At 33.0% G+C, this 144,179-nt stretch overlaps 7 protein-coding genes, 1 non-coding gene and 1 pseudogene across 11 annotated transcripts; 4 read left to right on the top strand and 5 right to left on the bottom strand.

Annotated features, from left to right (window-relative positions):
• The first annotated feature begins 20,940 nt into the window (after positions 1-20,940).
• LOC100779141 (pentatricopeptide repeat-containing protein At1g08070, chloroplastic) lies at positions 20,941-24,607 on the top strand. Its single transcript, XM_006575240.4, has 2 exons — positions 20,941-22,993; positions 23,987-24,607. The coding sequence occupies exon 1, from the start codon at positions 21,120-21,122 to the stop codon at positions 22,839-22,841; it is 1,722 nt and encodes a 573-aa protein (XP_006575303.1). The 5' UTR covers positions 20,941-21,119; the 3' UTR covers positions 22,842-22,993; positions 23,987-24,607.
• Positions 24,608-44,947: 20,340 nt separating this feature from the next.
• LOC100778604 (F-box/kelch-repeat protein At1g22040-like) lies at positions 44,948-45,911 on the bottom strand (annotated as a pseudogene).
• Positions 45,912-61,538: 15,627 nt separating this feature from the next.
• TRNAL-UAG (transfer RNA leucine (anticodon UAG)) lies at positions 61,539-61,618 on the bottom strand. The gene has a single exon. It is a non-coding gene; the product is annotated as a tRNA-Leu (tRNA).
• Positions 61,619-70,140: 8,522 nt separating this feature from the next.
• On the bottom strand, positions 70,141-74,288 carry LOC100778068 (protein ORANGE-LIKE, chloroplastic). 2 transcript variants are annotated; one of them, XM_006575238.4, is made up of 8 exons: positions 73,901-74,286; positions 73,658-73,775; positions 73,257-73,379; positions 72,789-72,875; positions 71,762-71,838; positions 71,506-71,633; positions 70,795-70,931; positions 70,141-70,471 (listed from the first exon to the last, which is right to left on the bottom strand). In XM_006575238.4, the coding sequence occupies exons 1-8, from the start codon at positions 74,110-74,112 to the stop codon at positions 70,394-70,396; spliced, it is 960 nt and encodes a 319-aa protein (XP_006575301.1). In that variant the 5' UTR covers positions 74,113-74,286; the 3' UTR covers positions 70,141-70,393. The 2 variants fall into 2 exon arrangements, with proteins under 2 accessions (XP_006575301.1, XP_006575302.1); XM_006575239.4 differs by lacking the exon at positions 70,141-70,471 and adding an exon at positions 71,329-71,414 and having other exon boundaries at positions 70,802-70,931; positions 73,901-74,288.
• Positions 74,289-77,196: 2,908 nt separating this feature from the next.
• On the bottom strand, positions 77,197-84,903 carry LOC100500228 (uncharacterized). Its single transcript, NM_001248080.1, has 3 exons — positions 84,601-84,903; positions 83,858-83,911; positions 77,197-77,576 (listed from the first exon to the last, which is right to left on the bottom strand). The coding sequence occupies exons 1-3, from the start codon at positions 84,877-84,879 to the stop codon at positions 77,343-77,345; spliced, it is 567 nt and encodes a 188-aa protein (NP_001235009.1). The 5' UTR covers positions 84,880-84,903; the 3' UTR covers positions 77,197-77,342.
• Positions 84,904-88,255: 3,352 nt separating this feature from the next.
• LOC100777531 (sorting nexin 1) lies at positions 88,256-95,894 on the bottom strand. Of its 2 annotated transcripts, XM_003518159.5 has the most exons (11): positions 95,709-95,894; positions 95,428-95,568; positions 93,127-93,262; positions 91,769-91,902; positions 91,165-91,239; positions 90,123-90,282; positions 89,844-89,977; positions 89,645-89,713; positions 89,326-89,405; positions 89,030-89,090; positions 88,256-88,686 (listed from the first exon to the last, which is right to left on the bottom strand). In XM_003518159.5, the coding sequence occupies exons 1-11, from the start codon at positions 95,877-95,879 to the stop codon at positions 88,477-88,479; spliced, it is 1,371 nt and encodes a 456-aa protein (XP_003518207.2). In that variant the 5' UTR covers positions 95,880-95,894; the 3' UTR covers positions 88,256-88,476. The 2 variants fall into 2 exon arrangements, with proteins under 2 accessions (XP_003518207.2, XP_006575300.1); XM_006575237.4 differs by lacking the exon at positions 95,709-95,894 and having other exon boundaries at positions 95,428-95,641.
• Positions 95,895-111,853: 15,959 nt separating this feature from the next.
• On the top strand, positions 111,854-129,173 carry SPY1 (probable UDP-N-acetylglucosamine--peptide N-acetylglucosaminyltransferase SPINDLY-like). 2 transcript variants are annotated; one of them, XM_006574322.4, is made up of 18 exons: positions 111,854-112,185; positions 112,500-112,914; positions 114,444-114,605; positions 114,717-114,892; positions 115,131-115,206; positions 115,730-115,858; positions 115,988-116,107; positions 116,197-116,265; positions 116,354-116,435; positions 117,214-117,308; positions 120,460-120,524; positions 121,523-121,721; positions 122,938-123,132; positions 125,206-125,300; positions 125,405-125,540; positions 125,648-125,865; positions 126,871-126,998; positions 128,210-129,173. In XM_006574322.4, exons 2-18 carry the CDS (start codon positions 112,510-112,512, stop codon positions 128,644-128,646), a joined length of 2,787 nt encoding a protein of 928 aa, XP_006574385.1. In that variant the 5' UTR covers positions 111,854-112,185; positions 112,500-112,509; the 3' UTR covers positions 128,647-129,173. The 2 variants fall into 2 exon arrangements, with proteins under 2 accessions (XP_006574385.1, NP_001267512.1); NM_001280583.1 differs by having other exon boundaries at positions 112,142-112,185; positions 112,495-112,914; positions 128,210-128,790.
• Positions 129,174-130,434: 1,261 nt separating this feature from the next.
• Positions 130,435-132,061, top strand: LOC100777381 (casparian strip membrane protein 2-like). Its single transcript, XM_003519088.4, has 3 exons — positions 130,435-130,774; positions 131,031-131,154; positions 131,747-132,061. Exons 1-3 carry the CDS (start codon positions 130,530-130,532, stop codon positions 131,960-131,962), a joined length of 585 nt encoding a protein of 194 aa, XP_003519136.1. The 5' UTR covers positions 130,435-130,529; the 3' UTR covers positions 131,963-132,061.
• Positions 132,062-135,925: 3,864 nt separating this feature from the next.
• LOC100500661 (casparian strip membrane protein 2) lies at positions 135,926-137,836 on the top strand. The gene is given in 3 exon segments (NM_001250620.2): positions 135,926-136,271; positions 136,379-136,502; positions 137,474-137,836. Coding segments are annotated over 3 exon segments (588 nt in total). The 5' UTR covers positions 135,926-136,023; the 3' UTR covers positions 137,690-137,836.
• Positions 137,837-144,179: the final 6,343 nt, after the last annotated feature.

The raw sequence follows: 144,179 nt of genomic DNA, 5'->3' as shown, positions 1-144,179 counted from the left end.
CCTTGTTTCTTAAAAATAAAATTAGAAATCTGTATTTCGTTTGATTTCCTTAATTTTGGCTTTTGAATCGTGAAAAATGGTGTCCGAATGAATGAAAAACGAACGGGTCTGCGTATGGGTCGGGTTTGACCCGCTAAAGGTTGAAGATGATGAACAGTGTTAAAAAAAAAAAAAAACGAAAACTCCTACGTTTTATGCTAGCTAGATGTTGAACCCTTGACTTTGAGAACATTAAAGTATGTGCAGACCACTAAACCAATAAAGCTTTTTTGATATGTTGTCGTTTTTAATACGTTATATACACATTCTGCTTTACAGTTTTTGAAATTTTGATTTAATTTATGCATGAATATATTCTAGAACATTTTATTCTATGCATATATATATGAAATCAAATGCATAATATTATATTTCAATTATAAAATTATATGAGAATCTTATTCATAATTATATTGTATCTTGATTTTGAAATGCAAAATACTATTTATTCTCATATAATAAATTTTTATGTCTAAGTGATCTTTATAATTTTGTTTAATTATGGATTAGCCACAACATCTATATTTGATTAAAATTATATATTAAGTTGGTTAAAGATCATATAAGGAATTAGACATAATATTGTAATTAATTATACTTATATAATGAATTTTATCTCACAAGAATTTTTATTATATCTGTATAATTAATTGGGATAAAATGACGTATTATTTTTCATGATTTACCCACAGGCATCATGATGTATGTATAATTTGTCGATTTTATCATAAAGTAAAAATTTACGATAGAAATTAAATTATTTTCATATTGTACCCGTAAAGCATGAATATTGAGCAAGTAATTTGATTATTCTATCATAAGGTTTAATTGTTTCTTATTGAATTAAAAATTTAGCCCACAGGCAATTTTTATGTCACAAGATTCAATTTTATGGTATGTTTACATTGGTAAAAGATACAATTAAGATTAATATGCCTCAAATTTTGACATAAGCCTTTGAATTTTGCAGCTTCTCAAACTATTAGTTTTTCTGATATTCAATGTGATGTTCCCGAACTCAAAGGAGATAACTATAAGATATGGAAGGAGAGAATTCTTTTACAATTGGGGTGGATGGACATAGATTATGCTATAAGGAAAGACGAACCACCTACAATCACAAATGAAAGTAGCCCAGCTGACGTTGCGCTATATGAGCGGTGGGAGCGATCCAACCGGCTCAGCGTGATGTTCATTAAGACCAAAATCTCGGCTGGGATACGTGGTTCTGTTGACCAGCATGAAAAGGTCCGAGACTTGCTTAAGGCCATTGATGATCAGTTCATCACTTCAGATAAGACTTTAGCAAGCACCTTGATCATGAAGTTTTCTTCTCTTCGGCTCACCAGTGTGAAAGGTGTGCGTGAGTACATCATGAAAATGCGAGATATTTCAGCTCAACTTAAGAAACTAGAGGTTGATATGTCTGAGTCCTTCCTAGTGCATTTCATTTTGAACACCCTTCCGCATGAATATGGGCCATTTAAGATTTCCTACAACACACATAAAGATAAATGGTCTATCAATGAATTAATGACCATGTGTGTTCAGGAAGAAGAAAGGCTTGTAATGGAGATGGGTGAGAGTGCATTGCTGACTACTGCTTATGGGAAGAACAAAGCAATTAAGTCTCAAGCTTATCAGAAGGGGAATGGTAAAATACCACCTCAAGCTGATATTAAGAAGGTGGCAAAGTGTTTCTTTTGCAAGAAGAAGGGACACATGAAAAAGAATTGCCCCGGGTTCCAGAAATGGCTTGAGAAGAAAGGTAAATCAATCTCATTAGTATGTTATGAATCTAATATGGTTAGTGTTAATATTAACACCTGGTGGATTGATTCTGGATCTACTATTCATATTGCAAATTCTTTACAGGGTATGCAAAACCTAAGGAAACCAGTGGGAAGTGAGCAAAGCATTTTATCAGGCAATAAGCTAGGCTCACATGTGGAGGCCATTGGAACTTGCATTTTGACTTTAAGTAGTGGCTTTATTTTAAAATTAGAAAGGACTTTTTATGTACCAAGTTTTTCCCGAAACTTGATTTCTATTTCAAGGCTTGTACCGTTTGGATATTCCTTTAATTTCAAAGACACATCATTTGAGTTATTTTATAATTCTGAATGTGTTGGGAATGGTATATTGTCTGATGGTCTTTATCTTCTTGGTTTACAAAATAATGCCACTTATAGTTCTATGCATGTTCAAACTGGTATTAAAAGGTGTAATATTAATGATAATTCCTCTATGTTATGGCACCGGAGATTAGGACATATCTCCATTGAGAGGATTAAAAGGTTAGTGAAAGATGGGGTACTCAATACTCTAGATTTTGCTGACTTTAAGACTTGTGTGGACTGCATTAAGGGTAAGCAGACCAACATGTCTAAGAAAGGTGCTAATAGGAGTTCAAGCATATTAGAAATAATTCATATTGATATTTGTTGTCCAGATATGGATGCACATGGTCAGAAATATTTTATCACCTTTATAGATGATTATTCACGATATATGAATGTTTATTTGCTTCATAACAAATACGAAGCATTGGATGCCTTCAAAGTCTTTAAGGCTGAAGTTGAGAACCAATGTGGCAAGCAAATAAAAATAGTGAGATCAGATAGAGGTGGAGAATACTATGGCAGGTATACTGAGAATGGACAAGCACCTGGTCCCTTTGCAAAGTTCCTTCAAGAACATGGGATTGTTGCCCAATACACTATGCCTGGTTCTCCGAATCAGAATGGTGTGGCAGAAAGAAGGAACCGAACATTATTGGACATGGTGCTGAGTATGCTTAGCAACTCCAATCTTCCTAAATCCTTGTGGGCTGAAGCACTAAAGACGGCAGCGTATATATTAAATCGTGTTCCAACCAAGGCTGTCCCAAAGACACCTTTTGAGTTATTTAAAGGTTGGAAGTCGAGTTTGAAACATATGCGCGTTTGGGGTTGTCCGTCTGAGGTGAGAATATATAACCCACAAGAGAAGAAACTTGACCCGAGGACCATTAGTGGGTATTTCATTGGATATGCCAAAAGGTCTAAAGGTTATAGGTTTTATTGTCCACATCATATTACTAGGATTGTGGAATCAAGAAATGCCAAATTTATTGAAAATGATTTGATCAGTGGGAGTGATCAATTGAGGGACTTAGGTTCTGAAATTGATTATATAGAATCTCAACCTTCCACGTCAAATGAAAGATTGGTTGTAATTCATACCCCTCAAGTTCAAAGGAATGATGAACAACACATGATTGGCATTCCACAAACTGTTGTTGATAATCCAGTAGATCAAGTTGATCATCAAATTCATGAAAATGATGAACAACCAGTTGAACAACATGATCCCTAAGAAAATGTTGATGCAACATTAAGGAGGTCTACTAGAGTAAGAAAATCAGCTATTCCTAGTGATTATATTGTATATTTGCAAGAATCTGACTATAATATTGGAGCTGAAAATGATCCTGAAACTTTTGATCAAGCCATGAGTTGTAAAGAGTCAAATTTATGGTATGATGCCATGAAGGATGAGATGAGTTCCATGCAGAGTAACAAAGTTTGGAACCTTGTAGAGTTGCCTAATGGGGCGAAGGCCATTGGATGTAAATGGGTCTTTAAGACCAAAAAGGATTCATTAGGCAACATTGAGAGATACAAGGCAAGACTTGTTGCTAAGGGATTTACTCAAAAGGAAGGAATAGATTACAAAGAGACTTTTTCTCCAGTATCTAAGAAAGATTCTCTTCGTATAATCTTGACATTAGTTGCTCATTTTGACCTTGAGTTGCAACAAATGGATGTGAAAACAGCTTTTCTTAATGGTAATTTAGAGGAGGAGGTTTATATGAACCAACCTGAAGGTTTCTCCTCTAATAGTGGTGAGCATTTGGTTTGCAAGCTTAATAAATCTATATATGGTTTAAAACAAGCTTCCCGTTAGTGGTACCTTAAGTTTAATGGGATAATTTCTTCATTTGGTTTTGATGAAAACCCCATGGATCAATGCATATACCACAAGGTTAGTGGGAGTAAAATATGCTTTCTTGTTTTATATGTAGATGATATTTTACTTGCAGCCAATGATCGGGGTTTGCTACATGAGGTGAAACAATTTCTCTCTAAGAATTTTGACATGAAGGATATGGGTGATGCATCTTATGTCATCGGTATTAAGATTCATAGAGATAGATCTCGAGGTATTTTGGGTCTATCACAGGAAACCTATATTAACAAAATTCTAGAGAGATTTCGGATGAAAGATTGTTCACCAAGTGTTGCTCCCATTGTGAAGGGTGATAGGTTTAATTTAAACCAATGTCCAAAGAATGACTTTGAGAGGGAACAAATGAAAAACATTCCTTATGCTTCAGTTGTTGGAAGCCTCATGTATGCACAAGGCCTGACATTGCTTTTGCAGTTGGAATGTTAGGAAGATATCAGAGTAATCCAGGTATTGACCACTGGAGAGCTGCTAAGAAAGTGTTGAGGTACCTTCAAGGGACCAAAGATTACATGCTTATGTATAGACAGACAGACAATCTAGATGTGATTGGTTATTCAGACTCAGACTTTGCTGGTTGTGTTGACTCTCGTAGATCAACATCTGGGTACATTTTCATGATGGCTGGTGGAGCTATTTCATGGAGGAGTGTTAAGCAGTCTTTGACTGCTACTTCTACCATGGAAGCTGAGTTTGTCTCTTGTTTTGAGGCTACATCACATGGTGTATGGCTTAAAAGTTTCATTTCTGGGCTGAAGATAATTGATACTATTTCAAGGCCTTTAAGAATTTTTTGCGATAACTCAGCTGCTGTCTTTATGGCTAAGAATAACAAAAGTGGAAGTCGAAGTAAGCACATCGACATTAAGTACTTAGCCATTAGAGAAAGAGTAAAAGACAAGAAAGTGGTCATTGAGCATATAAGCACTGAGTTGATGATCGTTGATCCTTTAACTAAAGGCATGCCACCGTTTAAATTTAAGGATCATGTAGAAAGAATGGGACTTGGTTCCAATTTATGATTGTATACATATATGTAAAAATTGAAACTTTTATATTATGATATTTTCTCATATTTTGGTGCACATTGATTTATTTGAGAAAAATTATGTTTTGGACCAAGAATAAACATTGGGTTTATTCATGAAGTTTTATTACTACTTTAAGTATACTGCTTGGGAAATTGAGTATATTGTAATACATAGATGATATTACTCGTTATAAGAGGAACTATCACTATGATTCATATATTCATTTCTTAAGAAGATTGAGCATTAAGTCAAAATGTTTGGACCAAGTGGGAGAATGTAATAATTCATGGTCATAACATTTTGAAATTTTGTAACGCTCATCAGTTTTGAAAGCCAAATTGAATGGCTATTAATGGATGATAATGGCCAATAATGAATTGTAACAGCCAATAATGAGTGGTAATGGCTGGTAAATGCATTCTTGATGGTAGAATGCCTATATAAGCACATGAATTTGGTCCCTGAGCTCATCCCTTTGAATTCAGTCTTATACACCATCTAGAGAGTGGAAGAGAGAGAGCTTGGAAGAACCAAAACAAGAAACTCTTCATAGCAATGGTTGGAGGTATGTTTTGATCTGTAATTTCCGCATTTTGTTAATAATCTGTGTTTCTTTTGTAGTTTGTAATATCACAGGTTAAAATAGATTTGTTCTAACATCCAATGCATCAAGGCAATGATCACAATGCAGCTCATAGTCCATAGCTTTGTTTTTCAGATTTGTCCTCATAGGAAGACATTTACGACAGACCCGCCATAGAAACAATCGGACTCGGGGTGGAATTCGAATCTTCCATATGGCACTCTAATCTCCAGGTCATTTTAGGTGGTCAGTGTTGATAACTAGCTTTGTTCATAAAATTATGTATGGTGACCGAACCGAATATTCTCCATTATTCTCATAAGCCCAGACCCTTTTATCTTTATTAACAGGATGAATCAATGGGGTATTAATTCATAATTGAGGCAACGACATCCTCATTAGAGTTCCAGCACTTTTCTCCAAGATTCATAAGGTCAGAGACACAATTATTCATAACTTCTTCATCTAGGGGCATGTTCAGAATGCGAGGTTGGAAGTCATGAATCCAAGGCTCACGCCAAACATATATCGAACCTTCATTCCCAATTATCCATCTATATATCCTTCATGCAACAATACTCTAGAGTTCCATATGCTTCGCCAAGAAAAGGGCAGGTTGTGATCAACCACATTTTGTTCCTGAACCCCAAGCGTGTTGATGGTCAGCATTTTATCCTCAGGTTTACAATTTTTGTTGAAGGAGTCTTTTGATTAGTGGAGATTAATTGCTTGTCCTGAAGCACTCCTATACACTTCAAGGATATCTTTCAGGGTTGCACTTTCATGGGGGGTTGCTTGAGAGAATAAGAAACAATCATCTATGAAAAGGAGATGATTAATAGAAGGGTTGTATAGTTTCCTTTAAAAACCAAGAACAACAAGCATTGTAAATGTCATTACCACAAATGTCCCAATTTTTTTTAAAAAAAGGTTGGATTGAGGCCATCTGAGCTCGGAGATTTATCTGGGTGCATGTCAAAAAGAACTGCTTTGACCTCCTCCTTCATGAATAGGGCTAGCAAGGGATGATTATCCTCCTCACTCAAGTAGGGATGAACCAAATCCACCACCGGGTCATAGGAACCCTCATCAAGATGGAAAAGATCCTCAAAATAAGACCGAGCCAGCTCACAAATCCCCTCTTGATCATCAATCCATTGACCTTCAACATTCATCAATGCATCAATTTGATTCCTTTTCTTCCTTGTTGAAGCAAAAGTGTGGAAGAACTTAGAATTCATGTTGCCATCCTTTAACCAATATGCTTTAGCCCGCTGTCTCCAGTACATTTCCTCTTGGACTAAAACCTTTTAGAGTTGGCTTTTCACTTTATTAAACTCATCAATAGACTCCTTATCTTGATAGTATCACAGCCTCTCTAAATCTGCCTTGTATCGAGAAATCTTGGCCCGAAAACCCAGGCTCAGCCTACGACCCCAATGGGAAAGTTCGGAGACACAAGAATTCACTTTAGACAAGAAATTCCCACCTTCTTTCTCCCAACCAGCTTTCACCACATCAGGTAGATCCTTCTTTGCAAGCCAAGCCTTTTCGAATCAGAAGCGTTTATTGAAAACATGAGACTGGCCACAATCACTACACAACAACAGATGGGTGTGATCAAAAATAGATGCCACTAAATTTATCAGGTAAGCTTCAGAGAACAACTCCAACCACTTTGGGTTGGCCATGGCCCTACCAAGGCACTCCTTCACCACCCTCCACGTCAATGTCTTATTTGTAGTTAGTATATAAAAATTGTGTGAATTAAAATAATCATTTACTTTCAACCTAAAATATTTATATTAAGTATGTAAAGGTTTATTAAATATTTTTTAATCACCAAGGTTTATTAAATATTTAATGTTATTTAATTTGTTTAGTATATATGTTTTTGTTAAATTAAAGTCATACATACGATAAATTTACATTGAAGCGCTTATTTAACAAAGATTTATCATACAAGAGATATCTTTCCTTCATCCTAAACTTTCAATTTAATAAGTTAAGAAAAATTCATTAAGAAAAATATGCTAAGCCTGGTAGCTAGATCAATATACATGCTGAGAGACAATAGGACTAGAGTAGGATTTTTTTTTTTTCTTATGAATCCGAGTTAAGATAAAAAAATATTTTTTTTTCTTAACTTCTTTCTTTTGATATTTTTTGGCTGTAATAATCTGAATACCTACTCTAGTCCTATTTCTCTATATGTTACCCCATAAAAAGAAAAAGAAAAAAAAAACCTACTCTAGTCCTATTGTCTCTCAGCATGTATATTGATCTATCTACCTGGCTTAGCATATTTACCAGTGCTTACTGGTGCACTTAATTTCTTATCTATTTTAAGTGTTTATTATTTTTTCTGTAAAAAAAGTATTTATTATGTTTTTATTTCACCGAAATGAACTGTTCCCTTGATGGTTCTGTTTCTTTCCAACCGAAATGTACGGTTCTATAGTTCTGCATCTTGTTGAAGCATTTACTAAGAGGATTTTTTGTATTTTTTTTCATTTTTCTTCCATAAAAAACATTTTTACTTTTTCTTCTATTTCACTTTTATTTTATATTTTAATATTTTTATCATATTATTTGTCACTTAGGGTATCATATATTCTCTTTCTTTATTAATTATTTTATTTATCTCTCTTGTCTTTCCGCACTCATGTATCTCATTCTTAAGACGTGCATTTAGCTTTTAATTTTCCTCTCTCTCTCAATGTATGACCTTTTAATTACTTTATAGAATTAAAAAATTAATTGATGATATTTATTTTTTATAATTATTAAAGTTTTATTTTGAATCTCATTCAATCTAATTTATTGATACATTATTTGTAATGCTACAGATTAACTATTTTTTTGTTAATTCCTTTTGAAAGAGTGAGTTTAATACCTCTAGGTTTTGCCAAAGTACTCTATTTTTTTTAAATGACATGAGTTAATCGAATCATTTTGTTTCCTACAGATTTTAATTGTAATTTGAGAGCTTTGAATTTCAAGTAGTACATTAGAACTAGAAATGAAATTTGAAATGATAAGAAATGAGACCAGAAGGAATAGTTAAATAGCATGCAGTATCTTTAGAGCTTTGGAAAATCATTTTGAAATACCAGTGACACGAGAAGGGAAAATGGAAACCCGGGCATCAAACAAATATTCCAACCATTTTCCTCTATTGTATTTTTTTTCTTTTAATTATTATTATTGGATTGATCATGTCTTTTTTGGTTTTTATCGGTCAATGTTAGTTATTAATGTGTTAATTTTGTATTGGATCGACCTTGCATGTCTTATATCTATAAGCGCTGAAAGCACTGCAGTCCAAATTGGGTATATAATCCCAATATTAAGTGCTAATTCTCAGGGCTACGTGTTGGCAAGTAAAAATTTCAGCATTGCCTGAAGTGCTGAGAGCATTATGATCATTTTCTTCCTCTATAAAAAAAAACCTAAGAGGAGGTTCTGAGAAAAGGAGGTGACTCTAATTATGGGAAAAAGAAGCTCATTTCATCCATTGGAGATTAATTCAAACTTTGTGAGAGGATTTTGAAGAACTAGTGCATCCATGCATCTACTTCATTCATAATCTCTTTCCCCATTTTTCTCAATGTTTTGTTAATTTCGCTTTTAACTAAGAATAGATGAACTCCACGAGAATTCTCTATTATTAAACATGTTCTGATTCAATATAAGTTCCTTTCATGAGTTTGATTAATCTTTCTTTTTACTTAATGTATTTTGCTGATGATCATTGGTTGAATGATTCAAGATGTGTTTATGATAGAAAAAGTATAAATGAAACGAAACTGAGATCAATTGCCTTGTTTTGAGAGAAATTTAGAGATACAACTTCTTGATACAAGTTTTCTTATGAATTTCTAAATTTAATACTTTCATAAATCTAGTTGTATCTTAGAGATTAGAACATTGTGTTAGTTAAAAGGGCTATATGAGCTAATAAATTAGAATTAACCTAATTTAGCTATTTCAAATTCGTTGATGAACTTGAATTAGATTGGATGAAATTATAGAAAAAGACCGAGGTTTAGACCCTAATCATCTTCATAATTCATTCTTCATCATTTAATTGAAAAAGTGTAAAAACATATAAATAGTTAGTAGTATAATTTACTCCAAATGACTTATTTGATTCCTTATCTTATTTTTTTATTTATTTTGGTCTTTTATCTTTTAGAAAATTCATATTAGTTCTTTATCATTTTAAACTAATTCATATTGGTTCTTCTATTAGTTTAAAAATAGCGCCATTAATAATATTTAGATACCTATGACTTTTTAGCCACCACAAAAGAAAAAATCTCAAATTGAAAATCTTAAACCCTAATTCTATTTTTTCCAATTTTGAAACTTAAATCTCAATCAATATGCACACTTCTTCCTTGACTCTCACTCACTCATTCAATTCAATTCTCTTTTATGATGCGAGTTCAAATTGAAAATTGAGGCAATGTGAAGAAGATCAAAGAGAAAGGGTGATTTTGTATGTGAACATTTTGTTGTATGGCATGGAGGTGATGACATTCATGACAATGACGCACAAGTGGAGGTGGCAATGTTTGCAACAATAGGTGGAGGCAACACGAAGAAGATCAAAATGAAGATTTGGGAGGTTCAAGAACAAAAAGTTTGGAATCATGGATGAAGGTGGTGACGTTCGCAACAACATTCACAGCCACGGCGTTTGCAGTAGTGACATTTGCGACGGTGGCAAGGTAGGGTGTGAGGACCGGAGGAAGTGGAAGAAAGTGACAAATGTGTTAAGAGAACTAGAGGACGGGTGCAACATTAGGATTGGGAAGTTAGGGCAAATGATGGATGTCATAGATGTGGGGAACACACTGGTTTGGCTTCTGAAGGAGGAAGTAGAGAGAAACAAAGAAATATAAATTTTGTAGTATTTTTTAGTTGTTGATATTTTTATATTTCTAATGGAATCAATTTTAAGTGGAGAGAAGAACCATTATGAATCAAATATAGAGGATAAAGGACTAAAATAAATTTTTTAAAAAATAAATGAACAAACTAAATTAAAAAAAAATAAGATAAAAAATCAAAATAAATTGTTTCATTTATTACATTAGTTCCTTGTTCATTCAAATAGAAATAAATTATGAAAACCATTTTAATTTTTCAATGAAATATTAGTTACCTTTATTCACTTATATTTCTTATAGTATTAATGATAAACAACAAAATTTATAAATAAATTAATAATAATATAAGATTAATTTTATAAAATTATTTTGTTTATCCGCATAAAATAACCTATAACAATAATAAAAAAATGAGAGTGTAAATTATCAGCTGTCCTTGAATTCTTCAAAAGAAAACCAAATGTCCTTGGAGTATTATCTTTTATACAATCGACCCATTTGCCAAACCTTTGATTCAAGTTTTGTTGGATAAAAGTGTAGCAACTCGTCATTTATGGATCTGCTGTTGGACCATAAACTCTCATCCTTTATTATCAACCATATGTTCTTCACTAAATCGCGAAAAGTCAGCTAAATCCATGTGCTTCTGATTAGTACTTTCAGATTTTGAGACCAAACTTACAGTAACGTGGTGGACCTGGCCCCTACTTATTCACGGTTTACATTAAATTCCACGCGGGTTTCCTAGCTTTTTCAGGTAAAAGATTGGACCTATGAACTGCGAGTATTTAGCTGTAGTTCACAATTTCTGAATAGTGACGCACGAAGCACCAATAGATCCGTAAGTTATATTTAAAGTGACAAACTATAATAACTACTCCATTAACTTGAGACTAGAACTGTATTTTCAAAAGGAAATCTAATTCAGTTAATTTAATAAATTATGTAAATTACTGTAAATCCTGTATTTATCTTTAATTTCCAAGATTAAAGAGAAGAAGAAGAAGAAAAATAGTCTGGTCATTTTTTTTACACTCGATGCTCTATCATCGATGCATGCACATGCGTTCAATTTTTACTGTTGAAAGTTAGTTGTTAGCATTGAATGCCATGTGCCAATAGAATACAGTATGCTAATCCAAATTAAGGGTGAGAATAACATGGTACTACTTTGTTATTGATTTCGATATCCAATATAAATATTTTCTTATATTGTAAATTATATATTGGTTTTCATATTTTATATATATATATATATATATATATATATATATATATATATATATATATATATATATATATATATATAAACAGCTAACTTTTCTGTTATACTACTACTTATCAATTTATCATTTTTCCTAAGTTTAATTTAATTGATCAATGATTAGAAATAACCTTATATTCAATTTAATTTATTTTTCTTTTTTACTACTTATCCTTTTCAATTTATCATTTTTTCTATATTTAAATTTAATTTGTCAATGATAAAAATAAATTGGATATTTAAGTAATTGTATTAAAAATATTTCAACCCCATCCTTTAGTACACTCGTGGATTTGTCCTTGACTATGGATAGAGAATAGAGTTTTGACTAAAAATTTACAAATAAATATCAAATCACTTTCTAAAAATATGAGAAAATTACAGGACGTTCTATATATGTATCCTTATATAATATATTTAGAGAGAAGGAGGAGAAAATTTGAAAACTCACTCTATCTTTCTTCCTCTCAACCAGCAGCTACACTAGTTGTGTTGGGTCATGGGCCCTTGGATCAATTTGGGTCCATTCATGTATATTTAAGCAATTTTAGTTATATCTAAACTTCTTTAATTATCTAATTAGGTCCTTAATCATATGTCATCTTAAATTCTTTAATCTCAAATCATACACTACTAATTATTTAATTAAGTTTCATCTAATTTAATTCCTCTTTTAGAAATTTTAGGCTTTAATCAATGCAATTTAGCTTAACCAAGTTTAATTCCTTAATTAAATTTTTAAATCACTAATTATCTTAGAACACTTAGTTTCATTAATTGAAGTCATTACATACTCATTATTAAACTATTTGTGTCATTAAAACTTTAATTTTTCATTTTAGTAAAAAGTTTCACATATTTATCACAATATCATTAATGAACTCTTTCTTCTTATGTTGACTGTTAGTTTAAATTAATTGTTGCCATCATAATTACACTACATTTAGTCCTTAATCATATATACTTATTCACACAAAACACATATTTTTTTATTTAACACAAATAAATCATAATTAAATCATACAAACATACAATTACTAATTTGTAATTTTTTAGGATATTACTCTTAACATAGCTTGTATTCTGTTATAGCTTAGTTTTATTTTTCTATTATAACTGTTGTAGAAGCAAAGTTTCATGATGAATCAAGAGTGATTCAAAGGTGTTTTGATTATAACAATGATGATAACAAAAGATGATGACAAAGGTGATGACAAAAAGCTCAAAGATCAATCAAAGAACAACTCAAGTGAATCAAAGATCAATCAAAGAACAACTCAAGTAAATCAAGAAGAATTCAAGACTCAAGAAGAAAGTTTAGAGTCAAGTATCAAGATTCAAGGTTCAAGATCTCAAGAATCAAGATTCAAGGTTCAAGATCTCAAGAATCAAGATCAAGATTCAAGACTCAAGATTCAAGAATCAAGAGAAGGCTTAATCAAGATAAGTATAAAAAGTTTTTCTCAAAAATTGAGTAGCACATGATTTTTCTCAAAACATGTTTTCCAAAGAGTTTTTACTCTCTAGTAATCGATTACCAAATTATTGTAATCGATTACCAGTAGCAAAATGGATTTGAAAAAGTTTTCAAACTGAATTTATAACGTTCCAATTAATTTCAAAAAGCTGTAATCGATTACAATGTTTTGGTAATCGATTACCAGTCCCTTTGAACGTTGAAATTCAAATTCAAATATGAAGAGTCACATCCTTTCACATAAAAGCCTCGTGTAATCGATTACACTGATTTGGTAATCGATTACCAGTGTTTGTTTTTGAATAAATCAAAAGATGTAACTCTTCAAAAGGTTTTTGACTTTTTCAAATTCGTTTTAAGTTTTTTTAAAAGTTATAACTCTTCTAAATGGTCCTCTTGGTCAGACATGAAGAGTCTATAAAAGCAAGGCTTTGATTTGCTTTTCAATACACTTTTACACTTATTTTATACAATCCTTTACAAGCCTTGAATCTCTTTGAACTTTTTCTTCTTCTTTGTACCAAAAGCTTTCTAAAGTCTTTTGGTTTTATAAACCTTGAAAACTTGTGTTATTCATCTTTTCATTCCCTTCTCCCTTTGCCAAAAAGAATTTGCCAAGGACTAACCGTTTGAATTCTTTTTGTGTCTCTCTTCTCCCTTTTTCAAAAGAACAAAGGACTAACCGCCTGAATTCTTTTGTGTCTCCCTTCTCCCTGTCAAAGAATTCAAAATGACACAGTCTGAGAATTCTTTTGATTCTTCCCATTCCCTAATACAAAAGTGTTCAAAGGACTAATCACCTGAGAATTATTTTGTATCCCCATTCACAAAGTATCAAAGGTTTAACAGCCTAAGATCTTTGTCTTAACACATTGGATCCTTTGTGGTACAAGTAGAGGGTACATCTACTTGGGTTTGACTGAGAACAAGAGAGGGTACATCTCTTGTGGATCAGTTCTAGTGGAGGGTACATCCACTAGGTTCAAAGAGAACAAGGGAGGGTACATCTCTTGTGGATCTTTGCTTGTAAAAGGATTTTTACAAGGTTGAAAGAAATCTCAAGGACCGCAGATCACTTGGGGACTGGATGTAGGCACGGGTTGTTGCCGAACCAGTATAAAAACTCTTGTGTGTTTGTCTTCTTCTTCCCCACTCTTTTACTTTCCGCTGTGCATTTAATTTACGCTTTTACTTTCTGTTAAGTTTCTCTTCTACTCCTCATTCTCTTAACAATTTAGTAAAAGCCTTAAAAGAGTAATTTTTAATTAGTAAAGGTTTAGGAATAATTAATTCAACCCCCCCTTCTTAATTATTCTGAGGCCACTCGATCCAACAACTGTTATAATTAATTTTCTGTTATAACTGCTTATAACTGTTTTGCTGCTATATATAAAAACCTTTTTCATTTATCAATAAAGCAAGTTGTTGATTGGTCATTTGATATTCGAAATTCTTCATCTCCTTCCATGGATTCATTTACTTTTGTTATGGTATCAGAGCACTTCATATGAAAAGCTCTACTGCACACTCAATTTTTCTTCTTCATCTTCCATTCCTTCTTATTAATCATGAGTGAGGGCAGTTAACAAACACCTAGCATGGATAGTTTCTTATATCTTCATCCGAGCGAGAATCCAGCAATTACTCTCGTCTCCCCCATTTTAGATTCCACCAACTATCATTCATGGAGCAGATCCATGATAACAACCTTGAGTGCCAAGAATAAAGTGGAGTTTGTAGATGGTAGTGCACCTGAACCGCCAAAGACAGATCGGATGCATGGTACATGGCGTTGCTGCAACAACATGGTTGTTTCTTGGATTGTTCATTCGGTATCCACTTCCATTCGACAAAGCATTTTATGGATGGATAAAGCAGAAGAAATTTGGCATGATTTGAAGTCCTAATATTCACAGGGTGATCTTCTTTGAATCTTGGATCTTCAGCAAGAAGCATCATCAATGAAGCAAGGCGATCTATCTGTTACAAAATATTTTACAAAATTACGCATTATATGGGATGAAATAGAAATTTTCAGGCCAGATCCTATATGTTCTTGCGCTATGAGATGTTCTTGTTACCGTTGCACAACGCAAACTCGAGGATCGAGCTATGTAGTTTCTACGTAGCTTGAATGAGCAATATAGCAATGTTTGATCACATGTCTTACTTATGGATCCCATGCCTACAATCTCGAAGATCTTTTCATATGTGGCATAGCAAGAACGACAACTGTTATGTAACAATCTCATGACAAATATTAGTCTTGAATCCAAAGGAAGTTCGATTAATGCTGCAAAATCCATTTGTAACTTTTGTGGACGAGTTGGGCACACAGAGAACATTTGTTATAGAAAACATGGAATTCCTTCCAATTATGGTTGGAAAAACAAAGGAAACAATGCCAAGAATGGAAAGACATGCACTCATTGTGGAAGGAATGGTCACACTGTTGATGTGTGTTATAGGAAACATGGATTTCCTCCTGGCCACAGATTCTATAATGCGAAGACCACTTCGAAAAACATAGTGATAGTAGATAGTGAAGTCACAGATGACCAAACACAACACCATGAGTCTCAAGAGGTTCATTTCTCACCTGAGCAGTATAAAGCATTGCTCGCTTTAATCCAACAACCATCTCCTGGAAACTCAGCATCTACCTCATCTCATGTCAAACAAATTGCTTCTATTTCTTCATGTTCCACTAATCCAGCACCAACCTCAGGTATATCACCATCTTCTGTAAACCACACACACACACACACTCACTTCTTGGATACTAGACTATGGAGCAACTAATCATGTCTCATCTTCACTAACTTACTTCCATTCCTACAACCAAATCAACCTATCTTGGTCAAACTACCAAACGATCATCATGTTCGTGCTACTCATTCAAGCATCATATATCTTTCTGCCTCCATAATTCTGTCTGATGTCCTTTATATACCCCGATTCACTTTTAATCTCATCTCAATTTCTAATTTTGTTTCCTCTACTAACTGCAAACTAATTTTTTCTTCCACTTCATGTATTTTGCAGGAAACGAACACTCAAGCGAGGATTGATACAGTTGAAGTGAGAGATGGGGTTTATCATCTTATACCTAACCACATCACAACACATGTCGTACACTTCACTATTGTTCATCCAAAATGTAACATAATTCCTATAGACATTTGGCATTTTCACATGGGCCACCTATCTTTTGAACGATTACAACTCATGCAGTCTTGTTATCCTTTCTTACGAAATAATAAAGATTTTGTGTGCAATACATTTCATTATGCAAAACATAAGAAGTTATCTTTTCCTTCTAGCAACTCACATGCATCCAGATGTTTTGATCTCTTGCATATAGATATATGGGGACCATGCTCGAATTTTTCCATGCATGGTCATCGTTATTTTCTCACCATCGTGGATGATCATTCACGTTTTACATGGATATATCTCATGCATACAAAAACTGAAACTCGTAAAAACATTACTGATTGATAATACCTCTCCATCTCCTGTACCATTCACTTACGATAATACACTTTTTGATTTTCCAGCTTCACATAATTCCTTACCAGTATTACCCACTACCCCTATTGATAATAATTCTCTTCCTCCCTTATGTCGTTTGACAAGAGTCAGACATCCACCCACCTATCTTTAAGATTACCATAGCGCTCTCACTTCAACCAACGTTACCACCTCGACGAATATTCAGTATCCTCTCCATTCAGTCTTGTCTTATTCTCATCTCTCTCCATCTTACCATCATTTTATTATGTCTATTTTTGCTTCTACTGAACCTACTTCTTATGTTGAGGCTTCTCGTCATGATTGTTGGATTAAAGCAATGCAAGCCGAATTACATGCTCTCCAAATGAACAGCACTTGGACTCTCACTACCTTACCACCTCATAAAATTGCCATCGGGTGTCGCTGGGTCTATAAAATTAAGTACAAATGCTAATGGTTCTGTTGAGCGGCATAAAGTGCGCCTAGTTGCTAAAGGTTATACACAAATGAAGGGCTTGGACTTTCTGGATACTTTCTCACCAGTGGCAAAGCTCACCATTGTTCGCTTATTGCTAGCCCTAGCAGCTCTTAATGGTTGGCATTTGAAACAACTAGACATCAACAATGCATTTCTTCATGGTGAGCTTAAAGAGGAGGTATATATGCAGATTCCTCTGGGCCTCTCCGTTGATAATCCCCATCAAGTTTGTCGTCTTCAATGGTCCTTGTATGGGCTAAAATAAGCCAGCAGACAATGGTTTACTCATTTATCTTCTTTCCTACTTTCTCATGGCTATAAACAATCTTCTACTGATCATTCCCTCTTCATGTGTTTCAATGGTAACACAACTACAATTCTTCTTGTTTACGTTGATGATATTGTTTTAACAGGGAATAACATTGATGAAATCCGTCATATCACGACTCTTCTTGTCAAACCTTCAAAATAAAAGATCTTGGCAATTTGAAGTTTTTCTTGGCCATGAAGTTGCTCGATCCCACAAAGGCATTCATTTGTGTCAATGGAAATACACATTAGATATCCTCTCTGACTCTGGTATGCTTGGTTGTCGCCCCACTTCCACTCCTATGGATTATTCTACCCGTTTGCATGCCACCTTGGGTACCCTGCTATCTGCTTCATCTTCATCTTCTTATCGTCGTTTAGTTGGACGACTCATTTATCTAACAAACACGCGACCAGACATCACACATGTTGTTCAGCAACTAAGCCAGTACATGGCCAATCCCACCATTGCTCATTCTCAAGCTACATTCCCCGTTCTACATTATCTTAAGGGTACCCCAGGTTCGGGTATTTTTCTTTCTGCCACTGGTACTCTTCAACACAAAGCTTTCAGTGACTCTAACTGGGCCGGATGTCGTGATTCTAGACACTCCATCACAGGCTTTTCCATTTACCTTGGCCATTCGCTCATTTCTTAGTGCTCAAAGAAACAATCTACTGTGTCCCGCAGCTCCTCCGAAGCTGAATATTGAGCTTTAGCCTCAACAACCTATGAGCTTCAGTGGCTCACTTATCTTCTTCAAGATCTTCTTGTATCTTTTGTCCAACCGGCTATTCTTTACTGTGATAATCAATCAATAATACAAATAGCCTCTAATCAAGTGTTTCATGAAAGCACTAAGCATATTGATATAGATTGCCATATTGTTCATGAGAAAGTCAACAATGGCCTTCTGAAGCTTCTTCCTGTCTCATCTTCCATGCATGCAACTTGCCGACATTTTTACTAAAGCCTTATCTCCATCCATCTTTCAAGGTCTTTGTTCCAAGCTGGGAATGATGAATATGCATTCCCAGCTTGAGGGGGGCTCTTAACATAGCTTGTATTTTGTTCATAGCTTAGTTTTATTTTTCTGTTATAACTGTTATAACTAATTTTCTGTTATAACTGCTTATAACTGTTTTGTTGTTGTATATAAAAACCTTTTTCATTCATCAATAAAGCAAGTTGTTGATTGGTCATCTGCTATTCGAAATTCTTCTTCTCCTTCCATGGATTCATTTACTTTTGTTAATTACAACCAAGGGAGAAAGAAAGGGTGAACATGAGAAAGAGACAAAACATGGAAGACAACGAGATGAGAGTTGTGGCGTTGCCGTCGTGGCGGCTCACCAGGATGGATGAAAGGATGAAGGCATAAGGGAGGAGTCGCGTAGTGACAAGGCAGAGAGTGAGAGAAGGTTTTTGCTATTTGTTTAAATTTGTGGTGAAAGTGAAACTTTACTCTTATTTATATGACGATGAAGAACAAAAATCTCAAAAGATTAGATCTGAATGAATTGTTAAGGGAGTTTTTCATGTGATCTTTGTGTCGGATAAATGGAATACCTGCATGCATCTTTGTTTTCATTTTTTCTTGGGTGATTATGTGTCTTTTATCGATGTGATTGTGCCTTTGAGAGAGAAAAGGAGATGATTATGGCAGAAATTGGTTCCAAGGGGTAAGGAAATTTTGTGGCAATCACAAAAAGCTTGGTACAAATTAAGAATCCATAATTTATGTTTTGTGGCGTTCAAATGCCACAAAATAATTACATCATTTTTAATTCCCAAAACGTAGTGACAAAAGTTCATTGTTACAATTTATGAAATGGAGGACTAAAAGGGATCATTTTAAAAAAGAAGGGTTAAACATATTTATATGGACTAAAAAATGTCAATCTTATAATTTATATAATAATTTTTACAACAATGAAAAAAGAAAGAGACAAAAGAAAACAAAATGATACAAGTTACAATGAATGATGTAATAGAAAGATAAAGAAAATTATTGGATAAATTGTTGAGTTATTGAATAGAAACTTAAATATGTTCTTAGTCTCTTAAATTTGAATAATTCTTTTAGTCCTTCATAATTTTTATGACTTATTTTACGTTCTCCTATCATTTTCATAATAAATACTTTCTCATATTAATTCCTTAATCAATGTCCTAAAAGTAATAAGACCCATAAATTGTAATCATTAATTGAAAAGTTATTTCTTAAATTACAAGGAGAACCATTAATAGTGTGTTTGGATCATAGTTGTGAAATTCGGTTTGGCTATTGACTCGGTCGAGATAGTAAGTCAATCAATTAATCGGTGGACCAGTAATTGGCCTGGTTTGACTTGGTGTATATTAAAAGTTTTAAAATTATATATGTATATATTATATATAAGTATATAACTAACATTATTTGATTAAGAAAAGTTCATCCATAATTTCATACTCCAAAATCCAAAATAACAATTAAAGTATTAAAGTTGATAACATTAGTGAAGTGTATTAGTAATAAAGAGAGTGTAAATAGCAACTATCTAAATTAAAACAAAGTCCAATTTTCAATAAATAAAATGAGTCAAAAGCCCAGTTTCCTAATAAACGAAAAGAATGCGGATAAACTTTATGCATTCCCATTATTGTTTTTTGTACTCCCATTATTTTTTTTAATGTGCACAACCAAGTACGGGTTTTTAAAAACAGCCGGGTCACCGGGTTTCTACAAAACCGGTCGGGTTTGGCTGGACCATCCTCTGTCACATACATGAACGGCCCAATAGAAAAATCAATTCGGTTATACCACCAAGTCCCGATTGGACTGGTCCGACCGACCGACCGAATCGGATTTCACAACTATGATTTTGATAGCTACTAGAATCAATTTTGGTTCCTAAAATCATGGCAAAAAATTGAAAAAGTGAATCAACTATTTGTTGCTTTGGCTTTCATTGGAGACTTGAAATTGATTCTCAAAAAATTGAATCTAATCGAAACACAATGTATATGTAATTACCACGAAGGTTATTTAATTTTATGGATATTTTTTAAATAAAACTCAAATTTGATAACATTATTAATTAAAATTAACTACTTTGATTGAAACCGTGAAAATACTTGTATGGTGGAGAATTCTGTATTTTTTTATTTTTTTTATTTTGCAGAATCGTGCAAATGAAATTAGTAAAGAACGCATTGAGCAATATCATATGGAAGTAAAAATTGTAAATACGGATACGGTTCTTCAAGTAGGCGACGAAATTGCTCTTATTTATGGTCTTGATGAAGTAATGATGGGTAAATTAGTGAAATTTGAAGAGGGTACTATAGACATTGCAAAATGTTGGTGTTGTATTAATTTGTATTAGTAGAGGGATTTAGGACATTTGCAATTAGTCACAAACTTGGAAGCTCCTTCGACAGTCACTCCCAAGTCCAAGCTTTTAGTTAGTGATGTTTTTGTTTTCTTGCTACTAGGGAAAAAAAAAAAAAACCCTTAAAACCAACATTAATCAATGGGAGCGGAGTCTTGTATTGATCTGTTGTTGAGATGCAGAAACGTTTTCCATATTAGACAAGTTCATGCCCATGTTGTAGCCAATGGAACTCTCCAAGACTTGGTTATTGCAAACAAGCTCCTTTACACCTATGCCCAACACAAGGCCATTGATGATGCATATTCCCTGTTTGATGGATTGACAATGAGAGACTCCAAAACTTGGAGTGTCATGGTTGGTGGGTTTGCCAAGGCTGGAGACCATGCAGGTTGCTATGCCACCTTCAGGGAGCTTCTGAGGTGTGGTGTAACGCCTGATAACTACACTTTGCCTTTTGTAATAAGAACTTGCAGAGACAGAACGGACCTTCAAATTGGTCGCGTGATCCACGACGTGGTTTTGAAACATGGGTTGCTTTCGGATCATTTTGTTTGTGCCTCCCTTGTGGACATGTATGCCAAGTGCATAGTGGTTGAGGATGCTCAGCGGTTGTTTGAGAGAATGCTCAGTAAGGACCTTGTGACTTGGACAGTGATGATTGGTGCTTATGCAGATTGCAATGCGTACGAGTCATTGGTCTTGTTTGATCGGATGAGGGAAGAAGGTGTTGTTCCGGACAAGGTTGCTATGGTGACTGTTGTCAATGCCTGTGCTAAACTGGGGGCTATGCACAGAGCTAGGTTTGCTAATGATTACATTGTGAGAAATGGTTTCTCGTTGGATGTGATATTGGGGACTGCAATGATTGATATGTATGCAAAGTGTGGGAGTGTTGAGTCTGCAAGAGAGGTTTTTGATAGAATGAAGGAAAAAAATGTTATTTCATGGAGTGCCATGATTGCTGCATATGGGTATCATGGGAGGGGGAAGGATGCCATTGATTTGTTTCATATGATGTTGAGCTGTGCAATATTGCCAAATAGGGTCACTTTTGTGTCCCTCTTATATGCATGTAGTCATGCAGGACTTATTGAAGAGGGGCTTCGGTTTTTCAATTCGATGTGGGAAGAACATGCCGTTAGACCTGATGTCAAACATTATACCTGTATGGTTGATCTTCTGGGCCGTGCTGGGAGGCTAGATGAGGCTTTAAGATTGATTGAGGCCATGACTGTTGAAAAAGATGAAAGGCTGTGGAGTGCTTTGCTTGGGGCATGTAGAATTCATAGCAAGATGGAGTTGGCAGAAAAGGCTGCTAATTCTCTACTTGAACTACAGCCGCAAAATCCGGGACACTATGTGCTACTATCTAATATTTATGCAAAAGCTGGTAAGTGGGAAAAGGTTGCAAAATTTAGGGATATGATGACCCAAAGAAAGCTGAAAAAAATTCCTGGATGGACATGGATTGAAGTGGATAATAAAACCTATCAGTTTAGTGTTGGAGACAGATCCCATCCTCAATCCAAGGAGATCTATGAGATGTTGATGAGTTTGATTAAGAAGTTGGAGATGGCTGGATATGTACCTGATACAGATTTTGTTTTGCAAGATGTTGAGGAGGAAGTTAAGCAAGAAATGTTGTACACACATAGTGAAAAGTTAGCTATTGCATTTGGCCTAATTGCTATCCCTGAGGGTGAACCCATTAGGATCTCCAAAAATTTGAGGGTCTGTGGTGACTGTCACACATTTAGTAAGATGGTTTCATCCATTATGAGAAGGTCCATAATCGTTAGGGATGCAAATCGCTTTCACCATTTTAATGATGGGACTTGTTCATGTGGGGACTATTGGTAGCATGATGACAGAGTACTGGTTAATTTCCTGTGTCCAACAAAATACTATCATACTTACCAAGTACCGAAGATATATGATAATTTTGAAATGTATTTGTTGACTACAACAGATGGGTACTTGGTGAGTTTAGTGTTCATATTGGTCTTTTGCAGGTATCAGTATATTTTTTGTGCAATATACCCTACTCCCTTTTGCCTGCTCTAACTTAGCTGCTGCTTATTCTTTAACTTTATATATAGATAATTTAAATTCAGCTGAACTTTTATGGAATCTATATGATGTTTTATTGTTTTATATGAGAAAAAATAGTGACATTTTGGAACCTAGTTAAGGGTGTCTAATATAATTTAATTTTTCAATATTTAATTATAATGATTTCAGATAACTGCTACACTAACACCCTGATAAGAAGAGCTTGGAAAAAATTGCTAATGAAATGCTTTGTACTTTCTAATTGTAGAAATCTGTTTTATTTTCCTAGTTGATGGGTTTAAATCTCCTAAAAGTCCTAACTTCCGTTTTTTCTTGGTATTTTTGTTGTGGATACAAACTCTTTTACACTGTTTCTGCACCTTATATTTGTATGTTGCAAGGCCGAGCTTCAGGCTCTATTTTGACATATATTTGGATTATTGACATTATGCAACATGCCATGTATTGAGTGTATGTTATGATGATAATATCATGGTTCACTGGGTAATTGCTAACAGAGGTTATAGAAAGTTAGTAAGTCAGTTAGGAAGTTAGGAATGGTTAATCCAATTAGCTCTATAAATAAGAGCCTCCATTGTATATTCTCATCTTAACAATTTTCTTTAATATGATACCTTTTGATTATTCTCATTCTTCAAACTCTCCAGCTTCTTTTCCCCTCATCAAGCCTCCACCTCTAATTCCTAATAATTGCAACTTGCCATGCCTTTCGGGAATATTGATCTCTTGAAGTTGAAGTTATACTTGTTTTCCTCCTATTGGTGCCTACAATATCTTGACAGGGTTTCATATTATTAAAATTTATCTTGTGTAGCCAAATAATCCTTAATGACTGTGTCATTTGACACGTCCCAAACTTATTTTCTTCCTTTTTTTTTTCCTTATTATTCCAACATGTAGTGACTTAACCTCTTGTTTCATTCCTTAACCAGGTTCACACCAAAGAGATATCATATGACTATTTGTGCGTGTAAAACATCAGTCCAACTTGAGTAGTTATTACAAGCATGTATGGAAAAAAAATACATGCTGATATAATCTGCATGGAAGCTTGGTGTCTTACTATTAATCATTGTCTCATCAGAAATATGAATGAGAAAGATGTTTCAATATCAAGAAAAAGAGTTCTCAGATTGATTCTCTCCACAAGATTAATGTGCCATCAGAATATGGTTCACTCAATGACTGTGCTTAATTATAATTCCTGAAGCTTAATTTCAAATTTTGGGCCACTGTATAATCTGTTGGTGAATTTTGCTCTAGTAATGCAATTCAATATTGATGGTATATTTTGCTAGGGAAGAAGTTCTCATCTCTTTCATGAACAAGGCATGGTTACTTGTGCTCATTCTACCACTGCTTCGAGTATGACCGATAAATTTGAGAAACATTGACCGGCAAGGATGAATTTATTATCACTACTGTGAAACCAAGTTTCGTTTTGTCAAAATCTGATTCTCTTGTTCTGGAAAACCTGTGAATCAAATTGCTGCCGATTTGTTAGTTCACCGAACCAATTTACTATTTGAGTATGAAATTTAGTGTAACTTTTGCAAATCATTGCTCAATTGATGTCTAGTTTATGCTGTCAGTTTCACGTGTCTTATAATTAAATTTAGGGTCACAAATTACATAAAAGTATGGGTTTGGGTTCTGCACTGAGCTGAGAGCCCAAGTCCAATAATCCAAATAGGGAGGGCTGTTACTTCGTGCACTTCATAAATATCCAAACTACACATAAAAAAGCCCAATGGCATTACTTGCTCATGGGTGATTTTAGAAACACTATCTTTTCATTGTAAATATCTATATATGCTTCCTGTGGTTTTATAGAACTCCTCACACACCTCTCTTCTCTTTTCTTTTTCATTTTGTGAGTTCTTGGGTTAAACTTACTAAAAATTGTTAGTTTTGATATCTCAATTTATTGGAAAGAACCTATTAAATTTTAGGAAATTTGCACTTTATATGAATAAATCCTTGAGGATAGTGTACACGTCTTGGACTTAGTTTATTCATGACCATACATGTTTGTAGATTACTTTCATGATTGATCAGTTTGTGATTTGAACGTCCTCAACAAGTGTGTGCATAAAAAAGTCCACATTTAGATTTTAAAACCTTGATTAAAAGCAAAACGAATCATGATATCTACTTTCCAAATTTGAATGACTACTAAGTACCATGCTCTCGTTAAAAAAAAAAACTAGGTATCATGCTCTTGTTAAAAAAAAAAAAAAAAACTAGGTGCCATGCTCTTGTTAAAAAAAAAACAAAAAAAAAAAAAACTAAGTACCATTCTTGACGACCTCAAAATATAGACTATTGATCCATGATAACATTGAGATGAGTTAGCAACAATCCTTATGTTAAATCAAGAGTTTTTGGATCAGGATAATCCTTATGCAATATTTTTGATAAAATGATCTCACAAACTTAACCGTCACACATAATTTATATATTTTTTACAAGACACCTATAATATATACGAATTCTGCTTTTAAAAAAAAAGTGCTGTGTGTGGCATGCATGTGTTCAGAAAGCAACTCGGGCACGAAGAGGTTGGTTCTTTATGTTCTGGGTTGAAAACTAACAATTTCACTGTACGCATGCATGTTGGTTAATGGTTAAAAGATTATGCGCAATTCATACTGTAGTGGGGGCACCGTCATATGGCACATTCACTGCCATCCCACTTTCATTCCAACAACTACGAGTTTGTCATGTCTTAGAACCTTTTTACCACTGTGAATTGACATGCACTGCGTCAATCCTCAGGGATGCAGTATTTTTGTTTTTTTTATCAGTAAATTGCTAATCAATTAATTGTTAATTTTTATTAATGAAAAATTTAAATCCACGAACTATTTCTTCTTCATTAAGTCAACCTTAATTATAACTTCTATATAATGTAATGTATTGGCAGTGTTATCTTAAGGCTGGTACTTCACTTTAGTATGATTTTAAAATAAATCACATCAGTATGTTATATATTATATAATCTCATGTAACTTATTTTGTTACATCATATAATTAACTTTAATTTTTTTTTTCAATTAAAGCCAACAGATCTTTCTATAAATTTGATATTTTTATTTTTTAATTTAATGTTTTTTTTAAAAAGACACTTTAATTCCTAATTAATTCCTAATCTTTTTAATTCTAAACCTAGCCTTCCCTACATTCTCTCAATTTTTCCCACGGCGCCATCACCTATCTGAGCAATGACTCCACAAGGCCAACAAGCAGAATATATATTCTCATTTAACCTAGTTGGGTGACTAGTTTGGCAATTTAGTGTAGTTTGCTAATATGTGATTATGATTGGGAGATTATAGGGATTCATTCATCGGTTATAGTTACCGAAGGACATAATAAAAACATGGAATATTTAAAGAAGTGTGAGGTTTTAAAACAAAAGAAAAATACTTTTAGCCGTTTCAGTGGAAGAAGATTATAGAACGTAGAGATTCAAACCGATGTGTTAGCAATGAAGAACATGCGAGCGATGAAGAACACATATGGTTAGTGTAGTGTATGAACATGAGCTGCTGAAGGACCTGAGAGGCCTAAAGTAAATTTAAGAATGAGATATTTTATTTACTCATAAAATAGTTTATTAAAATTATCATTATTTTATTTAAAATTAATTTTTTGGACTTTTTGTGATGCAAAATTGACACACTTAAAAGGAAAAAAATACCAATTGTTCCCTCTACCCTCTAAATAGAGACACATGCACATAAGAGATGAGAATAAATAAATAGGTATTGAGAAGCTATTGACTAATATGTTAAAGTGAAACAATAATCAAGCAGGTGAGAAGTATGAGAGAATAAAAAGAATAGAAATAATTGAATAAAGAAGATAGACACCGAGAAAAGAAGATAGAATTAGAATTGAATAATTGAATAGGAAGAGAATAAAGAGAATAAAAATAAAAGAAAAGTTTTTGAGTTTGTTTAGCTATTAACTATTAAATCTTGTTACTCATTAATTGTTACTTACGATATCAATAAAAAGATTGATAGTTACTTATAATATTTTAATTAAAATTTATTTTCAAATATAATTTTACAATAATTTTTTTTAGATATATTAGTACTAAAAAAACTTAGGACCTTTTTTTTGGGCCTAAAGCCCTTGCTTGGATAGCTTGGACCTTAAGTCGGCCCTGTGTATGAAGAAATGCTTGGTTTGAAGTGTGACAACCAAAAAAAGGAGGTTATGAGAATGCTTGTTTGCCTTGTGGAGTCGGTACTTAGTTAGGTGGCGACGGTGACAAAGATTTATAGAATATAGGAAAGACTAGGTTTAGAATTAGGAAGATTAAGAATTAATTGGATTAAAGAACTTTTTTAAAAACATTAAATAAAATTAAAATTAAAAAATATCAAATTTATAAAAAGATTCTTTGATTTTAATTATAAAAAATGAAAAAATTAAACTTAATCATGTGACGTTATAAGTCACGTTACACCGAAGCAACGGTTTTTCCTTAAAAGTAATAATAATATGTATTACTCCCTTTAGACTCATATATATATATAAATATTTTATATTTTGAATTTAAATATAAACAAATTTAACTAATTTTCTTTTCTTTATTTAATGATATCGTTCTTAAAACACCTTTTATTTAATTGAAAATTTATATTTAAGAACTTTATTTTATTTATAATATAAAGTTTCAATGAAGAACGATTTAAGAATGATTTTATTTTTTATTTGAGATTAATAAAATTAAATGATTTTAATTAATTTTCTTAATAAGTATAAAGTAGTTATTTTTGTTTATGAGTGCAGATAGAGTATTCATCATGTGTAAAGATAGATAATAGTACTTGGGATGGGAGCTAGCCAATTAATTGCAGAATTAACCATGCCCTTTGTTGGAGGGACACCTCCTCGTTAAGCTAATTGTTAATCACTAATGATTAGTTGGAAATAACTTTTTTCTTCATGTTTCTTGAAACAATGGCGGAAAGAAATAAAGATTGCCACAAAGAAATGAAAGTGAATAATAAAAAAAAAAAGAGATTAACGTTAGAGTACAACACACCAATGTGCCATGATGATTGTGTGCTTAGCTTTTAGATCCCCCGCCAAACATACCCATGATAGCTCGTGGGCCAAAGATTAGTAATGCATATTTAAGAAACACTATTTCGCTTATAATACATGAACATCTTTTATGAAGATAGTAATACATGTTGGAAAAAAGACGTATTGAATAACGGCAGATTCCTCAAAAAAATTTATGATAACAAAGTTTATTAAAGTTTGAATTGCTAATGAAGTTGTTAAGTATGCAAATAGAGAGTTCAAAGGAGAAAAGGTATATATTTATATCTTAGACGCGCTAAAAATGTTTTTGTAATATTGGCATCCAAAATAAGTGTCCAAAAGTTTTAAAAAACTAAGGCGTCTAATGCACCTTCGTTATAAAATGTGTGTACTCATGTTTTCTATAAACCGTCCAACTCGAAGAAAAAAAATACGGTCCAACTCGAACAAAACGTCTAAGCTAGCTCTCGTTTCTATGTGAGCTCTAATGGCAAATAGAGTACATTTGGAAGATGAGCAAATCACTTTTAACGTACAACAATTATCCATCTCATTTATGGGGTAAGGTTATGAGGTCAACTGTTTGTGTGATTAATACTACTATAAAAAGTACTTTTTACATCGGTAAAATTATATATTTTACGTCAGTTATTAATCATCGTTATAAAAAACGTTATAAAAAGTCTATACTTTCTATGACAGTTCCACAATCAACCGTCTTAGAAAATGATATTATTTTAAGATGATTCTTAACCAAAAACTGTCTTAGAAGGATATCTTTCTAAGACAGTTCTTAGTTAAAAACCATTTTAAAATGATATACTTTCTAACGCGTAGAACGGTTTTTCAGAAAACTGTTTTAGAATGTACTTTTTTAAAAATAAAAAATAAAAATTCGTAAGCAAAAATATAAATTGGATCTTGCAGGTCCTCTTATATGCATATTAGAGCTTCATTGGCAATTAAAAAATCTTATAAAACTTTCTTAATTTATAGTGTTCTAAAAGGAATTTAATTCTATGACCAATACTTAACATTACCTAAAAATAACAAGCCAATATTTTCAAAAACTAATTCCTATAAAAATTGCAATAAAATTGTACACAAAAATCAAGACTTAGAGGGTAAAAACACTCCATTACCGTTACAAAAGAAAAGGCTTCTTGCACCACCATATTAGTATAATCGGTAACATCATAACTTATTTTCCTTACTCCAAATGCAAAATAAGTATTGACAATGCTCAAATAATAGTGTGACCGACTATATTAGCAACAAAGTACGATTAAAACAATTTATTTGATAAAAGAAGATTGTTAGTTAGCTTCTAACCAAATGATAAGATAATATCAAAGGATGGAGAGAAGAAAAAAATAAGATTATATATATATATATTTGAAGATGTCATGAAGTAATATAGAAACATATGAGAAATAAATTAAAACAGAAAAAAAATATTGTAACATGAAATAACAATCCAGTCAATTCTTAAATCAATATAAAAATCTGAGTCACTAAATTCTTAAATCAATATAAAAATCTGAGTCACTAAATTATTGTTAAAGAGAAATCTTGGTAGCACCAAGATGGATGGTTAATTTAATATTAATCTTATAATATAATCTTAATATTTAGCAAATAAAATATAATATAACCTACTAAGAGAATATTGTAGGAGAAATTAAAATGATTTAAGGAAAGAATAACTACAAGTATACTCCTCGTGAAACATTATTCCATGAATTGGTGCATAGGATAAAGAGCCGGGCGCCAATGTGAAACATTATTTCATGGATCAAAACTCAGATAATGGACGCTCCCTTTTTCTTCAGACCCGACAAAGGTAGGGACGAAAAAGTATACTCCTCGTGAATGTATACTTCTCTAATATGTAACTTATGAAGTACTTTTTACCAACAAAATAAATAAATAAATTATGAAGCGCTACTTTATCCATATACATACATAGACCCTAGTCAAGCCTATATAGAGCTTATTCCTGTGCATAAATTAAAACCAGGGGGAGACAAAAGTTGTAACGAAGAAAAGATTGAGGTGTAAGAATAGCTTATACCTCACACAAAATCAAAGGCTTCCAGAACTCTCATGATCATTATTTATCAAGTAAAAAATGCATTTCCATTTTGTGGTAGAAAAATTTAGACTACAATTAAAATATCAAGGAGCTAACAACATTAATAGAGTGATTTCCATATTAAACATATGCATAATAAATAAGTAGAGAGAAAAAATACTAAGGCAGATTTTTTTTCTGGGTATAATATACCAAGGGAGATATACAAGGAGACTTCCATAATTGAAAAACCAACACATAAAGGGGAACAAGAACATAAAGATCTTGATCGACACTATTAAATTAGTTTTCTCAACTCGAATTGGATCTTGTAAACAATTTGCATCAATAAGTGGAAGGATATATAACACTGCTAATACAGATAAATCATCCATAAGTTATTGTTCTTTGCAGTATCTATACCTGATATCCGTGAGCCTTGAGACGTTGAGAAACCATTTCAGCACTTTCTAAGAATTCTTCTTCAGAAATTGTCCAGCAAAAGGAATCATAGGAATTCCAACCTCTTGGTGGGAGGCTAGCTTGCTGTAGCCCACTCTCAGATATATTTTGAGATGACACACTGAAATGACACACTCAGATGTATATTATTATGTTATATCTTTCAATTTAATATACTTTCAATTTATATTTTCTGCAACTAATTTGGACAAAATTGAAGCTTGCTTGTAAGGTTTACAAGTCATTCCACACACACTGCTCTAATTGAAGCTAGTTTATATTCTATATTAATTCAAAATCACATTTGCAATAGTAATCATTAATGTTAAAACCTATGCTGAGTTTCGAGTCTACTTCTCCAAATTAACCAGACTTGGGCTTCCTGCATTTGACATTGAGGACCCAAGTCAATAGTGACATTATTATTTTACTGATTTTAAAGGTTGCATGGGTATATGTTGTCACAATAGTTTATGGCAAACCGAAAAAATTACTGGCTGAGTCACGGACAATGTCGCTTTCTTTAAGACGTTTCGTGGCACTGTCAAAAATTGTGCAAGCAGACTATCAACCATGACGTACCCAGGATAAAACAGCCCAGATCACTGTATAAGATTCTCACTGCACTGAGGAAACCTTTTCTAGAATTACACCCTCTTGTATGACTTGAAAAGTCACTCTAAAAGGCAACCGAGTAATGTGACTTTAAAAGTCACTCTTAAAACCAACCGAAAAATATGACTTACAAAGTCACTCTTTAAAGGCAACCGAAAAATATGACTTACAAAGTCACTCTTAAAGGCAACCGAAAAATATGACTTACAAAGTTACTCTTAAAGGTAACCAAAAATTTTAGAGCGACAGAAAGAAAGAGGGAGAAGTTTGCCGGAAATGCATCGGCTGAAATATAGGAGGGAGAAAGAAAAGTTGAGTAAATGCTTCTCAACTGGGGCAAGGAAAAAAGAAGAAATGAGCTCTCTATATATAGGGAGTGAAACACTATTCAAGTGTTTATCCTGAGCGATGTGGGACTTGAAGCTTTTTTTCCTTTTTTTTTCTTTCTTTTTTTTTTTCAAACTTTCATTTGTTCTAACAATCCCCCACTTGAAATTTGAAAAGAAGATTTTCGAGGATTTCATAAAATTGTGCATAAACAAAGGTGTCATACAACTTGAACCTTTGCATAGTGAGTAAGATTCAGATTTTATTAGAGTGACTCGAAGTCTTGAACTCTATCTCCGACATCAAACCACACACAACCTTTTCATAGGTGTATTCTATAAAGTCCATGCGTTAAAGGTCATGCACGTCTATCCCGGTATAGTGAACGCTCTATAAATTTTTGCCCAAAATTTCATATGAAGCAACCCCCACTTCAACATTCACATAGGTGAGTCTATCAAGAGTACTCCTGTAGCCTAGGTACTCCACTCAATGTAGAGCATAGATCTCATTAAGAATTATGAATTTTTTCCATAACTCATCCTCTTGTTACTTCAGGAATCATGCTGCTTTCACTTATAACAGCATGTTCATCTCATATCACTTCATAACTTGTTATTACCCATTGAACCTAGTTCTTGGGATCTCCAGTCATATAGGTCGGGTTACCATCATGAATGATCATCGCAGTAAGGGCAATAGTCCCATTCTTTTAGAAGTGTTATGGACTTTCTCTCTAGCTAATCCTTTCGTCAAAGGATCTGCTAAATTATCATCAGTGCGTACGTGATCCACTCTAACAGCTCCTGTTGAGAGTAATTCTCTAACAGTGTTGTGCTTATGACGTATCTGTCGTTTCTTACCATTGTAATAACGGTTCTTAATTTTTGCAATAGCCGCGGTACTATCACAATGGATCAACACAGCTGGTATCGATCTTTCCCATAAAGGAATCTCTGCAAGTAAGCTTCTTAGCCAACTTTCTTCCTCACTAGCAGTTGCTAGTGCTATCATCTCAGATTCCATAGTGGATTGAGCTAAGATAGTCTGTTTCTTTGACTTCCAAGAAACAGCCCCACCAGCTATGCTAAATATATAGCCGCTGGTTGCTTTGGAATCATCTGAAAGAGTGTTCCAATCTGCATCGTTGTATCCTTCAAGTACAGCGGGAAACCTTTTATAATGTAATCCAAGATTTATGGTTCTTTTAAGGTACCTCATTACCCTTTCAATAGCGTGCCAGTGCTCCATACTAGGTCTACTGGTAAACCTGCATAATAATCCCACAACATAGGCTATGTCGGGCACTGAGAAAACCCATAAAGAGGCTAAGGACACTGAGAAACACTTCATCATTGCAGGCAGGTCTGTTCCACCAAACAACAGTTCCTACTCAGTTAAATACTGATAAAATCTCCAACTTCATAGTACATTATTTATAATTTAATAAATTAAATTTGAAATAACAAATATAATATAATAACATAACGATGATGCGTTGATGCGTTGTGAACCATATATATAAGCTTACATGATTTGTATCTAAAAATTGTGACACACTTTATATATATAATTTATATTGTAGATATTTCAAAGCTAAAAAAAATAAAAATATGCAAGAATCGAAGCCTCTTCAATCTTTCCTAACACCATCAAACACAATAATAAACTCAGATCAAATACTATCGCCACCTCATCGTTCCCCAACGAAGACGAGGAGCCACTGTCGCTGCTGCCGCCGCCTGAAACCTTCTTCCACCGACGTGTCTTCCTCTTCCGCATCAAGCTCACTAAGCTCTGCACCTTGCTTCTCTCCCTTGTCCCTCCCTCACCCGAGTGAGTCAATGAGTCGTGTAACTCGGACAAGTCGTCATCGTCCTCCTCCACCTTCTTTTTCCTTTCTCCTTCGACTACCATCAATCCATCACCATAAACCATGCAACACCGCCACCCCTTCTCCTCCCCTTACCTGTCACCACAAACAACGCACATAACAGAAAAACACAAATGAACATCAACAACGCAGAACTGCCACGTAACAGAAAACACAAATGAACATCAAATAAACAAAGGAGATCGAGAGAAAGGAAAGCGAAATAGAAAAAAAAAATAGACGGGATTGAAAGATATGGGGAAAAAGAAGGTCTGTTGTTTACAATGAAACCCCCAAATCCGCCATCGAGTCCATGTTGATAATCAAAGAGTTCAGGAAGCTTCTGTTGCTCTCTGATGGGGCTTTCTTCTTGGTTGAATTCGAACTTTGGAATCGCAGCACAAAATTAAGTTTCCCAAATAGGGTTTCGTTGGTCAGGAGGAGGAGGTTCATGAACAATGGTGAAGGATCTCCTATATATATGCGAGAAATAGGAATGGAAAAGGATGCTAATTTTCCAGACAGTCTTAATAAAACCGTATTTGAACATGTATATTTAAAGACGGTTTATAGTGAACCTGTTTTAAACATTCAATTTTTAAAACGGTTTTTATAAAACCGTCTTTGTATATCTTTTATTATTTACAAAATTGTCATTGTATTTAATTTTAAGATAGTTCTTAAGAACCGTCGTCGATTTCACGTCTTAAAATATAATTTTTGTAGTAGTGTTACCTTATAAGACTTCTAGATCGATGTACTTTTAGATCATTACACTTTTCCTTCCATTGTTCATTTATGTATGTTCTTCTACTCCACATCAATGTTCAAAGTTTGAAGAACGGGTTGTTAATTGTGTCTTTGTAGGGTATGATTCAACTCAAAAGGATTATCGTGCTTATCATCCATCATAAGAGGAAAAAATCTCTCTCTCTCTCTCTCTCTCTTTATATATATATATATGGATGATCACATTGCATGAGCATGAATTATTTTTTATCACAGTAATCCTCCACATCTGGATACTTCACCTTTGCACATAGGAGAGAATCGTGTAAATTAAAGGAGAAAAGAATAAGGCTTAAGTGTATATCTGATTCCTTATTTCTTTGTAAAAGTTTAATTGGATTCCTCAATCATGAAAAATTTTTATAAGGTCTTCTAATTATTAAAAACACAATAATCATATTCTTTCCATCAACTCCGTTAGTTTGATTAACATAAGTTTTGTAAATAAATATTTTTACATATGTTGTCAATACAATAATATTAAACAAGTCATTTCTAAATAAAAACATCGATCATATATCTTAACAAGGACATCTTTTTACATCGGTTATGAGACTTGGGCTATTAGACTTAGGTTTTGAACCTTGAGAGGCTATGAGTTTGTATTGTGATAGTACAACAACTACATAGCTTGTTCATCATCTAGTCCGACAAGATCGGATAAGTATATGGAAATTATTAGACATTTCATCAAGGAGAAGTTTGAAGTTGAAACAATTGTCTTTTGCTTTGAGATCTAAACATTATAATAGTTAGTTGATATTCTTACTAAAGGAATAGTAAATCGATGCTTAATGAATATCTGATCAAGTTAGAAATGTGTGACATCCATGTACCAACTTAAGTGCTATTGATATACGTTTAATTACATTGATAGAGATATTTTTGGTAACATAAGATTTGTATAATTATGGTTATATTTTTACTTAAATTCTCCTATGATCAAGGAGAGATTGAGTTAGTTTGAAAAACACTGGATCAACTTAGTCCATGCTCGATTGGCAAGTCAATCTAATATGTGTGTTGAGCTGAGCCAAGAAAGTCCATTTCTTTTTAGGTCACCTTTTTTGAAATCCAATCTTATTTGTTGGCTGTTCATGTATGCATCAGGTCAAATTCAAATTGTCAACTCTAACGTCACATGAAATTAACCATATAGGACAAACATAAGAGATAATTAAAAAAAATATACATTTACTCTCATTTTATTCTCTATCATTTCTATATTCAATGACTTCAGCATGAGAATCCTTATAAGTTATCACATAGCCTTGATAAAACTAAGTTACTCCAATTGTAACTCATCAAATTAAAGTTACATTTTAAAAAGAATTGTATTATTAATTTTTATTAATCTAATTATTAAATATTTTATATTAACTCAACGATCATGCATACTGAATTTTTGATAAATCAAATATCTATAACTATGTAATTTTATAAACGACCTTTACTTATACTTTAAAAAAATTAAGCATATATTATATGATAAATTAAATATATTCAATAAAGTATTACCTTATATATTGTGTTCACACAAATACTACTAACAAATATTAATATGTTCATAGTGTATAAGACTAAATGATAAAAACCTCACATTATGTTGCTTTTTCCAAACTTGTATTACACAATATCTTGCTTTTGGCAAAGGCTGTTTCATCTCTTAAATGACATTGACACACTGCAGCCACAGACTGATCAACACATATGGAATAGGGGATGCATGAATTCGTAAGATGAAAGAAGGAAACGAAAAACAAATACGTGGTTAGTTTAACCAGAAAGCCGTTTAGTCCTCCACCAGATAAAAATGAATGTTCGCATGAAGTCATATCACTGAGATTTTTTATTGGTGTACAGATATTGTTAACGTAATATCAAAACATTTAACGTTTAAATTAATAAAATTTAATATATAAAAAGAATTATTGAACATAGTAACTTATTTATGAAGAATTATTTTTGGAGTTATTTGTTAATCTCTCTCGCACAATAAATAAATAAATATATATCTATATATATATATATATATATATATATATAACAAATTATAATCAATAATTAATTATTGAACCAATTACTCTTATTAAATTTTTTAATTAGTGAAAATACAGTGATTTAGACCAATTAATTATTAAAAGCACTTATATTTGTTATTCTCTCACTATATATTACATTAACTTGATCTCTCCCATCAACAATTGAAACTATTTATTTTACTCTCATTCCCTTCAAAAATAGCAAAATCCCTTGTTAATATGTACAACTTTGTCAATTTTACTTCTGAAGACAATTTTTGTACATACTAATACTATCATCACATACTACTTGTAAGGACTGTCTTTTCATGTGCGATTTTTATATTGACATTTAAATTCAAATAACAATGTTATCTTTTGATGTTCTCTATAAATTCTTGATGGGAAAAAAGGTGAATACAATAACAAATTCAATAACAGATTAATAGGCAACGAAAATAAATTTTTCAAAACTTGTAAAAACATATGAGGAGCACCAATAAAAATAAAACGCAAAATAGAAATCAAGAGCATACGAAAGACACAATTTATTAAAGTAGAAAATCCCTTAATGCAAGGTAAAAATCAAGATCGTTCAGACTAAAGAAATAACTGCATTATAATCAATAAAGGTACAAGAGAATCTCCAACAAGTACAATGAAACATGTTACAAACAATAAAATCAAAACAGAGTACCAATGCTTACAATAAAGAGACAAGAAGATGAAACCTCAAAATGCAGAGCAGAGAATAAGAAGTATCATGTGTGTAGAACCTGTTGTCCAATAACCCGATCCAACGGTGAACGAATCTGCAGTTACAATCTGAAAACACTCTCTGGTGAGTGTGCAAAAATCATAATAATTTTCCCTCTCATTTCTCTCTCAATGGTTTTGTAACTGTTTTCTCCTTACAAATGAATTTCTTTCAACCTAATGTGATCCCTCTTCACGTAAATAAGTGAGACAAAATAGGTTTTCTCACTTGGATATGTGGAAGGAAGCTTAAAAAACCCAACAATTATATGATCTTAAAAAACAAAAAACAATAACTAGCATTGTTATGCTTTTTATTGTCACCATTCTGATCGTTTTCTTTTAAAAATTAACATGCCTTAATCATATTACTAATGATTTACAAATGTAGTTTTACTATTTAAAAAATAAACATTTACCACAAATTATTCACTTTTAAAAATTGGATCGCTTAAATTTAACTAACACTTCATTGATCTAAGTAAAAATAAATTCAGATTTCTTAAGTAAAGCCTCAAATCAAATTTTATAAATGAAAAAAAACGTAATTAAAAAAATATCACTAAAAGTGATAATGTTTTCCAACAAAATTAATTATCAACAAAACTAGCTATAGTGTTGTTATAAAAATAAAATCACTTAAATTTACAATATTTTTGTAAGTTACAAACAACTAAATTCTCTAATGCTAAGAAAGTGTTCACGAGAAGAAACAACCTTAGTGACCAATAAGAATAATCTCAATTTTTGAAAGAAAATATCTTTAAAAAAATAATAAATGAATATATAGTTTACTTCTTAAATCTGATTTCGGTCCCATGGGGTATTTAGCTTGATGGAGTCACTGACTTAATAACATAGTAGTAGATTTGTCTAATAAAACCTACACATGAGAATTAATTTCTAATCATATAAAATTAATTCAAACCATATATAAAAAAATTAATTTTAATAATACCAAATAAAACGTACGTATACACATATGGCCTAATTTTTATCTACTACCTTTATCCTATACCTTTTACACTCTATAAATAACAGCAATTGGTCCCTCTCTTCCTTCACAATCTCCCGTTCCGTTTTCATATAATATTGTTGTTTCGTGGTTCATTCTAATTAATGGCTCTTCCAATTTATCTCACCGTTATTGCAATTTTCACCCTTTGTTGTGTGATTAATTGTAACAATGGCGTTGAAGCGTTTCATTACATATACGCGGATCTTCAATCCATTTCAGCGCCTTCAGTGAGCAAACTTCACAGAACTGGATACCATTTTCAACCTCGTAAGAACTGGATCAATATATGGTAACGTTTTCAGTTAATTTCTTACTCATGCAGTTTTTCCACCTCCCTAACCCTAATAATAGTACAATTAATTTTCCTCGCTATAATTCTTGTTCTCTCTATATAGTTTGTTAATTATAACTGTCTTACAACTATGACTATAACAGTATAATACACTGCCCAAACAATATCGTTAGTACTTAGTACCTTTTGCTTAGTATAATTAGGCTTAAGATAATTTTGCTTACTCTTATGGGATTATCCCAAAGATAAGCACAATAGGTCGGGGTCTGAAAAAACTACGCTGAAGTATGATGAGAAACCGACATATGTATATATAACTAAAGGTGTAGGCTATATAACACGAATAATAGGTGTAGATGTGGCATAACAAACTTACCCGTCAATAGATCTCTTGCGCCTCTATAAATACTGTAATTATGTATAAATGAGGACAACTCTGATTCATTAATTATGAAAAAAATCCACACTCTCTAAATTCTTTCTGATCTCTCTCTTCTCCCTCGCTCGATCACGTTGTTTACATTCCAATTATTAACACCTTAACACTTAGTAATGAAGAAACACATATTATCGGCCGGATTAAAAATATATGAGGCTAATAAGCTCATAATATATATAACTTCTGCATGAACTTCTAGTTGATTCCACAATCATGAAAGCGGAACTCTTTTATATATACATCAAGCTAACTTGTGTAGTTGTGTTTTAGTGCGGTGTAGATTTGAGTATCTGGGGACAATATGTATTTTTCATGAAATAGGTTGTAGTGGCATCCCAGACTTTGTTGGGAAAATGAAGATAGTGACACTGATATAGTAATTGGACTCTTTTGCACCTATCTAGTCAGGTGCTTGAAAAAATTGAAAAAGTAAGGGGTTTTGGGGCTACCTTTTTTAATTGACGAGAGGTATGGTTAGGTAGAAATTATCATGTAATTTTGGACTATCACATATTCATGATTTCAATTAATTTTTACATGATACGTAGTTAATTTTAAAAAATAAATAAATTAGACTATATGCCACGTAAAAAAATAGTTAAAAACATAGTCATTTGAGACTATATAATAAATAATAATTTCTCTTCTTTGCCCTTTGTTATCTTTTCATATTGCATGCACTTAGTGCATGTAACACCTTTTCCTATCTTTGTGCATTTTTGTGCTAATATAGAAACCAACTTCACAGTAATTATGAATCTCTCCTTAAAAAAAAGTAATTATAAATCCCAATAACACTAGGATGGGAGTGACCAAAATTCCAAAATGCAATGTTTAAATAGAAATAAGAGTGGCCTATTTCACCCTATTCCTCTCTCAAGTGGTTGTAACCTTCTTGTCTTTAATTAGTTCCATAGCCCCCATGTTCCCAATGTTTTTTTGAAGTCATGGACCACTCACAAATGTAGATGAAGGACTAACTTGCATTAATATATATGGAAAAATAACACCATATGCTTTGTCATAACTTGCCTCACAAACATATATGTTGGTCATTTGAAATGTTACCTCAGTCTTACGATTTGCGTTTTCGAACTTATTTGCTTTGTTATCATATTGTATTCGAAACAACATATGGAAGTGCATACAAACGTACGTGTTGATTTTGGGCGACTCAGGGCACATGCAGTGCCTTTTCTCAGTGATGAGAAACGCAAATAGTCCTGGTTCACAATTTATTCTCCTTTAACATAAATTTTTTCTTATTCAAAAAACTTTAATTTGTTTATTTTTATCATATTCCTACTTCTTCTTTTTTTTATATTAAAAGATCTAAGATTATTTTATTCTTTACAAATATAAATATAGCATTGTGTATATAAAGATTTATTTGGTTTTGAGAAAATATTTTCTATTTTGGAAAAGTTATAAAAATGTCAATTTATTTCACTTTATTTTTGTTTTAAAAATTATAAAAAAAATAAAATTAAACTAATTAAAACCATTTTCTGAAGCAAACCCTGAATTTTCTTAGTTTTCGTTTTCTTTTTCTGATGAAATCTAATTATAATTGGGTAGTTTAAACCTTACAATTGATAGTTGATAATTAATTTGATATCACGTTGATAAATATAGTTAGCCCAAGTGAACGTCATTCTAAAAGTAATTAGTGCAGATAACAAAATTCAGCCACGATTAATTTTAAAAATAAAAACTAGTTATTCTACTATTTTTTTACTCTAAAAAATAAATATTCTCATATTATAAAAGATAACAACATTGACCACATGAATTGATTAAACTAATTAAATCAATTACAAACACATTATCACTTAAAATGTAAAGTAATTATATGACCTAAGGGTGCATGTAATTATTTAAGATAATGATATGTATATTGTCAATTAGTTTTCATTAGTAATAAACTTTGTGGGTCTATAGGTAAAAAAGAATTCGGTTCCTTTAAATAGTTATGTCGGATTTAAGTATTGTGAAAATGAAGAAAAGAGCCCGATAAAAAAACTGAAGAAAAGAGATATTAACAATCTTTACAAACGAGTTCATTTATTTAATCTCATAATAATTATTGGGAAAGTAATTTTTAAATAGTTAGAGTCTCATAAGAGGAGGTAAAAATAAAAGTCCACATAACTTGTATACACAAGTCCATACAAGAAAGTAACCGACCAAAAAATTGAGATAAGTAATCGATAAAATATATTAAGAACCTCCAATTAATCATCTAACATGTGACAGGTTATATTATTTAAATTTGCAACAATTATAAGTCACACACATTGAAGAATTTCTCTCGAACGCACTATAATATATACTTGAGTTATAGGTTAAGAAAACTAACCCTTTTTTGTTGAAAACTCGGTATTGCATGAAAATTGATAGCTGAACTTTGTGACAAAATGTGCATATATATGTATGACAAATAATTAAATTGTTATCTATCTGTTAATTTTCTAATTAATATAATTATAACTCTAATTTCTTATTTATGTCCACTCCTCATCTTAGGATTGAGTCTTTATTTCTGTTAAAATTCATAACAAACCTTTTTCCTTCATGATTGAGTTCTGATATTCTTTGCTTTCAGATTCCTTCACGGTACTGTCCAGTGGATCGGATATAAATCATCGCCACATGCAGATCCAAATGGTGAGTGAGTTCTCCCTTGACTTTGATTTTGTCTTCCCTTTTGTATTTGCTTTGAATCTTCAAATGATCAATATTCATTGAGTTATATTATTTATACAACAATTAATTTTTTATATTTTTTCTCATTACATCCATCATTTTATTCATAATTTTCTCTCTTCTCTTCTAATTATCTCATTTTTATTGCACAGCTTTTTACATCAATAGAAAATGTACAAATTTAATTCTTAATATTCTTCATGTCTTTCTCTTGTACCATGCATGCAATAACCCCTTTCAATGCCAATACCACAGTGCCCATGTACTACAATGGAGTCTACCATCTATTTTACCAGTATAACCCAAAAGGAGCAGTTTGGGGCAACATAGTGTGGGGGCATGCAGTATCAAAGGACCTCATCAATTGAAAAGAACTTGAACCTGCTCTATACCCATCAAAACCCTTTGACAAATGCGGGTGTTGGTCTGGGTGAGCCACTGTACTCCCAGGTAAAGGACCTGTGATCCTTTATACTGATGGAATCATTGACAAGCAAAGCAATTAGGTCCAATTGTATGCCATACCTGAAAACAAATCCGTAGTTAGGAGTAGTATTAAGCATGTTCTCAAGAATAGCCTTGACTTTACTAGGTATGAGTACTATACGGTTGGAACATACTTCAAAAATAAGGGTAAGTATATCCCAGATAACAACACTTCAGAGGATGGTTGGGGTGGACTTAGATATGATTATGGTAACTTTTATGCTTTCAAGTCATTCTTTGACCCAAGCAAGAATCGAAGGATCTTGTGGGCTTGGGCAAACGAATCAAATTTCCAAGAAAACGATGTTAAGAAAGGATGGGCAGGGATTCAGGTACTTTATGTGCATGGAATTAAATTTATACGTTTTTGTTTTATATATTTTGATTTGATCTTTATCCTAATGATTTATTACTTGTTACTTCTTTTTAACATCATAACTTGCATGTGTACACAACTTTTTTTTGTGTACTTATTTTATGTTGTGTATATTAAAATTTCAGTCAATTCCGAGAACAGTAGCTTGATTCTGGTGGGAGACAGTTGCACTACTACAAAACGTGCTTTCTACATCGCTGATTCAATGACGGCTGTAGACAACCTTCTTAGAAGGTGAGGCAATGGCATATTCGTAATTAAAAGCAACAGAATCACGTCATTTGCAGATACCCGTCGTAGACATTCAGACGTCGTGGCAAATTGTAATTATGTGGTTAACATATAAAGACGGTCTCTTGGTGAGAACCGTCTTTGTATCGTTAGTGGTTACACGTGCCCAACACGTGAGTGACCCGACAACTATACGAAGACGGTCGTGTCGTGAGACCATCTTTGTATCGTTAGTAGTTTCACGTGGCGGCCACATGATCTAAGGCTTTAAAATACAAAGACGATTTTATCCTCAAACCCGTCTTTGTATCATTAATGATTTAAGGGTGCAGACACGTCATCATTTTCGTCATTGGGATACAAAGACCCGTCTTTATATCGTTGGTGGTTTCACGTGGAGGCCACGTGATTTGAGCCTTTGAAATACAAAGATGGTCTTATACTCAGACCCGTCTTTGTATGTTTGCTGGGCACACGTAGCGGAGTTCCACTTTATTGCCATACAAAGACGGTCTTGACTAAGACCTGTCTTTGTATCCTAAATGGTTTCATGTTGCGGGCACGTGCTTTTTCCTTTCTAACATTGTCGTGCGCTAGTAAGGTTGATTACCACAGAACTCACAACTACGTGCCCTACCTACAGAGGAACTCCGTGCCCTAGAGCATCGTCTCTGACAAAGAGCTCCGCGTTGCTTCTTCTTCCGTTTGCAGTCGCCACCGACAAAGTTCAGGCCGCATTTAGGTAATGTTTGTATATAGCTTCATTTGCATTGCTTATATTCCTTCATTCATTAATTCTGCTTTGTTCTCATCTCAGGTTGTTAGTTCTTGTTGGTGGTCTACTACGTCTCGGCCACACATTGTTGTGAAGCTGCACCCCATTAAAGGTAACGTCTATAACATTGTAGTTTTTTATGACTTTGTGCACAGTTCAAAGGTTGATGTTGTTGTCTTCTATTATTGTGCTTGTTACTTTGGTTATTGTTCGACAATCTGATATTGGGACCTAGGTCTAGTTTCAAGACTTAGTTGATGATATTTGAATATTGTTCGACAATATGTAACCTGTTGTACCCAGGTCTTGTAAAGCTAGATATTTCCTTAGGGGTTGCCTTCATACGGGGCTGATTTAGTAAAAAAAAGTTGTTACAGCTAGTGTCAATCTCACTGCATTGTTTGATGAAACCATAATGAGTTTGGTTAGCCTTTGGATCCTACTCATAAGACCAGCCTTGGCTTCCTCTTCTTCTTCCAATGTTGATTGCATTTTCAGTTGACCTTCTTCTAACTACTCTTATATTATATAATACAGAAGCAAATATGGTTACACAATCACAGAAAGCATGTGTAACAACTAACAACAACAATCTTCAAATGAATATAAGAGAAGGCTAAAAACCTTTTGCTTTAAGGTCAAAATTTCCTCATGATTGAGACCAACTAGCATCCCCTTCCTTAGTTGATCAAGTTCTAGTTTGAGGACTGAAATTTGTTTCTGGTATTTCTTAATTAGAGATTTGTCATGAATAATCTGTTAACAAATAATTTCACAGTGAAACAATGGCATGGGCTTCAGGTATAAGGTTCCACTATTTCAGTTAGTAAATTGATCTCTAAACTTGAGTATACGGGTAAATAAGACAAACTTCTAGGGTATTTTTGGGAGTCTGGTTTTGCACAAAAAGAAAAGGTAGAGCAAAAATTAGCATTCTAAATAGGCTGTAAAAGATGCTCAAAAGTCATGGACTGGATCATCAGTTTTGTTATTCCCAAAATCATGTCAATAGCTAATAATTTGGGCAACAATTAGCATGTCGGCTTGTAATTAAATACTATATGAGAATTTTCTAGCAGTAGAACACAAATTTCTGGGTTGCTATTTTCGGATTTTGACAATTATTAATAACAAAAGGTTGAGAGGGAGAGATATCTATTCATTTTAGAGGGTTGGGCCTTTTGGGCATTGGGAGGTGCAGACCCTCCAAGTTCTGCAATTAGGCTCTGTATTCAGGGGGAAAGTCCTTTATTTTTTTCAAAGATACCAGGTGTTTGTGTCAGCTGGTATGAGAACCCCAATGTTGAAGTTGTGGGTATTAAAACTTGAGCTAATTCTAGAACTCTTAAGCAAAACAAGGCTGAATGTGGCTGATTAATGTGTAGTATTAATTTGAGGCCACAGGAATAACCAAGGAAGAAAATATATAGCTGATTGGAAAGGCTATGTGAGGACATGTGCATTTATTTGGTGGTTTGGGTGGAAAGGGGACCATCCAAGTGCAACATGGTGGCAATTCTCAAAGAGTTCCAGCTGAGACTTGATCTAGATCTACTAGTGTGGGTCCAAGATGAGAAGCAACAATCTTAGGTACTGGAAAATACCAGAGATGGTCTAGAAATTAAAAACCAGGCTGGGGGAGAAGCAACAACCTTCCAAAATTCTCCCTGTGTTTCTGCAGAAGATTCAGCATCTTCACTGAATGAGTTATCTGGTGATGACAATATTCATTGAGAGAAAGCTGACTCAACATGTTCATTTTGCATGTCATCCTGCAACACCATAATGTTGTGATTAGCATCTTTAGTTATTACATGAAGTTTTTCAAGTAATCTAGTGAAGAGATAAGTAGATTCCAATTCGGTGAAATCATGAATAGGAACATCTCCTGCTGCAACTTTCCAAGTATCACCTTCATAATCACATACCTTGATCTTTGCACTGTCAACAGAATTTGAAGGATCAAGTGCATATAGATCATCATCGACCGTAACACTCGATTTCGTTCCAGCTTGCCTTGCAGGCCAGCCTTCACCCATATCAATTGGCATTTCAAGCCATGAATTTAAATTTGGATCATAAACTTCACCCCCAACATCAACAAAAAATGGCCAGCAATACAAACTTTGAGGAACGAATAACCTTCCTTTGTATGAAGCCAGCAATAGGCTTCAGTAAGTCAGCCAAAACAACAGTTGGCAACACTTGAGCTCTTGCAAAATGCATGCTAGGTAACAGGGACCACATGCATGTATGAGGGTCATATACTTCTGCAGATTGCAGAGGGATTAGTCCACCACGACCCCTAGTAACCCCTCCAACAACATAAAGCTTATTATTTAATATACCTGTCTTGCAATAGGCTCTGCCAACTGACATTGGACTAGCCTCAGCCCAAGAGTTTTTAATGGGATCATACTGCCAAACATATTTAATTGTTGAAGATCTTGAAAATCCTTCTAATGCATAGATGCAACCATCAACAACTCCTATGGAGCAACCACAAAATGGCATCTAGTCCAAGGCATCTCTCCTCCCAAGCCAGCTCATTATGACAATTGTAATAAACTGGCAGGTTCTACCAATGCTAGCAATGCTACGTTATTTTCTCCCTCCAAACACTTTCCCACTGCTGTCATGACGATAATGTTTAAATTAAGTTCAACTGAAAATATATTGAGCTTCATAAAGAGTTAATTTAACGTGCGCTAGAATTGGCAATGTAGATGACAGTAGGTCAATGACATTCACATAAGCTTGTGTTTATCCCCTTCAAAACTACCTTAGCAGGCTATTACTAGCTACTGTGCTTTGGAGTCATCTATATATGTATGCTTGGTATCTGGATTTTTGCCCGCCTAGCTTTAAGAAAAACCTGAACATCAACTGGGCAGAAAATTTAAAATAGTCCTATAGGAAAACACTGATGTCATAGCAGCAAATAAAACAGATGTCCAATACATGCTTATCATTTGCTATTATAATTTGAACCTTGATATTGTTTAACCTTTTGTGCATTTGTTAAAAATATTGGTTCTGTTTTGATTCGTTGTAGGAAATTGTTTTGCAAAGAAGGAATTTTAGGCGGTTTTCTGGTAATAAGCTGGTGCTCTACTCCCTCCCATCATCGCAGTTCTAGGATTCTTACACGTATCTTTCCAGGTATGTATGTCATACTTATGTTCATAAGCTAATTATATTGTTATACCATTATCTAAGTTGTGGATTAGTAATTTGTAATGCATGCTGAGAGACCCTTAGTTTCCCGTTCAAGATTCAAAAAAGGGATTAATACGGACAATTTGGATTAATCACTTTATTGGATCTTGAACTGTTCGTTTGGACAGTTTGGGAGCATCTATATTTTTTACTTCATTCACAGTTACATGTTATGTATGTCTTGGTATATTTGATTAAGTTTCGGTTGACTGCATATGGCTTTGTTCTCCGGGTGCATACTTAAACATGGTCAACTCACATGACCTGTTTCATTTTGTGCACTTGGAGACCAATGCAAAATGTTGCCAAAATTTAATCAAATTTACCATATCGTACTTAACTTGTACATAAAAATGAGTAAAAAAAATAAAGTGTTCCTGAATGGGATAGGACCACACCTTTGAATGACAAAAAAAAAGAGATTGGCATGCATTAAGTATGACGTAGGTAGTATTACAGAACATCGACCATGGATCGAAGTTGGATTACAGCACCTCGCATAAACAAAGCGTATGAAAACAGGGTTGAAGAGTTTTTGGCATTTGCCCAAGTAAATGCACCAGCTATAGATGCAAAGTATTTATGCCCTTGTGTTAAATGTGTCAACGGGAGGCGGCAGTCCTTGAATGACATTAGATCGCATCTGATATGTGATGGGTTTAGCCCGACTTACACAAAATGGATATGGCATGGTGAATTGCATGGTCATACAACAACATCTCAACCTGAGCCGATTCAGGTAGAAAGCGGAGATCGAATGGAAGACATGATACATGATCTTGGGCAAGAGGGCTTTCAGGATTTTCATGCACATATTTATGATGATCTTCAAACAGATGCGCAGACGCCATTGTATGTTGGATGCAAAAGCTTCAGTAGGTTATCAACTGTGTTAGCTTTGGTTAACTTGAAGGCTAGATTTGGGTGGAGTGACAAAAGCTTCACTGAGTTGGTTTTGTTGTTGAAAAATATGCTTCCTGAAGATAACACCTTACCCAAGAGTCACTACGAAGCAAAGAAGATATTATGTCCCATTGGCATGGAGTACCAAAGAATCCATGCATGTCCGAATGACTGCATTCTGTACCGAAATGAGTTAGCTGACATGCAATTCTGCCCCACGTGCGGAGTTTCGCGATACAAGGCCAACGATGGGGAAGGCAGTGAAGGTTCGGGCACAAGCAGTACTCATCCAGCAAAGGTTTGTTGGTATTTGCCAATAATACCTAGGTTGAAGTGATTTTTTGCCAGTGTGCAAGATTCAAAAAACTTAAGGAGGCATGTAGATGAAAGAAGAATGGATGGGCTGATCAGACATCCCGCTGATTGTACACAATGGAAGACATTTGATTCCTTGTATCCAACTTTTGCTCAGGAGCCTAGAAACCCTAAGGTTTGCGCTAGCTTCAAATGGAATGAATCCTTTTGGTAACTTGACCACCAATCATAGTTCGTGGCTCGTATTATTAATGATTTACAACCTTTCTCCGTGGTTGTGCATGAAGCGAAAATACATGTTATTGTCCATGATGATAGCCGATCCAAAACAACCTCGAAATAATATTGACATCTATTTGGCTCCTTTAATTGAAGACCTAAGAAAATTGTGGGTAGACGGGGTTGAAGTCTATGATGCAAATGAAAAACATTCATTCAACCTACGTGCTATGGTCTTTTGTACTGTTAACGATTTTCCCGCTTATGGTAATTTGAGCGGATATAGTGTCAAAGGACACCACGCATATCCTATTTGTGAAAAAAATACTTGTTACGTCCAACTAACCCATGGGAAGAAGACAGTCTATACAAGGCGCAAAAGATTTTTAAGTCGTAATCACCCATATAGGCGTTTGAAAAAGGCATTTAATGGAGATAATGAGATTGAAAGTGCACCTGAACCATTACGTGGACATTATGTTTATCATCGAGTTAGAGACATAGTAACTACCTTTGGTAAGACACAAAAAAAAGACTTGTTTGCGAAGAACATATGGAAAAAAAAGTTGATATTCTTTGATCTCCCATATTGGTGCAATCTAGATGTTCGACATTGTTTGGACGTTATGCATGTGGAGAAAAATGTGTGTGATAGTTTGATTGGCACCCTTCTTAACATTAAGGACAAGACAAAAGATGGTGTAAAATCTCGTCTGGATTTGGTCGAGTTGAGTATACGAGAGCAACTACATCCAATTTTACATGGTACTCGAACATATTTGCCCCCAGCATGTTACACAATGTCAACGGTTGAGAAAAAAAGTTTTTGTCATTGTCTAGTAAATGTGAAAGTTCCTTAAGGATACTCTTCAAATATCAAGAGTCTTGTGTCAATTAAGGAATTGAAATTGATTGGCCTGAAATCCCATGACTGCCACGTACTAATGTAACAACTGTTACCAGTGGCCATTCGTGGAATCTTGCCTGAAAAAGTTCATACTGCCATCACTCGGTTGTGTTTTTTCTTTAATGTTATCTGCAGCAAGGTTATTGACCCATCACAATTGGATAACCTAGAGAATGAAGCCGTCATAATCATTTGTCAATTGGAGATGTATTTTCCCCCCGCATTCTTTGACATAATGATTCACTTAATTGTTCATCTAGTTCGCGAGATACGATTGTGTGGCCTGATTTATTTACGATGGATGTATCTGGTTGAGAGGTTCATGAAGGTGCTAAAAGGATATACAAAGAATCAATATTGTCCAGAAGCAACCATTGTTGAAAGATATGTTGTTGAAGAAGCAATAGAGTTTTGCTTAGATTATATAAGTAACGCACAGCCGGTCGTGGTTCCGCAAAGTCGTCATCAGACCACGACTCAAGGTAGGGGAACTCGAGGATTTAATGTTGTAACCATGGATTGACAACATCTGTCCCAAGCTCATTTATATGTCCTAAACAACACAGCAGAGGTTATGTCGTACATATATTCTCACAAAGAACATTTGGTTGAAAGAACCTAAAAATGAACAAGATGAGGTTGTTGCAGGAACACAATAGAACTTTCGTTAAGTGGTTCAAGCACTCCATTTTTGTTGATGACACTGTTTCTAATACGCTACGATTGTTAGCTATTGGGCCAAATATGAATGTGCCCATGTGGCAGGGATATGAAATCAATGACTATGCTTTCTATACAAAATCATAGGATGCAAGAAGTACCGTGCATAATAGTGGGGTTAGTGTTGACGGTGAGTCAGATCACTTTACTAGTGTTTGTGATAACAATCTGATTAACGCATCAATGTTGTACTATGGAGTGATTGAAGATATTTGGGAGCTTGATTACAATCAATTTAGAGTTCCTATGTTCAATTGTCGATGGGTTAATGCAAATAGCGGGGTACGCAAAGACAAGATGGGGTTTACTTTAGTTGACCTCGAAAAGGGTGGTTACAATGACGACCCATTCATTATGGCAGTGCAAGCTAGACAAGTTTTTTATGTCCAAGATCCGTGTGACCCGAAATGGTTAATGGTTGTACAAGGCATAAATTTGAAATCACCGAGTATAGTGATGGTGAAACATTTGCTGTCACTGGCATGCCACCTATCACTACACAAATACTCGTGATCTCGGCCACCGATGAAGATGATGTTGAACATGCAACTAGACATGATTATCATGAAGGGTTATGGGAGAATAACGAAGTTACCTGCTTCGAATTTTTCTGGTAATGCATCACTCTAAATGCATGATAGTAATAAATTTATGTTTTTTGAATATGATAAAATTGTCATTTAACATTATTAAATGTCTGTGTGGATTACTAAATGTCATATACTGAGTGTAACCAACATTTATGTTACTCTTATTGATTGTTGTGCTCAATTTTGGTTGTTTTAGTTGTGTGCACAGAATGACGACACCCCCACTGTCACCTACACAGGTCGAGATCCCTTTCGATGGCACGTCTAGGAAAACTAGACAATCCACTCAGCTCAGAAGGTTGACTACAAGAAGCTTGGATCAGCCAAGACCAACAGTTAACGTCAGTCTAGCCACTAGAGAGGATCAGGACCTCATAAAGATAAGTTTCATAGTTATCTTAGAGTTGTGGTAGGAGACAAGATTCCAATTTTGCACTCTAGCTGGAATAATGTACTAGAAACTCTAAAGAACATGATATGGGGTGACATTTTGGTAAGTCCGTTTTCTTGGGCATATAATATTTGTTACAAACATTGATATGTTACATCATGTTATTTTTACACAAATGTTTTGTAGGCGAAATTCGACATCCCCGAGGGTGATAATGTAAAAAAAAAGGTCATGTCAACGGTGGCAACGTGATGGAGGCAATTTAAGTCCTCGCTGACAACAAAATATGTCTATGGTAATAGTGAAGGGCAACCAAAAGATGATCCTTCGGTTAAATATGGCATTGATGCAAAAGATTGGGTTGAATTTGAAAAAACCCGACAAACCCCTAGTTGGCAAGTTTATTTCACTACTTATATTGTTGTATAAACATCCTCTTAAATTGTTTTGAACAAATGATTTTGTTAATCATTGACAATTGCTCATTTTTTTTCAAAGGGGATACGAAAAAAGGCACAAGAGATTCAAAAATACAATGACTCTCCGCACTTGTTGTCAAGGGGAGGGTATGAGCTGCTAGAAAAAAAAAATTAATGGATGAAAAAAGAAAGTTACCAGAAGAACAAGCACAATTCACTGAGGACCCTTCATTGTACCTCCCACCATCCCCAATTTCTAGACACACCAAGTGGAAGATGGCCCGCACAAAGCAATATGGGCAGATGCCGTCTACAGCCGCCAAAGAAATAGCTGACAAAATTGTAAGCAACTAACTTAGTGATGTAATTTGTGACAATTAAATAATTATTTCCAATAACAAGTTCCTTTGTACCTTTTTCACTTTTTTGTGTTTTTTCAACAGGACTCTTTGGAAGAGTAGAGCACACAGGGCAGCTTTGTGCCTTCAGGACGTGATGATATTTTGAACACAGCTATTGGAAAACCAGAGCATCCAGGTTGTGTACGTGTGGCTGGGACAGGTGTCACAATTAGCCAGTACTTTGGTCCAACATTACGTTACTCTACAACTTCGTCTAACTCGATCACTCTAGAACAGTTGGCTGAAATCATTGATAACTTACAGCAAGAATGGTGAAGATAGGTAGAAGAAGAAAACATAAAAAGAGATGAGGCGTGGTTGAGGAGGGTAGAAGAGGAAAAACAACGCACTATGGACACAATTAAAGGAGAACTAAAACAAGCAATAAAGTTGGAGTTATTACAAATTGCATCACAACAGTCACCCCCACTTCAAGCACATGATATACAACTATTAGCAGCAAGGGTAAGCACCAAGGGGAGTTGTGCAGCACCGGAGACAAATGCAATAGGTAAAACAACCTCTGATATGCATGGTGATAGCATCGAGCTGCATGTAATTGCCGATAAGTCTACCAAATTATTGGCATTGGGCAAACAATTCGACAATTTTGGCACCATCCACAATGTGGCTTATGCTGATGATGTGGTTCAGGTCAGTGTTGTCAAAGTTTTAGAAGGTGATGCCCAGGTCCCATTCCCAACATCAGAAATAAAGTTTGTTGGAGAAGTTGTTGGGAGTTTTGTGGAATGACCGACATATTTGGTGAGACCTGTATTGGATAAGGTAATTATGATAGTCATGGATAATATTATTATTGAGTTTGTAAAATTGTTACTTACGTACCAATTGTTTGTGTTTTGTTATCCCTGTAGGATCCAGAGAAGCTCGTGAGCTCACCTTTGAAGGCTGCTGAGGAGGACAACGCATTGGTGCCAGTTGATCCATTTGGAGAGTTGGTGAAGAACTTGTTTGAAATTTACCAAAAGTCGATTGAGTTGCCATGGGATGGCACTAAATTTGGGATCCATAATGTCAAAGATGGCTTTTTCGTCACACACGCTGATGTCACTGAGATAATTTTAGGTGACAAGTGTTTGAACATCTCCATTCTACAATTGTGGCTTATGTAAGTAAAATATGTTTATTAGGTCAAACATATGTACACTGCACCAGTAAGTTAGTTAAAATAACCCACTAACTACTTTTATGTCGAATGTTTGAAACAGGTTTATGCATGATTGGGCTGCAAACATAGATTATGGAGCACTATATGGTTTCGCTGAACCTCAATGTATCCACAATGCAAAGACTAGACGTGAAGATTGTGAAAATTACATTGGAAGATGGATAAAGGAATCACAAAAACAACTTTACATAGCATCATATTTAAATGAGTAAGTTGACTTAATGTTGTTGAACTACAGTTAGCTCAAACATATTAGCTTAATGAAGTTCCTTTATGTCTTCAGGGCCCATTGGCAACTTCTTGTTCTGTGCCCAGCTGAGAATACAGTGGTTTGGTTTTGTTCTTTGCAAAAGAAGCCTGATGCTGCCATCAAGGCTGTAGTCAACAGGTTAGTGTTGCCTCTGCCATATTAACTCACCTAATGCAATGGTACATCACACCAACAATGATTATTTCTAATGGCATTTGAATTTAAAATAGTGCAATGAAACTAGTAACCAAAAGTGCAGAGGGAAAGCCACCCCAACCTGTGCCTCAGTGGATTAAAGCAAAGGTACGTCGTTATAATAAAATAACATATCGATATATATATATCTTTCTATGATTTGTGGTTGTATGAAATAACAACCTTATGTGGACGTCTTCCCTGTAGAGTCATGTTCAAACGGGAAATTACGAGTGTGGATACTATGTAATGCACTGGATATGGTGCATCGTAAGTGCCGGATTGAAGGATGAATGGATTCGCGTAAGTTTATTATTATTCATTTACTTGTTAATGTCATTAGACTTCACTAATTGACTTGTTTGTATGTCAATTACTAATTTGATATTTACAAATGTGCAATGGTTTTCTGATGGAACAACGCTAACAACAGAGAACATGACAACACTGCAGCATAAATGGGCGGGATATTTTCTCCAAATGAAGAACTCAGAACTTAGAAAAATTTAGCTAACTTAGGAACATTTTTCTTTGAAGGAAAAAACTTTTTTTTTACTCATTATGACATTTTCGTCATTCATAGCTATTTTATGATTAAAGTTGAGTTCATGGAACCAATTTTCAAGAGTTCCCTATGTTATGGGCGTGTATATCTTTGAACAATACATTACATCATGATTCATTATTTCCATATCCAAATTGATTTATAAGCTACTAAATGGCTCTATGTAAGCTGCATTTGAAATAGAGCAATGTAGCACAGGAGTGAATTAACTATACAAATAACTAACCAATGGATATACAATTGTTGTTGTACTCTACTTGTGCTTTTTACAGATACAATGCATATGGTCACTGCAGGGAACATCATCATGATCAGTACAATTTGTGGTAAGCATGAACACTGTCATTCATTTCTTATCCTGCACTAAAGTTGCAACCTTCATGATCTTGGCCAACTTATTTCAGGTCATTCGTTCATCCTGCTTGCATATGTTTATGGCTCAACGTGTTTGTTGTCCACACCTGTCATTTGGTGTCCTGGTTTCAGCATCTGGAATGCATTTGTGTCCTGGTTTCAACAGCTGGAATGCGTTTCAGAACCTGTGATTTGGTGTCCTGGTTATGAGCATGAATGTTAGCATAACACTGGAATGGAGGCCAGTTCCACCATAATGATAAACACAACGTAAGGAACAGGAATAGGAGGAAGAAGCTTCATAATTTTTCATATATCCAATTGAATTACAGATTCATGTTTAATTATTATGTAACTGTTTTGAGATACAATGTTCCTCTTTATATAGAATTTCTGCCATTAGATACATTGTTCTATCTATTGTTCTGTTTGTATTATTGCTTGATCCACTAGCAAGTTGTAATGATTCTTTTGGCATATTGGCTTAGAGGAAAGGACAAAACAAAAATAAAATCAGCTTCGTACTTGTTGCATTGCGACGTTGCTGAGCACCACTCATGCCAGCTCATTTTTCCAGAAAATCCTTTAGGTACGCTGAATGGTAATTTCTTCATTTGTTCTTGTTTCTTCTTTACTGGTCCATGTTTTTGGCTTTCATTCTGCTTCTTGAATTGCTTTTGAATTTGGGTCTGTTCCTGCTTTTTGTTGCTCTACACATTTGATTATGCGTGGTTCTTGTTCTGCATTGTTTTGTGTTGTGCCATTAGTTGTAACCATGGATCCTCACTTTCTTTCCAAGTGATATGCTTAGTTTGACAATACTGAATAGACCAATTGCAATTACAACAGGTCTAATTTCCCAGTGATGCCCACTGATGATCCTCTACATGTTGGTACTTCAAATATCATCGGAGGACATGTCTTCAACTCAACCACTTCAACCTCGGAGGAATCGGCCAACCAGGTGCTTGGTTCCTTGCCGAAAAGGAGCATTCCTGAGAACTTCACAACCAACCATCCATTTGGTAGAATCCATGAAATGCTACCTGTTTTGTCATTTCTTATACATCAATGCATCTTGAAGCACTACATATGTTTGTCATTTCTTATAGATCAATGCAGGGTAAGAACATTTTCATTTCCTAATAGACTTTGTATTTTTCTTGGTTTAACAATTCACGAATAGGATCTGATGATGTTATTAATTATTAAGTATTATTTTCTATAGAGAAGGATAACCAAATCCTTCTCAATTGTTTCACTACAGATAGCATCCAAAACTCAGAAATGTAACAAAATTCAGATGCGGAACACATGCAAGATTGCACAAGTCATAGAGAGAAGACAGCCAATCCAATAGAGCAAGCAACCAGTCACAGCAAGGAAAGCAAAAAGAGAAGCTAGTCACAGGTAAACAGTATGTGTAGTAATAATTAAATAGTAGTTTCCCCTTATTTGCTGCTATTTCTTTGTAACAGAACAGCTAAAGTGCATCAAACTATGGATCAGTGATGTTCTGTTTTATGAGCATTGATAAGTATTTACTCTACTCCTATTTTGTACGCAGATTTATAGTTTGTTATGAGCACAAATTCTAGTCATAAGGATCCTAGCTTTTGAGGTCTATGTACCTCTAGAAAAGGGGGGAATTAAGGAGAGGAACTTTTCTCATTACATTGCTTGCATTTCATTACAATGTCGATCATATATATAAGCAATGAAATGCAAAATCTGTTATTGCATGTCCTCTACAGGTCCTAAGGTGCACGAAAGGGAAAATAACAGAATGGTATTGGACCATGATTCCTAGCCAGCAACAGAATTACCTTTGACCAATGAGAGGATTCCAGGTCAGCGTTTGTTATTGGCACTGGTCACACATTCCTCCAGGTAGTGTGGTTTGCATATTCTCTCTATTTGGTCCTAAGGTTAGTGGTTGTCTCCCATTACAGTAAAGGTTCCTACCATTAAAAAAATTTCACTAACAAAGTTAAAAAAATTTAATCGCATATATCTTTTGAAAATTAAAATATAAATCATAGGAACTACAAAATTCTCTTATTAAACTTTAGGGACTAAAACATCCATTTATTAACTATATGAACTAAAAAGAATAAATTTAAAAATTATAGAAATCAAATGAGTAATTAAATTTAGTATATATTAAAATGAATGACTTAGTCTCTGATTCTAAAATGGATCTTGATGCAGCGTTAGAAGAAAAGAACATTGGCCAGTGCTCAAATAGATAAGACATTTTCATCCATAATTTATTTTGTATGATGCAATGTTAATCTTAAAAAAGAAAGGAAAAGTTGATTCAGTATTTAACATTCAGTTTTGAAGAGGTTGCGATAATTTTGGTTATTATAACTGCATCCATAAATATCCGAAACGAAATTGGCCAATACAATTGAGGTGCATGTTGATGTTTTAGTTGAAAATGGAAATGAGTCTTCTGAAATTTTGATAGAATTACAAAAAAAAAACTAAGTTACTAAGAATCATGATTCGTATTGAGCACGTATAGTGTAATGCAATCATAACAACAAACAGAACCAAACATAGAAGCGGCTTTTCTGTAGTGAATGAAGCATAAGCATAAGCTTATGACTAACCTTCAATGTCAAAGCCACCTAAAATTTAAATCTACAAGAAAATATCTATTAATTAACATGCATAAACAACAAGGGCACCATCTTGTGCTTGTTGTAGTTCTTATTCGGACTAATAAGAAACCAATGCAAGGTGGTGTCCCATCTTACAGGTAGTCAAAAGCTTGAATTGATCCCTAACCCAAAAGTTGAGTGATGGTGAGTAATGTTAATTATCCTATAATCCTTATAAATTTTTTTTCTAGTATTTATAAAAATATATAAAATAAAAGGAAAATACATTTAATATTTAAACATTTCGAAAGCATAGAACGAAGGTTTAATCAGAAAAAATTTGTAAGATTTAAAATGAGTTTATCCTTTATGCAATTCTTTTAGTTAATGCTCTTATTATTCTTACTAGCTAAGTAGTATTCTTATGCTATATCACTTGATTATAAGATAATGAAAAAATGAAAATATGAAAATATAATGACAAATTAGCTGAAGTGATTATTCATTGTTCTATTCTGATAAGTATACGGGTATAGTATTTAATTAAAGAGAGGACTGATTGTAGGTTTATCACCCTAGACTTGTGGCCATGTTGTAAAATTTTTATATACTTCTTAACAAACTTTGTGAATGCTTGCATATAACTACACATCTAGGTTCTCATGCTCTCAAGTTATGCAATCTTAACATTAACTTTTACTAAATGTATATTTGTTTCCTTTTTTAGGGTGATCTTTATATGTATTCAAGGACAAAGGTGCACTTACTCCTTCAATAGCCATCAACTTTGGCTTGGATATTGCTTTGTATGTTTGGTTTGTCATACAACACAAGCTTGTGACACCTTTTAATTTGCAATTGAATTGGATTGTGTTTATGGCTTTATTTGGTGTTTTGATGATTCAAGCTAGGTATTGGATAAAGCACTTCTGATGCATTAATTGAATGATTGTGCTTTACAACCTAATTAATCGTCTTCAAATTTTGACATTGATGTGTTATTTGCTTGAGCTTTACAACCTACCTAATTGTGCATTGGATTGTCAATGCTTTTGACTGAAGCTTGTGATATTGCTTTGTATGTAGCGTATTTATTATATGTTCCAGATTTTTTGAATGAAAAACCACCATTCTAAACAGTTGTATAAAAAAAATCATCATTCTACGATGATTCTTTCGACGACCGTCGTAGAACGCAACATAGTCTACGACGGTCATGGGGACGAGACCGTCGTAGAATGCAACATAGTCTACGACGGTCATGGGGACGAGATACTCGTAGAATGCAAAGAAGTCTACGACGATCATGGGAACAAGACCGCCGTAGAATGCAGCAAAGTCTAAGACGGGCATCTGGACAAGCCCGTCGTAGAATCCAACGAAGTTGACGACGGTGTTGTCCCCATGACCGTCGTAGACTTCGCTGCATTCTAAGACGGGTGTGTCCAGGTGACCGTCTTAGAAGTTGTTGTTGTCTACGATGGTTACGGACGACCGTCGTTGATATCGTCATTACTTTTGACGATGTCAGAGACGATGACGGTCATTAACCGACGTAGAATGTCGTCCATAACCGACATAGAATGTTGTTTTTGTAGTAGTGTTGGTGCAATGGCCTGTTGAAGAATTAAACCGTCTCAGAGAGAAAGAAGTTAAAATAAGCAACCAAAAGCTTAAGAAGGGACATTATGTTGAAGTTAAGGGGACTACTACAGCTCAGGTCAACTTCCTAATTAATTGGCTATTGTTGAGTTTAATTTTTATGGATTGTTCTTTGATAAAAAAAAATAGACTTAATTAAATAATCAAAAATTATTATTATAAAAACATATCATATATAATAAATTGTAATGGAATTACAATATACAATACATATACTTTTTAATTTTTTTCTTCTTTATAATTTATGCTAAGATAATATGCACATAATATGTATTGCAGGCTGATGTGGAAGTTACCTTCTAACTCTCAAGCTTGGACAAGGCAGAGCCATTTGATTCTAGGTGGGCGAACACACAAGATCTATATGCACAAAAGGGTTCAAAGGTCCAAGGTGGGGTTGGGCCATTTGGGCTTTTGACTTAGGCTTCAGAAAAATTGGAGTTTACTCCAGTTTCTTCAGAATTTTCAAAGCTCCAAATAAGCATGTGGTTCTCATGTGCTCCAATGCAAGAAGGTATTTAGTCGAGTAACTAAAATGGGGGTGAGGGCTTCCATATATATTATTCCAATTGCTTTTTCAAAATTATGTGCATGTTTTCTAATTAACTTTAATTTTACACTTCTCGATAGTTCCTCTTCGAAGAGAGAATCGTACAAGCCATCATTTGCAGGCTTTGTGGATGTGGATTTAGCCAATAATAAAAAGCTCTCTCTCCAGAGTTTGGTATGTGCAAACCTCACCCCCCATTTCATGCTAATTATATAATAATGAGTAAATTATATATATATATATATATATATATATATATATATATATATATATATATATATATATATATATATATATATATATATATTCATATTTTCCCAACTTGTCCTTTTATATGTACTTTTTATATCACTAGATGAGTTAAATTAAAAAATATTTTGAGTACAATTAAATTGCAATTAATAGGTCTAAGTTCCTATTTGACCGAGATTAATTAGATATATATCCTAATCACATTTAACAATTCAAAATTAATTCTTCTAAGAGAATGGCAGATCTTGAGCAAAGATCTTGTGCTCAAGATCTAGTCTTGCAAAGATCTTGCAATAAAGATAATGTTGAGATCTCTGGGGTGGGAGAATGGGTTCTTGTAGAAGAATCTTGAAGATCTTTACACAATGTTAGAAAAAATAAAAAATTACAAACAGAACCAATTAACCAACAACCAACCCCTGGGAACAACAAAAAAACAATGGAAAATTAAAAAGAAAAAACAAGAACGAAGGTCGCGGGAGGAGGAGGTTGCGGGAAGGGGAGGAGGAGGGAGGTCGCGTCTATGGCAGAGGGAAAGGAAGAAGAAGAAGGCCACAACGACGAGGAAGGAGGCCACGGTGGAGGAAGAAGAAAGAAAGAAACAGCATATGAGGAGAGAGGGAGAGGGAGGTAGCGTGAAGTAGAGGGGAGGGAAGGAAGAAGAAGGTGGAGGGCAGGAGAGAAGGAGTAGAAGAAAAAGAAAAAAGGAAGTGCATGTTGAGAGAAGAAAGTGTGCGGTTGGGGTGGGGGAGGAAAAAAAATTAAAAGTGAATTCATGTGAGATTTACAAAAAATTGTTTAAAATCCCAAAATAAAAACTACCAAGAAAAAATGAGACAAATCTTAAGAGATTTTCAATCCTACCTGATACTATGGGGTCCAAAAAAAGAGTTCTAAGATCCCAATTTGGGATCTACCACTAAAGATTCTTTAAGCATAAAGTAAATAGATATTAAAACCATATTTAAATTAACAAAAGATACAAAAAAAAAAAGAGTAGATTTTTCACTTTATTTCAAATTTCATGAGGGTTTAGTGCTATAAAATTAGAAGGAAATGAGTTGAGAAAGTGTGAAATTATAAGAAAATAAAGTGTAATATACCCGATAATTAATACATGTTCGTAAACTCCAAGAGCAACCATACTATATGCTATATGATTAATTTCTTGATGTTTGATTTTAATGGCAGATTGATCACTCAGTAGTGGAGAGTTTTGGAGCCAGAGGGAGAACAAACATCTTGTCTAGGGTTTATCCTACGCTAGCAATAAAGAAAAAAGCTCATTTTTTGTGTTCAATAACGGTAGTGATCGAGTATATCATCGTGGAGAACTTGAAAGCACGTCGAAAGTAAAAAATAGTCAGCTTGAAATTAGTACAAATAAATAAATAAAGTAGAAACAATAATACCTCTTCTCTTGTTTTATACAAAAAGAGGTCTAACTTTTAGCCTTCTGCCCATGGTGTTGTCACCTAGCACGTTAAGCTACTACATTGACATATACTGGTGTTTAAATTTTACGTCAACGAAATTTAAATGTATGAGCAAGTAATTTTAATATATTCTATATATGTGTGTGCAATGCATTCGCATCAAAAAGATTAGTTTTAAGAAATAATTTGAACTTATACTGTTGTAATATAGTTGGAATACGTCAAAACGGTCTCGCATTTCAGGTAAGTTCTTTAATTTGTTAAAAAATGTAATTTAGGAAATATGAAAAACAAAGAATTAACTGATCCAATCACAATAACGGGTTTAATATACCTTGATCCAAAAGCTTAAAATAATTACTCAATACATCAACCAATGTGTCACCATTCACTTAATATCGACCACAATTTACTAAATCTTCTTTGGCCTCAGCTTCAAAACGTATAAAACTTTTCTGCGCCGTGTAGCTTTTATTCAATTCAATTAAAAGTTCTTATAAAATAGATATTAAATTTATAAAAAATATATAAATATAAAAAAAACTAATTAATACTTCACTGCATTATTTTATTTTAATAGATAATATATAAATAAATGTCCGTTTCTAAATAATTCAATAGAATGAATTAATTTTATATTTTACAATACATAATTCAGTAGTGTAACTTCAATTTGACACAAATTGAAGTTTAAGCATATATACAGCACAAGTTGAATCACCAGATAATTTCTGCAGCAAAGTTTGTTACAACACGCTTTATATTATGCACTACACATTTTGAAGACTATGTGCACTACACATTTTGAAGATTAGTCCCATAGTCTATATAGTTTGCTAAAAAAGAATCAAAGTTTATGAAAACATGTTGAAATCCCATTAAGAAATAAAAAATCCTAATTACTATAGTTAAAAAAATCATTCTATGGAATGAAAAACGTGTTGGGCTAGGCCTGTTCCTGCTTAGTCAAACAGTTTTATCCGAATTTCTTTTTCTGACAAAAAAAAAGAACAGATAAAAAAACTGCAAAATGACAGCTGTGGGATTTGAACCCACGCCCTTTCGGACCAGAGCCTAAATCTGGCGCCTTAGACCACTCGGCCAAACTGTCACATGTTCACATCACGCACAAAACATATTAGACCTTTAATTTGTAGTTTGATGAAGTGGTATGTATTTACGTGCACTAATGTGAAAGTCAAATGAAGTGGTGAAAAACTTTAGGTCATGTTTGGTTTAAGAAGAAATGAGAAAAAATTTGAATTTTATATAGAATTTGTATCTTTTTTATTTTATTTTAATTGAAAATTTTATTTTATTTAATTTTTTTTATTTCTATCTTGTAAGTCGAACACAATCTTAGAAGTTTCACATATGATGAAATTTTATAAATGTTATAAATGTTAGAGGAGTCCATGATTCATTAGTTCCATTAGAATTGTATAGTTAAGTGATTGCATTGGCTTGTGAATCCCACCAAGATGGCAATTAACAAGGAAAAACCCTGCTTGTTACTAAGGTTTTAAAAATTATTTGTGATTGCAATTTTGATAGTAATATCAAGATTCTTAGAGTCATTACAATCATATGTTAGAATTAATGTCTTATGTGAGAAGCATGTGACTTATGTAGGGACTAATTAAATAATTAATAATTAAGGACTAAATTGTAATTGGATTAAATAGGAGAAGTTTCTAAAAGTAACTGCTACTTGATGGGAGTAGTGGTTATAAAAGGGGGTTAATACTCACTAACATGAAAAAAAAAATGTTTCATTCCTACAGAAAAGTGTTCTCTCTAATTTATAGTCATCACAAACATAGAGAGGCAGAAATAATAGTCAAGGAAGTGAAATTTTGTTTCTCTCCTCTTCCAAGAAAATCAAAGTACACCAAATAGAATTCTTCCTATGGAGAAAGGTACGCATTATTTATTTATTTATTATTTGTGAGAACCATAGGTTTCATAATCCTGTAGGTTTCCTATAATTGTTAATCTAGGAAATTCTTAAACATTTTGCATGTGGTATCAAAGCATGTGTTATGAAATTTATGATTCTCCAATAATGATTTATTTTCTCCCAATTATGCATGAACCCTAATTATGAAATTTAGGGATTTTATTTTTTCCACTGCAAATATGATATTTTGTAAATAAATAAAAAGGGAGATTGTTGATTTTTTTTCCCAAAAAAGTATAATATTCAAGAAAGAAAGTGGGTAGCGAAAGTCCTTCTACCATGTTCTTTTTCTTTCTTGGAATGAAAAGTAGTGCCGCACCTGCATGTACGTTTCTGAATCCCACTTGCTTATTTTTTTCCGAATATTATTATTAAACGTGATTAAAGGATTGAAAGTTTATGCCCTGCAATTAAATTAACGGGGATGCTTTAAAATTATCGATAGCAACAAATATGTATATGCTATACATTTACTTCAATGTGATTGAATTTCTATTATTTAATTAGTTATAATGTGAATGTATGGTATTTATTTGGCCTGGAATGAAATTAATAAAATGGCTATGAATTGTTAATAGCAATAAGTATGTGCAGGCCATATATTTGGTTGGAATTAAATGTATAATGAATTTTTTAGTCACCAAAGTGGCCAAATTTATAAGGTTATTTAATTCCAAATTAATGATTATTTCAATTACTCATAAAATAATGGATGTTAAATTATATGATTATTGGTTTATGGATAATTGAAATTCATTATTATAAGGCATTTATAGATCACCCTAAGGTTGATTAGTTGTTCTTATAATTAATGAATATAATTGTAGGCAATTTGTGTGTATCATTAGTTTTATTTATATACCCAAAGGAAATAAATACTATTAATTGGTGCATATTTAATTGTCAAATAATGTTAAGAATTTTATTAGCATCATCATGTTTGTATGTTGTGTGTTGGTGTATCACCCAAAGGAGAGTATTAATATACATTGATCGTTATCTGAATGAATCATATGTATGATATGTGTTTTATGTCTCAAAACACTTATGTGAATTTTATTATGCAATACATGCTCCCAATTCACTGAATTCTCATGTATCATCTGTGCCAATTTTGATGGGCTTAACTTCTCTGATTGGAATGATCAAGTCCAATTTCACCTCGATGTTTTGGATCTTGATTTTGCTATGTTGGAAGAGAAGTTTGTTACTGTTACTGATGCTAGTAGCAATGAAGAGAAAGTCTATTATAAAGCTTGGGAAAGATCTAACAGACTCAGCCTAATGTTGATGAAAATGACTGTTGCAGATAGTATTAAGACAACTCTCCATAAATCGAAAGTGCTAAAAAGTTTATGGAATTAGTGGAAGGGTGCTTTCAAACAGATAATAAGTCTTTTGTAGGGACATTAATGAGTACATTGACCACCATGAAGTTTGATGGGTTCACATATTATGCATGAACATGTCATTAAGATGACAAACATTACAGTAAGACTTAAGACCTTGGGAATGGTTGTGAATGAGAACTTCCTTGTTCAGTTTATTCTAAACTCATTACCATCTGAGTATGGCTCGTTCCAAATAAGCTATAATACCATGAAAGATAAATAGAATGTGCATGAATTGCATAATATGTTAATTCAGGAAGAAATGAGGCTTAAGAATCAAGGAAGTCACTCAGTTCATTATGTAAGCCACCAAGAGAATCACGGAGCTGAAAAGAAATTTATGAAGAAGCATGATAAAGGAAAATGGGCATTAAAGATCAATGATGACTCTTTGCAAATCTAGAATAAGGTATCAAAGGGCAATAGTTGCCAATTTTATGGGAAATCTAGACACTTCCAGAAGGATTGCCTAAAGCGTAATTCTTGGTTTGAAAAGAAATGTAAGCTTAATGCTCTTGTATATTTTGAATCAAACTTAACTGAAGTTCCCCATAATATATGGTGGATTTATTCTGGATGTACGACTCATGTTTCTAACACTATGCAGGGGTTCCTTACAATCCAAACCATAAGCCCAAATGAGAAGTTCATCTTCATGGGAAATAGAGTGAAAGATCCAGTGGAAGAAGTCGAGACTTATTGTTTAAAACTCGACACTGGACATTATTTAGATTTACTGGAAACTCTTTATGTAGCTAGTTTATCTAGGAATTTAGTTTTATTATCTAAACTTGATGTTACTAGATACTCTTCTAATTTTGGTAATGGATGTTTCAATTTATTTAAGCATAATCATCTCATTGGTACAGGTGTTCTTTGTGATGGTTTATTGATAACTGCTAAATAATTGTATTTTGATAATAGAAAATAAGGCAAAATTGTCTTTAAAAAAAATTATTTAGCAGTTATTTGCGCTTAAATATTAAAGAATTGATGTTTTGTTGAATTTTGGCTGTAGATATAAAAATTGGAGGTGTAACAAGCAAAAAAGCCAGAAAAATTGAAGAAACGAAGAAAATCTGAAGTAGGCCTAGCCCAATACGTGCGCTTAGCGCGCGTCACGCGCTAAGCGCGCCTACGAAGGCCCAAAGCCCACTTCAGTAGCTATAAATAGAGAGCCAGTCCAAGGAAAACAGAAGACACCACCACAGAACCCCCTCTCCTAGGGGTTTCATTTACTCTCTTTTTTTCTTTCACCCCCTTCTCATTGTAAAGCCCTCATGACCTTGAGTGGCCAATCCCCTAGCTAGGGCCTGGCAGGCCTAAAAAGCCAATGATATATGGAGCATTTCAAGAGTTATCAATAAAAAGATGATTTCCCTCCAGGTTCTTTTATTTACCGTTCTTTCTTATTTATCCTGTATCTCGGTCCTTATTTTCTGTTAGTCTTTAGTCCACTCGGGAGAGGGTAAAGCCTAATCAGGGGTAAGGAATGAATACTTGAATTTGTTTTAAGGGTTAGTCCACTCGGGGGAGGGTAACGCTTAATAGAACAATAAAAGGAAGAAATAATCGGGTTATCATTTAGAGGGTTACCTTCCAGGTTCTTTTATCTTCTTTTCTTTCTTATTTATCCTATATCTCAGTCCTTATTTTCTGTTAGTCTTTAGTCCACTCGGGAGAGAGTGAAGCCTAATTAGGGGTAAGGAATGAATACTTGAATCTGTTTTAAGGGTTAGTCCACTCGAGAGAGGGTAACTCTTAATAGAACAATAAAAGAAAGAAATCATAGGGTTAGCATTAACCCAATGTCCATGCTTTAGCAAACATCTAGAATTTAATCTTAATGCATCTTAGTTATTGAGTCTTTGCAAAGGGCATTTGGAAGATAGGTAATTAAGGTAGGCTTGTCATCATGAGGCTTCAGGGGCAGGTAGATGGATAGATGTGGGGCAGAATTAGTTCACTGGTATTGATAACAGACAAATCCTGAATCCATATATTTAGGCTGATTAGACTTGTTAGGTTTTAGCAAATTTATTATATAGATTTTATTCCCTATTTTATTGTTTGAAGTTTCTTTAATTTAGAAGTAGTTATTCCTTATTTTATTGTTTGGGTTTTCTTAGAAGTAGTTATTCTTATCTTTATCATATCTCAATTTAAATATTTTATCTTCTATTTTGATCTTTCAATCTTTTGTCTTTTTTCTTTTAAATCTTTATCTTATCTCCTATATTTTCTTATCTTTATTTTAAATTATTTATCTATTGCTTTTAAATTGGGTTTGCGTTAATCTAAATCTTTTATCTTTTCTTTATCTTATCTATTATCTTTCTTTATCTTTTATTTTAAATTTCTTATCTCTTGCTTGAAAAATTGGATTTGCATTAATCTAAGTACAAACAAAGTCCATGTGGATTCGACACTCGGACTTCCGAGTACTTTACTACTTGTGACAATTTGGTACACTTGCCAACGAGTTAACATTTATATAAATTGAAATTAAATGGTTTGTATGCTGAAACTATTTTAACTCTGTATCATAATGTTGGCACTAAACGTAGTTTAGTGTATGAACGATCTGTTTTATTATGGCATAAACGTTTAGATCACATTTCTAGAGAAAGGATAAAAAGATTAATAAAGAATGAAATTCTTCCTGGTCTAGATTTTACGGATCTAAATATTTGTGTGAATTGTATTAAGGAAAAACAAACAAAATATACAAAGAAATGAGCCACAAGAAGCACTCAGCTCCTTGAAATCATGCATACTAATATTTGTGGACCTTTTGATGTTAATTCTTTCGAAAAAGAAAAATATTTTATCACCTTTATTGATGATTATTCATGTTACGATTATGTCTACTTACTGCATGAGAAATCTTAGGTAGTGGATGCCTTAGAAATTTACTTGAATGAAGTAGAAAGGAAATTAGACAGAAAGATGAACGTTATTAGATCTGATAGAGATGGTGAGTATTACGGAAGATACGATGAAACTGGGCAACACCCAGGTCCATTTGCTAAACTTCTTCATAAACGTGGTATTTGTGCGTAATACGCAATGCCAGGTACACCACAACAAAATGGTATATTAGAAAGGCGCGATAGAACTTTAATGAATATGGTTAGGAGTATGTTAAGAAATTTAACTTTACACGTATCTTTGTGGATGTATGCCTTGGAAACGGTCATGTATTTGTTGAATAAGGTTCCTAGTAAGGTAGTTCCAAAGAAACCTTTTGAACTTTGGACAAATAGGACACCTAGTATAAGGCACCTGCATGTTTGGGGTTGCCAGGCATAAATAAGGATTTATAATCCGCAACAAAGAAAATTGGATGCAAAAACAATCAGTGGATATTTCATTGGTTATCCAGAAAAGTCAAAAGGGGTATATGTTTTATTATCCTAATCATAGTATGAGAATTGTCAAAACTGAAAATGTAAGGTTCATTGAAAATGGTGAAATCAGTGGGAGTAAAGTTTCACAAGATGTGGAAATTAAAGAAGTTAGAGTGCAAGTCCCTCTAGCTTGTGCCTTTAGCAATAAGGTGATTGCTCCTTTAGTTATTGTTCCAAACAATAATGAAGAAGAGCAACACAATAATGAGCTCATGATACATAATGAACCTATTGTGGAAGAACCACAAGAAGTAGCATTAAAGAGGTCTCAAAGACAAAGGAGACAACTATTTCGAAATGACTGGTATACCTACATGAAACAAAAATAGACTTAAGCATTAATGATAATAATCCAGTTTCATTTTCACAAGCTGTAAGTTATGATAATTCTAAGAAGTGGTTAAATGCCATGAAAGAAGATATAAATTCCATGGAACATAATGGTGTTTGGGACCTTGTAGAATTGCCAAAGAGTTGGTTGTAAGTGGGTCTTCAAGACTAAATGTGACTCTCATGGTAACTTTGAACATTACAAGGCTAGATTTGTTGCTAAGGGATTTACTCAAAAAGATGACATTGATTATAAAGAGACGTTTTCACTGGTCTTAAGAAAGAATTCTTTTAGGATTACCATGACATTAGTAGCCCATTATGACTTGGAGCTACATCAGATGGATGTGAAAACTGTCTTTCTTAATGGAGAATTAGAGGATAATGTTTATATGGACCAACCAATGGGGTTTTCATTTGAAGGAAAGGAACACATAGTTTGCAAATTAATGAAATCAATATACAGTCTTAAGCAAGCTTCTCGCCAATGGTATTTGAAGTCTAATGATACCATTGTTTCCTTTGGATTTAAGGAAAATACTGTTAATCAGTGTATATATCTGAAGGTCAGTGGGAGTAAGGTTATTTTTCTAATCCTGTATGTTGATGATATATTGCTTGCAACTAATGATCTTGGTCTTCTTCATGAGACTAAGAAATTTCTCTCTAGCAACTTTGAAGCGAAAGATATGGGTGAGGTAAGTTATGTGATAGGGATAGAATCCATAATAGATCACAAGGATTGTTAGGCTTATCTCAGAAAGCATATATCAATAAAGTACTAGAGAGATTCAGGATGGAAAAGTGTTCAGCATCACCTGTTCTAATTTAGAAAGGAGACAAATTTAGTCTCGCACAATGTCCTAGAAATGATATGGAATGAAAACAAATGGAAGCAATTTTGTATGCATTAGTTGTTGTTGCATCTACCATGAAAGATGAATTTATAGCATGTTTTGAGGTTACAATTCAGGCTAATTGGTTACAAAATTGAAGTATTTGTCGTGAAGGAAGAAGTTCAGAAACAAAGAATGTCAATAAAACATATTAGCACAAACCTTATGAAAGTTGACCCTTTGAGTAAAGGATTACCGCCCAAGACATTTATAAAACATGTTGAAAGTATGGGCATTATTGCTACTGATGATCATTAAGTGTAATTTATCTTATGTATTTCAATGACACTAAGCTCAATTATGATATGTTTCTGATTACTTGTTCTCTATGTTTGCATGCATGTTTGTGTTAGAGTAATGTTAATAGGTTTTGTCTTGAATAAAGACATTAAGTTGGACCAATTATGTGCTCCTAACTAATGATCATATAAGGAGAAGACTAATTTGTAATACATGGAAGTATATCGATTAAGTGATGTACAACCGCCATGACTTGAATTGGTTTCTATTCTTAATCATGAAATTATGACGTGTCCAATGTATAGAACAGTTTAGTCATTTTTTTAATGTGCATTATGTTAGTTTAATATATTTATTTATTTAATCCATAATGTTTAGTAATGTCACATGGACCAAGTGAGAGAATATTAGAATTAATATCTCATGTAAGAAGCATATGACTTATGTAAGGACTAATAAATAAATAATTAATAATTAAGGACTAAATTGTAATTGGATTAAATGGAAGAAATTTCTAAAAGTAATTTCTACTTGATGAGAGTAGTGGTTATAAAAGGGGATTAATATCCACTAGCATGAGAGAAAAAGGTCTCCTTTCTAACATAAAAGTGTTCTCTCTAATCTATAGTCATCACAAACATAGAGAGGCAAAAAGAATAGTCAAAGGAATGAAATCTTGTTTCTCTCCTCTGTCAAGAAAATCAAAATACACCGGATAGAAATCTTCCTATGAAGACATATACACATTATTTGTTTATTTATTATTTGTGAGAATCATAGGTTTCAAAATCATCTAAGAAATTCTTAAACATTTTACATCACATTCCAACATTAATCTACTGTTTCTGCAACTTCAGCTATGGTGATAAACTACAATCTCAACCACAATTTAAAACCTTGTTTATTACCTAATAATGGTTTTCATCATTTTCATCTGAACGGTAATTTCTATCAAATTACATTATGTATTTCTTAATTAATATTTATTTTTAAAAAATTTGACTTTTCATGTTATCCTTTATCTTAATTCGTTTAGAGTCAATTCGTGCAAAATAGTAATGTTGATTAAAGAAATTGAATTAACTTGTTCTGGTACTACATGGAGCCAACACCTTCCAAGAAACAGATATGTGTATTTAATTCAGATTATTTTGAAGAAATAACAAGTTCTTTTAACCAAATTTTGTAGTTTTTAAAAAACAAATTATTATTTCCTAAAATTTAAGTTATCCCATACAAACATCAAATTACATTTCTATCAAACATCGTTTTAGTTGCAATACTAAAAGATTGAAGTATAAACTTCTCCATGGCACAATTTACATTTTAAAAAATATATAAATACTGAATAGGTGCTTTTTTATTGTTAGATGAACCACAAGGACTACTAATGAAAAGAAGCACTATTGATCTTAACGAATTTCACCAGCACCATACTCAAAGTACAATATTGATTCTTATACAAAGAATATTGGCCGATCCATTTTGACAATTCACCTGAAGTGGAAGACTAGAATGTTACCATTTTAGCCTAATTCTTTATATAGCTTTTTTAAAATAATAATGCTAAATTTGGAGAAGGGATTTTGTAGATGGTGTTCATATTTTTTAAATAAATTAGAGAAACAAAAATCACAAGTCCTCAAATCATGTAATGTGTTAGTCAAATGGATCAATACGCAGGTCATGTTCACTTGCCATCATCATCCCAGTGCAAAGGCAAGATGGACACATAACCTACAAGACAGGTAAGATGATTAGTTATTAGTTAAAAACTTGCTAATTACGATTAAAATTAATTGGTTGCAAAATTACATTTGCACATGCAACAATAGTTATTATGTATGCAAATGAATACTACTTTTCTTTACCTAAAAAGGGAGGGGGGGATAGAGGGAGAGATGAGTATTAGGTTAATGTCTAATGTTACACCTACAATTGATGAATTAATTGGCAACCTAATATATTGCACAACCACATAGTTGGGTTAAAATAAAAATTCCACATATTTAGCAGGCTGAAATGAGCAAATGAATTAGAAGTGTCAACAGATTGTGTACCTTTCCTGCACCAGAGCAATTTGGACACCTTCTGGTTGTAGGAGCATGCAGAGGTCTGGCAGAAGCACTACATACTGAAATAGGATCAATGTTCAAGCACACGCCACTTGCAGAACACCGAGCACAGGCCAAGTACCCTATACATAGAATTTGGAACAAATTGTAAAGGACACAACTTTGACATAAGAATCAGCATAACCAAGACTGAATGTGAATATTCTATTTGATGAAACAATGAAAAATATTTGAACAAATAATACATGCACTGATAGTGTAAAGATCTTTTACACTCAAGCAATCGCAAACCGCTATGTATGATAAGTTTGTTGATCTTTACAATAACTACTTTAAATCATAACAACGATAATTTATGATTGATTGAAAGTGTAAACAATGCATGCCTGTTAAACTAAAAAATATTTCTGAATGCTTTCCAGTCATGTACAAGCTGAATTTATCCAAATTGATCAGCAAACTAACTCCATATGAAACTCTAACGATTAAAATTTACATACAATGAAAATAATTTCTTACCATATCATAAAAATGAAGAGTGCAATTAAACTTTCATCATAACCACCAAAACTTCCACTCTATTTGAACAGTATAAGTCTCAGAAACTACAGAAAGACAAAATGTGTCTAAAATGTGCATGATTGAGATATTGAGATATATTAAGAGAATGAAGATCTTCAAAGAGTAGGAACATACCAGTTCCATGACAATACTTGCACCTTTTTTTCTCTTGTTGCTCAACATTATTAGCCTCAATTAGCATCAGTACTGAAATCACACCAACAGCCCCACCTGAAAAGGATGCCACAATTGGGTCGACCTGACTGGATTCAGGAAACAAACAAATTGTAATCAGGTATTGATCAAGCAAGTCTGTTATTCGTCAACAGAACAGTTTCTTTCCAATGGAAATTGCTAATTAATAAAGCACACAATTCAAACAACAGTATACCTTAGTTGCAAAGGCAAATGCATGCTTCTTATGAAATCTTCATATGAGGTACCACCCAAACCTAATTTTAGCTCCAGCTGCCATAAACATAAAGATTGAGCATTTGATAAGAATATAGATTATGATCATGATCTACCAATGTACAGTTTTTTCACCTATATCCATAATGCTAGAAAGCTAAAGGAAACATAAATACTACCAAAGTGACTAAAAGGTCTTTTATCAGACCCCTTATTGGTAAATGCATGAATCAGGTGCTTCAATGTTTTTTATGCCTCCACTCTTAGGATTGCTCCTTTCATGGATCATTTCATCAAAGGTTACAATTTCAGCAATCTAGGTTTTATACTTCATGAGTAAATGCACCTTCTCATCAAATGAAGATCCTATACTTTATAAACTAACGATAGCATAAAGGGAAGTTGAGAGCCACTTAACTTTAATCATATGCTGCATTTCTCTTAGGAGGAAGTATCTTAAATTCAAGTAATCACTATATCAAAACTTAATTTGCCCCAAAAAATGCAAATTATCACAAGTTCACAACAAAAGATTGTTCCACAAGGTTTGATGATATTATTCATAGAATAGGAAACTATCAACCAGCATTGACCTAAATTTTCTATATTTATATAGATATCTCAATAACCTCATTCAATTTCTTCAATAGTAATGGCTTCTTCTGTCCTGGTTTACATATATAACCTTCAATCTCCTTCTTTTATCCAGTCTCAGAATATCCTTCCCAACTAAGAGAAAAGTAGCAGTCATGGAGCAGAGAAATGATTCTCGTGTAAAAGACAGAAGTATATTTTACTTTAATTTTTGTATACAATGCAAAAGGTAGAAGTCACAGCATTCAAATTAAATTAAGCATAGAAATACAGTATGACATTAGTATTAAAACATATACCAAATGGAGAGAATAAAAGGATCCATTGATTGGCATTCAAGTGATTTAACTGTAAGGTTTGACTATCTGCCATAGATTAAAAACGAATGAAAACACATAATGTAATAAAATTACCGTCGGCGCAATAAGCCCACCAAATACAATTATTGCAGATATGAATGACATGCTAGTCAGATAGAGCTTCTTCAAAGTCTTGGGCGTCTACTTCAATAGGAAAAGCACACAGTTAGTTGAAGATTAAAAAAAAATAAGGCCAAACGCACCAGCTTTATTTCAATTGCTTCAAGCATTTGATAGAGAAACAAAAGGAATTTAATAAGCACGACTCAAAAACCATGATGTTTCACACAAGTGATTTTACGACAATTGTGATAAACCTTGGTGTATAACCCTTTGCCAGGGGGTATTAAAATGTTCAGATTATAACATCAATAAGCTTCTTCAGTACTTCAAAACATTGGTATAATTTGTCACTTAACAGAATTACTTTACTATATGTTTCTCTCCAAACTCCACCTTTCCATAAGGGATGATTCAGTCAATACCTACAGCCTAATGAAAGCAATGTGTTCTGAGACTCACCACATGCGAAAGAAAAGGAATTGATGACGGAATATCCGGCATCTCATCTGGTTTCTCCTCTCCCTCTTCATTGACAACTTTTTGACCCCTTCTTGTGCGCTGCTGCACACGTAATCTCCTTACCTGCCATACTCAATACAATAACAACAACAAAATTCTTATCCCACTAAATGAGGTCGGCTACATGAATCACACAGGTATTCGACTCAATTAAAGACCAAATCTTCATAGATAGGCAAATTGGCACTATTCCAAAAACTAACAACTAACATTGGTTGATCAAAAGGGGGGTTTAAGGGATGAAGGAAGAAGGGAGAGGAGAGGTCGTGGGTTCGAATCCCACACTAACATTCTAAAATAAACAAACAACTAACATTGGTACGCCATTATTATAAGCTAACCTCTTCCATGAGAAGAAAGATCTTATTGCGCCTGCTCTTTATGTTGTCTTGAATTTCCTGCAGCTGCATCTGCACAAAATCCTCAATCGTCTCTGGCCCCTCAATAATGCAAAAGTTGCTGCCAAAAACAAAATAATAATAAAAAATGTACTTTTTGCTCAAACCAATGCCAAAATTCCACATTTCAACCAACCCATTAGCCAAAAAAGAATAAGTAAACAAAAACCAACGAAAAACGCAAACCTTGGTGTGTTGTCACTGGAGCCTGCATCCTTTAAAGAAGAGAAAACAGTTATGCGTGGCTGCAACTGCAAGAGGTTCGTGGCTTTGGAAAAAGTGAATTGCTTGGTGTTTCCTTTGAAGAGGGCATAGAAAATAGAGTTCTTGGAGGAGGGTGAGGGAGAAGGAGGAATAGTGGAGGAAAGAAAATGAGAGAAGAAAGAAAAAGTGGTCATTGTTTTGAGTTTGAGTTTGAGTTCATAGAATAATGGAAGAAGAAGTTAAAGTTGTTAATGTGGGTTGAGAGTTGGAAAGTGTTTATGAATTAAGGGTGGCAAAATGATAGAGAGTTCCACCAAACTAGAGTTCTTGCGGTTTTACAGTGTTTGGATGATGAGTCTACGTGGGAGTGGGAAGTAGCTTACTAGCTAGCTTCTAAATCTAATCTATTATAGATTTGTGAAAGAAAAAAAATCGATGAGAAATACTAGGAAGCATAGAAATATTTAATTAAATTTTTAATGATAAAATGTTTTTTCATTATAACTTAAGTAACTACTCTCTTTACCCCAAAATAACTAATAGTAAGATTTTTTTTATAGAGACCAAGAAAATATTTTAAGATAATTAACATTTATTAGGGAATAATTTTATTAAAATATCTTTATTTTTTCTCTTAATTTTAATAAATGTATTATTAAATCTTACAAAATAATATTATTTATTAAAGACAAAATTATAATTAATATTTAAATATCTTATCGAAAAGTAAAAGCATCATGTCATTTGAATTTTTTTATAAAAAAAAATTAAAACTACAATCATCTTGAAACAAAGGAAATACAAAATTAAACTTAAATTTAACGATGATTCACTAAATTTTATACATTGTTAAATCACAAATTCAATCACAAATTATTGTTGATATAATTTTTAAGTTAATTTTATAAAAATCAACAAAGTTTATTATAAACTATGATTATTTTTTTTGTTGAATGGCAGTGTAATACATAGTTCTTTTTCTCATTAAATTTTTAATTAAAAGCTATTGTTTACCTAACTTTTTTTCCTATTTAATCCCACAGTTGAATATTTTGAATACAAAATATAACATTTGTTTTACGAGAAATGCTAGAAATATATTATTTTAAGCAAATTCTCTTTTATTATTTGATATTTATTAAAAATTATGATGGCCGACATTATCTCATTTATTTGCTACCAGACTCAAAGCATGTTTTCTTAATCTTTAGGCCAAAAATACGAAGACTAATGACATTTTTGTCTACACAAACATTTTATTTCAAATTTCCCCATAATAACTTGGACACTTTCTTCAATATCTAGGGGAGGTTCAAGGACTTGAGAGGCTTAAAATAAATTTAAGAATAAAATTTTTTATTTACTCACAAAATAGTTTATTAAAATTATTATTATTTTATTTAAAATTAATTTTTTGAGCTTTTTGTCATACAAAATTATTGATTAAATTATCGTAATTAATTTCATTTAATATTTCTTTTTTAATAGACAATAATGTCAATCCGTTCAATTTTGTTGAGACATTGTTGATCTTAAGTAAGTTTTTATTATTTTTAGTTTTGAAAAACTCATTTAAACTGAAACGATTGGTCTAGTTAATATTATTGTATTCATTGGCTTGGATCATATATATTTTCAAAAATAGAATCATCTAGTCTCTGAATTTCCTCCTCGTTATCATGAGTTGGAGAATCAGAATTATAATTATCCTCGTCACTAACTACTTCTTTATTGTTGCTTTCACCTATATCTAAATTGCTATCATGTTCATTCAAAATCAAATAACACCCACTTATATTTTCTAATTCATTTTCCTCATCTATTTTTATAAATTTATCCATAGCTCCTTTTTGTAATGCAATTAAAGCTTCAACTCTTCTCTTTTTTTAAAGTTTTGAATAACTTAATTCATATTTTCTAGTTGAGATACGTATTATATATATTTTTGTATGAAATTAAAAATTATAATATATAAAACACTATAAAGATGAGTATATAAAATAAGAATGAGCTAAAACAATAAAACCTAATTTTGGTTGTCAAGAAAATGAACTTGATCGTAGTATCTTGAAGTCTCAAGTCTCTTTCTCTTCTTTTGTAAGTGCTTAAACTTAATTTCCAAATTTTAACTTTTTTGTTAAACCTGCATAAATTATTTTGAGATTAATCATTATTCATTAATAAAACAATAAAAAATAAACTTATTTTGATATCAATCTCGCAATTCATCAGGATTTGGGATAGAAGCTTAATAATATATATAAAACTTGTCATTTGTTGATACACTAATGAGACTATTAGTGTATGTATAAGATTTTAGATTATTAAATCAACACTTTTCAATAGAAAAGATAATTATAATTTGATAAAGGAACATGTAAGTATGTAAGAATTATCAACAAAAGAAAATTTGAGAAAATAAAAAATACAGTTTTATTTTTGGCTTTTACCTGATATTGACACACTCAAAAGGAAAAAATATCAATTGTTTCCCTACCCTCCAAATAGAAACACATACACATAAGAGATGAGAATAAAATAAACATGGAAGAGTTATTGACTAATGTGTTAAAACAAAATAATAATCAAGTAAACTAAAGAAGTAGGTGAAAAAAAGTATGAGAGACTAAGAAATAAAAGATTTTGGATTTCTTTAACCATTAATTATTAAATTTATTTTTTCTAAACAAAGCTAAGATATTGGTGAAGAATTGTTTACTCATTAATTATTACTTATAGTACCAATAAAAAGATTAATAATTACTTATAATATTTTAATTAAAATTTGTTTTCAAATATAATTTTACAATAAAAAAAATTTTGAGATATATTAGTACTAAAAAAAAAATTTTTTTTTTAGACCTAAAGCCTTTGATTGGATTGCTTGGACCTTAAGCCCGACCCTGCCATTTACCCGTGGTAACTTTTACTTTTGCATGTGTACTAGCGATCTTCCCAACTTGTAGGAAGAATGTGAGGTAAAATGATAAGTCCATGTGAACACAAAATGTTATTTACATTTATTTAACACACTCTTTGACACCTTTTTTATTATTAATTTATTTCTTTATAAACACCAATTTAGTTTTCTTATCAATAGGTCACTTTCTGAAGTACTGACTTTTAAAAAAATAGAAAAGTAATACGTAATAATAAAGTATTTAAAAAAGCATGCATTTCATATATGTAATGTAAATGTAAATATTATTTCTCATGTACAAAACAGAACTGAAGTTAGAGATTCCAGACATCTCTTGACACTTAGACAGTTTAAACGAACATTGATCTCTTCAGTGAGTAAACATAATATTGGATGAATGAATTTGAATAAATATATATACATCAAATTCATACTTCATGTTAACATTTTGGTTCAAAAGTCAAAACCTTACAATTACAAGGACGTTAGAAACAAACAAAATATTCACAATCTGGCGATTTCAACTGACTTCTGAAGAGCTTGAAGAAGGCTTCTCATAATTCTGGGCTCACCTGGTGGTGCCTTATCCTTCAAGGGACCATTTCTAATGGCACGGAAAATTGGAGCAGAGTTTTCAGTTGGTGGAAAAACCAAGCAATCAATATACACAAGAACTTCAGTTTTCCCATCCCCAATGGTGATAAAACCCAATCTAGCTCCACCAGGTATTTTGTCCACCTGTTTATTCAAAATGAGGATTATTACACACTTCAAGAACAACTGAACCAACATCATCTTATCATAGTGGTTACTATCTGAGTCATAAATAACCTACAAGCAACTATAATTTAAAATCACCATGTTCTGATTCTGAACAAACAATATTATAACAATGATTAAATCACTTTGATGTTGCTCAAGAAGACCAAACGTAACAAAGTCATTAGCCATGAACACAAGGGACTTCAAGCACAATTTAGTAGAGTTGTGTTTTACGAGTTGAGACTACCAAATCAAAAGCCAGAGCAATAGCTAGGACTAACAGTGAGAATGAACTAAACATCTTTAGTTTATATACATTATCTGTGTAAAACATCTTTATACAAAACATACTTCATTGACACGTCATAATGAATAGAATGACGTGATAAAGTAATAAAAATCTTATTGAATAATTGTGCTGTGTGAAGATGTTTTGCACTGGCAATATTTATAAAATTATAACTCTTATCTTTATTTTCCCAAGAGATTTCTAACAAAAATTGTTGTCTATGACTCAAAATCTATTGTTCGGTCTGATGAGGATCGTCTGTTGTTATCAAACTAAGGCTTAGTCAGATGGAACAATTTGTTTCATTAATTTGATACGCATCAGACTATTGAGTGTTTTCTGTTAGGCTTATGTTGTTGAGTCTTAGTGATTTGGAGCCTATAAATAGAGGTCACGGGATCTGTGTAAGGGTAACTAACTATAATCATTGTGAGAGGTACTGAGATTTTTGTGAGAAACATATGAGAGGAAACACTGGGCACGTAAGGGAAGAGAGAGATAACAGAGTGTGAGACTTGTGTTCTTGTAGAGAGTTCTTCTTGAACCAAAGGGAGCAGAACCAAGGGGGTTCTCTGTTTTATCTCGTTAATTCTGTTTCATAGTGGAGCTGCTCCTTCCCGTGGATGTAGGCTATATTGGCTTAACCACATAATTGTGTTGTGTTCTCATTTTACGTTCTTGCTTTGTTTTTTGCATTTTCTTCCTTGCTGCATGTTCCGAGTTTATTGGTTTTGGTTTAGTTTTGTGCTTTCTTGGTACTTTTGTTTCTTTCTGCTTATTGGTAATTAGAACCAACAAGTGGAGCGGTCTGTGGGGAAGAAATCAAAAATGGTGAACCGTGGGTACCAAGTACATTATCTAGAAGTTTTCTGGAAACAACGATTTCAGGTTATGGAGGATCAAGATGCAAGCCATCTTGGTACAACAAGGATTGGTAGAAGCTTTGAAGGGGGAGACACGCATGTCTCCCACTCTATCGCAAAAGGAGAAGAACAATAAGATCGACAAGGCAAGAAGTGTCATAATCTCGTGTCTTGATGATAAGGCACTGAGGGAAGTCGCAAGAGAAAAGACTGCTGCTGCAATGTGGGTCAAGCTGGAATCTTTGAATATGACAAAGAGCTTGGTGAACAGGCTTTGTTTGAAGCAACAACTGTATTCTTTCAAGTTGACAAAATCAAGATCAATAACAGAGCAGCTTGCAGATTTTAACAAGATTCTTGATGACTTGGAAAATATTGAAGTAAAACATGATGATGAGGACAAGGCCCTCCTCCTTCTCAATGCTTTGCCAAAGTCTTTTGAGCATTTCAAGGATGCTCTTCTATACAGGAGGGATCAAACCATTACTTTGGAAGAGGTTCAAAACTCAATTCGGACTTAGGAGCTCCAAAAGCTCCAAGAGCCAAAGCCATGTGATAATGGAGAAGGATTGAATATCTCAAGAGGAAGGAGCGAGAAGAGAGGACCAAAAATGGAAGAAGTCCAGATCAAAATCAAGGAGTAAGTCGAAGCCAAAGTGCTTCAACGGTCATAAAAACGATTATGAGAGTGTAGGGATCTTGGTGGCATCAACTTCAGAAACACAGAGGAATTGGGTCATGGATTCAAGATGTACATACCATGTGTCCTATAAAGGATTTCTTTGAGACCTTAGAACTAAAAGAAGGAGGAGTAGTACTCCTTAGGAACAACAAATCATACAGAGTACATGACATGGGTACTGTCAGACTGAAGATGTTTGATGACCAGGAGATGTTGTTGCAAGATGTGAAGTATGTTCTTGAGCTTAAAAGGAATCTTTTGTCAATAAGCATGTTTGATAATTTGGGATACTCTACCAAAATAGAACATGGTCTGATTAAGATTTCGAATGGAGCCTTAATTGTTGCTGAGGGTGTTAAAAGGAAAGGTCTGTATATTCTGGATGGCTCAACTGCTATTGCTCACGCATCTGTAGCTAGTCAGATGTTACAGGATAAAACTAAATAGTGGCATCTAAGACTAGGGCATATTAGTGAAAGAGGTTTGGTTGAACTGGAAAAACAGAATCTGCTAAGCGGTGATAAATTGGATAAACTAGAATTTTGTGAGCATTGTATATTGGGTAAGTCTCATAGAGTGAAGTTTGGGACTAGTATGCATGTCTCTAGTAGGCCCTTTGAGTATGTTCATTCAGACTTATGGGGTCCTTCAAGGGTGATGACTCATAGAGGGGGTTCCTATCTCACCATTATTGATGATTTCTCTAGATGAGTGCGGATTTATATCTTGAAGAATAAGTCTGAGACATTTCAAAGGTTCAAGGAGTGCACACACTTGTGGAAAATCAGCAGGGAACCAAATTGAAAGTTTTGAGGATTGACAATGGGCTGGAATTGTTTTCAGAACAGTTTAATGAGTTTTGCAGGAAACAGGAAATTAAGAGGCATAAGACTGTAGCAGGAACTCCTCAACAAAATGGTCTGGCTGAGAGAATGAACAAGACTATTTTGAAACGAGTGGGGTGCATGCTTTTAGAATCAGGTCTGCCTAAGAGTTTTTAGGGTGAAGCTGCAAATACTGCAGTGTATCTGATAAACAGATGTCTCTGGACTCTAAGACACCTATGGAAGTGTGGAGTGGGAAACCGGCAGACTGATCCAACTTGAGAGTGTTTGGTGCTTTGGCATTTGAACATGTCAAACAAGACAAACTGGAGGCTCGGCCTGTGAAGTGTATCTTTATTGGATACGCAAACGGAGTCAAGGGTTATAAGTTGTGGAAGCTGGATCCTAGAGACTCAAGATGCTTTATCAGCAGGGATGTCACATTTGATGAAACTGGAATGAGAATGAGGTGCAAAAACCTGGAAGGGAGCAAGCAGAAAGCCTAGTTTGAGGTGGAGCTCCTACTCATGATTCAAGAGATGATCGTCTTATAAGATCAGGTGAAGCGGGTCAGGTACCAACAACAGACTCAAGAAGAACAGACCAAACCATAACAGACTCTGATTATCAACTAACCAGGGATAGGGAAAAGCAGATTATAAAACCTACATAGAGGTATGGATATGCAGACCTCATTTGTTATGCTGTTAGTGTGGCTGAAGAAATTCAAGACTCAGAACCGAGGAACTTCAAGGAGGCTATAGAAGGCAAAGAAAGTCAGTACTGGTTACAAGTCATGAATGAAGAAATGCAGTCCTTTGTGAATCTACCTAAAAATCAGAGAGTAGTTGGATGCAAGTGGGTCTTCAAGTAAAAGGAAGACATTCCAGGTGTGGAGAAGGCAAGGTACAAGGCAAGACTTGTGGCTAAGGGGTTTACACAAGTGGAGGGAGTTAACTACAATGAAATTTTCTCACCTGTGGTAAAACACTGTTCTATAAGGATCTTGATGACAATTGTAAATCAGTATGATCTGGAGTTGCAACAATTGGATGTCAAGACAACTTTCTTACATGGAGACTCGAGGAGACCATCTATATGCTGTATGCAACAACCTAAGGGGTTTGCAGAAGATCAGACGAAGGTATGTCTCTTGAAGAAATCATTGTATGGCTTGAAACAGAGCCTGTGTCAGTTGTATAAAAAGTTTAATGACTTTCTTCTGAGGATAGGTTTTCTAAGGAGTAGTTATGATAGTTGTGTCGACATCTTGAGAAGAGAAGAACAATGTATCATTTTCTTGCTCCTGTATGTAGATTATATTCTTATAGCTAGCTCAAACAAGGATGAGATTAGTATGCTCAAGGAGAGATTAAGTTCAGAATTTGAGATGAAGGACCTTGGTACTACAAGGAGGATTAAAAAAAACTTCGTACCCCATTGCCCGGAGGCTCTTCGCTATGCGAAGGTATGGGGGAGGGATATTGTACGCAGCCTTACCCTTACATATGCAAAGAGGCTGTTTCCGGATTCGAACCCATGACCAACAAGTCACCAAGGCACAACTTTACCGCTGCACCAGGGCTCGCCCTCACTACAAGGAGGATTCTTGGGATGAATATTGTTAGAGATCAAATGAAGGGAGAATTGTTCTTATCTCAGCAAGGCTATTTGAAGAAGATAGTGAAAAGGTTTAGGATGCATCAATCTAAACCTGTAAGCACACCTTTAGGACATCACACTAAGCTCTCAATTACTCAAGCTCCTAATACTGAAGAGGAAAGGAGGAAGATGGATATTATTCCAAATGCTAGTGGAGTAGGAAGCATCATGTATTGCATGGTCTGTAGTAGGCTAGACTTGGCCCATGTTGTTAGCATTGTAAGCAGGTTTATGGCAGATTCAAGTCAAGCTCATTGGGAGGCTTTGAAGTGGGTATAGAGGTATGTGAATGGATCTCTGGAATCTCTGGTCTGAAGTACAAGAAGGCAGCTCAAGATGGAGATGCTATTATGGGGTATGTTGATGCAGACTATGTAGGGAATGTGGATATTGGGAAGCCCTTATCTGGATATGTATTTACAATGTTTGGGACTGCTATTTGCTGGAAAGCAAACTTACAGCCTGTGGTAGCTCTATCTACAACTAAATCAAAGTATATTGCTCTTGCAAAAGGAGTGAAGGAAGCTCTATGGTTAAAAGGAATGATTGGTGAACTGGGAATTGTACAAAACTGTGTGACAATTCACTATGACAGCCAAAGTGTTATACACCTTGCAAATCATCATATTTACCATGAGAGGACGAAGCATATTGATGTAAGGCTTCACTTCATAAGAGATGTGGTTGAATCTGAAGACAATCCCACTGATGTGTTCACAAAGTCTCTACCAAGGTCAAAGTTCAAGCATTGCTTGGACTTGATTAATTTCTCTTGAAGCATAGTTTCAGAAGCGGGAGAGCAGCGCTATGGTGGAAGGAATCGTTTGTCTAAGATTTGGAGTCAAGGGGGAGAATTGTTGTATGTGACTCAAAATCTATTGTTCAGTCTAATGGACGTTCGGTCTGATGAGGATTGTTTGTTGTGATCAAACTGAGGACAGTCTGACGCTCAGTCAGATAGAACAATTTGTTTCATTAATCTGATACACATCAGACTGTTGAGTGTTTTCTGTTAGGTTTATGTTGTTGAGTCTTAGTGATTTGGAGCCTATAAATAAAGGTCACGGGATCTCTGTGTAAGGGTAACTAACTATAATCATTGTGAGAGGTACAGAGATTGTTGTGAGAAACATACAAGAGGAAACACTGGGCACGTAAGGGAAGAGAGAGATAACAGAGTGTGAGACTTGGGTTCTTGGAGAGAGTTCTTCTTGAACCAAAGGGGGCAGAACCAAGGGGGTTCTCTGTTTCATAGTGGAGTTGCTCCTTCCCGTGGATGTAGGCCATATTGGTTGAACCATGTAATTGTGTTGTGTTCTCATTTTACATTCTTGCTTTTGTTTTTGCATTTTCTTCCTTGTTGCATGTTCCAGATTTATAGGTTTTGGTTTAGTTCTGTGCTCTCTTGGTAGTTTTTGTTTCTTTCTACTTATTGGTAATTAGAACCAACAAGAATGATGTAAAATTACATGACTGAGCATGCCCAGCAGTGAATAATGAGACACAAAAAAGCATACTTAAATATGTAGACAGAAAGCAACATTTACATAAAGTGGTAAAACTGAAGCAGAAATTAAATGACACAATGCACCATAGGAACTAGGCAAATTTTACAGATCGAGAAGTGTATGCATATTCTAGGCCTCTCCTTGTGATAAAGAACATACACACACCTAGTCAAACTACACAGTAACACAGGATAAAATAAATATTTATGGGATTATAAACAGCTCAGAAACATGATACAAATAAATGGCATAGATTATTATAGAATAATGCTTGTTGTACTGCTTAAGTTTAGCATATGACCACATGTGAAGTGAGGGAAATGATTTAAAACAGGAATTATGTTTCAAAAAAGTTTTCCCAAAAAATATTAAAAAATGATCATTTTAAAATAAGCCAATAATGAAATGCACTAAGAAAGAGCATAATACCTTGAGAGGCACAGGAAGGGGCAGATTGGCTCCCTGGCAAAGGCTGTTTGCCCACTGTCATAACACAATCACAAGCCAAGGGAAGGGAAAAAAACATATAAACCAAACAGTAATTATAACAAATTAAATACCAAAAAAAATTCAATAATAATTCATCCAGCAACTAATACGGTGCTACATTAATATTCAATTTTTTCCTGGGTGAGAGGCCACGAATGTCTCCTATAGACCCACTAAATTGGAGACTAATCCGCTCACCGTGCGTGGTTAGTATTGGCCTAATAGAAGAATCAAACATAATTCTTCCGCTATATAGATTGCCCCCGACATGTGAACACAGCAGAGCATTACACCAGCCAATCCTCTTATGGATTACATTTGAATTAATTAAAAGGTTTAATATCTTTATAAATCCTTGTTACAAATTTTCATTTTAGTTTTGAAAAAAAAGATTATTAATTTTCACACTTAAAATTTAAAACTGAAAATAGTCTACAATACTATCTATTAATGACGTGATAAATATTCTTATTTTATAATAAGCATATTTAGATACAGGAATCATTTTAAAAAAATAATAAATTTATCAAAACTAAAACAAATAAAGAAAAATTGAAGGATTAAGACAAATAATTGATCATATTTTACATGCAATAAAAACATATTTAAACCTTAATTAACATTCAATTATATTTTACATTATTGAAAAAGAATGGAATCACATGTGTTGTTTGGTTAACTACCTGAAAGAGCAAGGAATCGAATCTCTGAAGGTCGGTGTCCAAAGGCAGCTTCATCGTGCCTAATGACACTCCGTCGTCGGTGAGGCCACCGTTCCCCGCCGAAGCTTTGGGTAACGGCGCCGCCGCCAGATGAATTGAATTGCGAAGTTTTGAAAAGGAGTGGCTGTTGCTGTAAACAGGAACGAGAGAGTGGGGAGATAGCGGAACGTGGAAATTCGCTCCACTCACCCTCGGGTACACACTCTGCATTGTACTACTACTACTTGCCATCATCACCATGCCTCTTCCTCAAAAATAAAAAAACTCTGGGAAAGGTGAAATGAGCAGCTACTGCTAGCTAGTTTTGTAAAAGTACTATATTAATTATTAAATATTTATTTATTTTTATCCAGTGGTGGTGGTGGATAATGCTTCGTTTCATTCATTTTGTCCTCCGGTTTCAGCCATATGATACTTTTTTAAGAAAAAATAAATTCTCGTAAGAAAATTTTAGTTTTAAAAGAATTATAGATAAATACTAGTTATATAGTTACAGTGATACACGCTAATTTCCAGAATGGTTAGCACTTACCAATAAAAACAAAAAAGTAAATAGGTACTTGTGTCCCTTAATGACTAATTTTCTGACAATAAATGTACCAGGAAAATAGAAACATAAAAATATAAAATTTAGTCTCTCGAAATATAAAAAGTGCAACAAATATATTTAACTTTAGTCAATTATCATTAATAAAGTCGTTTACGTGACACAAAAGAACAAATATATCACTGAAATTATAGTCAACCTGGATTATCAGCATATGAGCATATTTGTCATAATATTTTTTTGATTTTTTATCTTTTCACTCTGCTTACAAATACACCCCTAAAAGATGACAATACAACATTTAGTCCCAAAAGTGCGACAAATATATCTAAATGTTAATAATAAATTATAACTAATGATTATTATTATTATTGTTGTTGCTATTATTATTATTATTTGTTTATAATTTAGTGTTCATATTTGTTTAGTACTTATGTAATATATTTTTTAATTTGTCTTTTAATATATATATTTTTATTATTTTGATTTCCTTGTCAAACCTTAATTTTTACGGTTAAAAAAAATTATCTTATATCTTATAATTTTATCAAATTTTTACTAAATTTCTCATTTTTAATCTTTAAAATTATTTCATATTCCAATTTCAACTTAAGTAACCTTATATTTAGATTGAAAATAATATGTTAAGAGTTTTGAGTAGAAAAAACACAATCGGCTGCTAGACCAAATTTATTTATTTTAGAAAAAAAAAACATTTAATCAACTAATTTTTTTAAAAAAAAGTCTCACAAAATTTAATCAATTGAGTTATCATTTTAAAAAATAAAAGTCTTTTATTTCTTGAAATTTTTTGTTTCTTCAATTAATTATTAATCTTTATTATGTGTTCTTCCATAATATGTCAAATGGAATGCAAGGTCGCTGCAGTCTTTAAATCAGCGAGACATACAACTCTACGTTCCGCAAGAAATCTCTGTACTAGTTTTGTTTTTTAAGTTAACATATGTATTAGTTTGAGTATTATTATATTTTTTATTTAAATTTATTTGGGTTCTTTATTTGTTATTAATTGTTTTTCATTTCATTCATATTATATATAATAAGTGTTGTCTCGAGTGAAAGCACGAAAGGTTTATCCAGGGGATTCTTTCATATTTGAGGCATATATATACATTTTATTGATTAAGAAAAAAGACTTATAATTTCACTTTAATTCTATCTAGTTTAAATTTTTTGAGACTTTTTTTTTAAAAAAAATAGTTGATTATATTGTTTTTTAAAAATAAATAAATAAATTTATTCATGCGGCTCATTGTGTTTTGTCTACTCGAAACACTTGACATATTAATTTCAATTTAAATATTAGAGTACTTAAGTTGGAATTGGGATATAAAATAATTTTGAAGATTAAAAGTGAGAAATTTAGTAAAAATTTGATAAAATTATAAAATATAAGATAAAGTTTTTTTAACAGTAAAGATTAAGGTTTGACGAGGAAATCAAAATAATAATAATATATATTAAAAAAAATTCAAAAATATATTACATAAGTACTAAACGAATAACAGTAAATTACAAACACATAATAATAATAATAATAATAATAATAATAATAATAATAATAATAAGTTACAATCTATTATTAATGTCCGGATATATTTGTATATTTTTTATATTTTCAGAGATTAAATTTTATATTTTCATCTTTCAAGGACGCATTTGTCAGCAAAGTCGGAAGACGAAAAGTAAAAAAAAAAAATATGACAAATATGTACTGGCAATCCACATTGACAATCATTTTAGTAACAAATTTGTTCTTCTGTGCCACATAGGCGACTTTATTAACTTAATGGAAGGAAGTTAACGGTAGAATATATTTGTTGTACTTTTTATACTTAAGGATTAAATTTTGTATTTTCATCTTTCAGGAGTGTATTTATCAACAAATTACATATTGAGAGACAAAAATGACTATTTACCAAAAAAAAAAACATATGTAAAAATTTAATTTCCGAAACAGTGATATTTTATTCCGAAAATCAATTTTCATAATGTGTTGTAACGGTTGATGAACATACCTTAACTCTGTTTTTTTTATTTGGCTTCAATAAAACTTTCATAATCTTATTTTGTTGGATTTGTTTTCCTCTATTTTAAATCATAAATATTTTGTTTTCTTGTATCAGAAAATTCACAATTTTTATCCGATACTCAATTTTATCTATATTTTATTTCATTCATTTAAAAATATTTGATCATATGTAGTTATTAACTTATTATACTAGAAAACATTAAGGATTTTCAATTATATCTTCCCAAAAATAAAGTAGGTCATCGCTGAATAAAAGAATGATAATGATGTGCCCAAACAAAAACATTGTAATATTAGAAGCCAATGACAAATTAAGAAGCTATGAAAGAATAATGCGAGTGGACGAAATCCGTTACATCACTTAAATGAAACGATATTCTATTACAATTAAGAAAAAGCTTTAGAACTAAATAGATACAATTTATAGATTTTTTACCATGCTCACAGAGGACAAGATTAATCACTTACAAAATCACACTTAAAAAGAGAGGAAAAGGATATGGCCATCTTACTCAAAAGAAAAAAAAAATAGAAATGTTAACAACACACTCAAAAGAAAAAAATAAATAAAAATGTTAACAACACACTCTAGCCCACTCTTTAAGTATTACTATTAACTAAAATTTACTGAAAGTTAATAAATTTTATAAATCACTTCTTATTTTATAAGTTTCTCATTATTTTTTAATTTTTAATGAATGTTAATTAACAATAAAAAGTGTTAGGGAGAGAGGGTATTGCTAACTCCTCTGAAAGAAAAGCCCTCCATATTGTCATGTAAATCCGACACCATTTCTAACAACTGAATAATGCTATATTGCTACTCACGCCTGTTTCATTCCAACCACAAATATCACTCATGCACAAGATTAAATAGATTTATGTAATTTATTAAATCAAAAGCTTGTGCAAAGTCAAAAACAACATTCTCTCCTGTGCTTTTAAATCCTTTGTGACTATATACAACAACATCAGAGAGCAAGAGAAAGAGATATCGCAACGCAACAGCAGCAAAATAAAAAATAAAAATGCGGATAGGTAACCTTTTACTTTGTTTAAAATTTGTACAAAATCGGCCAGAAAGAAAAACACATCTTTTACAACATAATCTGAAAGCTCTTTTACAAAACAAGAGCTGCGACCTGTGTTTGCCATACCCTAGAAGCCCCTGTAAGGGCTGTAAACACCCATGAAAGAGTACTTTATCTATGCTCTGCAGAACTCATTGATTAATCCTCTATGAGGTGGAACATGCTTCCAGTTTAGGAAGCAAACTTCGCCATGCGTCTGCAATACCATTTGCTAGACGTGCCTGACCTTTGGCAAATTCATGGAAAGCAATCCCCATATCTAATGTTTTCTGTTCCTGAAAACGACCCATCTCTTCATTCATTAGTTTCACAATCATCTCAAATGTCTTCGTCGCCTGTTCACTCTCTGCCTTCAACTGCATGGCAAAATCATGCCAGTCAGTCCAGCCAAACAAATTGCAAATATTTTTTTTTTATCAGCAAAGATAATTATATATATATATAGAAGTACCAGAGGTACAAAGATTACAAGTAAGGGTTGTCAAGCAAATGGTTCCAAATCAGAGTAGAGACAGTCTGAAAGGGAACCAAACTGAGTAATTGACCATGAATTGACAGCCAGATACATAATATATCCTATCCAAAGCATACTCTAAGATTAGAGGACCATTGATTATAATGTATTACAAAATGTGGCTCAAAATTTCTGAGCCAAGACCACAACAGAAACAGTGAAGGTTAATATTTAAGCAAACTTGCCTCTTTATATTCATGCTCAGCTTCTGCAACTTTATCAGATCGAATCAGCATGAGCTTGTCACTGCATTGCAAATAATAATAAAGAACATATATATCAGAATATATGACACCAAGAAGTCTTCTAGTGAGGCTTATTTGCATTCACATATGCAGACAAGAGGTTTTGTTCAGGAAAGGGACCTTACGCAATAGTTCATGAATGTTAATTCAGCCATGGAATTGTTACATGAAAAGGAATTATTCTGACAGAGAAATTAAATTTGGCAAATAATAAAAACAGAGAACCAGGAGTATACAGATTAATCTCCTTTAGCTTCATTGTTTCAGCCAGTTCACATTGTCTTCTGAAGGCATTGGCCCTCTCTGCTATTGTTGCCTGTTTCAGAATGTGAAACAAGAGCATTAGATTGAAAGGGAAAAAAAAGGGTATAGAAATCCATTTTACACCATTCTTGGAGCTCAGTTGGAGGAGCAGAAATGGTGGGGTTCCCATATCTAAACAATTGTTTTACAAAAGCAGCTGGGATATATAGTTCATGTAAAAAAACACATAATTTTTAATTAAGTTAGACAAATTAGTCATTAAATAATGAAAGAAAACAAGACCAGGACTACCTTAATAGATTGTACCGCACGGACATAATCTTTCAAAGGTTCTTCAAAATTCATCAAGAGCTGATGAGCCTGCTCAACATAGCCATAGTAGGATAGTTTGTTTTCAGCTTTCATCCCTCAACAACATGTATATAGCATCATGCAAGCGCACATGAATAACCAGTGAAATAATGTGCAACAGCAAACACATCAGAATTACCTCCTTTTGCAACTTGGCTGATAAAATCTCTGACTTCATCCCAAGTTCAGAGAATGCTTTTCCAAGAGCATTTCCTTCAGAAGCACCTAGAAGTTTTACTGCTTTTCCAAAATCAGACAGTGATTGCCCCAACTCTGCATGAACATTGTGAATTATGAATTGATCTTGCCAGAAGAGTGGACAAAATGTATAAAAAGAGCACACAACTGTAAAACAGAAAGGACAATAGATACAGAAGACAATAATAAGAACCAAACAAAAATCTTAATTCAATCATACCTCTGTGCCTCTTCACAAGACGGTATGCATGCTTTTGAGCTTCAGCCAAGTGGTTTTCAAGCTCAAAGATGTAATGTTTCATTTTTTCATACTCAGGATTTGATTCTTCTACTGGCTTCTCTTTCCCAAGGACAACATCACTGACTTTAGATTGCACATCCTGTCAAAATTCATATAAACAACGAATAAGAAACCTGGATGGACAGCACACTCAACCAGATAGGTTAGCAATAGCAAATGTCTACAATAGAGGAAAATTGCAATCTTAGAGATTGTTTACATTGGATGTATTCATATCCAAGGAAATGACCCAAGAGTAAAATACTGCAGTAGCAAAATTTCACAATAATGTAGCAAAATGCAACTATCAAGTACTAACAACAGAGTATATTTCAAAGGTGTTTCGAGGACAAAGCTAAAAAAGAGGTAATCTCCAACTATCAGCAACAGTTTCAAGTCAGCTAGCTATCTTTGTCTGAATTTATACTAAAAGAAGAAACTCAGTAGTGACTAGTAACATTCATTTATCCTTTCTGTGTACTTCATTCTAATAGCACCCTCTTTTGATTCTAAAACAAAGATAGTTGAATATGAAACTGAATTTCTAGACTCCATTAGAATAAATAACTCCCTTCCACTATCCCATAGTCTCTACTTTGCCTTTTCAGATATATATATATATATATATATATATTCATTGAATAGTTTTCTTTTAATGATTTTAAATTTACAAAGTCTAATTCCACACTGCTATTATCAGACTTTCACAATCTTGTTTTCTTGAACTCAATAAAACAAATACTTTGAACTTATTAATTAATGTGCAGGAATTTAAATTACATAATTTATTTTCATTATTTCCAATATATTTTATGCAGACCAATGTGTTTGTAGCTTCTAAAAGGACAAAAAAACAAGGCCTGATTGCTACGATATTCAAGACAGAAAATTAGTGCGATTCAAATTTAAATTACTCATTTGACAGATTTCAACCTAGCAAAAAAACCATCCACATTCCAAACACCATTAGAACATGTCTTACCTTAAAAATCTGCATTAGATCAGCTGGTTTCTTCTTGAATATGCCAGTCTCGTGTGACCTTAATCGTTCCATTGTCTGCATAGTATGTTTAATGAAATCAAGAATAATCCTAGTTCTTTTCCTTCTTAAAAGTCAAATGCGAGAAAAAGAGCAGAAATTGAGCACTTACAAATACAATAGATACACCTACATTGTACATACAAGAGAAAGGGAAAAAAAAACTAAAAGAAAAGAAACAATATTAATAACTCTTGCACATTCCATACTCCAGCATGATCAGGGATTGTAAGGTACTTATGGAATCAGTGACCATAATGCATTATTCGATTTTCTATATATCAATCATTCAATCACTAATATAAGCTACAGAATATGAAATCAAGCATTCCACGGTCAATTAAGGAGACTCACCACCAAACTGAACAATTAATTTAGTCACAAGGGTTAGTTTGAATAGAAGATTTAGACTAAAAAAGTAGTGCAATAACACAGCACAATGATAGAAACAGGAGAAAAAAAAAGTAGAAAGAGCAAAAACATGAATCATTTCTGGAATAGGCACAGCTTCACAGAGGAATAAAGCCTACTGAGAATGAGGCATCACCTCTTCCTCTGCCTGCAAAAACAACCTCAGGTCCTCACTTTGTTGAAGTTCATGATGTGATGCTATCCTATTTACAAATACATCCAATGCTTGCCGCCTCATTTCAATAAATTCAGCACTGAAACGAAATTTCTCTGCAATGGCAAACCAAAAGTGAAGCTCAAATAGAACTTTGGATGGCACAATGTTTCAAGTTTCCATTCAATAAATTAAAATAAGATTTAATTACCCATTTGGTCCCTATAGTTTCCAAACGTATCCAATTTAGTCCCTATAGTTAATAAGTGGCTTTTTTAGTCCCTGTAGTTTCCTTTTAATTCCTAATAAGTCCTTCCATACTCGCAATAAATCAACCTTGATGAGCTCTGGATTTTGCAATAAATCAACCTTAACCTTAACCTGCCTTCATCCTCTATTAAGGAAGAACACGTCTGGTTTTCAGTTGGTTGCAACAATGGACGACATGGGCCAACGCTTGGTTGAAGCAAACCGCAATCAGTTTTGAGTGGCCGAGAGAAATGAATTAAAAATGCAGAGGGAGTTTTGTGGTGCTGTGCGAGAAGAGCAACAAAACCTAAGATCCTAACAACAATCTTCTAACAGTGTTAAACAATTTTAACGGTAGGGACCTATTGGGAATTAAAAGGTAAACTACAAGGACTAAAAAAGTCACTTATTAACTATAGGGACTAAATTGGATAAGTTTGGAAACTATAGGGACCATGCAACTGTTTATGAAAGGAATTTTGGATGACTATCAACATTCAATTTCAACAATATATCAAGTATACAATGAATATTTTATAAGGATAATGCATGGCTTCTCTAGGACCTCAATCAGCTTAGACTAGCCATATAAGTGATGAAGTCTCATTGTTAATTGAACCACCAACTAAGTACACTGTTAATCGTGCAAACATTCCAGATCACAACATATACAAATAAATAAATTCTGAAAGGAAAGATTTTATTATAACATAGATCAAACAGGAGAACTAAGATACTAATTCAGGCTACTAAGCTCCACCAGAAACCTGAAGGACCATGGAAAATAGACAAGAAATAAAGCAGATGACAAGATACCCCCAAAGTTAAAATTCTTAATAAAAAGAAAAATATGTTAATCTTTTATTGTTTGACAATGTGAAAAGCAGTATGAAAAAATACAGCAGTTTTCCTCAGTCAAGATGTTTCTGTTACAATAATTGAAAAGGCAACAAAAATTCTGAAAAATAACATAAGCAGGAAGATAGAGCATTGAACAAGTATCAAGGTAGCATCAGCATAAGAATTCCAATTACAGTAGCTACCTTCAAACTATTATTAAACACTAAAGAAAGAGTCCTGCTAGATGTTACCTACAGCACTTTTCTCTGGAAGAGGGGGAATGAAAATGCCTTTGTACTTCTCAAAAAGGCGATCACGTAACCAGACAAAGTCACTGTAACGTCGGATGACAATCTTCTCAGGTCCTTGGTATTCAGGAAAATTTGTCTGCCAAATTGTTTCAGGTGGTTAGATGAACAAGGAAGATGTTTAAAGTGACACATCTCCCCCGTTTAGAAGTATACATCTTATTAAATGCTTCCAATTACTTAAAGAGCAAGTATTTGTGTGCAAGGTTGTCAAACTAGAGAGTTTACTTAATATAAAAATAATATTAAAATACCTAAAATATACTTCCAAATCCCAAAATCATACTGTAAACTTTGCAAGATTACTCTGAAATATACTGCCAATTCCCAAGATTTTAAATGTTGAAATTAATACTCCCAATATTTCAGCATTTCTCAGACATGAAAATATACTTCAAGTCAAGACAAATAACACCTTATACAGTAGAGAGAGATGAAACAGACAAAAGTCAGACTTGTGGTTTGCAGCTCCTAGTTGCTGCTCTGCTTGAACAGAGAAAAGTCAGGGAACCGTGAGAACGGAAGAGAGACAGCGAGAATAGAGACGGGAGATAGAGAAAATAGACCTTCAATGGATGATGATCAGAAGAGATGGAAGTTGAATCAAAGGAGCCTTCACTGAAACGGAGATGGAATCACGAGAGATATTGAAGGCTGAAGCAATGTTTTTGGGTGTTGTGAACCAGATGGAAATTTCTAGAGATAAGAGAACTAAGATGCCTTAACGTTTTCTGTCTAAACACAGCTCGGAATGGCCCCAAACGCATGTCACTTTGGGTAAGTTTTTTTTCCCCAAATGCACTTGCCAACTCACACCTAAAATCGCAAGTTTGAGCAATTTCGCACAAGCTCGCTAGAGTTTACCCAAGCCCACCGGAAACAAGTTTGCTTGCGAGTTGAACAGATTAATGGCTTCAAACTCATAAACTCATCCAATTTTACAAATTCACTCGCAAATTTGACAACCTTGCTTGTGTGTGTGTTTCCCATGTAATAAATGCTTTATTTCCAAAAGAAAAAACTTTATTCTTTTGTTTCCTTCATTACTATAGCATTGAAAGTTTATAAATACCTGCCTAATGAATTTCATATAGATCATTTAAAGTGATAGATAACATTTACAAAAGTGTAGACTCAAGCAAAATAAGAATCAAAGCAACAGGGCATTTAGAATAATAACATTTTGAGACATGATTTCAGCTAATAAAAAATTGCCCATCATCCTAAAGAATTAAACCTTCTCCGCTTCAGGAAAACCAAAAGCAATTTTTTTTCCTAAAGCTCTTTGTTCCATTCAGTCAGTACTACAAAGCAGTAACCAAACTAGAGCTCACATCATCAACCAACAAGCACAATCCATCTTAATTCATAATTGCAACTGGTCTGGCCCTTTCCCCTCGACCATGCATTTAGGAGCCACACCCAAACCTTTGGAATATTCTACTTCTACCACACTCATGATTTGGAATCTCAAATCTCAAATCACCGACGATTATTCGCACTTTAAGGAAGGATACTTGCCCATACAGGTAATACGGGAGAGCGAGAGAAGGATCCCTATTAAAGGTGGTATAGCACTATTAGCACACACCCCAGGCACACACAATTCTTTCATTCTTTCCTCATATGGAAACTTCCTATTAACTTTGAACATCCAAATACCTTTTCCTAATACCCACTCTAATGCTAAAAAAAAGTCCAACACAACACTCTCGGGGACTGCAATCAGTTATAGGGAGCAAAGGAGAAGCTCTATGAACTACCCTCAGCAGCAACAGGAGAATGAACCACAACAACAACCAAGCATAAATGCACATCACCATTCACTAAAGCCATCAATTTCTCTAAATCACAATGCAACAATTCCAATCATCACAATCCTTCGGAAACGGATCGCTACTTAACTACATTCACTGAAAACAAATCGATGACTCCAGAAAATCTAATCGCGGCACGAATATCAATGCATCAATCATCGAAAAATCCCCCAAACTAAACGTCACTCATTCCTCGGCAAAAATCAATAACGCAAAACCCCGAGATTCCACGATCTCGTCGTCCACACTCTTCGAAATTAACAACCGCGGTCGAAGTTGAGTTGAAGCGAAACTCCAGCGACCTCCGTCAACACGCAAAATTCAAAACTCGACTTAGATTGAACGAGAAACTTCCAAACCAAAAACAAATAAGTAAATAACAGAGAGTGAAAGAAAAGAAATGTAAGCAAGTGAACGATTGCAATACTTTGGTGATGACGCGGTAGGAGATATAGGCTTGGACGCCATTGCCGAGCTTAACGGGATCGGTGACGGAGACGGAGAGAAAAGGTTGCGACGACGAAGACGGAGATCTAGGGCTCTGCGACGAACCGGAGAGAGTTCTCTGCTGTTGTTGTTCCATACCGCAAAGTAACCGTCAACATGCAAACACACAAAAGAAAAAGGTTGAGAAGAAAGAAAGAAAAGAGTGTGAGGGTGGTGGTGCTCGGTATTTGTGAATTAGAGCGGGGGCAGAATTGTAATTACCGGGGGGTTCATGTTCATGGTCGTTTTGGGGGCCAGCGAGTGTCGCAGTGGCACCGCAGAAAAACGTGGTTTGCTGAAGAGAAGAGAGTGAAACTGGTTGCCGCTTGGGGAGTTGGATTGGCCGGCTACACTATTTGATCGGGCCCACGGTGGGTGGCGGGGCGGGTACATGCGCGGGTCAACTTGTCCTATTTTTACGCATACTCTATCTCCAAATAAAATAAATACTACTCATGTTTTCTTTTCTTAAAAAAAAAAAATGGTTGAACTGTAACTCATACTTGAATAAAAAAATACTGATATTTAATTCGTTTAAATATGTTTTTTATATATACAATATATTTTTTCAATTTATTATTAATAAATATTTTTTTATTTTATTATCTGATATTTTCAAACTTTAACTTTTTATATTTATTATCATCACTTAATTGATAATTGATAATGTAATAATTTATTAACTAGTTATATCATTATTTAATGGATTAAGACTCATCATAAACTTATTTAATTTAAGTGTTTGAAGAGTTTCAAGCTTACTATTCAATAATAAAAAGATATTTAAAATATAACATTATAATTTATTTTTTTATTTGTGTTCAGCCGAGATTTCGACTCTGAAATGATATCTCGTCCGAGCAATGTTGTTTGGAGACTACAGTACTTTTTTTCCATCGTTTGACTACAACCAAACAAAAAACAATCAAATATTCTTTTACTTTTCCTTTCTTCGGGAATCAGTCCGTCCAAAATCATATGAAACAAACGAACCATCAAGCTCTTAATAATTATGATAAGTGATAAAGATCGATGGCAATGAAGAATTTGTTAAGCTCAAGTTTAACAGAAGTCGATACGAGTATAATTTGTTTTTTTTCCCTATATATATAAATGCTCGTTTTAATTTTTTTAAGTTTAATCATAAGTGAATTTACAATCATAGATTAACTTTAATGTTATATTAATATCATATAAATTTAATTAAAAATACTTGTAAATAGAAACTAGAGTTAAATCATGTTAATTAATACGGCGGGAAGAAGTTTTGATAATTTGCATAAGCCATTAAGTTTAAATTTCATTATCATCATTATATTTATATATGCCAAAAAAAATTATTTTGAATAAAAAAATCTCTTTTCTTAAATACATAGCCTTAACTTTTTATAAGATTTTTTAAAATATTGTTAAAATGATTCTAATCATTGAAGTTTGGTGCTAAACTTTTATATATATATATATATATATATATATATATATATATATATATATATATATATATATATATATGTGTGATGTATTATATGAGAATAATTATCTTATATGAGAATGAGAATAATTAATATTAATCATTAGATTAAAAAATTTAAAATTCAAATTAAAATCTCATTAATCATAAAATCAATCTATGTATGATCTATTAAACAAAAAATTAAATATCCTAAAAATTAATTTATAATGTCTTAAAATATCTTTAACTTATTATTACCATGATCATTATTTATCGTCATGAACATTTATATCATAATTTAAATGATCATCACCGCAATCATCATCATGATCGTTAATTGTTGCTATCATCAACATAATTATTATTGTCGTTAGTGTCACCACCAAACACTGGTAGTGGTGATAGTAGCGACAACGACGGTGGTCATGACAATAGTAGTGATGATCTTAAAGTAAATTAAATCTTTAAGATATTTAATTTTTTGTTTGATATATCTTATAAAAATTTTATAGTTAAATGAGTTTTTAATTTAAATTTAAAATGTTTTAATTTTAATCTAACGGTTAAGATTAATTATTCTTATTCTCACATGAAATGGTCATTGTCATGTGAAAAGTAGTGTGTATATATATATATATATATAATATTTATTTTTTAATTAAAATTTATAGTAAACACATTTTGTAATATATAAACTAATTATTAATTAAAATGCACAATGAATTAATATGTTTTAATGTATAAATTCTGGGTTTTTAATGAATAACTTGTGATATTAACAATTTCTTTTAAAAACTATTGAAACTTAATTTAAAAATAAATATAAAAGAGAGTATATTGAAAAAAGTATTAAAAAAATTAAGAAAGTCAAGTATATATATTAAGACAAAATAAAAGTAATTTGATATGGTTAAGAAATATTTTTTTTACTGATTGTGAGAGTAGTGCTTGAAATGTATATTTAGAGGAGAGATAAAAAAAATATTAAAATGATCAGAAAAAAAACTAACTATCATTCTCTAAAATCTAAATTATTCTCTAGAGCGGCTTTTTTTTTTCCTGAATTTCTCTAGAATGATTTAATTATTACACAAGTTGAGTAATTCTTTTACTTTTATTTGAAAATCCGTTTGAGCTGTTTTGAAGGGATAAGTAATCATTTTTTTCCGGGTCAAATAAATATTCCAACAAAAATAAAAATAGATGAGATTTTAAATCCGTTTGAGATAAATCACATAAGAATCATCAGATAAAAAAATTGATTTAGATTAATTAGAGAGATTTTAAATTTAAGTCATAAATATATAATTAGGTTAAATATGTAAAAAAAATAATTTGTCAGTACTCGTAGAAGGCTCAGAATTGTCTCTGACAAAGGATACATACTATCTATAAATAAATAAATAAATAAACAGATAAGAACGAAAATTAAGATTATTTTGATGGCTAAAGAGTGAAGAAAACGGGTCGCCCCATTTGACATGTTTGGGTACCCGATAGTGAGCTGGGCAATACTCCGATCCGATAGCATTACGTGGGAGTTTTCGACCAATAAGGTTTTACCTCTGACGTATTTGATGATGAGGTGTCACGGGCTCACACTCTGCATGTTGCGTTCAATCTCTGTATATGTATTTTTATTTTTTTACTTTTAATAATTCTATTTTTTTACAATATTTTTCTATTAATCCTATTATTTTATATGGAAAATATTAAATACATTCTATATGTTAATATATTAAGTATATTTATTTTGTATTCATATTTTCCTTATAAATAATAGAAATATGTATAAAAGAATTTATAAAAAAAAAATATCGTTATTCTTATACTAGACTTCTAACTGTACAACTAGAGAATCAATTTACTTGGCAACTACCTCTTTTTAACTTGGTGCATTCTTCACGTGTTAGAAAGAGACGGAAAAATAAATAACGATACACCTGATATACTTTTTATTAAAACAAAAGAAAATAAACAAAAATATTTTTAAAAATAAATTTTAATTTTTTTTTTTTACTTTTTACTTGTTTTTTTCTTCTAGAGCGAACAGATAATGTACACTAGATTCAATAAATGTTTAATTTTCTACTTTTCTGTAATAACTGCAATTATTATCTTATTAAGCATAAGCATGAAATAGTAATTTAAATATAATTTAATTTTATTAAACTGTAATGTTGGTATATTTGAATTAGAAATTACACTACCATTTAATGTTTTAAATCGTATTCATTCTTTGTTTTTTTAGGATCATTCTTTGTTATTTGATTGTTGGTATATGATATATGAGTGACTATGTAAATTTTAAATAAGACTTGTGATTTATGTTTTATCTAAAAAATTGACAAACTTACCACCATTCAAAGTTCTTGTTAAAAAATATATTCTCAGCAGTTATTAAGAATGATGTCAATACAAACAACTTATTTAAAGATGTTATATTTTTAATATATAGTTGTTTATAGAAAGAAAAAAAAGCTTTTATCAATCAATTGAATTATATTTTTTTATAATAAACATAATGTTATTATATTAGACCATAGTTAAAGATGTTATATTTTGTTATAATAAACAATTTTGAGAAATTTTATATTAGACCATAGTTAACAAAGTGTCTCTCTTATTTTTGTGTGAAACCTTATGTTCTTATTAAAGAATGAATTCATTCTTTGTAACAAATAATCTTGCAAGAGATTTTGACGTTATTCTTTCCATCTCATTTTCTAATCCTAGTTTTCCTTTTTCACACTCCTTAAAAAATTTTGAGAAATTTCATATTAGACCATAGTTAACAAAGTGTCTCTCTTGTTTTTGTGTGAAACCTTATGTTCTTATTAAAGAATGAATTTCATTCTTTCAAACAAATAATTTTGCAAGATTTTTGACGTTATTCTTTCCATCTCATTTTCTAATCCTAGTTTTCCTTTTTTATTTTCTCCAAATTCAGAGAGTCCCAAATAGATTTCATAGTTTGCAAATGGTAAAAATTGGATCCACAAATTAGGGTTCAATCAAGGAGAGATAGAAGAGACAAAGGTATAATATTTTTTGCGATTTTATGTTCCACTACTTTCAAATAATTTTGTCGTTGATGATATTTTTTTGTTTTTGTCTTTGTACACTTGAAATTCAAATGCTAGAATCATTTCACAGCATACATCATGAACATAAATTCAAATATACAAATGTTCAATGAGCAAATCACCCTCGAAATGTTTTCACGTGCAAACAAACTATTTAGATGTTATTCAACATAATATAAATCATTGTGTAAGTTAGTTATGTCATTTTGAACATGTAGAGGCACTCAGTACATGAGTACTAATTTTCACAAACCATAACAACGCATTGGACGCTTAAATTAAAAAGTTCCATTGCCTTTAGACAATAACTTGTAAAAGTATCGGGATATGGATTTTTACCATATTATATCAAGTATGTTTTAATTCACTTCACATAAATCATTAGTCCATCAACAATTTATATTTTTATTATCATCGAAATTATAAGTATATTGGATCGTCCAAATAACGTATTAATCCGTTTAGATCTAACAATAATATGTGTATGATTTATATTGTTTATCCAACCATCAAACATTATTGCTACTTTTTTATTAAAATATTTGTTGTGGATTAATATTAATCAATAATTATTATATTATATTTTAATATCATTGATCGACAATTTGAGATAATATAATTATCATATGTATATTACGAATATTTTGATGAGATTAAGATTGACCTTCTAATGGGTTTGATTTATCATTAGTATATAGCCCATTTGAAAGGTCCCTACATGCTACTAGGGGATTATAAATTTGTTATCCCATTTAGCAAATTTACATTATATGATTGTCTCTCTCTTAGTCACATTCTATTTAATAGTTCCCTGGAAAGTGGGCAAAATTCTCTCTCGAGTAATTAAGGATTTCTATCGTCAAGTTATGCTCTTGGGAATGAATGTGAATTCAAGTTAGTCTTCAATAATCTTCTATATTTTATCATTATACTCATATGCTATAATTTGTATCTATAGACATTGTCTTATAATTTTTAATCCATTGGTCTCAGAGCCAATTTAGTCACATTTTATAGTCTTCAATAATCTTCTATATTTTATCATTATACTCATATGCTATAATTTGTATCTATAGACATTGTCTTATAATTTTTCATCCATTGGTCTCAGAGCCAATTTAGTTACATTTTATAGTTGTGAATTGTGTAGCCCTATAATTTTAATTTCTTCACTCTTATTCATGAAATTAAAATGAGTAGTTCTATTGATTTAATTATTTAATTCAGTATGCAATAAAAACAATTAAAGTCCCTTTTCTTTTCAAATTTCTTTGTTAGAAAAATGTTTATATTTTTTGTATCAAATTTGAAATTACTTAAGGACTTTTGTTCCTTGTTATTATTGCAATAGATAAAATTTCATGAATGATTTTTAGAGGATTAAAAGATTTTATTTTCTCACGAAATCTAAATTGCCCCATACTTTTGAATCTAATTACTTCCATGTGGATACTTGTTTTTTAAATTAGTTTAGGGCTTTTATAGAACCAAGGATTTTGTACAAAACCCATTAAAAAAATGGAAGATTTCATTCACTATTTTGAGAGAATTTTGCAAAAAACGGTTACGGGGTTGTTCGTGAAAACATGTTTCCTTTCTTCCCCGATTTCTCCTTCATTTGTTAATGATTTGTGAAATTGATTGAGGGCTTTTGTATATTGATGGATTTTGAATAAAACCCATTTCAGAACATGTATTTTTGTTTAAAAAAATGAGAGAATAATTGCAAAATTACTAGTCGTCAAACTATCACACTAAACATGATGTGCTTTCTTTTTTTTTTTTATCCAGATTTCTCCCTTCGTGCTCAACGATTTGAAAAACAGATGAGGGATTTTCTTCCTCTTTCAAGAATGATTAAAACGAGACCCTATTCGCCCATTTTTGTTGCCGAAGTAGGGAGGTCTAATTGAATATCTTTTGTAGGTCAAAACGACCTGTTTTGGACAGTTTTGAGTAAGAAAGATGAGTTTCTATGAAGCCCACTTACACAATTCAGGGATTTGGGTAGAGAAGGAGTGGTTCGCTAAAATGGATTTTGTGTGGTGGAGCCTATTTAGAGTTCTGATTTTGTTCTTGATTTCGCATTGTGAGTTGCTTTGAGAGTGATTGATTTATTGTAGTTAATGGGGTTTGGGGGATGTTTGGTGTTTGAGATGTTATTGGGATTGGTTGTTTATAGGATGATGGCTCCAAGCTAGGGTTCCACAAGAAGCACAAGGTTAGGGACATGGCCCTCTACGATTTGGGCCATTGATAATTCCTTTATTTTTTTGTTTATTAATTAATTTAATCAAACATTAAGAAATAACTACATTTATGTTTTAATAAATGCATATTAAATGTGCCTCATCGACAATAACATAATAGTCAACCCATAGAAATTAATGAAACTATCAAAATTGTGAAATTTGAAAACTAGGGACCAAATGTTGCCATAAAATTTCAGGGGGATCAAAATCGTAAATTGAAAAATTAGAGGGACCAAAATTGCAATTAATCTTAATAAAAATAATATTTATTTTGTGAATTAAAGGATGCAGTTGTGCATTATTTAAAATATTTTATGTCAAACTAATCCAAAGGCTGGAGTAAATTCTCTATTGTCTTATTGTTAAAGTGTTCACTTGTTAAATATTTTTGAAGATGTCTATGTGAAAAACTCTTGAAAGTAATTACAAACCATATCATTCATGTATTTTATATAAAATTAGGTTTGAAGTAAGAAAAAAAGAAATCAGATAAGTAAGAAAAAAAAGAAATTAGATATGTTTCCTTTAAGCATAAAAAAGATTTGTTTCCTTTTTTGTTTTTTGCTTTAATTGATTCGGGTGGTTTTTAGCCAAACAAAAATGTGATTTAAATTTTGATATAGATATTAATGATTTTAAAAACCATCACAAATCATATTTACTGAACATGTCATCACTTGACAAAGGAATCCTAATGACAGAGACTCAAAACAAAGTTTTTAGTTTATGAGGGATCAAACACTTTTATTTTTGTTAGGGACCTAAAACAAATTTTAGCCTATTATAAATAAATACTTATCTAACATACAGTTAAAACAACTCAAGTATTCATCAAGATTTATGTTAAACTACTTGACCAATTTACTAATTTTCTTCTTAAGTATTGATAATTATTCATAAAATATCAACTAATCACAATTAATTCCTTCTAATAAACCAATTTACTAGTTTTAAAATATTCATAACTAATCCCTCTAAAAATTATATTTTTTTTTCCAAAAATGTCTCTTTCAAATTTTTATTTTTATCAGTTACCTATTTTTTTGGTAAATATTATTCTTGGACAAATTTGTATCTCTCCACGTATAATTTTTTTACTTGAAAATTGAAACCCTCCACATCCTCCAAATTTGTTAACATTGAAACCTCTTTTACCACCCTTTAAAATTTGTGTATGTTGAACCCCTGCTCCACTTAACACTTTAACTTTTTTTTAACTCTTTAAAACCCCACCCTTTAAATTTTGTTCACAATAAAAAATCTTCTCGACTCCTATTACAACGTCATCGATCATATGTATAACCTAATTTGCCTTTACCCTTTTCTCCTACCTGACAATTTTACTACTCAATACCTATTTACGTTCTACAACTTTACCCTTTCCTCATTCTACTAGAAAATTCCAAACCACGAAAAGTAAGTAACAAAGGCATTGAGGCAAAAAGAATGACCAAAATAAAACATTCAACCACATAGTCACACACCAACAAAGGAGTGAAAAATAAAGGAGATAAAGATACTTACGAACTTAGAAGAATCTTCTAGAGAGTGTGACAAAGTTAATGTACAAGGAGAATTGGAGGATGAGTGTTGTTGCCCTTTGCCGATTTGGAATTTCCACTATGGAGAAGCACCAAAGTTTGGTCACAAGCTCATTGGAGAACAAATGTAGTAAAATATATGTTCATGACTCTTAGGAATGTTTGTGTGGTAAAAAAAGTACATGATTCAAGTCTGCAATTAAATTTGTGCTCTGGAGAATCTTTAGTTTTTCACCAAAAATGGAATTGAATAAACTTACGGTGTTAAGTAGGTTGATGGGTTGAAAACCTCAACCCACCCCTAAAAAAGGGCAAAATTAGGTTTGTCCACATGGGTTTGATCCATTTTATCACTCTTATTTGCATATAGTAATCTCATACTACTAGCTTACAAGGACCGTTCCAATCTCAGTAGAATTCTTTATTGAAAATCACACAAAAAATCACCAAATATTCATTTATTTGTATTTTTCAACATGGTAAATTTAATTCCTTCTATAATTATTTTGAATCACTTAGAATCATACATTTAAGAAAATCCCGATGTTATAGGTTTGATTAACAAAATTTCAACTTGCAATTGATCTAATCCAACCTATTCAATATATTTTGTTAGCTTGTAGTTGGCCGACATGAAAGAATCATGCTAGTTTTAATTGTCACCTTTAATTTTGGAGATGAATAGCATTTTTTTGTTTAAGGTCATTGCTAGGCATGCATTTTTTGTGTTTTTTTCCTAGTTAGATAACGAAAATGTTAATGATTTAAACGTTGAGAAATGAAATAGTATTGCAAAATGAGATGACTATTCAAAATAGAAAAAAATTGATCAAAAAAAAATGAGATGACTATTTGGATGCCAACTTTCTTTATGAGTAGATAAATTAACATTGACTATGATTGATTTTTAGTAACTGGGATTAAGGGTCTTGCAATGCAAACAAAGTCAAGTTTTTTCAAAGAACTTAAAAATTTAGTAAGAGAAAGAATCCCATCAATCACCAAATAAGAATTATTGATTTTTTTATTGATTAGGCCTCGTTCAGGTTGGTTGCAATTTTCTAATTTTTGGTTTTCAAATGTAATTTTCAAAATAAAATGCATTTGAAAAAAATGGAGTTGAATTGTTTTTTAATTCAATTTGAAAATAGTTTTACATTTATTATCAAAACCAAGAAACAAAAGTTTTGTGAATTTAATTTTTAGTTTTAAAAACCACATTCCAACCACCAGCACCATACCGTCACTGTCACCTCCACCATTATCACCTCCATCATTTCACCATCACTATCACATGTTGCCTTTGCCGCCTCCACCATCACCACACCGCCGTCACTGCTACCACCACCATTTTTGCCGCCAACATTTTGTTGCCTCCATCGTTGTTATTGTTGTCACCACCACCATTTCACCAATGTTATCGCCACTACCATTGCGAGCATCGCTGTCGCCACCACCATTCCATCGCCATGATTTCACCACCTTCGTCATTGCCACTATTCCACCCCATCATCACCCATAATTTTAAAAATCAAACCAATGATTGACCTGATCAAGATATTGGATCTAGGTCAATAATCGAACCAGTGGGTCACTAATTGACCTGCATGATACGATCTTAATTTATTAAAAAATTAAATTTTATACCCAACCTTAAGTGACCCGCATGACTCAACGCATTTCCTTCCTTGGGCGTAACTCAATTCGGGTTAGTGGGTCACTGGTTTAATCGCAAACCCGATCGGGTCGTACCGGGTTGCACTAGGTTTAATGTATGGTCGATCCAATAGTCAACTCGACCCAACCATACCTCTGGGTCGCGGTCAAACGGGTCCGATCGATCAAGTCATCATGTGTTCTAAAATACAGTCATCATCATTCCATTGCTACTATTGCCACCATCACCATTCCACCACCACTGCCACCATCACCATTCCACCACCACTGCCACCATCGTTACCGTCACTATCGAACCGCCACCATCATTGTCGTCACTCCTGCCTTGGTACCTTTGCCACTATCATTATTTTATAGTAGAGCGAAATAAGATAAAAAAAATTGACTCATTTTATTTATCTTCAATTTATAACATCTTTTTAAAAACTAAAAACAAAGAATAAACCAAAACAAAAAAATGATGTTGATTTTTAAAAATTTCAAAACTGAAAACGAGAAACCACCTCAAACGGGGCCTTAGTTTTCGAACATGTTTGCATTGCCGTTTGAAATCTGGCAACGTGAAGTCCTATACACTTCCATTGCTGAAGTAAGAATGAGTATGCTTTTGTAAACTGTTAACTCGTTGACAAATGTACTAAATGTCCAAGTAATGAAGACTCAGAAGTCTAAGTGTCGATTTTCATAGGGACTTTGTTTTGTACTTGTGTTGAATAATTTCCAATTTATAAGAGAAAAAGATAAGATGAGGTATAAAAGATAACTTTAAAAGAACAAAGTATAAAATAATAACTATTACTAGAAAACAAAAGAAATAATAGGGAATTCAATGGGATGAGAATGTTAGGACCTAGCATGTCTTATTTGCCTAAGATGTATTATTTGTGATTTTTCTCTATCAATCAGATGAATTTATCCTACCCACATCTATTATAATACTTGCTCCTGATGTCTCACGATGACACACCTATTTTACCTATCTATCTCCTAAATGTCTTTGCAAAGAATCAATAGATAAAATGCATGAAGTTCTAATTCTAAATGCTTGCTTTGATGCATGGGCATAATGCAATTACTCTATGTCTAGCAATGATTTTATTAAGATACCACTTCCTTTTAGTTCTATTAGAAATTACCCTCTGTCGAACGACTAATTGCTAAAAAGATGCATGCAAAACCTTCCTTGTTTTTCTATTAAGGATTACCCTCTGTCGAGCACCTAACCCCCAAAGATGATGCAAAGATGAATGATGCATGAAATTAAAAGTAAGAAAGGATAATAGGAAAGAAAACATCTGTTTGCATTGATAAATATGAAGTGTACAATACATCTTTTGGTTTTTTAGGCCTGTCAGACCCTAACTAAGGATTTAGCCTCTCATAACCATAAGGGGCCTTACACTAGCAAAAGGGTATAAGAACTGATGGAGGATGATAACTGCTAAATAATTGTATTTTGATAATATAAAATAAGGCAAAATTATCTTTAAAAATAATTATTTAGCAGTTATTTGCGCTTAAATATTAAAGAATTGATGTTTTGTTGAATTTTGGCTGCAAATATAAAAACTGGAGGTGTAACAAGCAAAAAGGGCAGAAAAATTGAAGAAAAGAAGAAAATTTGAAGGAGGCCCAGCCCAATACGCGCGCTCAACACGCTTCACGGGCTAAGCGGGCCAGGAAGTACACGCGCTAAGCGCGGGTGTCGCGCTAAGCGCGCCTACGAAGGCCCAAAGCCCACTTTAGCAGCTATAAATAGAGAGTCAGTCCAAGGGAAAGAAGAGACCACAACAGAACCCCCTCTCCTAGGGGTTTCATTCACTCCCTTCCTTTCTTTTACCCCTCTTCTCATTTTAAAGCCCTCAATGGCCATGAGTGACTAAACCCTTAGTTTGGGCCTGGCAGGCCTAAAAAGCCAATGATGTATGATGCACTCTTCATTATTTATCAATGCAATACCAGACTTTTCTTTCCTATTTTCTTTCTTATTTATCTTGTATCTTAGTCTTTATTTTCTGTTAGGGTTTAGTCCACTCGGGAGAGGGTAAAGCCTAATTAAGGGTAAGAAATGAATGCTTGAATATGTTTTAAGGGTTAGTCCACTCGGGAGAGGGTAACGCTTAATAGAACAATCAAAGAAAAGAAATCATAGGGTTAGCATTGCTAGGCATAGAATGATAACCCAATGCCCATGCTTTAGCAAACATCTAGAATTTAATCTTAATGCACCTTAGTTATTGAGTCTTTGCAAAGGGCATTTGGAAGATATGTAATTAAGGTAGGCTTGTCATCGTGAGGCATTAGGGGCACGTAAATGAATAAATGTGGGTAGGATAGAATCACTTGAATTGGTAAAGAAAAAATCATAAACTCATACATCCTAGGTAGACAAGGCAAGTCAGTTTCTAATCTTTTATCTTTTTCTTTATCTTTTAATCTTATTTTTAATTATTTTATCTTTTCCTTTATCTTCTAATTTTATCTTGAAATCTTTTATCTTATTTATTATCTTTCTTTATCTTTTATTTTAAATTTCTTATCTCTTGCTTGAAAAATTGGATTTGCATTAATCTAAGTACAAACAAAGTCCATGTGGATTCGACACTCGGACTTCCGAGTACTTTACTACTTGTGACAATTTAGTACACTTGCCAACGAGTTAACAGAGGAGAAGAGATGGAAAAATGGAATAGAAAATGATGAAAGAGAAGAAAGAATTCCTTAACCTTGTGTTTGGATCAGGAATTTCAAAAATTCAAGGAATTTGAAATGCCTAGAATTTGAATTGCTTTGATTTTAATTTCCTTCATTTTTCAAATGCTTTGTTTGAATAAATGAATTCAAATTTCTTCCATTTTGAATTCTTTGTTTGGATAGGGCAACTCAATTTCCTCCATATGCAAAATTTCAATTTTATATTTTAAATAAATTAAATTTTAATATTAAACTTTATAGAAAATAAACACAATCTAATTTTGAAATATTAATTAAAAAATATTAATAATTTTAGCTAGGGTTGTTTTGCCTAACCACAACCAGTGGTGTTTTTAAACCGACATCAACCAAGACTATTTTTCGGTCAACATCAAATAAGGTTTTTTTTTTGTCAAAGTATGCTGGGAATATTTGTCACCTGATGTTAGCCGGGATTATTTTTAACGTTGGTTGAGTCTATTTTTCAGTCGATGTTGACTAGATTTTTTTTCCAACGTCGGCTAGGGTTTGTTTGGCCGACACCAACTAGGGTATTTTCGAACGACATTGACCAAGACTATTTTTAGCCAACGTCGGCCTAAAAAATCTTAGCAGACATTGACAAAAAAATCTACCTAATATCAACTAAAAAATAGCTTGGTCGATGCCGACCAATAGAACTTATCTGATGTCGGCTGAAAGACATCCTTGGTCAATGTTGACCAAAAAATCCCTAGTCGAAGTTGGCTAAAAAATAGCCCTGACCAATGTCAGACAAAAAATCCTACCCAACATCGGCTATAAAATAGCCTTGGCTGATGTTGGTTAAAAAATAGCTCTGACCAATGTCAGCCGAAAAAACTCTAGTGGATGTCGACTATAAGTACCTGGTCGTTGTCGACTAAAAATAGTCATGCTCGATGTCGGTCAAAAATACCTAGCTGGTGTTAGCAGAAAAAATCCTAGCCAACATCAACCAAAAAACCTAACTAATGTGGTTAAGAAATAGCTCTGGCTGATGTCAGCTAGAAAACCCTAGTCGATGTCAGGAAAAAAATCCTAACCGACGTCGACTAAGAAAATCTAGTTGACATAAGCGAAAACACCCTAGCCAACATTGGCTAAAAATAACCCTAGCTGATATTGGCTAAAAATAGCTTTGACTGATGTTGGCTGGAAAAACCTAGTTGACGTCGGCTAAAAAATCCTAACAGGTGTCTACTCAACAGTTAGTCATGATCGATGTCAGTAGAAAAAAATCTAGTCAACGTCGGCCCAAAAAATTATTGGTCAACATTAATTGAAAAAACCTGGATGATAACGACCAAAAAAAATCCTTAGCCAACGTTAGCAAAAATTTCCCATGGTTGATGTTCGTGAGAAAATAACCCTAACCAACATCATCTAAAAAAAATCTTAGCTGATATCGGCAAAAAATAGCTTTGGTTGACATCATACAAAAAAATTCTGACCGAAAAAACCTTGGCCAACGTCAGTGAAAAATAACTTATGTTGATATCGACCATAAAAACTTTGGTCACTCATAGTTGTGAGTGTTGAGTGAGAAAGAGTCGCGAGTAAAAACGTGAGTTAGAGTGAGCATCTCCGAAAAAAGAATTTCAAATTCTATATTTTTTGAAAGAATTTGAAATCCTTCTGCTTTAGTCAATCAAAATGATTCATAAAAATACCAAAAATTAAATCTTCTTTCAAATACTCTATCCAAACAAACTATTTTATCATGAATTATTTAAAATTCCTTGAAAAAATGAATTCCCTTGTTAAATTGCTTCATCCAAACACACTATAAGGGAGAGTTCTTAGACTTTAAGTGTGTATTAGAGTGTTCTGAGACTTAGTGTGTCTTTTCTCTTAGGCTTGACTCCCTTTCTATAGATGCTGAGTGGACTTAGGCTTGACTCCCTTTTTATAGTTGCTGGAGTGGACTTGAGCTTGATGCCAAAAAATCTTCCTTATTTATATTTTTTATAATTTCTGAATTTTTTTTTGCTTTCAATGCCTCATTTTCATATCTACAAGTCATAAATAAAAAATATCAATTCTTAATATTTAAGCAAAAAATAACTGCTAAATAAATATTTTTAAAGATATTTTCAATATATTGTTATTATAAAAAATAACTCATATTGAACGGTTATCATAAACAAAGGTTGGATTTGCTAAAACGATAATCCAAACATGCACTTCATGTCTAACAAAAAGTCATTTAAAAATGAATTATCTCATCAAAATTGAGCATGTCTGTTTGGTGGAGATGAAATTAAGAGAAGGGAGTAGATGAAAATTATTAAGTTTGTTTGGTGAAGAAGATTTGAAGTGAAAATAATTTTGAAATCGATCGGATTCAATGTATTATTGTTCACCCATTTCCATCTCATCTCTTTCTATATATTTTACCAAGGGATCTAGCTCAGTTAGTTAAGTTATATGCATGAATGATTGTAATTTTGTTAGTCCCGTGTTTGATTCCTACGAATAAAAAATCTCTTCTCTATTTTTCTTCAATCAAACACCTTTTATTTTCACTCTACTTCTTATCTATTTTTAGTTGTCTATTCTATTTTTATTCACCTTATTTCTCTCATATCTACAAGATAGGTCACAAGTTTTGATTTAATATATAACATAGATAACTTTATCATGGACACTTTTATTAATGAATAAATAGAGTATGCTTTATCATTGTAAAATATTTTTATACAATCAATTAATTACTAATAATAATATATGATACATATTTCATTTTTTATAATAATTATCTTAAAAGTCATTAACAATGATTTCTGATTAGTTAATAATGTAATTTTTTTTCTTTACAATAACACATAAAAATTAAACTCTATATTAGTTAATTTCAAATGCAAAACTAATTGCAAGATAAATATTGAGTTTAATGTGATATACCGAATTTTACATTATCTATTATAAATAATCATTGATATAAGAGTTTGATATGGAATTTTTTTTTTCATACACGATAAACATGATTTCAGAAAAAATAAAATATCTAAAATATGTTTGGTTAGTCTTAATATATTTTTTGAGAATTAAAAATTCATATAAAAAACTAACTAAAACTTTTCTTCCATTTTAAAAAATTGGATTTCTGTTCCCCTTTTTTAAATGTTTTTATGAGAAAATAAGTTAAGATTAAATTTTGTGAATCATGAGCTAAGATTAAAAGCTATGAATCATAATTTCATGATAATTTTTTTTTTAATTACACATCCAAACATGAGAATCATTGCTTTTCACTTTAAGATTCTTATGTAAAAACTTTCCATCTATTACACAACTCTTAAATTTTACAAACAACAATACATATAGTACGAACGTGGTCGCACGAAAACACTACAAATCCATTTGTTATATGAAGTAAAAAAAAGAAGAAATATAATGATAATTTGATATTAAAGTAAAATAAAATAAAAACTAGAACAATGCTGGAAATAACAAGTGGTGGTATCATATAACTGCTTTGTACTACACGAATTGGTGCTAATAAACATTTTCCTTTTACAAAAGTTAACAAATACATACGGTTTTTGGATTAAGTTACAAAAGTTCATAGTTTTTTTTTTTTTCAATTATACTTTACTGATAATAAGTGGGAGTAATAAAAAGGGTAGTTCCTCCTGGTTGGTTAAGAACAAAGCCTGTCTTGTCACAATGCGCCTAATGTTGTAATCAACGAAGCAGTGTCAGGGCTCTCTCTCTCTCTCTGGGTTTTGGGAGACATCCAACTACCGTGTCGGAGAGGGAGCGTTGCGTGGCCATCACCACCTCGAACCAACACCAACAACTCACTCCCTCGTTGAAGATTCTTCATTCGCCATTATTCCATTCCAAAAATCATGCTCCTCTTCTTCAGGGTTTAGGTTTTTAACCTCTCTCTCTTTCTCCCTCTCTCGCGCGCGCTTCCCATGCCCTATCCCTACCACCCCATCACCTGAAAGAACCTTCTAGAAGCACCCCGTAAGTTCCTAACCCCTATTCCCCCCGAAAAATCTCATCTTTTTTACTATGCCTCATTCAATCTCTGTCTTCCCCTCTCATGCCCCTAGTGTTGGTTCAACTTAGCTCCTAGGGTTTTTTGTTTTCTGTTTCATTAATTTTTTTTGGGTGAAGTTTAGTGTGTTACTGGAGTCTCACTGCTTCAATTACATGTACTGTGTGATTGGATTATTTATTTGTTTGGTTATTACTAATTGAGATGAAAAGTTCATTGTTTGATCAGAAGTGTGTGTGTGTGTGATGTTGTTTTGTTTCGTTTTTCGTGGTTAGGAAAGTGTGGTTCAAATGGCGTGGACGGAAGATAGTGATGGGAATAATGGGAGGGAAAAGTTGGTTGGGGAAAATGGGTTTTTGAAAGTGTCTGAGCCTTCTTCTGATGGTTCTGTTGGGGATGGGGGTTCGGTGAGTAAGAGATGTGAAGGGAAGGACGATGTTTCGTATGCCAACATCCTGCGTTCAAGGAACAAGTTTGTGGATGCTCTTGCGCTGTATGAGCGCGTGCTGGAGAGTGATGGCGGGAATGTTGAGGCTCTTATTGGGAAAGGGATATGTTTGCAGATGCAGAATATGGGTAGGCTTGCTTTTGAGAGTTTTGCCGAGGCTATCAGGTTGGACCCTCAGAATGCTTGTGCTCTCACACATTGCGGTATTCTGTACAAAGACGAAGGTCGCCTCGTGGAGGCAGCCGAGGTACGTCTGTGGTGTTGAGTTAAGCGGTTTTTATGATGAAAATGGCATGGCATATTTGTGTTTCTAATACCATTTGTGGAAGATGGGAGGTGCTTTAGCTGCTTAACGAGTTTTTCCTGTTTTCATATGAAGCTTGTGTTTAACTAACCTAATGGTGATTATAGATTTATAGGTTTAGTTTTTTATTGCATTCCATCTGACATTATCTGTCAGGCTACATCTATTATATTGAGTGAGGCATAACCGCATAAGCATATAATACAAACTCTTCTAGTTTATTGATTATGACCAGACACCAGTCCTTTATTATGCCTTGAACAGGTGCTTATTCATTAAGTTTTTAAAGTTCTTGTTCTTTGCAATATGAATACATAAACTTAAGATAAAACTTATAGAAATTAGACAGTTCTGTGAATTACTTGAGCAAGAGCACTCAGCGTCTTTGGTATTTCATATACATATAAAGAATGAATACTTTTTACACTTACAAGGACAATAATAAGGAGTTAATATATATTTTACAACTGATTGTTGCCATGATTTGCATGTTTTCATGTGTAGAGAATCTTCAGCCCCACTGATTACTGAGCAAACAGTTTTCTTTTTGGGTCCATTTCAGATGTATTTGCAGCATAATTAGCTACTGGCTAATACATCTGCTAACTTGCTTTTCTTTTAGAAATATACGTTTAATCCATGCAGTTTTTAATTGGAGAATTCAGATACTAAGACTGCTAGCCTATTTTACTTAAATAATTTTAGAACATAAAGGGGATATATTTTCTTGTAATTATTCATGTATATGTTCTGGTTTATGTCTTTAGTATGTTGACTTAATACCCTAAGCATTTTCTTCTAGTTATAGATTAGGCACGATGCTTTAATTGGTTAATATTTTAGAGGTAATCTGGGTTAGGGTATTATGAGGTATGCATAGCTTAACCAAGATATTCTTAGTGGTACATTTGTCCTTGGCTGTCACAAAGTTTTAAAGTTACCACATTGTTTAATATATTTTCCATGCTTGTGTCTTGAGAAGTTGGTTGTAATTTGCATTTAAGTTGTTGAGGGAGTGGTAAGAGGAGCATATTTTGAAAATTGTTTGTCTTAACAACACTATGCTCTTGGGGGGCATTTGAAATATTTGAGCTTATAAAAATGGCTTATGAGTTTTGACATACCAATAAGTTCTATGCAGCTTATTTTTAATAAGCTTTATGTAGAAGCTTGTTAAAAAAAAAGCTCTTTCTAACCTATTTTGCTAAGCTTTACAGTCAAGCTTATGAATCATTTGATAAGTGCTGAGTTGCTGATTAAGTAAGTGCTTAATTAAGCTATTTACCCCAACAAACCCTTGATTATTACATAACGAATGTAATAAATAAATACAAATGATATAATTTTCCTGATTACTACCTTTGCTTGGCATACTGAACTTTGGCACTAGACTGAACTTAGACATAATGATACACGTTTCGAATACAAGTCATAATTGATATTCTGATAATATAATGATTTACTTGGAACAGTCATATCAAAAGGCTTTACAAGTGGATCCTTCTTACAAAGCAGCTGCTGAGTGCCTAGCCATTGTTTTAACGGATATTGGTACCAACATAAAGCTTGCAGGAAACACTCAGGAAGGAATTCAAAAATATTTTGAAGCTCTCAAAATAGATCCACACTATGCTGTAATTCTTCCTCATTTCCTTCATTTAACCTTTTATTGATCCCATTTTTTTTTTTTAGTTTTCTGTGTGCATGATATGATTTTTTTTCTTTCTTTTTATCTGTGCTTACAGCCAGCATATTATAACCTTGGTGTGGTCTATTCTGAAATGATGCAATATGACATGGCCCTCACTTTCTATGAAAAGGCTGCATCTGAGAGGCCTATGTATGCTGAAGCATACTGTAATATGGGTGTAATATATAAAAATCGTGGTGATTTGGAAGCAGCTATTACTTGTTATGAGAGGTAATACATATATCTAGAGCTTGTACTTATTTTTATGGGCCATGTAATTTTAATATTTTTTAATGTGTTTTGCGATTAGTTTATTTTGTTTAAAATAATTTATAATCAAAATCTTATTGACAGCTTTTGAAAAAAGGGAAAAAATGATTTCTTCCTAAACATTAATATAATCCAAACCTGCACTTAATGACTTGATTTCTGCTGTTGCGTTTTATGATCAGTTGATGTTTTGTGGCAGGTGTTTAGCTGTTTCACCTAACTTTGAGATTGCAAAGAATAATATGGCTATAGCTTTGACAGATTTGGGAACAAAGGTGATGCATATGCCTTCCTACATATTTCCAATTGTTTTTGAGCAACTCTATTGATATTTTCTTTTTATATGATGTCCTGTTTCTTTTTCTATAAAAGGAAAAATACTTTAACTACCAACATGAATAATAATGCAATGGTAATAAAATTAAAGTGAGTTGACGAGCAATGCTAACATTATCACACAGAGCTTGTCTTTTTTATGCAAATTTGAAGTACTGTAAAGCTGTTTGCTTGATAAAGGTGGAATCTATGGTTTGTTACTCAAGGACTGGTGCTTTTAACTGAATTTTGAAGTGGCTTATATAAAATACAAAATACAAAATACTCTCTTTGTTCTCCATGGATCAGGAACAAATTTTAGGAAAATTCTTCTGACTTGAGACCTATGGTTATTGCTTGCTGATTAATATTTAATTTTTTCTTGTCAAAAGTGTATTATATTGGTTTATAGGTTAAATTGCATAAGTTGACAACTTCAAATCACCGTGTCTTACTTATGGAGATCATTGTTTTGGTTTGTAGGTTAAATTGGAGGGTGACATTGACCATGGTGTGGCTTTTTATAAGAAAGCTTTGTATTATAATTGGCATTATGCTGATGCTATGTATAATCTTGGGGTTGCTTATGGTGAGATGCTTAAGTTTGATATGGTATGTCTCTCAGCCCATATTTCTAAATTTGCATCTGCACGTATCATGTATGTTATTAAGTATTAGCATACACCATTCCTGTATTACTAAACTAATTGCCTTATTGGAAAAATTGTTTATACTACTTAGGCTATTGTGTTCTATGAACTTGCCTTCCACTTCAATCCGCATTGTGCGGAAGCTTGTAACAATCTAGGTGTTATATATAAAGATCGTGACAACCTTGACAAAGCAGTGGAATGTTACCAGGTAAGGACAATCATGTCAGTTGCTTTCACCCTTATTGGAGGGACTGCATAGATTTCTTATCACAACTTTTTTTCCCTCCTGTAATGCAGCTTGCTTTGGGAATCAAACCTAACTTTTCACAGTCATTAAACAACCTTGGCGTTGTATACACTGTCCAGGTTAAGTATTGTGCATTCTTTAAATTTGGGAGTTAATCAAAATTGTCAAATGCCTTCAGTTACTGATTTTCTTCTTTCTTTTCTCCAGGGTAAAATGGATGCTGCGGCGAGTATGATTGAGAAAGCTATAATCGCAAATCCAACATATGCAGAAGCATACAATAACCTAGGTCTTTTTTATTTTAATCTTTTCTGTAATTGATAATTTGTGTAGTCATTATGGTCACTTAGTGGGATAAGGCTTTTGTTGTTGTTGTTTGATCATTGTGGTTTTGCTACAACTTTAGTTTGCTCGTCTTAGTCAAGGTTGTGCTGCTTATTGACTTTTTGTTTGACATGTTGCCAGAATAGTTGTAGATTAGGTTATATGGTTGATTGATATGTAAAATGGTTTTCTTATGTAAACTTTGGTTGAAAAGAGTCATGTAACCATCAGATTCCTCACTATTCTAACTGTGAATGAGTAACATTCTAGGCTTATCTGGATAGTCAGAAAAGGTGACAAATAATGCTCAAATAGGTTCAAGTGAATCATATTTACTTGCTCTTTGGTCAGGCCATTTTCGGTTGAAAGTCTATTGAATAGTTTATAAGTAGATGAGTTCCTAGAGATTGACCAAAAAGCTGGCTACAAAGCTTATTTTGCAATGATATTACTACTGCTGAAGCAAGGATATCTAAAATTTCTTTGAAACAACATTGAGTTACAAGAATTCCATTCCAAGGGAGTTTTGAAAAGTTGGCAATTGATTGTGTTTACATTCTTTGCATGGTGGACACTTCTGTAAGTTGTACCCCCTTCCCTAAAAGGTTCCATGATATGGAATTTTCTTTTTCTTAGTATTTTGTTATAAAATATATGATTTATTTCAATGTGCACACGTAAATGAAACTCTTAGCAGTAGCACCTCTTTTATCATACACTTTATATTTTGTATTCTTGTGCAGGAGTTCTTTACAGGGATGCTGGTGATATCGCTCTAGCAATTAATGCTTATGAGCAATGTCTTAAGATTGATCCTGATTCTCGAAATGCTGGCCAGGTCTGGTGCATTATGGGGGATTTTTTTTTGTTATTGTTGATTTTGTAAAATTTTCCATAGCTGAAAGTTTTCATTGCTGGTGCTATGTAAAACCATTAAATTGTGGCTTGCTGAGAATGTGTCTTGAAACTAAGTTTGAGCCTGTCATTATTCCTTAAAGCCTATGCCAAACACAGTTGGAGCTATTGAGAGAAATTACATTGGTCTACCAATCTTAGTGCAGGATTTTTAAGAATACCTTGATATGTGTATTATAACCATTCCTGTATCCACACTCTATCTATGGTCAGAATTAGGTCTACCTGGAATCTAATCTGATCTGTAATTTGTACCTTATCTAGTACCTCTGGTACTCTTTAATATATATATTTTATCTTTGCTGATAAAAAAAAAACATTGGTATTTAAACTCTAATAGGGCATCATTTCTAATTTAGAGGATTTCACTTAACCCTTCAACAACTCCTTTGATGTGCAAGCTTACAGGACAATCAAGCCACTCTAACTGCTATAAATTGGAATGTTGATACTAGTAGCATAAAGGCTTGTCAAGGACTAACTTTCCTATATTCTTACCCAAGGATGGTTTTATATGGCATTATCATTAAGATGCCCCCTTATGCAAGAACCCTTTAGGTTTTAGTCCTTCTGAATAAAAAAGGAAACGGATGGGAGTGATTTGACATTAGAGTTATAAGTTAAAATAAAGGGAATATAATAACTAAGGACTAACTTGGGATGTTGATACTAGTAGCATAAAGGCTTGTCAAGGACTAACTTTCCTATATTCTTACCCAAGGATGGTTTTATATGGAATTATCATTAAGATGCCCCCTTATGCAAGAACCCTTTAGGTTTTAGTCCTTCTAAATAAAAAAGGAAACAAATTGGAGTGATTTGACATTAGAGTTATAAGTTAAAATTAAGGGAATATAATAACTGCTTGTATTAGTTGTGGGCTTGACCAAGTAGGTGACCTGACTTAACAGGGATTTATAAATGACTAATGGCTAAATGACTTCATAAAATTGTCATGACTAGTGTTATCAGAACTGGACCGGTCATCGACTTGGTCGAGGCAATGAGTCATTGGTTGAACTGCATAAATTGGTATATATTAAATTTACAAATTTTATAATAAAGAGGTGCTTGGTGGCAAAACTTCTTCTAGAATGCCTTGGCTCATGAGTTCAATACCTGTTGACAACATTTTTGGTTTGTAATAAAACATTATACATGAGACTGTCTACATGAGTTTCAAGTTTCAACAAAATGAAATTATAAAAAATGAAATGAGGGTAGTAGCTGTCACGTTATGTAGGCCTAGATTAGCAACAGAAATGGTATATTGGAGAATGTGAGTTACAGAAAAGGCACCTAGGAAAAATGTGGTATATTGGACAATGTGAGCTGCAAGTTGTCATGTTAATGAAATAGTCGTTGGAGAATATATACGAGTCGGCCGGGCCAAGTAAATTATTGGTTCTTACTGTTTAAGAGTGTGCTAACCGGTTCTTATCGGTGATGTGCATGAATGATCCAATTACTCAACTGGACCAGCCATGGTTCCAGTTCCTGGTCAAACCGGCCCAGTCCGGTTTTAATAACACTGGTCATGACCTCTGATATGGGTTTGCCAACCTCCGACCTTTTGTTGGAGAAAAGAATAAAAAACTTTTGATCTTATATATGTGTGTACTTTGTATTGTATAATGTGTTTGGGTATACTGGGCTTAAGTATTGAGGACTGAGTACTTTATGTAATCTTCATCCATCATTGTGTTACTTATGCTCTGTCTGTTTCAACTTGGATGTAGACTTATGGTCCTCTGTGGGTTGATCATATTGAATTCTTTGTCTATTTCCAGTCTGGTTCTTTGCTTAGCATCTGATTAAAAGAGAGTTTTCCCCTCTATATTTCTAACAACGAATGTTCTGATCAGTATGTGGTTTCTTTTAAAATCTATTTTATCAGTTTCTCTTCCTTTCCCCTCCTGGAAAATTAAAATCTGCCAAGACTCTTTGGGAGATGGCAAATTGAAATTTAACAACAGACATAATTGATTCATCAAGAGGTATTGTAATATGCTATAGTGATGTCAAAAACCAATTCCTCTGAAAAGGTTGTTAGTTAATGGACATGAATGACTTTATTACAACTCTAACATGGCAACCTCATGCTAGAGTCTGTTGGGCTTGAATAGATAATGCTCAAACATTTTTTACTATGTGCTGAAATTTAGCTTTTATTAAGAATGGTTGCTAGGATTGAACTCCTCTACACATTAAGGTTCAATACTATGTTATGAACTAACTAACCCAAAAGCTTAAGTTGGAGACTAATCATTGGCATTATTACATCTTCAGCAAGCTAAGAATTCTTGAAATGAATCTTAATGGTAAATCTTTTCCCCAAAAGCTTTGTGATGACCAGCCTTGTGTTGCCAATCAAATGAGATTAAAAGCCTCAACATCTTTAAATCCAATGGCACATCTTTTTATTATGTGAGAAATGGAAACCTTTTCTAACTAATCCAAGGCATTTTCCTTTTATTTTTGGGTTTCTTTTTACTCACTTTCCTCACCAAAATCTTGCCTCCCATCCTTTTAAGTTTTGGTAGAGGCTTTTGAGAGTTTAAATATGACCTTGTTTATATGGTATCTCTGAAGCTGCAAAGTTTTTGCTTCCAACCTAGCTTGCAAGCCCTTTTTTCTCTTATTTCTGCTATTGATACTTTCTTGGATTTGTTATGGGAAGCCTCAATACTTATCTTTGCTTGTACATAAATATTAAGTATCTTGACGATAGAAGATTCCTTCCACCCTGATCCCCCTTTCCTCCCCATGTCTTTGGTTCTTAATTTTCTTTGAATTTCTTAGAAAAATGGAAGGGAGTTCAAGTTGCTATGATGATTAACGGTAGTTCAGTTGGGTGTTAATGGTCTTGAAAGTGGCATTTTTTTTAAAATTCAAATTCATACAGTTTTCTCATAATTTGGAAATATTTTGTTATATTCTCATTAGTTGTGACTTGATACAGGGTTTGGATGATTGGATTTTGTTGTTTGCAAGTATTGGCTCTTTTAATTGTTGGGCTTTTCCCCCTTTTTTCCCTACAGCAATTGATATCTCTTTAACACACTAATGTGCAGAACCGTTTACTTGCGATGAATTACATAGATGAAGGAAATGATGACAAACTTTTTGAGGCTCACAGGTACAGCTTTCTCCTGTGATATTTTAAAATTTAAATTTTGATTATTGGTAGTGTTTGACCATTAAGGCCATTATCGAAAACTTTTCATCAATTCATTGATTGTTTTATAAATGTTTCATTAAAAAAAGTATGATTTCCCTAGGTGATGAGAGAAATAGTACTTTAATTGATTACCTGATCAACTTCATTGATTTTTCATAAATGTTTGGTAAAATATATGAATATATAATTTTTGTAGGTGATGAATAAAGTAATACTTAATTGATTTCCTGAAACTGAAACAAATATACCATGTGTTGTGCTGGTGGAAATAGTCTGCCATTTTGTTAGTTATTGATAACATTGATGATGGTAATGAAGAAAAATAAAATAGAAGCTGTTAAAAGAAAAATAATTTTCTTGAATAGCTGTGTATTCACTAAGAAAGAAAAGCACAAATAGTGAGAGCTTGATTGAGTTTTAAAGGCATGAAGAGATTAATTTTCTATGGCATGCATCAGTAAGATGCAATCATTTCTGGTAACCTGGCAACTTTGAAGCGCAAAACCATTTTTTCAGTAAACATAAATTGACCAAGATACCTTTTAGCTCTTTAACATGAATTCATTGTTTTGGATGCTTTGTTGAGATCTCTTGAACTAGTCATTGCATTGGAAACTATGCCCTAAAGCTCTTAATTGTTTATTTACATTTACGGAAAATGAAGCCATTTATATGATTGAGAGTAGCTGAATAACACTTTTAAATCACAATTGGCATGTTGTGTAGGAATAGAAAAACCATATTCATGTGTTATGTTTTGAAATGTACGTTTCTTCTTGTTGACTCTGCCAGTAGTGTTTCTTTATGTGATTAATGACATGCTTGAGTTTTGATCAGTGGTAATTTCAATTGCCATATTTTGTCAGCCATAATATTTTTATGCATAGCAACTTTATGTAAAAAAAGTAGAATGATATGTAGCCTGGAGAATTTATCAAAGAAATGTTTCCATACAGGGACTGGGGTAGGCGATTTATGAGACTATATTCACAGTTCACATCATGGGACAACTCAAAAGATCCTGAACGGCCTCTTGTGATAGGATATGTCTCTCCTGATTATTTTACACATTCTGTGTCATATTTCATAGAAGCTCCCCTTCTCTATCATGACTATACCAATTATAAAGTGGTTGTTTATTCAGCAGTTGTCAAGGTATCGTTTATGAATGCATATGTGCAACAATGTTATATGTAACTCTGTTAATGCATTTGGTCAATTTTCAAAGCTCTTGCAGTGCATTTGGTTATGCTAGGTAATTGCATAAAATATTTTCCAGTGCCATCTAAAAATTGTAGTTAAATTTACCTGTTACTCCCTGATGGGGTTTAGGGTAGATATGTCAATCAAATATTGGAAGAGCCTGAGTTCCCCCCCCCCCAGGGGGTGATGTGAGTGTCTGGAAGACAGTTTCTCAATCTTTGCGGATGATTTTAGGTCTACAAAATTGCTTTAGGAATTATGGTTATTGTTTTATAGGCGTTGTTGTTGTTGTTGTTGTTGTTTTGGAAGCAAATGGCACTTCTTGGCCAGTTAGCTTCATGTCCATTGTGGGTTTTGTTTTCCAACTGTTTAAACTGATGGTGCAATAGCTACTTCCTATTCTGGTTTCATGTTCTATTTTAGTCATAATTGATCTAGATGAGGTTTCAGTGTTAAAATATTCTGGTCTTTACACGAGAAAATATTTATTAAGCAAAATAGAGTCTGGTATTTTGCTAACTACAAACAAATTGTGGAAGGGAAGGAAATAATAATCCTGGATATCACAAAAGTCGTCTGGTGAATAGGAGCTATCTTGTCAGCCTATATATATCTTATGGATTGATGCTCTAGTGACTGGATGTCTCCCCAAATATCCACAGGTCCATAGCATAACTATAAGAAGGCCTCATCTGTAGGGTGGGATTGAGATCACTTATGATGCCCACATCTACATGATGTCCACATCCTGGTTTATGGTCCAAGTAAGATGGTTTTGTATTGGGAGTATAGAAAATATATGGTATACCACATGCTGGCTGGAGATGCTGATAGAGTCGGAAGACTACCGTTTAATTGTCATGCGCCACGAATAAAGTAGTAAAGTACTAGGTGCTCATTTTCCTTTTCGTAGTGGCTGTAGTTGCTTTTGTCCTGGGCATCCATTAAGTTGGTGTTCATCTGCCAATGTGGATTAAATGCTAAAGAACCTTCTTGCTATCAATTATTGTGGATTATTATTTATCCTTAGGCTTAGCAGGCCAAAAGTGATTCTGGTCTGCATATTTATTGTTTAAAATTTGAATTTTGGTTCCATAATTTGTCTTGTCATTAATATCTCCATTTTTTTTTTCTGTGGAATGAAATTTATTTTCCTGTGATGTTGCAGGCAGATGCAAAAACCATCCGGTTTAGAGAGAAAGTCTTAAAGAAGGGTGGGATCTGGAAAGATATTTATGGAACTGATGAAAAGAAGGTTGCCGACATGGTTAGAGAAGATCAAGTTGATATTTTAATAGAGCTTACTGGTCACACTGCAAACAATAAGCTGGGAATGATGGCATGTCGACCTGCTCCCGTTCAGGTGTTTTTAACATCTACATATTTAGATTTTTTTCCCTTTGTCTATCAACTTGTAACTTTTCTGATCCTTCTTATCATATTCTCTGTTTCCCCCCTATCTCTACTTTGTAGCATGTTGATTTTGTGAAGCTGCAATTTTTATCTGTTGTGAGTTTTGGCGCATTCTTAGAGAAAGTTCCATTGTATTATGCTACGGGTTAATGTTATTTTCATCTTGTGTAATACAATTTGAAAGTTCCTTTGTGTTATTAACCAACTCTTTCAATTCCTGTTGTATTATGCTACAAATTAATGTGATTTTCATTTGTGTAATAGAAATTGAAATAGTTGGTTAATAATGCTTAGTTTATTAGAAATGGATTGGGCTTTAATGCCAAAAGGTAGCTCATAATATTTCAGTCATATTCCTAGCGGATATGGGGCATCTCAAGTCTTAACACACCCTCCTTACATTTGGACTGGACTGGACATTTGGAATGCTAAGTTTAGGAAAATGGAAATCTGCATGTGGCCCAACATAAAAATTGGATAGATTAGTACCATATTAGAAATGAGTTAAGCCTAACTCAACCCAAAAGCTAGCTCACAGGAGGATTGCCCAAGTCTTATAAAGAGTATTTTGGCTATATTCCTAGCTGATGTAGAACATCCTAATGAGTTTAATCCAGCTAATTTGCTATTATGTATTTTTTCTTAGATGTGCTTATATTTGACTTGTAGATCAAATAATTTATATATAATTTAGCCTGAATTCAGAAAGGAGACAATTTATATATAATATTTAAAAGAAATTTATTTGTGTCATGAATCAATTTTGAACAACTATTAGGTATATATGTCTTTAATGTATTCTTTTGTTTCGATATTACATATATCTTCTCCATGTATATATGCAGTGCTTAATTTAGCCATCAAGCTTGTGATATAAAGTCTATATCAGTGTTTTACTGTACTGTTGTGTGTCAATGTAGACAACACCACATGCTATTTATAATATGAAAAAGGAATCAATATTGATTACAAGATCAATCAATTGCCGATTTAGAATATTCTAATAATAAATACAATATTGGGAATAATATCAAGACATAGTCTCACACAGTCACACTCCCCCTCAAACTGGAGCATATGTGTGGCATGAACCAAGCCTATTACAAATGTGGTAAACCCAGTAGAAACTAAAGGCGGTTTGAGTGTGTGGTTGCGCCAGATAAGCATGGCTCGGTGGCAGCCAATGAAGGCCCGCAGTGACGATGCGTCATGCGTTGTGTGTGTGAACTTCACGTGCTAGGGCCCTGCATGGGGCTGCTTGCAGCGGTGTTTTGAGTTGGCTGCGCACGTGGACGGCATGATGATCTTCAGAAAGGTCGACGAAAATGCTTGAACAGATCGTTGGAAAGAGGCGAAGCATGATGGTGCAGTCACTAGACTGCGGGTCAGCCAAACAGCGATAAAATAGAGCCAAACAGGTTTATCAGAGGAGGAGCATGGCAGGGAGGTTGTTGGAGAGTGGGTCGTGCTCCGGAAATGGGATCACGTGTGAGTGTCACGTGTTGGAGTGTGGTGGTGGAAGAGGTCGCGGTTGACGGCATTGGGTTTGCTGGAGAGAGGCACTTTTGATCGGAGGGTCACACCGGTGAGATGACAGCTTGGTGGCAGTGTAAGCATGCTCGCACCGTGCGTGTCACTGTTTACGCAAAAGGAATGCTGCAGCAAAAAGGGGAAAAATCGCCAGAAAAGAGGGATAGTTAGGAGAGAGGTCCACTGGGGACAGTAGGTCCCCGGTGGAGCATGATTTTCGTTATTCCTCTGTCAAGAATAACCTAAGCTCTAGATACCATGTAACAGTGTTTTATTGTAATGTTGTGTGTCAATGTAGACAGCACGTCATGCTATTTATAATATGAAAAAGGAATCAATATTGATTACAAGATGAATCAATTACTGATTAATAGGAAATAGAATATTCTAATAATAAATACAATATAAAGACATAATCTCACATTCATGGTAACATGTGCTATGCGAATCAATTTGATATTTGCTAAATTGTAACATATTGCATGACATGCAGGTGACTTGGATTGGTTATCCCAATACAACAGGATTGCCTACAATTGATTATAGAATAACTGATTCTCAGGCAGACCCTCCCGAAACAAAGCAGAAGTAGTTCTCTTCTTGAATTTGTGTACTTTCTTGTCATTGATCTAGTGCTTCCCCTCTATTATCATGGTATTTTATTTTCTAATGACACTTTTCCCAAATTACAGGCATGTTGAAGAGTTAGTTCGATTACCGGATTGCTTCCTTTGTTACACTCCTTCCCCTGAGGCTGGTCCTGTTTGTCCAACTCCTGCTCTTTCCAATGGCTTCGTTACATTTGGTAGTTTTAACAATCTTGCCAAGGTAGTAATATTGTTAAATATATCATGTAATTCTATTTTTGATTATGAATAACAAATTGTAAAAGGTAAGTCGTGTATCCCCTGATTTATGTTGTTTTATTTATTCAGATTACACCCAAGGTACTGCAGGTCTGGGCAAAGATACTATGTGCAATTCCAAATTCTCGTCTTGTGGTGAAATGTAAACCGTTTTGCTGTGATAGTGTGAGACAGAGGTTTCTTTCAACACTAGAGAAGTTAGGTCTTGAACCACTACGAGTTGATCTTCTGCCCCTTATTCTTCTTAACCATGATCATATGCAAGCTTATTCTCTAATGGACATCAGGTAACATCTATTTTTGTATACCTTTTTTTTGGTCCTGCATAAGCTCTGGCTTTGTTATTTTTTATTCATACATATTTTGGTTTGTTGACTACGAATCTTGGGTATTATGTGTGGCACCAATTTTTTTTTTATATATATATATATATATATCTCAAGTTTTAACCTTTTCTGTATCCTTGGTGATTATTGGATATGATATAACTGCAATTTAGTTTAAAGGCTGAAAGAGTGACTCAATTAGGCTTGTAGCATCATCTAAATTAAAAACTTGGTGTGTGTTTGAATTAGTTTATTTTTGTATCTGGAAATGCTGTCAGTCAAACTGCTCGAGAACTTCTACCTGAAAAGCTATTTTGTGAAAAAAAAATTAAGCAAAATCAAACAATGTTCTTACTCTTAAAATTTGTTTGCATCCTAAAATTTAATAATTCAATAGTTATGCTAAGGATGGTTGTTTCTGATGCTAATCACTTCGTAGTATGAATGCATAATAAAATTTACTCAAGATTTTAGAATTTACATTTTGTTGTCAAATTCTAACTTCATATATATTTCATTGTCATAGTCTATGTAGTTATTTAGCCAGTTTTTAAACAGCATTATATGAATAGCATCTAGAAAAGCACAAGACCATTACAAGTATATATTACAAGGTTATCTCTTGGTTATTTTATTGAATGTTAAACTTTATTATACTACTACCTGCAATATTATTCAGCTTATTCTTATGAAATTTTATTAAATATTGTCTATGTACATTGGTTTTTTGGTCTTGTTTCATGAATCATGGTTGAGGTTTTACCTGTTTATTGTTGATTGTTTGTATTTCCTGCACATAATACATACATGCATCTGAAATATGAAAAAAATTCTAACTGCTGATGTTGGACCAGTGGTTGTGATCAATTATTACTTATGATCATAAGAATAATGCAATACTGTGTGTTTGTTAAATAGCTTGTCTTATGCCCATGATAATCTTTCTTTTCTGTCTTTTGTATTAAGTTTGGACACATTTCCATATGCTGGAACAACCACGACTTGTGAATCTTTATACATGGGAGTTCCATGTGTTACAATGGCTGGTTCAGTGCATGCACACAATGTTGGTGTTAGTCTCCTTAGCAAAGTTGGTAAGAATCTGCAATATTTCCCAATGAATTAGTGCGTGTTTATTTTACGCTCATCCCACTTTCGGATGCATGTTCAATGCCAATCCTCCTTTTCACAATGGATTGGCGTTCAATGTAACCCAATGGTGTTTTAGTTGTTGTTTCACGAGCTACCTTGGGAATTGTGATTTTGTGGAATGCCTTCAAGTGAGCCCAAAGAAGTGCTTGGCTAATTTCATTATATATAACATTTCTAAATACTTATAATTTTTTCTTGGCTGTTGTTGCTGCTAGTTTGTATCTGACAATTTTCATGATTTCTTGTGTTTTTCATTTAAATAGAGCTTTTATTTTTTAGAAATTGATTTATAATAATTCTGATTATTTGTTCAACTAGTCAATTGTTGTATAGTTTGGTTAAAAGTTGTGCAGCTTGTGACTATCAATTTTTTAATGTATGAACAATAAAAAAAATGTAACTGGGAAATTCTATGTACCGTGCCTTGTTGATGCCAATGCTGGCTGTTATGAGTTTGATTACAGAATTCAATGATCCTAAACACAGAGGTATGAAAACTTGGGTGCCTAATTGGCTAATTCTCAAACAATTATACATGTTTGAGATTAACATAGCTATATGGATGAGTATAAAAGAAAGCTATGTTCAGCTAGGTGGATGGTTGCAACTTGCAAGTAAATCATGAACCAGCCAAAAATCTATTTTTCTTGCAATTAGTGTGCTACTGGGCCTCAATTGTCAAATTCCTAGGATGGGAAATGTTTTTTCAGAAGAAGACAGCCACTGATGCCCGATGGATGGTTTTTTGACTTGATCTAAAATAGTTTGTCATGCGATTTAACTTTGTGATCTGTAGAATATTTTGAATTTTAAGAATCCTGCATAGTCTCTTGCCTTGTGTCTTATTTGATTATGGACTTGTTCCAATTTCTTTCACTTGGTTGAACTGGATAGCGTAGTTGAGCATAGCTTTCTGTTACTTTTTTTTATCGGCATAGCTTTCTGTTACTTGAAACAGGCTCGTGTTCACTTCTCTTCCTGCCTGTATAATATTACTCTTTCATCTGTTTGTTTTATAGTACATTTTTCTTCTCTTGTGGGAGAAGTTATTAGATATGAATTCAATACTCCGAATAGTATGTAGAAACATATTATTCTTTGCATCTTTTGTGTTGCCATTAAAACTACGAATATCTCACTTCTAACAATTCAGGTCTGGGCAATTTGATTGCCAAAAATGAAGATGAATATGTAAAATTGGCTGTGAAGTTGGCCTCTGATATTTCGGCACTACAAAATTTGAGAATGAGTCTTCGAGAGCTCATGTCTAAGTCCCCTCTCTGCAATGGAGCAAAATTTACCCTTGGTCTAGAGTCAACATATAGGAAAATGTGGCGCAGATATTGTAAAGGAGATGTTCCGGCTTTGAAACGCATGGAGCTGTTGCAACAACCTGTTTCTTCAAATGACCCATCCAATAAGAACTCTGAGCCAACAAGGGCCACAAACTCAAGTGAGGGCAGCCCCGGATCTGTCAAGGCCAATGGATTCAGTTCAACACAACCACCGAAGCTTAATTTTGTCAATTGTGAAGAAAATGGTGGGTCGCTGAATCACAGTAGTAAGCAAGGTATGGTGGGTTCAAGTTGAATTTCATGAGAGTCCTTTGTTGTGATTCAAGGATGCTAAGCTGTATTAGGTTGATATGATGTATATTGTGGTTGCTACTGGAAGAGGCTTGCAGCTCCACGGCATCACAAGAGGCTAAATTTTCATAGAATGACAATTTTTTCTGGGAAAGAAGTGTAAGCAACAGTTACCAAATCGATTTGTGTCCTCAACTGCTGTTGATACTCCCAGAGGTGATGCTGCTTTGAAATGGCATCCTTCAATATCTGTAACACATTTTCGCCCCCTTAATTATAATAGCCAGTTGAGAGTGTAAATTGTGTAATATTTATTTAATTTTTTTTTTGGGGTATGGACTTCTTTTCTAGCATGTTGTTGAAGGATGGAGTGTACCTGTGTGAATGTAATAGGCTTTCATGTGAAAAACAGGGGTGGACAAATTAAGATTTCTGTGTTGATTAAGATAGGAATATGAAAGTTTGGCTCTGAAGTACTAAAGAGTTCAAAACATGTCTACAGAGGAAACAATATCAGAAGCAACTTAATTAGCTCTTAAGCTAGTAGTAGTACTCTAATTTGATAACTGTTATTATGACATTGGTCAATGCTATTATGTGACGAGATGTGGGCATAATTTTACCCTTCCTTAGGATTGATCAGTACTTCCTATGAGATACGTGAAAATGATTGTTTTCACCTGATAGTTGGCAACTAGTAAAATGTGATTAGGGCTAATGTGTTCTCATTACATTAGCGAAACAGTTTTTCATAATTTCATGTAATGGACCCAACAAACTCCACAATAGCCTAGGTTCCTGGTAATAAGGATCTTAAAATACCAGTTAAGTATTAATCTCTAAAGAATTTTGATGTTAATATAATGTTTTGATTATAAAGAATGAACTAGATGTTAACTCATAAAAATTTCTGTTAGAGTTAACTTTAATATGCAGTGAAATCTTCTTGATTCGAATGAGATTATTCCTTGATGGATTTTTAAGTTGTCTTAAATTTTTTTGGATAATTAAAAAGAGAAAATGAGAAATCGTGCAAGAAAGGTAGAATGGGGAAACAAACAATCTAATATTGCATTAATGGATATGAATTAGGTTTGATTGACTGGACGTCATTAATTATTGTCTTAATGGATTAGGGATACTGCATGGTTTGGTTGACTGATTGATTAGTTAATTAATTAAAGAAACTTTGTTAGTCATAGCAGTAGGTTGGATTCTGAACTTAAATTAGTAACTACGAATTTTAGTTTCCTAGCCTTTCCATTATTTTTCAACTTTAATTTTGATGGTCATAACAGCATTAAGCAGTCTTGTTTTTTTTTTTCCCCCCCTTTAAGAAAACAGCAATGAGGAGTCTTATTCAACCATGTAAATTTTATAGAAGAAATTTCACATCTAATCTCGACAAGGAATTTGTTAATAACATTTCCTAACTTATTTTTTCTAAAACTCTTTTTATTAGATAGAATATATTGAGAGTTATTAAATTAAGTGAGACTCATTCTTTATTTAGCAAGTGTCATATAATTTTTTGAATTTTAATAAATTTCAGCCAATAACAATAAATCCTGAAAAAGTGTATTAAATAAAGAATGTATTACTAACATTTTTTTCTTTCAACAAAAATAAACTAATTAAAGAGGAAAATAAATTAAATAAATCTCTCTCGTATATATTTGCTTTATGAAAAGAGTAGTGGAAATGGTTTCATAACCACTCAACCTGATCACTTCCCTTATGTAGTCAACTTGTACAAATGCTGATTCATATCACCATTCTATCACTCTATATAAGCTTCAACAATCAAGCCATTTTGCATATTCATACTACAATCTCATTCTTACATATCCTTCAAACACAAGCTTCTCCTGTTTCCAAAGCCAAAAAATGTCAACCACCATTGATGTTCCTGAATCAAGCAATGTTGCTAAAGGCAAAGCAGTTTTAGCTGCCCCACCAAGGCCAGGAGGGTGGAAGAAAGGGGTAGCAATAATGGACTTTATTCTAAGGTTAGGTGCCATAGCAGCTGCTCTTGGTGCTGCAGCCACTATGGGAACCAGTGATCAAACACTCCCTTTCTTCACTCAGTTCTTTCAGTTTGAGGCTAGTTATGATAGCTTCACTTCTTTCCAGTATGTGGCCTTCGGAACTCTATTTTATATGCCTTTTCGAAACATCAACATTGACAATCTTATTTGCATTCAATTTCTATGCATCCACGGAATATATTTTTTTTTATTGTCCTTCAATGAGAAATCATAGTAGTTATGATTTCAAAAGTAATTGTTATAAAATTTAGCAAACTTGTAAAAATCGTTCATATATATAGACATTTACTCATCTTGTTCATCCAAATGAGAAATTAACCTAATGGTTAACAAAATGCAGGTTTTTCGTTATTACAATGGCTTTAGTGGGTGGCTACTTGGTGCTATCCCTACCTTTCTCTTTCGTAGCCATCATTCGCCCCCATGCAGCTGGACCAAGGCTTTTCTTGATTATCTTAGACACTGTAAGCTCTTTCACACTTAATTAGGCTTTGTATCTTTATGGATAATTTTTTCTCTCTTTAAGTGCTTATAATAAGACAAGAAAAATAAAATGAATTGAGTTTTTTGCAGAATTTAAAATCAGTACACTTAATTATTATAAAAATTCCTTCATCTAACTTCTCTAAAACTTGAGATATGCATAAATTGATTTTAACTTATAGAAAATTTGAATTAATTCATTTTACCTTTTTATTTATTTTTTCTTCTATGGAGAAGGCCTTGGATTATATATATATATATATATATATATATATATATATATATATATATATATATATATATATATATATATGCATGGCAAGTCTCTTTTACCATTGATAATTTCTCCAATAGAAGAAGCATGTCAAGGGGTCTGGATCATTGATCACTACAAGAGTTATTGTAATTGTTGATAAAACACTTGGTTTAAGCTATGCAACACTAAATGGCTTAAGCTTTTTGTGTGTGTTGATCACTACAAGAGTTATTGTAATTGTTGATAAAACACTTGGTTTAAGCTATGCAACACTAAATGGCTTAATAAGCTTTTTGTGTATGTTGATGACATTGCAGGTGTTTCTGACTTTGGCCACTGCTAGTGGTGCTTCAGCTGCTGCCATAGTTTACTTGGCACACAATGGGAACCAAGACTCGAACTGGCTTGCCATATGCAACCAATTTGGAGACTTCTGTGCACAGACCAGTTCAGCAGTGGTGTCATCCTTCGTTGCTGTGGTTGTCTTGGTGTTGTTGGTTGTTATGTCTGCTTTGTCTCTTGGGAAGCGTTGAGAATTAACATGCTTATTGCTTGGGGCTTTGACTTAATTATCTGTGTATTATTCCTCAGGTTTTGAGGTTTCCATCAAGTTAATGAATTGTGTTCTAGTATTGATTTGGGAAGATGTTTCAACGGAATATTTAAACAATTTAGTTGCCTTTTGGGTATAATAATTTGTTGTAGTTTTAACCATTAGAAATGATTTAATACCTATTCAAACAAGTAATTTTTAACAATTTTTGAACTCTAAAAAATGAACGCAAGAGAATAATAATAAAAATGATAAATTAATGTCACATCAATATTTAATGGACTTAGGACCATTTTGAATCCATTTGAAAATATAAAAGACTAAAATAGGATTTTTAAAACATTATTAAACAAAATAGAAAAAATAGGAAAATATGAAAGTTATAGAACAAAATGATATTTTAGTCTTAAGTTTATTTAAAAAATTATAGAATCACAATTAGAACTAATTGAATAAGTAGTAATACCTATGAAATTTTGTGATTTCGACTAAATTTTAATCAACAATAAATAATTAATGTGTTTAAAATAAAGTATGAGAAAATGTTACTAACATGAGACAAGTGAATAATATTACAACAGATTTTGTTATAATTTATATTATTATTTTAATGTTTCATTCACTTTTGCTTTAGTTAGATAGTAACTTCTCAGAAAAAAAAGCTTGATAACAACTATTGCGTCTTGGTTCATTTGTAAATGAAGAATTTGAAAGGAAGAATAGAAGGGAACCAAAAATAATATATATTAACATGAATAATTATTAAGGGTTATGCCGCAATTTTAGAATAATAAGTATTATTCACACATGATCATGAACAATCTCATAAAAAACATAGAAGAAAAAAAATATCAATTGGAGAAGAGAAAAACCAAGAAAATTCTAATCTCTCCCAAACTGTCAATAATCAAAGTTGCAGTTTTTCTCAAGCATTTAAAGATATGAACTAAAATCTATTCAGACCCAAATACAATAAAAATACAAACTAATTGACAAGCCCGTGTCAAATACAACAACAACCTTGACATGTCTGTGCCAATGAATGACATGGCCATGTTCATTGGGGCTAGCTCAAAATTGTTCTCTTTTTCTTATAGAAAGGTTTGTGACGGCCAAACCACATGACTCTTATACACATGAAAGCACCCATGGCATAACAAGTTTGACAAAAAGAATAAAATGCGATGAAATGAACAAAAACAAATACCTAAACAACTAAAAATACAAATAATCTTAACTAAAATTCTTCCTAAATAAAGACTAAATACAATCCATCACCTGACCCAAGGACAACTATAAATAAGTTGGTCTTAGATAGATGTGAGCCATCCATGCTCATTTTAGCATAACACACATTAATCCAGACATTCTCTCTCAATTGCAAATTACTCAAGAAAGAATCTAACTTCTTTAGATCTTTGTTATGGATTATGGATATTCATAATTGATTATATGACCTATTTTAGGTGTTTATCTGTTTTTGCAAAGTCAAACTATGTTTTAAAACATATAAAAATAAAAACTCAAGAATGTAGTAAGGGTAAAATAATATTTTTATTCAATATTAATATTTCTCCTTTTCTTTTTATCAACCAAACAACTTTAATTCAAATATTTTTCTATATTTTTACTCTATTCCTTTTCTACCAAACAAACTTTATTTCACTCTATTCTCACATATTCCTCTTTTTTTCTTTTCTCATTTACCTATTTCCGCTCCCAAATAAAGCATAATAGTCCACCGCTACTTTTGTATTCTATCTCGCGGTAATTTATGAGTGAAATTTAATTTATTCTACATTCTTTCTTTTTCTTTATAAAAATTTATAGAGAAGTTTATTTCAAATAAAATTTAAATAAACCAACAAAATTTGTTTTATCATGAAATTTGTATATATATTTTGTAGGTCTCGATTAATAACATTTGTAAAGTGGAAAATGGTTTTTTAATTGTATACGTGCACGTGACCAAAGAATATGTATCGAGTGACAAAGAATCCAATATCGTGTCATGGATCTACGTGGTTTGGTTGACCAAAATATGCATATATTACGAAACTTTAATTTGTTAATTATTTATATTAATGGGTTAGGGTGGTTTAAGCCGTTAACTCATTAATTGAAAGGAGTTTGTTACAATAACAACAGGTTGGGTTTTAATTATAATAACTAGGATTGGTTATATTATAGTATTTCATTTTTTCAGAGTTAGTGGGCTATTGCCAGTCGAATTGTCCATTTTGGTTAAATTGAGGATCTAATTTAATTAAATTTGATAGTTTGATTCAATTTTTATAATTTTTTTTTTAAATCTAACCCAAATCAACTCATTTATGAATGGTCCATGTCAACGGGTTATCTATTTAAATTTGACCTTTTTATTTTATATCATGATTCATTCAAATATATCTAATACAATTAACACAATATTATCATATGTCTGAAAGTAGTACAATTGATTCATTTAATACCAACAACACAATATTCTAAAATAGACTAATACAAATTAAAATAAAATATTCTTTAACAATATTTATTATAATAATTTGAATCACAACTATTTCCTACAAACTAATTTCTTACAATAAGTTTTGCTACAATCAACTTTGCTAAAACAAACAAACAAAATAAGATCCATGATATTACAAAGATGACAGGAAAAAAATAAATATGAAGAAAGATAAAACAAATAATAAACAATGTACTTGAAAGTAATTCCTTAAGAAGGGATTCCAATATTAGCAGTATTTAAGGTCAAACCAAACAATTCTAAAAATTTTGATTGGATCTATAAATCTAAATTCATGACCCAACTCATACATGAACGATTTTGATCGATTCTGTTCGATTTTGATCCAACTACATAAATAAACCAACCTAAACTATTCAGATAGGTCTGGATAAATTCGAGTTCGTGGGTGACTTGTACCCATGAATACCCCTAGATAATAATACAAATTAATGTAATTAATATATTGATTTATACGAAATCTATTTTTAAATTTTAAAATATTTTTTATTATTTTTCTATTATATTATTTATGATAAGCATGTAAATAATTTAAGAAGTAGAAAAAATATACAATTAAAAATAGTAACTAATATTGTATTAAGTTTTTAAATAGAAAATAAATAAAATCATCTTTTTGTTAAAATGGAGAAATAGAAAGAAACATAGAAAAAACATATCTATTGATTATTATGTATGATAAATTTATTAATTTTTTATAATAATTATCTTAAAATTTACAGTTATTAATCTATGATTAGATGATTTTATACGAGTGTATAGTAGACTAGTAGTTAAACTCCAAATAGTATATCCGTTGCTTGATTTCATTCAAATTTGATTTATCAAATTAATCCCATATGCTTCCGTGATATCCAAATCATGAAAACCATAATCCCTAATTAATATACAATAATGATCAATGCCAACCTGCCTAACCATCAATTTGAATTACGTTGGTTAATTAAGAAGTTAAAAGGTAAAAAATTCAATAAAATAATTATGTACTTTATTTTAATAACTTTTAATAAAAATTTTATATATTAGTAATTTTTTAACCAGTGTTCACATTTAAAAAATCTATTAATAAAATATAAATTAACAGAAGAATTTATATTTGATTTTCATAAAATTTCTTGATCCGTGATAGTCAGCATTGTGAGCAGCTAATTACTCTCTAACCCAATGATTGAAAACACCCTCTCATACAAATACAAAAAACAACAAAACTAGAAGATTGTTAAATATATATTTTTTTCTCTCTTTCTCTACTTACTTTGATACGAAAAGGCGAAATTATTAAGAGCAAAAGTTTTCACAACAACTTCGCTAAGTTCGTTAGTTGGCACTTGGCATCCCTATCCCACTAATCCTAACATCAACGACTCTTAATTTTTCCCTCTATATATATAACCTTCAATCATCAACACATTTGCATCATCCACTCTCACATTAATTCATAGAGTCATCTCATATATCTCCTCAGAACATAACTAAGTTTCTCTCATTAATTTTCCAAGCCAAAAAAAAGAATGTCAACCACCATTGAAATCCCAGAGTCAAGCAAAGTTGCTAAGGGAAAAGCTGTTGCAGTAGTTGCACCAGCAAGGCCAGGAGGGTGGAAGAAAGGGGTGGCAATAATGGACTTTATTCTAAGGTTAGGTGCTATTGCTGCGGCTCTTGGTGCTGCTGCCACTATGGGAACAAGTGATCAAACACTTCCTTTCTTCACTCAGTTCTTTCAGTTTGAGGCTAGTTATGATAGCTTCACTACTTTTCAGTATGTGACCTTCTAATTACTCTATTTTCTATATATGTGTTTTCATATAACACCAGTCTTAATTCACCGAAATGAGAAATTAACCTTATATAGTTATCAAAATGCAGGTTTTTTGTTATTACAATGTCTCTAGTGGGTGGTTACCTTGTTCTGTCACTACCTTTCTCTATTGTAGCCATCGTTCGCCCCCATGCTGTTGGACCAAGGCTTTTCCTCATCATCTTAGACACTGTAACCTCTCTCAAATATTGATGAAATCGGTCTTGTTTGTTTGGACAAACTTTTCCACGAACAAAGTCTTGATAATATCAATTTTGTTTGAATAAATTTCTTTATAAACACTTATAAAAAGAAGAAAATAAGAAGTTAAAAAGAAATTGAATTTCTTTCAAATAAGAAGCTAAAAAGAATTTAAATTTCTTTCATAAACTAAAATTAACTTGTAGACTTTAACTTTTGAAGAAGTTAAATGAAATAACTCCTATAAAAAAAAGTACATAAGTTAATTTTAGTTAATGAGAAATTTAATTTATTTCATTTTCTTATAAATGCTCATGAAAAAACTTATGCAAATAGTATATAACTATAAGAGACTAAGATACACGAGAAGCCTCTTTATTTTCCAAATGATCACTTCTCCTGCAGAATAATGGTACATCGAAGCATATGAAGAGTAGCACTACAAGAAATAGAGAGGAATTCATATACGTACTAACAAAATATAGTAATTAGACTATTTTTCATTGATATAGAAATTGTTGGTTGGTCCTTTAAACGTTGTGAGTTTACGATAATTAACAGTAAGATGCAATGAAAATTTATGTTAATTACTTATGTTAACAAGATTTTTTTGTTAGGTTGATGTATATTGTACTGTTATCATAATTTATATATTTACAATGTAATATAGAACTTCATTTTCATTAGGTAAATGACCTGAAGGAATTTCTAGAAGAAAGAAAATAAAATAAAATAAACTTATTTATAAGTTAAAATTAACTTATGTATAAATTAATTTATAGAAATTTGTTCAGAAATAAATTCTTCTGGATCAGCTTATCCAAACAGATCCTAGTCCATAAGCCTAATTACTAATAGTATTTGTTGTTCCTTTAAACTTGCTGACCCAATTGTAAGTTTATTAGTATTATCATATACTTTTATTTATAGACTTTGTGTGTACGTGTTTATGAATATTGCAGGCGTTTCTTACTCTAGCCACTGCTGGTGGTGCTTCAGCTGCAGCCATAGTTTACTTGGCACACAACGGGGATCAGGACACGAACTGGTTAGCCATATGCAACCAATTTGGAGACTTCTGTGCGCAGACCAGTGCGGCAGTCGTCTCATCCTTCGTTGCTGTGGTTGTCTTAGTCTTGTTGATTATCATGTCTGCTTTGGCTATTGGGAAGCCTTGAAAATAATCAACATAAGGGACCTTAATTAGTTAATTAAGTTATATGTTGTGCATGTTTATTTTCTGTTAGTTTTCCTTGGCTTGTGAGGATTTAATGTCCTTGAAGTAATTAATGATGTTCCAAATTGATTACTTTGTGTAAATTTGGTCAGGTGTTGTTGCGAATGGAATATTTTAATTACATTCTGATATATAGATGTTTGAAGCTTTGAAGTCCTTATTCTCAATTACAAAGTCGTCCTTTCATCTTGTTCCATTTTTTTTCTTGGCGTGATCGACATGAGAGAATGGGAGTTGGAACAATAAAAACAGAATGCGAGATATAACTATAGAGCTAGTAATGTTATAATTCTGAAAAGGAAAAATGTAATTTTCAAATCCCAGAAAAGGAAACAGAAATAAGAAAGATAAAGGAAAAAAATTGGTAGATATAATGATTGATTCAATAAGAAAGGAAAACAAGATAAAAAGCGCTGTGCGAAATTCGGTATGTAAAAAAAAATAGAATTATTATAAAAAAATTAATATCTTTATAGTTTTTATAATTTTTTTTCATTTAGTGCTTATAATTAAACATCTTTTTATTTTAGATTCTTACTATTAGTTTCTTAGTTTTTGCTAAAAAAAAAACTTAAAGGTGACATAAACTTGAGGTGATACACTAATTAAAATTAAGTTTAATTACTCATTTAATTTCTATAATTTCGTCATTTATATCTTAGTTTTATAATTTTAAAGTAATTTTTTAGTCTTGTTTACATTTTAATTCTTTTTTAGTTCTTATAATTTAAAAATTGTTTTCTTTTTACTTTTTATCATTTGTATTTTAATTTTTTTTAGTCTTTATAATTTAAAATTGATCTTTTCATATATTTTGTATTTTAATTATTTTTTAGTTTATATCATAAAAAAAGTAATTAAAATATAAATTAAAATATTACTTTTAAACCATAACAACTAAAAAAAATTAAAATATAAATTATAAAAATTAAAAAAATCACTTTAAAAAATGATAAGATACGAATGATTAATTTAACCTTAAAATGATAATAATATCAGTCAACTTAACCACATCCATATAATACAGAATTATAAAATTTAAAAGAGGGGATTTTAAATAGAAGGCAGAAGGGAATGGGTGAGTTCGTAAGGGTTTGGGGGAGAATCGTGCTATTCTAATCACTCTTAAGGCTTGCGACAACGAATGGTGTGGGAAGGTTCCTTTTTTGCAACGTGTGAACTGGGTCTCTGGTGTAGAGCGTGGCCTCTCAAGGTAGCAGACGCGAGTAAAGGTAAGAGACTCTTTTTTGTTATTGGTGTGGACGTATTGTGTTTCTAATAGTTTTGTGAACCAATTGGGCACAAAGGCTAATATTTTTGTTGGTTTTTTTTTTTCTATTTAGGGTTTTGTGTGGGGACCATTTGCATATTCTGCTGTGGTGTGTGTTTCTTGCTTGTGGGGAATGATTCGGTGTGTTGAAGGTCGATGATACATGTGTGTTGACTTTCGTAGACCTTTTTTTGTGTTTTGGGTTTTTATCGTACGTTGTATTTTTTCGTCATTTTTCACCGTGGAGGTGTTTTCCGGAAGGAAGGTGAGAGTGTGGTGTATGTCAATGGAATCAAACACACTCACAAAGTTACTGATTTTGACAAGTGGTGTTTCTTTGAAGCTGTTGGAGTTGTGAAGGGGAACTTACGTACCTATGGTGAAGAAAGTCCGAACTCTATTGGTGAATACAAAGCCTTAAAGTGAGATACTGATGCGGTTGAGCTTGGGGAGTATGTTATTAATCACCAATGTGTTGCTGAGATATTTGTGGAACATGAAGGTGAAGTTAACTTGTTTGAAAACAAGCTTCCTTGCACTGTTGAGGGTGCAATTGGTGCTGAAAATAACCAAAGTAGGGGGATTGATTCTAGTTATGTTGATATCATGCATGCAGGGTCAATGAAGACCAGGAACCAATTAGAAATGGTGATGGGAGTGAGGAGGATCATGATAGTGATGAAGCAAGTGATGTATACTTTGGAGGCAGTGAGGAGGAGAGGGCTTTGGGTTTGGATGATGATTTTGGTGATGTAGTTCATCCTGTGTATATTGTTATGGTCAGGGAAAGAAAGTTATTGTGAAGCTAACAACTGTTAACTTTAGTGCAGTAGGATTAATTGAGAAGTTGAATGATGATTTGCATCAGGATGAAGAACATGATCCTACTTTCGCTGTAGAGATGGAACAAGATTACGAAAGTGAAGAATTAGACAGTTTTGATGGTTCGGACATTGAAGAGGAAAGAGGCAATATGAGTTTTCAAGACTGATAAGTTTGTTTGCTATTTCTTTTGAATATATGTAAAAGTAGTAGCATTTTGTAAGGGGTGGTTTATTCTAGTTTATATACCAGCCGTATATCACTGCTATGGCATTTAGCTTTGCTGGGGATTTTTTAGCTAAAGGTTACTATTAGATACTTTCATATGATAGGTGTAATAAAACATTGTGTTTACTAAATAATTAAACAAAAGTGCAAATTAAATAACTAGAATGAAACAACATAAGAGAGTTGGAAACAAGACATTCTCGTTTACCAATATTAACTAACATCACCAAATGTTTTATTACATCAATGATATATTAAAATCAATTCCCATATTTTTAGAAAAAAATAAATTACATTAACGAGATTTTCTGAATCACATACACCATCCCTCATTGTTTAATGTTATCAATCTTCTTTGTAGGGTGTGTACGTTAGTGTAAAATATAAATAAATACTGTAATGTTTTCAAACTTAAGGATGTTAGTATATAATATATAAGGAAGTGTCAATGTAATGTAATGCTTTCAAACTAGGGTTAGTGTAAATTATCCTTTTTATTAAAACTTTAATGATATGTTATTTCATTGTTGATTGCGCACAATAATAATGTATTGAATCCTAACATTTTTAGTTCTATACATAAGGATAAAAAATGTTATATGAAAGTAGATTAAAAAAATGATTTAAACCAACTTGAAATTATGATATTTAGAAGAAAACTAATAATTACAAAACTTAATATAAAATGCATTAAGTTAAAATATGTTTTTTTCCTTGTAAATATAAAAATATTTAGAATTCGTTCTTATAAAATTGTATGTTTTTCATCATTGTAAAATTTAAATATGTTACTTTTTGGTCCAATGATAGGTTGAGATAACATTCGAACCTACATGTATGTTGATGAAAAAAGTTAGTTTTTCTTTTCAACTTTTTTACATCGGTTATATTTATAATCTAAAAATTCCCCATTCTAGAACGCACACACCTTCTATCACCAACCACCCTATGTGATGACTCTGACGATGATACCTTCACCATGGCAACCAACCACACATACCCATTCACCCAAAACCCTATCAAACCATTGAACTTTAACAGATTCAAGCCAAATGTGATTCGGTCATCGATTAAAGAAAATAAGAAAATAATCATGGCTACCAACAGCGACTACCAATCCCTAGACCCCAAAATGCATGCCAATTCTGAGATGGTCCCCTCTTCCATGGGGTGAATGGTCATCGCTGCCACTAACCATGACTACCACACCTACAACAACAACCCTTTTCCCCAACAAGTGGCATATTTGCAATCACATATATATCTTCTTCAGATTCAATAGTAAATAAAATTTTCACTAATATATAAATAACATCCATTAAATATCTATTGCAAAATTTGAAAGAATCATTTGCATATAATTTTCCAATGAAAAATTGATCTAGATTTTTGAATTAATTATATTTTTAATTCTCACAAAATAAGAAAATGGTTGCTTTCAATTCTGAAAAGGAAATCCTTTTGATTTCCCCCTTATGAAAATTGCCAACTTATATTGTTTTACTATTCTTAATGATCTTTTTATCGGTAAATATTATTTGTTAGTTTGTTGGTTTTTATTAGTGAGTGATTCTAATCGAGGAGCTCTCTTTTCCCTTCTCCCTTCAACCACTCTTGATAGTATTAGTATTAGGAAAGATGGATATTCCCCTATTTGTTGTGATTAAAAATTGCTTCAATCAAACTTCTCATTCATACAAAGTTTCGTGCATAATACTGTATTTTTATAAACAGGAGGGGCAAAGCTCCAACTACACTAGAGGAACCAATCTAGTGTAGATGGCCCTGCAATCAAATCCTTTAGCAATAAAAGAGATGCCTCAACTGGAGGTTGATCTAAAAAGGTAATCCCTATGGGTTGGGAGTGCACGAGCGCAACAAGGCAATCAACCAGTGAATTCCCTTCTCTAAATACATGCTTTATAAAGACTATCCATTAACGATGAAGGTAATTCTGAATCAGATGAATCATGCTCTGAATGTTGTAATTTTAATATTTATTTTAAAATAATTTTCTTAAAAAAATATTTAATTAAATGGACAAGGAAAGTTATGACATTTAAATTCAAAATTTGAAATTCAAATTTGCTATTAATGCCAATAAAAGTGAGAATCAAGAGGGGGACAATGACAATTATAGGCTCATAATTGGTGATAAAAAAACGTTGGCTGAATTTTGAACGTGATTCTAAAAGAACATGGGGCCAACTGCTTCTTTTTGCTTCTCTTTCCTTCTATTAAGCTTTCTCCTTCTTTACTTCCGGGTCAATTATTTTTTCTTTGTGAGTTCTGTAACCTTAGCTCTGCTAAGAAGTTCTTGTTATATCCTGGGAGGCTTGCGTGGAACACCGCAGATAAACCTTTTAGGTCAGTGATTGCCACGCCTCAGGAAGTTCAACCGTGCTCATGATTTTCGACTTCAACAACAACAATCTAAAATGTTTATTTCATGGCTAAAGCCACAAAACCTGTCAACAATGCCAACCCTTCCAACCCCACGCCACCGACGACAATTTTTGCTAAGCCATTGCCTAATGTCTCAAAAATTGAGGTCTTCACTGACCAAAATTTTTGTCATTGGCAAGAACACGTTCATACCTTGTTGGATGTGCATGTATTTGTCTTCACTCTTTCCACTCCCAAACTTGATGTCGTTGTTGATGCTAGTCAACTTCAATAATGGGTTCAAGCCAATAAGGTATGTCGTCACACTTTGTTAAGTGCCTTGTCTAATGATATAGGACTCTCTCATACTCAAATACACTATCGAGGACGTGGTCAGGCAGAGATTCATCATTGCCAACTACTAAGGTTGGACCATGAACGAAGAAAAATACATCAAGGTACAAATCAACGAATACCACAAGCTGCTAGAAGACCTGAAGACTGAAAACATCTCTCTGCCTAATGAGTTCATTTCTGAACTCCTGATTGAGAAGTTGTCGTACTCCTGGACAGACTATAAACAACAGTTAAAGCATATGCACAAACAAATTTCATTGCCAGACCTTATCACCCACATTATCATTGAAAATACAAATAGGAAGGAAAGTGTTGCAACAAGGACCAAAACAATGTCTACCAAGGCAAACACGGTACAAGACAAATCATTTCATAAGAGGTATGCCAACAAAATTAATCACAATAACAAGAGTAAGTACAAATATAATAACCCACGTGTTGCTCCTTCTAATCTCATCCCATGTGCTCCTGCTTCTAATCCTTCTTTTAAGAAAAAAAGGAGCTTGTTTTATTTGTGGGAAGCCAGGACATTTTGCTCCTTAGTGTAGGTACAGAGTTGTGAGAAATGATGATCCTCCTAAGCCTAGGGCTAATCTGGTTGAAGGAGATGACTTTATCGCTGTGGTCATTTCTCAAGTGAATGTTGTCACCAATATGAACGAATGAGTGGTAGACTCTGGGGCTACCAGGCACATCTGTGCTAATAAAAGTATGTTTACCTTTTACATTGTTGTGGGGGATGGAGAAGAACAAGTTTATCTTGGTGATTCGAGAACTACTCCGATTCAAGGAAAGGGGAAGGTTCTTCTCAAGCTCACATCTAGGAAAATACTGGCTTTGAATGATGTGCTACATGTTCCCTCTATCAGAGTTAACCTTGTTTCTGTAGCATTGTTGGGAAAGGTTGGGGCAAAGATATTCTTCGAGTCTGATAAGATAGTTATGAATAAGAATAATGTATTTATGGGGAAGGGTTATTGTGATTAGGGTCTCTTTGTACTCAATGTTTCTGAAGTGATTAATGAAAATGCATCTTCTTCTGTTTACTTGATTGATTCTTATGTATATCGAATGCTAGATTAGGACATGTTAATCCAATGTATGTTATGAAATTGCAACGACTAGGTTTAATTACTATGCATGATAAAAAAAAGTAAGAAATGTGAAATATGTGTTGAATCAAAATTAACAAAGAAATCATGTCCTTCTGTACAATGTGAAACTGAACTGCTAGGCTTTGTTCATTTTGATCTTGCTGATTTAAAACAAACTATAACAAGAGGAGGTAAAAGTTACTTTTTAATCTTTATAGATGATTACTCTATATATACTAAAGTTTATCTAATTAGACACAAAGATGAAGCGTTTG

This window comes from Glycine max, chromosome 2 (assembly GCF_000004515.6).
Source record: "Glycine max cultivar Williams 82 chromosome 2, Glycine_max_v4.0, whole genome shotgun sequence".
In the NCBI taxonomy this organism is placed as follows: Eukaryota; Viridiplantae; Streptophyta; class Magnoliopsida; order Fabales; family Fabaceae; genus Glycine; species Glycine max.
Note: the sequence above shows the minus strand (reverse complement) of the source record. Positions and strands in the feature narration are given on the sequence as shown.

Excerpts from the sequence above, each read along its gene's own strand:
- LOC100500228 (NM_001248080.1), bottom strand. The coding sequence starts at position 84,879 with ATGGTGATGATGGCAAGTAGTAGTAGTACAATGCAGAGTGTGTACCCG. Across the intron at positions 83,912-84,600 it reads TCGATTCCTTGCTCTTTCAG|TGGGCAAACAGCCTTTGCCA; the intron begins GTAGTTAACCAA and ends GTGTTATGACAG. Across the intron at positions 77,577-83,857 it reads CCCTTCCTGTGCCTCTCAAG|GTGGACAAAATACCTGGTGG; the intron begins GTATTATGCTCT and ends TTGAATAAACAG.
- LOC100779141 (XM_006575240.4), top strand. The coding sequence starts at position 21,120 with ATGGGAGCGGAGTCTTGTATTGATCTGTTGTTGAGATGCAGAAACGTT.
- SPY1 (XM_006574322.4), top strand. The coding sequence starts at position 112,510 with ATGGCGTGGACGGAAGATAGTGATGGGAATAATGGGAGGGAAAAGTTG. Across the intron at positions 116,108-116,196 it reads AAGCAGTGGAATGTTACCAG|CTTGCTTTGGGAATCAAACC; the intron begins GTAAGGACAATC and ends CCTGTAATGCAG. Across the intron at positions 117,309-120,459 it reads ATTCTCGAAATGCTGGCCAG|AACCGTTTACTTGCGATGAA; the intron begins GTCTGGTGCATT and ends ACTAATGTGCAG.
- LOC100777381 (XM_003519088.4), top strand. The coding sequence starts at position 130,530 with ATGTCAACCACCATTGATGTTCCTGAATCAAGCAATGTTGCTAAAGGC. Across the intron at positions 130,775-131,030 it reads GATAGCTTCACTTCTTTCCA|GTTTTTCGTTATTACAATGG; the intron begins GTATGTGGCCTT and ends AACAAAATGCAG. Across the intron at positions 131,155-131,746 it reads TCTTGATTATCTTAGACACT|GTGTTTCTGACTTTGGCCAC; the intron begins GTAAGCTCTTTC and ends ATGACATTGCAG.
- LOC100777531 (XM_003518159.5), bottom strand. The coding sequence starts at position 95,879 with ATGTACCCGCCCCGCCACCCACCGTGGGCCCGATCAAATAGTGTAGCC. Across the intron at positions 89,714-89,843 it reads CAGCCAAGTTGCAAAAGGAG|GCTCATCAGCTCTTGATGAA; the intron begins GTAATTCTGATG and ends TATGTTGAGCAG. Across the intron at positions 88,687-89,029 it reads CTGAGCATGAATATAAAGAG|TTGAAGGCAGAGAGTGAACA; the intron begins GCAAGTTTGCTT and ends TTTGCCATGCAG.
- LOC100778068 (XM_006575238.4), bottom strand. The coding sequence starts at position 74,112 with ATGACCACTTTTTCTTTCTTCTCTCATTTTCTTTCCTCCACTATTCCT. Across the intron at positions 72,876-73,256 it reads TTCCTTTTCTTTCGCATGTG|ACGCCCAAGACTTTGAAGAA; the intron begins GTGAGTCTCAGA and ends CTATTGAAGTAG. Across the intron at positions 70,472-70,794 it reads ATTGCTCTGGTGCAGGAAAG|GTTATGTGTCCATCTTGCCT; the intron begins GTACACAATCTG and ends CCTGTCTTGTAG.